The sequence below is a fragment of the Lynx canadensis genome, chromosome D3 (assembly GCF_007474595.2).
Source record: "Lynx canadensis isolate LIC74 chromosome D3, mLynCan4.pri.v2, whole genome shotgun sequence".
NCBI classification, from domain to species: domain Eukaryota; kingdom Metazoa; phylum Chordata; class Mammalia; order Carnivora; family Felidae; genus Lynx; species Lynx canadensis.
This window is the reverse complement of record NC_044314.2, coordinates 75,959,437-76,077,674: the sequence shown is the minus strand read 5'-3', so window position 1 is coordinate 76,077,674 and position 118,238 is coordinate 75,959,437. Positions and strand designations below refer to the sequence as shown.

The 118,238-nt window shown below is 47.7% G+C and overlaps 2 protein-coding genes across 2 annotated transcripts; one reads left to right on the top strand and one right to left on the bottom strand.

Annotated features, from left to right (window-relative positions):
- The first annotated feature begins 10,796 nt into the window (after window positions 1–10,796).
- On the top strand, window positions 10,797–30,261 carry DAO (D-amino acid oxidase). Its single transcript, XM_030336946.1, has 11 exons — window positions 10,797–11,259; window positions 15,729–15,931; window positions 18,721–18,835; window positions 20,107–20,183; window positions 21,698–21,763; window positions 23,674–23,728; window positions 24,941–25,045; window positions 25,946–26,028; window positions 26,945–27,062; window positions 27,598–27,696; window positions 28,950–30,261. Exons 2-11 carry the CDS (start codon window positions 15,738–15,740, stop codon window positions 29,079–29,081), a joined length of 1,044 nt encoding a protein of 347 aa, XP_030192806.1. The 5' UTR covers window positions 10,797–11,259; window positions 15,729–15,737; the 3' UTR covers window positions 29,082–30,261.
- A 2,916-nt stretch (window positions 30,262–33,177) lies between these two features.
- On the bottom strand, window positions 33,178–111,225 carry LOC115498725 (SV2 related protein). Its single transcript, XM_030292340.1, has 16 exons — window positions 111,048–111,225; window positions 92,578–92,738; window positions 87,620–87,705; window positions 86,217–86,315; window positions 81,200–81,271; window positions 71,456–71,580; window positions 57,297–57,360; window positions 55,282–55,407; window positions 54,447–54,575; window positions 52,597–52,670; window positions 49,257–49,333; window positions 45,478–45,585; window positions 41,880–41,991; window positions 40,895–40,976; window positions 36,643–36,732; window positions 33,178–34,839 (listed from the first exon to the last, which is right to left on the bottom strand). The coding sequence occupies exons 1-16, from the start codon at window positions 111,080–111,082 to the stop codon at window positions 34,633–34,635; spliced, it is 1,647 nt and encodes a 548-aa protein (XP_030148200.1). The 5' UTR covers window positions 111,083–111,225; the 3' UTR covers window positions 33,178–34,632.
- Between the last annotated feature and the right edge of the window lie 7,013 nt (window positions 111,226–118,238).

Genomic DNA, 118,238 nt, shown 5'->3' with positions numbered 1-118,238 from the left:
TTCATTCGTTCCTTCATTCATTCGTTTGTGCAATATTGGGCACCTGCTAAGTGTCAGGCATGGAATATTCAACAGTGCGCAAGTCAGATCGGGCCTGTCCTCAGGTCTTTTACAGGAGTGAATCAAATGACTAGGCACATTTATGAATTATTTTGCTAATGTTTTTATATGAATTCTTTCTGTGTCCATAAACCCAGCCAACTCCTTGGGAAGTCAGGGAAGGCTTCTCTGAGAAAGGGACATTTGCTCTGAGGCCTGACAGGAGAGCAGGATTGACGGGGGAAGGGCGGGGGAGACAGCCTGGAGGTTGGGGGGTTGGTGGCAGCATGCACAAAGGCCTGGAAACTGGAAGGTTATTTGTCCGTCAGAGGCCAGGGCCTACGGAGGGAAGCAAGAAGAGTGGCACATAGGGATGGGCTCCAGAAAGCTCTTGGCTGCTGGGTAGAGAATGGATTGTGTGGCGGAAGGTTTGAGGGAGACCAGGGAAGGGGCTGCTGCTGTCCTGGGAAGATGTGACCAGTATGGAGATGTAGGAGAGGTGGAGTACCGTAGCAATCAGTACTGGCTTGACTCTCTTCATTTCCAAAAAGCCCTTCTTCACTTCTGTCTCTGGCGTGCACACTGCACAAGCACCCCCACATGGCCTGGTCCAATCCTGCATTTCAGCAAAGGGCTCCGCCTCCCCCCCCCCTCCCCCCGCCAGAAACCCACGAAGCCTCCTGGATCCCTCCCCCAAATCCAGGGGCTGGGACCTCCTGCATATTCCTGGGATCTGACTCTTTAGCACCATTCACTTTATTTATTAATTTTTTTTTGTTTGTTTTAACGTTTGTTTATCTTTGAGAGAGGGGGAGAGACTGAGTGTAAATGGGGGAGGGGCAGAGAGGGAGGGAGACACAGAAGCGGGCTCCAAGCTGTCAGTACAGAGCCGGGCTGGGGGCTGGAACTCACAAACCGGGAGATCATGACCTGAGCGATATCCGACTAACCGACTGAGCCACCCAGACACCCTTCAGCACCATTCATTTTAAAGGTGGTTCTCAGTGGGGGCATTGTAACCCTTATGGAGCATTTTTTTTTTAATTGTAGGCGTATTTTTTGTTGTCTTGCTTATGGGTACTAGAGAGCCACTGGCATTTAGAGGGCAGGAGCCAGGAATACTAGATGTCCTGCAAGGCACTGGAGACTTTCCCAAAGAATTGTTCCATTCCCACAAACACCTGTGTAGGTGAGAAACCCATTCATAATTCTCTGAAGCCAGGACTTAACTCCATTTTATATATCAATGCCGAGGCTCTTTCACGAATTTTCAGAAATGCAACTGTGTTTAACTAGACGGGAAAATACACTTTGAGAGCTTTGTGGGGAGTTGTTGACCATTTGGGAAGAGTTTATGAATGGCAACGCCACTCCTAATATTAAGAGTAGTTGACCAAACAGATTTGCGTTTGTACCTGTGATCTTGGTCCACAGTCATACTTAGTTAGCACTTATTTTAAATTATCAAATATAGGGGCTCCTGGGTGGCTCAGTCAGTTAAGCATCCCACCTCAGCTCAGGTCACGATCTTGCAGTTCATGGGTTTGAGTCTCTGCGTCGGGCTCTGTGCTGACAGCTCGGCACCTGGAGCCTGCTTAGGATTCTGTGTCTCCCCCTCTCTCAAAAGATTCTGTGTCTCCGCTCACGCTTTGTCTCTCTCACTCTCAAAAATAAATAAATATCCAAATATAAGACAAAATTGGGGACAAAATTTCAGTCGAATGATGAATATCTTACTCTCAAATCCAAACCCGTTCATTAAAAACAGACACAAACTTCTGAGACTTTCCTTTGCCCTCCAGAGAGCTGTGCCCAAGTATTCACACACTGAAATGCATGTTTTGTTATGATTTATTTTTCTTTTACGTCTACATTACATCAGTGCATCACGGATTTGGGGTTTTTAGACTACATGTGTACATGGGCTTTATAATCTATAAATTTTGTTCCCAGTTAGTAATCATTACAAACTATTTGTGAAATGGGTGTGGGGTTTTAGGGCCGAGAGCCTTAGGCCAGTGGTTCTCAAATTCAAGTGTTTGAAAATCCCCTGGAGAAAACAGACATCTAGGCCCTAACCTCTAGAGTTTCTGATTCACTGATTTCATAGGAAGCTGGAAATTTTTACACGTTTAATAATTCCCTCACGATGCTAAAGGTCCTGGTCTGGGGATTACAGTTTGAGAACCACTACCTACACAAATGCCAGGTCACCCCTCCTCTCTTGCTTCTATTTTCTTCCTCTGCAATCAAGAAATCCTAACCTGGGTGCCTGGATGGCTCAGTCGATCAAGCGTCTGACTTCAGCTCAGGCCATGATCTCAGCGTTCGTGAGTTTGAGCCCTGCGTCCAGACTCTCTGATGTTAGCTTGGAGCCCTTTCTGCCATTAGCTCAGAGCCCACTTCAGATCCGCCCCCCCCGACCCTCCCCCCTCTCAAATAAACTTGAAAGAAAGAAAGAAAGAAAGAAAGAAAGAAAGAAAGAAAGAAAGAAAGAAATCCATACCAAGCTCTGATCCTGTTGTCTGGATGGCACTAAACCCACCTCCCCCCTTTCCGGAGACCATCTCTACCCTTTCTCACTTCCTCCTCAAGAGAGGCCCTCTTCCCTCCCACAACTAATTCTTGCCTGATACCCCCTCCAAAAAGCCCCCGGGCCTGGTCCTTTCCAGGATCCCGTCACCTCCATTCTGTCCCCAGAGACACAGCAAGTGTCACTGGACTTTGTCGCAAGTATCTCTGTCTTGTCACATGGTCCCTAAAAAAAATCTCAGGGGCAGGGCTGGGACCAGGGTGAGGGCCCAAAACTTCAGGGGCCTCCAAAACAAACCAACAACCACCCCAGTAAGTAACCAGAGAAATATTTTCATGTAACATTTTAGGGAATCAAACTTAATGCCTAAATCCATGATGAACAAAACGTTAACATTTTTTACCGTATCACTGATTTTTCCTTTTGTCACCAGATTCCAAGGCACAGATCCATCCTGCTTTGATTCTGCTTGATTTCAAATCCTGGTTATTTTAAACTCTTGTGCAAGTGGCTGGGGCCCTGACTCCGCTGGGGCCCATCAGGGGGGTGGGGAGGGGATAGGAGAAGTGAAAGTCCCCCTCCCCCACTTGGAGTCAGTCTGTAGGTTTCAAGGGACCCCAGGAGTGGAAGAGGGGACTCAGCTAGAGGAGGCAGCTCCAAAGTTTTCTTCTATCCAGTAAAGCCCTTTCCATTCGTTATCATCCTAATTTTTTTTCATCAAAACTTATTTAATCATCTTTGATCTGGTCATTGTATTCCCAGCTTACTTTTTCAACTATCAAAAAACAACAGGGAGGGGCGCATGGGTGGCTCAGTCAGTTAAGCGTGGGACTTCAGCTTCGGCTCAGGTCATGATCTCATGGCTCGCGAGTTCAAGCCCTATGTCCAGCTCTGTGTTGACAGCTCGGAGCCTGGAGCCTGCTTCAGATTCTGTGTCTCCCTCTCTCTGCCCCTCTCCCACTCGTTAATAAATAAACATTAAATAAAATCAATAAATCAATAAATACAACAGGGGGCACCTGGGTGGTTCAGTCGACCTCAGCTCAGGTCTTAATCTCATGGTTGGTCAGGGTCATGAGTTCAAGCCTTGTGTTGGGCTCCACCCTGGGCTTCTGAAGCCTACTTAAAGAAAAAAGAAAAAAAGAAAAAAAACCCACAACAGGTTATGGAGTAATTTGCAGTCTGCCAGGTGTTATGCAAAATGCTTTGTGAGTGTGCTGGAGACAAGGTTATTAATATGGGAATGCCCCCACTCAGGCTGCAGGCGCACCTCCTCCAGGAAGCCTTCCCTGACCCAGGGCTGAATTAGGTGCCCCTTCTCTGTGCTCCTTTGGCCCCAGTGTTCCTTCCTGGGTTGGGCTGCTTTCTTTATTTCTTGTCACCACTGTTGTGATCCTTATTTCATGGATGAGGAAATTCACTCGCAAAGTTGTTAAGTCACACGCCCAAGGTCACATAGCTAGGGAGTGGTGAGGCTGGTATACAAGACCAGGTTTTCTGCTTTAGAATTCAGGCAAAAGACAGAGGTTCTTCAGAACTCTATGGAGAGTTCCCTTTTTAGAGCAACCAATTTGCAATTTCTCCGTAACTCTTCGAAAATGAAACTGAGAGGTAATAAAGCTTTGGTAGGCTGCATCATGGCTCTCCAACGATGTCTGTATCCCAATCCCTGGAACTTGGGAACATGTCACCTGACATGGTAAGAGGGATTTTGCAGGTGTGATTAAGGCTGTTGAGATGGGGAGAGTATCCTGCTTTACCCAGGTGGGCCTGTATAATCCCAGGGGTCTTTATAAGAGGGAGGTGGCAGGATCAGAGCAAGCAGAAAGATACGTAACAACGAAAGCAGGAGGTTGGAGTGATGTAAGCAGGATCATGAGCCAAGGAGTACCGGGGGCCTCTAGAAGCAGAAAAAGGCAAGCGAATGGATTCTCCACTCAGAGTCTCGGAAAGAACTCAGCCCTACTCGGTTTTAGACTCCCGGCCTCTAGAACTACAAGAGAAAAAATTCCTGATGTTTTAAGCCACTATGTTTCTGGTAATTGGTGATAGCAGCCATAGAAAATGAATCTAAAAACCAACCTGCACACATAGTGTAAGAAAAAAAAAATCATCACAATGTCATAATCCAATATATTCCAGACACTTCTGGGACATTGTATCACATTCTCCTTCCCTCAGTTCATTCAACAAACATTTCTGGAGTGTCCACGCTCTCCATAGGAATTTGGGGTCCACGAGTGAAGGAAACAGTCACTGCCTTTGGATGGCATCCAGTGGGGGACGTAGTCAAACGACATATAAGCAAATATATTTACTATAATACGTGCGCAATCCCTTGTGCTTCAATAAATTGGTATTGTCAGAGTCCTTCGAATAAGATCAGATTAGCGTCAGAGAAATGAAATAGTTTTGGAAGACCAAGGGGAGAAGGGTGATGGGGAGGGCTGTTTCGGCAAGTGGTCAGGGAAAGCTCTGGACAAGGTGACCTTCGGGCAGAAGAAACACATGGCAACCCCATCGGGGAGCTATAGACCTGCTGGGATGCGCCTGGTTCAACCGGGCGTCCCGACTTAGGAGCTGTGGAGCTCCAGATCAGACACTTCCTTCTTCTGAGGCTCACCTGCCTCCTCTGTAAGACAGAGAGGAGAACGAGAGCACTTATTGGATGGGTCATTTGTGAGGATTGAACACAACCATGCCCATCAAAGGGATGGCAAGCTGTCCTTGCTGTCCAAGCTGTCCAACACGTTCGTGTTACTTAGTGTAACGGGTTGACCTGTGTCCCCCTAAAAGATGTTGAAGTCTTGATTCCCAGGCCCTGTGTACGTGACCTTGTTTGGAAATAGGGTCTGGGCAGAGAATCAAATTAAGATGAGATCATGAGGGTGGGCCTTTGTCTGACTTGGCTGTGTCTTATGAAAAGGGGAAATTTGGACACAGAGGCAGACGTGCAGGGAAATTGCCGTGTGAAGACTGCAGTCTTGCCACAAGCCAAGGAACACCCAAGGTCACCAGCCAAGCCCCCAGAAACTGGGGGAGAAGCGTGGAACAGATTCCCACAGCCCTCAGAAGGGCCAACAGCCTCATTTCAAACTCCTGGCATCCGGAACCACGAGGCAATTGCATTTCTGTTGTTGAAACCACGCAGTTTTGAAAGCAGCTCTAGGAAACGAATACACCTGATACGATCATTGCCTTGGATGCAGAAACTGAGGCTCAGAGCGGAGCTAGCATTTGAACCCAAGCCAACCAGACCCCAAGGCCCAGGTGCAGGTTGTCAGCCTTTCAAGCCCAAGAGGCAACAGTTTGGATGAGCCCCCGTGTGCGGGGGGGATGGTGTTCAGAGGACTGAAAACCTGAGTCATCAGGCATGGTGTCCCGGGAGGGAGCGTTGGTATGCAGGACTCCTGCCGAGGCATCTCTCTGGGCCGGTTGATGGGCACGGGCAGCCAGGCAGCCTCAGAGCTCTGTGTTCCTTCCTGTATGTTGGCCAAAGTCTCCATTCCTCTGCCCACTCCCTGCTTTAACCTGGTTTCGTGGGTTTCCCCTGCTAGGAGAGGGGCTCTGCCTGCCTGCAGGCATCCCCTCACCTCTCTGGTGGGTTGACTCACAGGATTTGGGCTAGCCTGACCCTGCCTGTAACTCGCTCCATGTCCGCAAGTGATACAGTGACCCTTGCTGGGCCTTGGAATCTCAGCTTGTGAGATGGTGCGGTTAAATGTTCCAAGAGAGGGGATTTGTTGGGTAAAGGCGGCTATATGCATGTGATGGTCCTCCTAGGTGGTCCTTCGGAATCCCAACTCCTGGTACTTCCTGCCTTTCTGGACCATTCCTCACAATGCATAGGGCTGACCGTGTAACTACTATATAATCACAGATGTGACAGTGTGTGACCTCTGAGGTGAGGTCATACAAGACGCTGTGTCTTCCATTTTGCTCTCTCTTGGACCGCTCCCTCTCAGGGAGCCCCGTTGCCATGTCATGATGACATACTCCCGCAGCCCCTGTGGAGAGAGGTCCCCATGGCAAGGAACGGAGGCCTCCTACCAACAGCCAGCACCAACTTACCAGCCATGTGAGCGAACCATCTTGAAAGTGGATCGGTCCTCTGGCCCCATTGAAGCCCCCAGTGAGACTAGAGTCATGGCCAACATCCTGACTGGATCTTAAGAAAGACGCAGCCATGGGGCACCTGGGTGACTCAATGGATTAAGCGTCCGACTTCAGCTCAGGTTATGATCTCGCAGTTCGTGGGTTTGAGCCCGGCGTTGGTCTCTGTGCTGACAGCTCAGAACCGGGAGCCTGCTTCAGATTCTGTCTCCCTCTCTTTCTGCTGCCCCCCCCCATGCTCGCTAGCTCGCACGCTCTCTCTCTCTCTCTCTCTCTCAAAAATAAACATTAAAAAAAAAGAGATTTTCTTTTTGCTATATTTTGAGGTAGTTTGTTATATGGTAACAGAAAAGGAATACAGCAGCCATATAAAATGCACTGTTGTATTTTATGAAAGATTTTCAGAAAATATTAAGCATTAAGGGGAAGCAGGTCACAAATTAGGATATGATAAGATCCGAGTTTTGGAAGAAAAGTATGAGGAGTTACAAAACTACCAAAGAACAAAAAGAAGACATATATGGAGAGATGGAAAAGCTTTTTTTTTTTTTAATATTTTATTTTTGGGGCACCAGCATGGCTCAGTCAGTTAAGCACCTGACTCTTGATCTCGGCTCCGGTCATGATCTCAGTCGTGGGGTCGAGACAGCATCAGGCTCCATGTTGACAGCGTGGAGCCTGCTTGGGATTCTCTCTTTCTCTATCTGCCCCTTCCTCTCTCTATCTCTCTCTGCCCACCCCCCCCCCAAATAACTCAAAAAAATATTTTATTTTTAAGTCATCTTTCTTTACACCTGACATGGGGCTTAAACTCACAACCCCAAGACCAAGAGCCTCATGCTCTACCAACTGAGCCAGCCAGGTGCCCTAGAAATGCTTTGTTTTTGTTGGAAACACTCATTATAGTAAGATTATCAATCTTTCTAGACTAAAATAAATGCAATTCCAGTGAAAATCCCAAGCTAATTTTTTGGAGTGTAGGGGATCCTGATAAGAGATACAAGTTACTGGGCACATAGTATGCATTGCGTCCTGTGACAATCACTGTTTCATTTTAATTCCACAGCAGGAGAAATCCCTAGCTATTTAGTTTTTCCACTAGTAAGGAACTGTTATCAGCCCCCTCCCCTATTTTACATGAGGCATTCAGGGGGAGCTTGTCTGAGATCCTGAGGACCATGAGGGGTGGAGCTGGGTGAAGCCAGGCATGTTTGATACTAAAATAATGCTCTTAGATGTCCTGCCATGTGGCCTCCTGATTGTTCTCTGGTTTCCTTTTTTCCTTCTTTTGAATAATTTTGTAGTTGGCATTGACGACGATGATTTTTTTTTTAAAGTAAGCTCTAGACCCAACGTGGGGCTTGAACTCATGACCCCCGCGATCAAGAGTCACATGCTCTTCTGACCGAACCAGCCAGGTGCCCCCATACCCTGCTTCTATTCTCTGAAATTGATTCCAAATGAATCAAATATTCAAATGTAAAAAAAAAAAAACCCTCACAAGTTCTTAAAAGTCTGTGCGAGTAATTTATAAAAAGGGGCAGGAAGGGGAGGGGAGGAAAGGCTTCTAAATATGATACTAATGGCAGAAACCATGAAGGAAAAAAAAAGATGAATAGATTTGACTACAAAAAAGTTTTAAAATCTTTTCATGGCGAATATACTGGGGAAAACATTGCAACAGAAGGAGGAAACCCATAAACATAAAAGCAATTCTTCCAAATCAAAAAGAAAAATAGCCAACTCACTTCAAGGGAAAAATGAGCTAAATACATACATACATCATGCGGCGTCTGGGTGACTCAGTCAGTCAGGCGTCCGACTTGGTTTCAGCTCAGGTCATGATCTTGCAGTTCGTGAGGTCGAGCCCTGTGTCAGGCTCTGCACTGGCATTCTCTCTCTCTCCTTCTCTCTCTGCCCCTCCCCTGCTCGAGCTCTTTCTCTCTCTCTCAAAATATATAAATGAACATTAAAGAATTTTTTTTTTTTTAATTTATTTTTGGGACAGAGAGAGACAGAGCATGAACGGGGGAGGGGCAGAGAGAGAGGGAGACACAGAATCGGAAACAGGCTCCAGGCTCCGAGCCATCAGCCCAGAGCCTGACGCGGGGCTCGAACTCACGGACCGCGAGATCGTGACCTGGCTGAAGTCGGACGCTTAACCGACTGCGCCACCCAGGCGCCCCAAACATTAAAGAATTTTTAAAAATACGTACATCATACATACATACATACGGAGACACCTTATAAAGAAATCCCAAAGAGCCCATCACCATATGACCATATGCAATGTCATCAGCAGGGCTGGAACGAGGTGGATGGGGGCTGTGCAAAATTTAAGGAGGCTTTCACTCTCAAGATGGTTCAAGTACAAGGTGGGCAGCTCCTTTGAATTTATCAATCGATACAGCTCTTCTGGAGGACCGTCTGGCAAAAACGGATGGGCGTTTTAAATGTGCAAACTTTTTGGCACAAAGATTCCATTTTTAGGAATCGAGTCTGAGGAAATAATTAGACGAGTGTGCCAATTCGGGACATTCGGGATATTTGTTGGTAACATAAAAAAAAAAATTCTAGGGACACCCCCCTGAGGGACTAACTGGAAAAATTGTTATATCCATAGACAGTAGCGCCCTGTGTGAAACGGAGGCTGCTGTCCTATAATTGTATGGAGAGAGATTCAGGACCTACCATGTTGGTAAGTGAACAGAACGGGAGACACAGCGCGTATGACACGGTCCCATTTTGTCTCTGGGATATTCACCCGATGTTAACAGCCCCTATTTCCTGGTGGTAGGATTGGCTGCAGGTGATGAGAACTTTCATCTTTCTACCTCCTGTGTTGTATACATTTACAGGGGTTATGATTACCTTAACACTTAGAAAAGTTATAATAAAACTGGTTTTATCTGAAGGAGAGTAGGCGCGCATTGACTCGTTATTCTATAACTTTACCGGCCGCGCCCAGAATTCTGCCTCCTGCAGGGAATTCTCCCGGTGAATGATCCTTTGGCCCTAACCAAGTGAATTTCAGAGCTCCAAGGAGCCATGCTGTTTATCAACCAGCCACGGGAACAGAAGGATCTTTGACTCCTACAACTCCACCCAAATATACAGAAATTGCTTCCAAAGGTCCTTCAGGGCTTTTTTTGGGACCTTCTCTCATTATGATCAGCAAACTTTGTGTATTCAGAGTAGTTTCTTAACGGGGCACCTGGGGTGGCTCAGTCGGTTGAGTGTCCAACTTTGGCTCAGGTCATGATCTTACGGTTCACAAGTTCGAGCCCCCCACTGGGTTCTGTGCTGACAGCGTGGAGCCTGCTTGGGATTCTCTCTGTCCCTCTCTCTCTCTGCCCCTCCTCCCCCTCAAAAATAAAATAAACATTAAAAAAATAAATAAATATTCCCATGAACTTGGGGCACAAGGTCATGTGATATCAAAGTGAAGCATGAAGATGATTTAAAAAATTCAAAAGAAGTTAAAGTATATAAAGGGCGGAGTTCACCCCATCCTTTTAAAAATTATTACTAAAAAAAAAAAAAAAAACCCACGCACTAAATGTATGCATTTTCTTATTTTATCCAAACTTTAAAAAAAATGTTTATTTATTTTTTAGCGGGATGGGGAGTGCAAAGAGAGAGGGAGACAGAGAATCAGAAATAGGCTTCATGCTGACAGCAGTGAGCCCGATGCGGGGCTCGAACTCACAAACTGTGAGATCATGACCTGAGCCCAAGCCCCACGCTCAACGACTGAGTCGTCCAGGTGCCCCCTACCCAAACTGTTGCATTTGATGCAAGATAGGGAAGGGGAGGTTGGATCTTCAAAGCTGACCCAAAGGATGCCTTACTCAGGGGTAGCTAATCCCTCTCTCAGGGCCTCAGTTTCCCCATCCACATAGTGAGGCGCCTGATGATTTTTTGGCTCCGGTAACCCAGCTCCAGGTCTAGCCCCGGCAGAGGAGGGACCTGGAGTCCTGCCGCCCGTGTCTCTGGGATACGGGAACAAAGAGCCACCCAAACAGGCGTTGCCTTGAGTCTCTCCTTGGCCTCATGCACCCAGCATTCCAGAATGGCATTAGGCTGGCCGGCTGGCCGCTGGAGCCCCTGTCCTGTATCTCTGGCCTCCCCGCAGGGCTCCCAGGCTGACCAGGCCCACAGCGCCTCAGGGAACAACCTTCCCCTCCCCCAGGGTGGCAGCAGGAAGAGGGAAGAAAGAGGATCGTCTCCAGCTGGCCCAGGAGACAGACCTCCTTGTCCCCATCAGCCCTGCCGCCCTCCCTCCCCACCGAGGGCTGTCCGCAGGGGCTTGGGATCGGCCAGAAAAGTCAGGCAACTTTTCAGGGACCAGAAGGAGGGGAGGGGAGGGGAGTCTCCCAGCCTGTGAAAAGCAACAGCGCCAAGCCCTACCCCTCGCTGTGTCCTGTCCACAAGTCCAGACTTTGACCCTGAGCTTCAGTCCCCGTTGGCGGGCAGAGGGCTGAGGACAGGACGCCTCAGAATCAGGAGACTCCTCTCAGGAGGTAAAATCCTGCGCCCAGCTGTCTCCTTTCTTCAAAAGTCTGGCAATCCAGGTGAGTGGGGGCGGCGGTGCACCAGGACCCAAGGTCCTCCGGGCGTTAAGGAGAAGGCTCCACATTAGAGCCCAAGGCAGGTAACAGCCCTGGAGCCAAGGCAGGAACGCAGGCAGGTGCCTTCGCCTCTCCAGACTTCCTTTTCCTCATCTGGAAGACAGGGATCATAATCACCTCTTACGGGGTTAACTTGAGTATCAAAAGAGGTGATGAACAGAACGTACTGAGCACGGACTGGGCACATAGCAAGCACTCAATAAACGGTAATTATTATTTGGGGGCAGGAACCGATAGCCTGGTTATCAAGCATTTATAGAATCCATTCCATTTTCAAGATCAGTTGTGAAAATGTCAGCTTCCTAAGAAGTAGCCATAGGGCACAACCCGATTATGTTTATTCAAGTACCTTGTCTGTGACTTGTTGATTTGTTTTAGAAGTCTTTCCTTTTTTTTTTTTTTTTGGTAGATGCAAATAGCAATCAAAGGCCCAAGCTGGCCCAAATTCCTTTCTAGGGACAAGGAGGGTTATAAGCCAACACGTACCAAGACTGAAAAACAAGCAGAAAGCGTCAGGTGCTAACTTCCTGCCTGCTCCCTAATCGTTACACCGCATGGCAGAGAAAACTCAGCTAGAACAGGCTCCAGGTCCCAGCGCTGTCCCACACTGTTCGCGTGATGCTGGGAGAGTGACTTCCTCTCCCTGAACCTCAGTCCTGTGTCTGTAGAACCTCCCAGTTGAGAGGATTAAGTAAGAGGATGTCGGTACTAAATCTACACGTATGTGGTGAGCGGCAGAGACCCAAAATTCCCTTCCTGCTGCACACTTACGGAGACGTTATAATTACACACACACACACACACACACACACACACACACAGATAGATGTAAGAACCTCTGCATCTTCCTGGATGCACACTCCAAGCATGATTGGTTGAAGGGATGGCACAAGACCCTGGAGAAAGGCAGTGCTAATAGAAACGTGAGCAACAACGAGCAAATGGTTGACTTAGTAATCGAGCTGTGTGCATGAGAGTCTAAAACTTCATTAGCCCCATGCGTTATTGATTTTACCTGGGGCTGGGGCTGTCAAATCCTGCAGCCTAGCTCCTGCTTCTCAAGAGAACCTCCTGCATTTACACTGCACTTAAACACACACACACGCATGCACACAGGGGCTCTAATCAGCATCAGATTGGATTCACGTAGTTCAAGAGGATTGGCTTTGGGAACACGTTTTCCCTTCTCAATTCGACGCCTGCCAGCGACACGCTAAAAATGCCTACAAACGTTTTATTTTACGTTTTTTGGTTTTCAGTGCGGGACCCTGAAATATCGGCTGTTTATTTCTCACCTGCTTAGCCCTCAGATTTTCCGAATAGTGTGATTTGCCAGCCCAGTGTGCCTGGTGCTCAGGGACGTGGACTTGTGTGAGTCAGGCTGCGCTGGGCCTTGCGTCTCACCAGCTGGGTGTCTGAGCCTTACTTGCTTCATCTGTCAAATGGGCAGAAGGATAACCCTGAGGGTTGTTAGGAGCTGAAAACAGATACAGTGTGTGAAGTTCTTAGCGCCGTGACAGTCGCATGCCAGCAATGCTCTTGTTGGACCTCTGTGTTGCCAGCTCTTTTCCTGACTCGACCTATTCTTGCCTTTTACAGAGCTCTTTTCACCCCAAGACCCCCACGAACCCTTTTGTCACAAATGTGTCATTTTGGTTGAGTCTCTCTTTTTCCGGGCCTCCCTTTCCCCATCTGTGTAACAATGTCTAACTCCTTTTTAGAATTTGACACTCTGGAGAAACTGAGTCCAACAATGTTACTTACCCCTCTTTCTCTCGGCCATTTGGTTTGAGACGTTGCTCTGGGCCTCCCTCATGCTTTTTTTTTTTTTTTTAATTTTTTAATGTTTGTCTATTTTTCAGAGACAGAGCGCAAGCAGGGGAGGGGCAGAGAGAGAGGGAGACACAGAATCCAAAGCAGGCTCCAGGCTCTGAGCCGTCAGCACAGGGCCGGATGCCGGGCTCGAAATCACAAACTGTGAGATGACCTGAGCTGAAGTCAGAAGCTTAACTGACTGAGCCACCCAGGAGCCCCTTCATGCTCTTCTTTGGGGCGTGTGCCCCTGCTCCTAACCAGAGGCTTTGACACACCTGAACAGCCTGGTTATAGGCGACATGCCGAATCCCAGCTCTGCTTTGGTGCAAAGCCTCTTTCTCCTTGCCCAGAGACCTCTGGGGGGTTTTCACACTCTCCTTCTCATGCTTTACCACTTCTATTATATAAGCAACTCCTCTTTTCCTCCAGCCTTTGCTGGTTTTCTAGGTGATGAGATGACGAAAAAAAAAAAAAAAAAAAACAGGCCCTGGAAAAGGCAGAGCTGGGTTCACACCCCACCTTTCCTCCAACTCTTGTTATGATTTCAAATAATTTACCTTGCTCTCTCTGGCCTCAGCTCCCTCACCTGTAAACTGGGTGACAGTCACTGCTGTCATTTTATGAGCCCCCCAGTGGGTAGAGCAGTAGATAAAAGTCCCTGCCCTCCCGGAGCTGATATTCTGGTGGGGAGACTATAGGCAGGGAGCTTTGTTAACCCTGAACAGTTTATAGAAGAGGAAACAGAGACTTAAGTCAGCGTGACCAACTCATTCCGGTCTGGCCCAGGACTCTCCTGGTTTTAGCACTCAAGGCCCACATCCTGGGGATACTCTCAGTCCTGGGAAACTGGGACTTCGATCACCCGTGCTCAGTTAAGTTAAGCAACTTGCCCACGGCCACACAGCTGGGGTGTGCCCGAGCCAGGCTGTGAGCCTAGTACGTCTGCCCCCCAGCCTGAGCTGTTACTGCCGCCCCCCCCTGTGCTGTGCCTTCTTATTGTTAGTGCACAAAAGTGGGCAACTCTACAGAGTTATTGCAGAGAGAGTCAGAAGGCCCAGAGAGGGGAAGGAAGTTGGCCAAGGCCACACAGAGAGTCAGAACTAAAGCCAGATCTGATTCGCCCTTCTTCCTCTACTCCTTCCCCCAGTGTTCTTTCTGTTGTTATTTTCAAGGCGCTGGGGGACAGAAGGGGGTCACTACGTATTGGGGGCCTACTCTGTGCCAGGTGCCGTACTAGGAACCTTCACCAGGCTAGTGGTTTAATTTTCAGGATGACCTGGCGAGGTCAGGGTGACTCTTATTTTAAAGACGAGGAGATTGGATCTCTTGAGGCAAAGTGTGGGGGAGGAGGGGTGGGAGGAGGCTAGGAATCCCCAAGAGGGTCGGCCCTGTAACCAAGCCTTGCAGCCGGAAGGGGAATGGCCCAGAGGAGCAATGCCTTTCCGTTTTGTGGTTTTATCTCCAACTTGGCTGCTGAAACCCCAACGGAGTCCAGTTCTTGTGGGCTGGAGCCATTTTTCCCTTTTACAAAACTAGGCCATATTGAGAATGTCCTGCGGATCAGGGCCACGGGGTTGCCAGGAGGCTTGGTCTGAGGGAGGAGGGCTGTGAGTGTAGAGGAGGGAAAGTTGAACTTGGCCCTTCGGGACACAAAAAGTCCTCTTGTTCTGCCCCAGCAGGAGCGGACACAGTATTTCCCTGCTGTGCAGGGCCCAAGCAGCTTCAAGGTCAAAAGCTGCTGGGCCTTTTAAACTTCTGAGGACGCAGCCAGCCCAGCCCCCAAGGCCGGCCCTGGCTGAGTGTGTGTACTGCAAGATCTGAGTTCGAAAGCCAGACATTACACCCCGCTAGCCGCCAGCTCGGTGCCCGGTGGGTGTGCCAGAAGTCGATGTTGAGTTTGCTTGGATCGAAATTGAATCCCGACAGCACCCCTTACTGGCTGTGTGACCTCAGGCAACTTACCGCACCTCTCTGAGCCTCCTTTCCTCATCCGGCCAACGAGGCCAATAATACCAGCCCCTGCCTCCGAAGAATGTGGGGAGACTTAGAAGAAATGATGCGTTCGGGAAGCATTTAGTACCGGGGCTGGCACACCGTAGGTGTCCCACAAAAGTCAGTAAAACCACTGCTTTTGCACCTGACCCTGTGTTAAGGGTTTTTACATTGGCCATCTTGTTAAATCTCCCATGTACTGTCCAAGGTAGGGGTTGTTTTTCCCATTTATCAGAAGTTGAAGTCTCGTTTCACCGTCAATGGCCAGTAGGTGGCAGAGTTGAGGTACGAGACTTGAAGCTAGAGCCCATTGTCCCGATGGCTAGACTCCCAGCCCGCAGCCAGGCCCTCTGCTCCGTCCTTTTTATGTCCCCGGGCTGGGGCAGGGTATCCGGGGAGGCTCCCCAGCCAGAGCGGCATCCCTTCCCCGCTGTGTGACCTGGGGCAAGTTGCTTGGCCTCTCTGTGTTTCAACTTTTTTCCGTTCGTGAGGGTCATCAAGAGGGCCAGGTACAGAAGGGGCTTGGCGGTATCTGGCACTTTCTAAGCTTTCAGGGGATAGTGGTGATGGCGGTAACGGCACACTTCAACCCTTCCGTCCCGCAGGCCGACACGATGCGCGTGGTAGTGATCGGAGCGGGTGTCATCGGGCTGTCCACCGCCCTCTGCATCCACGAGCGCTACCGATCAGTCCTGCCATCCCTGGACATGAGGGTCTACGCAGATCGCTTCACCCCGCTCACCAACACCGACGTGGCGGCCGGCCTCTGTCAGCCCTACCTCTCGGACCCCAGAAACCCACAGGAGGCGTGAGTGAGGGTCTCAGAGACTGGCCCGGGGACTGGAGGGGCTGACTCTGATGAGGGGATGCTCCGGGTTCCCATCACCGAGAACAAGCTCCTTGTCAAGACTTGGAAGAAAATACTAATAAGCATTAAGCCCTACTGTGTGCCCAATGGAGGATTTCCTCCATTCCTCACGTGATCCATGTGATCAGGAATACTTTTGGGTTTTTTTCCCCCCTAGTTTATAATTATTTATTTAAAGGTCATTTTCATCCAGGGGCGCCTGGGTGGCTCAGTCGGTTGAGCATCCGACTTCGGCTCAGGTCATGATCTCCCAGTTCGTGGGTTCGAGCCCCGCGTCGGGCTCTGTGCTGACCGCTCGGAGCCTGGAGCCTGCTTCGGATTCTGTGTCTCTTTCTCTCTGCCCCTCCCCTGCTCACGCTCTGTCTCTCTCCGTCTCAAAAACAAATTAAAAAAACATTAAAAAAAATTTTAAAGGTCACTTTCATCTGATTTCCCCAGTGGCTAACAGAAAACAGAGCCTTCAAATCCCAGCAATAGTTGCAAAGAAGGACAAAATTCACTAAAGTTTTCGATGTTGAGTGCTGTAGGGAACAATTTTGCCCTCAGAGACATATTTTCTTCCATATATAAATTCATAAGGGGGCCTTTCAATTCTTTTGAACTCATTCTAATTGCTATCTTTAATAGTCTCTTAGCTATATTTAATAGGTTATATAGATCTGTTTCTCCTGAATTTGCCCATTGTGACACTTACTAGTCATTTTTATTTAGCGGGGTTTTGGGGCGCCTGGGTGGCGCAGTCGGTTAAGCGTCCGACTTCAGCCAGGTCACGATCTCGCGTTCCGTGAGTTCGAGCCCCGCGTCGGGCTCTGGGCTGATGGCTCAGAGCCTGGAGCCTGTTTCCGATTCTGTGTCTCCCTCTCTCTCTGCCCCTCGCCCGTTCATGCTCTGTCTCTCTCTGTCCCAAAAATAAATAAACGTTGAAAAAAAAAAAAAAAAAAATTTATTTAGCGGGGTTTTTTATTTATTTTATTTCTATTATAATTAAAGTTATATTAATTAAAATTATATATTATATTAAAATTATATTAAATTGTATTAAAATTATATTAATCAAAATTATTATAATTAATAATTTTTATAATTATTATATTATTTTATATATTTTATTTTAGTTTTTTATTTTAATTCCAGGTAGTTAAAATGCAGTGTTACATTAGTTTCAGGTGTACGACATAGTAATTCAACACTTTCATACAATATGTGGCACCCGTCACAACAAGCTCGCTCCTTAACCCCCATCACCTCTTTCCCCCACCCCCCACCCACCCCTCCTGTCTGGCAACCATCAGCATAATCTCCACAGTTAGGAGTCTGTTTTTTGGGTTGTCTCTCTCTTTCTTTTTCCCTCTTTGCTCACTTGTTTGGTTTCTTAAATTCCACATGAGTGGAATCGTATTGTATTTGTCTTTCTCTGATCTATTTCACTTAGCATAATACTCTCTAGCTCCATCCGTGTCGTCGCAAACGGCAAGACTTCGTTCTTGTTTATGGCTGCGTAATATTCCACTGTGTATATATAGACCACATCTTCTTTATCCATTCATCAACCGATGGGTGCTGGGACTGCTTCCATATCTTGGCGATTGCAAATAATGCTGCCATGAACATGAGGATGCATGTATCCATTTGAATTAGTGTTTTTGTAGTCTCTGGGTAAATACTCAGTAGTGTGATTACTGGCTCATAGGGTGGTTCTATTTTTAACTTTTGGAGGAACCTCTGGATCAGGAGTACTTGTCAGTGGGTGGATGGATGCTCAAGTTTAACAAGGACGTTGAAAAGGTTATTATGTCTGTTTAGAAACTGCTGGCAGCTTCAGAAATCCACAAGTACATAACAACTCAGACCAAAGTTACATTCTCCCGTACATTCCCAAACCAACACTCCTGATCAGTGGGTGGCAATTCAGGGGCCCAGGCTCCTTGCATCTCATAGCTCTGCTGTCCTTCTCTGTGGCTTCTGACGTGGCCACTGTGCCTTCTGATGTCAGTACGCCGTGCTTCCAGAAGGAGCACAGCATAAGGACCGCACGTGCAGTCCATTGGCCAGAACACAGCCACATAGCCACGCTGGCTGCACGGGAGTCCGGGAGATGTACCTGGGCTCTGTGCCCACGAAGAAGAGAAGGAAAATGTCTGGGAGCCACGAGCCACAGTCTACTGTCGGCATTTACATGGGGGGTGCTCAGAGTGAGCCTGAACTGTGGGGCTCGAAGGCCTCAAGCAGGTCAAAGCCTTCGTTTATTATTATTATTTAAGTGTTTATTTATTTTGAGAGAGCAAGTTAGAGAGAGAGCAGGGGAGGAGCAGAGAGAGAGGGAGAGAGAGAGAATCCCAAGCAGGCTGCACACTGTCAGTGCGGAGCCCAACACGGGGCTCGAACCCAGGAAACGTGACATCATGATCGAGAGTCGGACGCTTAACCGACCGAGCCACCTGGGCGTCCCCAAAGCCTTCTTTTAAACTCACAGCTACACGAGCCCAGGCCCAAGGTGGGCCCCAGATGTTTCCTTCCTTCTCTTTCCTATGAATGGGGAAATACTAGAAAGTCTGGGGATGGGGAAAACCCCTTAGGCATTTGGGATGCTTGCAGGAGTGAACAGGCTAGATTTCTGGATTTGGACATATCTCCACCAGCGTGAGCATAACCCCACACAAGCCAAGCCTCAGAGTTTTCTTGTCCAGCTCAGGGTATTAGGTGACCAAGACTCTGGGGGATCCTTCCAGGGATTGGAACCAGCAGACCTTCGACTATCTCCTGAGCCGCGTCCATTCTCCCAACGCCGCAAACGTGGGCCTGGCCCTAGTCTCAGGCTACAACCTCTTCCACGAAGCTATTCCGGTGAGTGAGGAGTCCTTGACCATGGGGCAGAGCCTCGATCACAGACCGGGGCTGGGGACCCGAGTCAGGGAGTTACTTTGAGCCTTGTAGGTGGACCAACTCTTGCATTCAAATCAGGTTTACTTTAAATTCTCTTTTTGCTTTAAAATTATTTCGGGTTCCAATTTGGCTCTTAAATTGGCAGAGACCAAAGAATTTTCTGATGACGTAGGGGACCTGGTCTCTGGTTGAGTCAAACCCAGACACGTCTTGTAGTGGTGGTGATTTCATGTGGCAGCCGCAAGGCTTCCTGGGTCCCAGGAGGTCCCAGGACTTTTCACTAAGCTAGATTAAAACACTCAGCGTGGCGCAAACTTCTGAAGCGCATTTTATGTACCAGGCCGTGTCCTAATTACGTTACAACTAGTGACTGGTTTCATTCTCATTATCACCGGCAAGTCAGCACTAGCATTGGCTTCTTTTCACAGATGAGAAAATAGAGGCTCGGGGGAATGGAGCAGTAACTTGCTCAAAGTCAGAGAACCAAAGTGGCAGAACTGGGATTTGAACCCAGGCCCTCTGTGACCCCCGTGGTGCCCAATGTGCTAAGAAGGGCACAGCCTTGGGGGGATGTCCTCAGGTTGCTGGAAGAGGGGAGTCTGGCTGGATGCCCGGAACCCCAGGCCAGCTCTCTAAGGCTTAGTCAATGTTTAGCACCGAGCTAAGGGCATCACCCGCATTGTCTGTTATCTTCCGTGGGACCAAGCGTGATTACTGACTCCATTTTACGGACAAGAAAATGGAGTCTCAGAGAATTCAAGGTGGTCTGTAGTCAGGCCCAAGCCTCCACCAAGTTGTCTGACCCTACTCTCTATTGCCTCGCACTCTCACCCCTTGGGAACCCTGTCACCTTCTTTTTCTCTCTTATTTCTGACTCTTACCCTATCACTTGCCCTCAGCCTCACGCTCCCCTTTCCTTTGTATAGCGTCACGGTTAAGACCATGGACTCTGGAGCCCAACTGTATTATTGGTTCAAACCTCAGGTCAATCATTTATTAGCTGTGTGACTTTAGACAAGTTACTTCACCTCCTGAAGCCTCAACTGGCCCATCTGTGAAAGCGGAGATGAGAATAGTATCTGCCTCCGTGGATTGCTGGGGATATTAAAGGGAGTGGGATAAATAAAATGCTTCGAAGTGCACCTTCCACGCAGTACGCGTCGTTTAAGTTTTGTTACCGTTTTTATTGACTTTCACTCATCCCTGTGCCTCCTTCTCTCCTTCCTTGGCAGGATCCCTCGTGGAAGAACACAGTTCTGGGATTTCGGACGCTGACTCCCAGGGACCTGGACATGTTCCCTGATTACAGGTGGGGTTATTGTCATGGGCGAAGGGGCTACGGTCCCACGATTCAGACGGATCCGTCCAGGAGGCAGCGAAAGATGGAGACACCAAGCTTCCTGTCCCATCCCAGGCCAAGAGCCACCGGCACCAGAGACTCCTGGTGCTCTGTCCAGCTCTATTGGAGAAGCCACCCCCTCAATGGGGCCCTGGGCTGGGGCGGTGGAGGATAGGGAGCCACAGAACTGAAGCCCTGAAGCTCCCTATCACCACCCTCTTTTCTAGATGACGAAACGGAGCTTCAGAGAGTCTAAACGGCTTCCCAAGGTCATACAGCCAAATGACCAAAATGGGATTCCGACCCAGTCTGCGTGACCCCCAACACCTCTGTTCTTTTCCTTGAAGCCTAATGTCTCTTTGGTCCTCCCCTCAACCCACCCCATGCCTGAATCTCCTCTAAAAATGCATGTCCAATCTCCACTTGCACACTCTAATGTCAGGGATGGATTTTTAAAAAAATTTTTATTTATTATTTGTTTTTTTTTTAATTTTTAAAATATTTATTTATTTATTTGAGAGAAAGAGACAGAGCATGAACAGGGGAGGGGCAGAGAGAGAGGGAGACACAGAATCCAAAGCAGGCTCCAGGCTCTGAGCTGATAGCACAGAGCCCGAGGCAGGGCTCAAACCCACAAACCGCGAGATCATGACCTGAGCGGAAGTTGGACGCTTAACTGACTGAGCCACCCAGGCGCCCCTGTTTTGTTTTGTTTTTTAATTTACATCCAGGCTAGTCAGCATATGGTACAATAATGATATCAGGAGTAAAACCCAGTGATTCATCCCCTACATATAACACCCAATGCTCATCCCAATGTCTTCCTTAATGCCTCTTGCTCATTTAGCCCATCCCCCCACCCATAACCCCTCCAGCAACCGTTTGTTGTCTATATTTAAGAGTCTCTTATGTTTTGTTCCCCTCCCTGCTTTTATATTATTTTTGCTTCCCTTCCCTTATGTTCGTCTGTTTGGTATCCTAAATTCCACATACAAGTGAAGTCATATGATATTTGTCTTTCTCTGACTAATTTCACTTAGCCTAATACACTCTAGTTCCATCCATGTTGTTGCAAATGGCAAGATTTAATTCTTTTTGATTGCCAAGTAATACTCCACAATACTCCACTGTTCATGTGTGTATACACACACACACACACACACACACACATCTTCTTTATCCGTTCATCTGTCAGTGGACATTTGGGCTCTTTCCATACTTTGGCTATTGTCAATAGTGCTGCTATAAATATTGGAGTTCACGTGCCCCTTCAAAACAACACACCTGTGGGATAGATTTTCTGATAGAAAAATTTTCCTTGCACTGAAAACCAGTCCCTGTTCGAACTTCACACAGTGGTCCTGCCTCTACCCTTGCCACCCCCCCCCCCAAAAAAAGAGACTGCTCACAGCTCCATTTGAAAGGCTTCTAACATAGCTCTGATTCTGATTCTTTATTCCCATTCTTACCTGTTCTTACTCTAGCTACGGCTGGTTCAACACAAGCCTGATTGTGGAAGGGAGAAGGTATCTACAGTGGCTGACTGAAAGGTGAGAATTTCAACTTTAGTTTTAGGAAAGCACCTTACGGGGACCAGGGTGTGGTAGACAATTGTTCATGGGATTTGTCTTTGTATCGACCAGCCCCAAATGTTAAAGAACACTCAGACTTGGTGGGAGCTATCCTTGGTTCTGATGACTCCTGTGCACTAAAACCAAGGTTCCCACACCTGACTGGGCACCAGAACCATCTGGGCAGCTCTTTACATGTGATATTTATTGTTGACCTCACCCAAAATACATAATGTTTGTGGAGTAGTTTTAATGGATTCTCTTGAGGTTTCCAGATACATTTACATCACCCGCAAAACATAAGTTTTTTATTTTTATTTTTATACCTCATGTTTTTTCTTGTCTAACTGTTGTGGTCAGTACCTCCAGAACAATGGTAACTAACACAGGGGATAGTGGGTGTCCCTGTCTTGTTCCTGATGGTAACAGGAATCTTACAGTGTTCTAAATTAGCAAACACTAGCTTTGAGAGACATTTTTATATTGATAGTCATCTTAACGAAGATTCCATATTTCCTATAGATTACTGTTTTATTAAGATTTTTAAAAATCTAGGGGCGCCTGGGTGGCGCAGTCGGTTAAGCGTCCGACTTCAGCCAGGTCACGATCTCGCGGTCCGTGAGTTCGAGCCCCGCGTCGGGCTCTGGGCTGATGGCTCAGAGCCTGGAGCCTGTTTCCGATTCTGTGTCTCCCTCTCTCTCTGCCCCTCGCCCGTTCATGCTCTGTCTCTCTCTGTCCCAAAAATAAATAAACATTGAAAAAAAAAATCTAGAATGGGGGCGCCTGGGTGGCGCAGTCGGTTAAGCGTCCAACTTCAGCCAGGTCACGATCTCGCGGTCCGTGAGTTTGAGCCCCGCGTCGGGCTCTGGGCTGATGGCTCGGAGCCTGGAGCCTGTTTCCGATTCTGTGTTTCCCTCTCTCTCTGCCCCTCCCCCGTTCATGCTCTGTCTCTCTCTGTCCCAAAAATAAATAAAAAACGTTGAAAAAAAAAGATTTTTAAAAATCTAGAATGGATGGGAGCATTTATCAAATGACCTGGGGAGCTTTTAAAAGATATAGATTTCAGGACCCCACTTCAAATCTATTGAATCAGATCCTCTGGAGTGGGGGCTTAGAAATTTGTGTGATTCTAATTATCAGCCAGGTTTGGAAACAACCAAAAAGCAATAAAAAAAAAAAAAAACGTAGTTATCTCTCCTAACCTTAGGATACCTCTGACTCCTGCCTAGCCTCTTCCTAGACAGTAAGTTCCCACTTTTTCTATCTTGAGGGAATTATGTAGATAAAATAGTCCTGAAGTCATGCTTCACTTTTCATAGGATTTCCTTCCTGTTCTTTTGATGTTTCTACTGCGTCTCTAACAATGACAGATATTTTTCCCTCTGGGACATTTTGAGGGAGGGGTGGATGTCCCCAGCCCACCTTCCTCCTCATGCCCTGCTTCTGACAAAGGGGCGTTTAGCATTGGTCCAACCCTGCTTCCACCCCGCATCTCGCTCTCCTTAATGGTATAAAGCAATATAGTAGTAGTAGGATGAGTTTTGAGCCAACACGCCTGGGCTTACGTTACGTCCCAATCCCATCATTGACTCACTGTACGACCTTCAACAAGGCCCTTCTTTCATCACCATCTGCCCGACCAGGGGCTTGGACCATCTCAGGTTTCCCAAGGGACATTTCATGGACCACCAGTCTATCAAGGTGCTCATGAACTGACCTGACAACACAGCCATGTTCTCCAGGAGCAACCTGTGGGACTAATGTCCACAGAAGGTTCTTTGGGAAACATCTCCCATGCCATCCTCTTGGAGAGATGGGACAAATAACTGAGTCCTGGGTTGTTGTTTTTTGTTTTTGTTTTTTTTTTTTTGATGTGTCTGATCACCCAGGTTAACTGAGAGGGGAGTGAAATTCTTCCAGAAGAAGGTGGAGTCTTTTGAGGAGGTGAGTTGCAGGGCTGGAAGGGGCTGGATATGGGAGGGAGGTGAGGACGGGAGGCCTCTGCTTCCTGGTGCTGGACTGGGGGGCTCCTTGTTGGGCGCCCAGGATCCCCTGAGGCCTGTCCCAGTCACCAGGCCTTTCTTCAATCCCAGAAGGACTCAAGCATTCTGTCTTGATGTTGGTGGCAGGAACAAAGGGACAGTGGGATTATGGTGGCCATTGGAGGCAAATCTACCTCTAAGCCACGGAGGGTTTTAGGCCCAGAGAGCTGGCTGCCTCTTACCAGTATCAGCTGCACCCCACTCTTGAATTCCAGACACTTGGTTGCTTCCTACCTAAATCAGGGTTAATGTTTCTGCAAAGTCAAGGCTCTCAGCTGACTCAGCTCCAGAGTAACATCACCATCAATAACAGCTATCCTCATCAGGCACTGGCTATATGCCAGGAGCTTTGCTGTATGACTTCACTCAATCCTAGCACCTAGAATTGTGCTCAGTACCTGCAGCTACCAGCATTATATAATGAGTACCTCCTCCGGATCGAGCCCTACTGGGCACTTGGGATCCATGCTGACTTAGAAACAGCACTTATTCCCAAGGAGTTCACAGGCCAGTGTAGCAAAAACTGGTTCTTGAACAATAACAATGCTTCCAATGTGTGTGTCCCACGACAAACCTGTGAAGGGAGTCACGGGCTGGGCTAGGTGTTTGGGTGCCCATGAGGTTACATCCTTGAGCTGTCAAGTATCCCACACATGCAGAGCCAGGGGCTCCAACATGCCTTCTGAAAGTGCCTTAGCAGAGGGTGAGGCAAGAGAATGAAAATCAAAAGGAGTCAGAAGGAAGAAGAGAACTCTCTCTGCATCTGACTTCTGGGAGCTTCCAAGAAGGTTCCCCCCTTCCACAGTACTCCTTCCCAAGCACTTTGACATCCAGGGTCACATTGGATCCTCGCACAGCCTAAGAACAGATATTACCAGCCCTGCTTTACAGCGGAGGCAGCTGGGCCCTGAGGTGGTGATGGAACCTTTCTGAGGTCACATAGCGGGTAAATGGCAGAGTGGAGATTTGGAGGCAGTTCCGCGGATTCCTCACTGAGCCCGCTCCCCGCTTTTCTGCAGGGAGCTGCAGGGTAAAGGGCAGGGGGAAGGAGGGGGTAAGCGGTACCAGGGCCCTCACCCCTTCCCACGCCACCTGCTCTGTTCATCGCTGCCAGGTAGCAAGAGGAGGTGCCGATGTAATTATCAACTGCACCGGGGTGTGGGCTGGGTCATTGCAACCGGACCCCCTGCTGCAGCCAGGCCGGGGACAGATCATTAAGGTGAGTGTGAAGATGAGGGATGGAACTTCCTGCTTTTCTTCATAGAGAGATTGTAGCTGCCTGCTTATTTCCTCTCCAAAGATAGAGGATGCATCGGGGACATCTGTTAGAGGAGCCTCGCAGATTTCAGGCAACTGGCATCTTAAAGAAACAAGAAGGACCAAGAAACATGATTCCTCCAAACATTCTCTTTGGTGGTGGTTGTTGTTGTTGTTCCTTAATACGGCAAAGCATGGGTGTAAATGTACATACGCGGGAGTTGCATATTCTTGTAATATAATGAAAAGAGCAAACGTTTATGGAATGTTATTAGGTACAGGCCTGAGCACTTTATTGTGTTCTTAATTTAGTGCTTACCAGAACCCTTTGAGATGGGGTCTACACACGGCCATTGCTATTTTACAGATGGGGAAACACGAGGCACGGAGGAATTAAGTAATATGCACACAAGTTCACACAGGAGCGAGCTGTGGGATTGGGATTGGAACCCAGGCAACCTGGTTTCAGAGCCTGTGTGTGTCAACATCATCCACGTTGCCTCTCACTGTGTATGTGTGCACATGCGTGCAGGGTGCCTATTTGTGGGTGTGGGTGTGTACACCCGCCCATGTTGAGTGTACATGTGTTCCTGATGTGGGCTGATGTGTACGTGGATCGGCACACGTGTGCTGGGCTTCTCTGTGGTCATGCAGGCGAGAATGTGTGAAATTTCAGGGAGCAGGGGTGGCTCTTCCCACAGGAGCAAGGAAGTCAGCGCAGAGGCGGGGCAGAGGGGTCAGGAGTGGGCTTGGGAATCGGCTCCGCCACCCTTGTCGGAACATCTGGGCACAGAGAGGAGAAGGGCAGGGAAGCCCAGTGATCCGGCTCCCCTGATGAGACTTGTCTGTCCTCAATCAACAGGTGGATGCCCCTTGGATGAAGCACTTCATTATCACCCATGACCCAGAGAAAGGCATCTACAAGTCCCCGTACATCATCCCAGGGTAAGAATCTGACGTCTTAGGAGAGAACAAGGGGCACCTTCATGCCCTCTTTATGCTGCCCACCCCAAGTCCCTGAAAGCTTTTTCTCCCAGTGTTTTCTAAGTGAAGTCGAGCCACTAAATCCCTGGGAAGGCAAGACTCGGCCTTAACCGAGCTCTATCTTGAACAAGCTTTTGGACGACAGGCGTGGCGATACTGGAGACGAAGGTGGTGGGTGTGAGGGCAGGGACCCCGGAAGCGGTGTGACTGGAAATAACGAGAGGGCCGGTGGGAAAGGGGATATGGGTCGAAGGCGATGATGACATTCAGGGGAGAGGTGACGATGTTAGTGACGATGGTGGCTGTGTTGTCACTGATGGGGAAGCCACTTCCTGGGGGTGGTGACTGGGACAAGGATGGTCAGGCGCTGACATTAATGGGGGGGGGGGCGTGGTGTCGATGACGAGGTCGGTGATGATGGCAGTGATTGGTATTTTTGATGATATCAAGATATAACTGACATATTGTGCACGCTTACGATGTACACGAAGATTTGATATATGCACGTATTACAACATGATTACCTCGGTAAGGTTAGCTGACACGCCCATCAGGTCCCACAGTTACATCTTCCCTGTGCGTAGTGAGAATGTTATGGCTTATTCTTTCAGCAACTTTAAAGTCTATAATACAGGATCGCTAACTATAGTCACCGCGTTGTGCACCGGAAGAGGTGACGATGTTGACAGTGACATTGGTGGTGACGGCAGAGATGCTGGTGGGTGGTGATGCCAGGGGCAATTGCAGTGGTGTTGACGGTGTGGATGGTGGCGGGGATGTAGGGAGAGATGGTTGTAAGGGTGAGCATGCCCATGGCCCCCATTAACCTCAAAGGCTTCATTTCCCCTCATCATTGACGCCCTTCACTTTTATCTAGGATCCAGGCAGTGACTCTTGGAGGCATCTTTCAGCTGGGGAACTGGAGCGAGGTAAACAACATCCAGGACCACAACACCATCTGGGAAGGCTGCTGCAGACTGGAGCCCACACTGCAGGTAAGGTGGGAGGGGTCCTGGCAGACTCGGGTCTGGGCAGCTTGACCATGAGACCCCTTGAGTATGGGAAGATACCTCCCACTGGGATAACTGGGCAAACTTCTTCTAACGAGGGACCGTGGAAGACACCCGAATTTGATAACGTACAAGGAAGTCCTGCTGTGAGCTGCTGACACCCGTCTGTGGCTAAGAGTGGCTGTCTTCTGTGGGGACTTCCCTAAAACCACCTTCGTCTGTCTTCACAAGGAGCAGATGTATCCGTTGTAGGGATCTCAGTGTTTACATTTGCCTGATGGTAGCAGTGACAAACGTGATATTGACGAGGGTGGGGCGGAAGTGATGGTGGTATTGACTGGTAATGAATATGCTCAGGATGGTGATAATGATGGTGAGGAGGGGGTGGCTGGTGACATCGTGGTGATGGCTGGTGGTGGTGGTGATGATAATGAGGTTCCAAGAGCTAACCCTACCATCTAAAAATGGCAGCAGAAAAAAAAAATATCTGGAGATGAATTACTAACACTTTTTTTTCCAGGATGCAAAAATTGTTGCTGAGTTGACTGGCCTCCGGCCAGTGCGCCCCCAGATTCGGCTAGAAAGAGAACAGCTTCGTTTTGCATCTTCAAACACAGAGGTATGCTCTCCTGATGAGGAAAGCAAGGGCCTCCCTTACCCGTAAGGGGGCTCTGGCATTTCCCTTACCCGTAAGGGGGCTCTGGGAAATGCAGTGTGGCTCCACACAGCCTGCTGCAAGGAAAGAACAACACTGGCTGACATCCCCTCCTCTATAAAGAAACTGAGGCTCAGTGATGGGAAAGGACCTGCCGAAGGTTGCATAGAGGGCGGTGTGCCTCAGGGTGTCAAAGCCTGTGGTCGAGTAGAAGGGAAGTGGGTACTTACTGAGCCTGCTTTGTGTTCATGACACGAACAACCTTACTGAATCTCCTCTACAGCTCTTGGGGATAGGGACTGTGTCCCCCATGCTTCAGATGAGGAAATCGGGGGTCTAGCAGGTGGAATCCTCTGCCTAAATCAGACAGCTAGTGCGGGGCACGGCTGGGATGTGGTTTTGACTCCAGAGCCATTTCTCAGATGCCCATTTGTGGCTGCCCCATCATCTCTCTGGGGTCCCTCTTTGACGTTTCCTCTTATGCGGTAGGAACTGGGCTTTACTGAGGTGGCAGAAGTTGTCCTGGGCTGAAGGAACTGACCTGAGTAGCTGGGGTCCCCAAAGGAAAAGAATCCTCCTTAGGTAGATAGGTCATCCTTCCTCCCTTATCGCGGGCATGTGGTGTGCACCTTTGTGCATGTGTGTGTGTGTGTGCGTGTGTGTGCGCGTGCTTGCGTGCACATGTGCACACATACAGAGGAAAGCGTCACGTATAGAGTCAAACTCCCTGCCAATGATTTTGGCTTTAAAAAAGTCCCCAGGGGTCTTGCCTCTGTCCCTAGGATGAATTAGCATGCTAACCAGAGTCCATCCATATGTTGGCCCCACCTATCTTCCCCTCCCCCAACCCCCGAGATAGGTAGAAGAGTCTATCTATTAATACAGGAGGTTTGGCATTCCAGAGCAGGATGCGGACGAGAAAGGTGATGTAGGGAACTTCAAACAATTTGGGAGAGGGGAATCCCTGACCTCAAGTTCTAGACGATTCTACATTTCCTGTGCTGAGTGCCTAAAGCAGGTCCATCTCCTAAGCAAAAGAGAACCTAGGATGTCGACCCTCCAGTTCCCCAGTCACTTTACTGGTGTTCCTGGGGCCCCACCATCCCTCCAGGGAGCCGAGAGGCCCCCTGCTGCCCTCTGGCTTCACCCAGAACTCTGCAGGAAGCTCCCAAGTCTTCCAGGATGCACGGGGCTCCCGTCTCTCTTACCTCTCCCAGGTCATCCACAACTATGGCCATGGAGGCTACGGGCTCACTATCCACTGGGGCTGTGCCCTGGAGGCAGCCAAGCTCTTTGGGAAAATTCTGGAAGAAAGGAAGTTGCTCAAGATGCCGCCACCTCACCTCTGAAAACACCAGTAACCACCACCTCCCCAAGGACTCCCCGCTCCCCTCGGCCAACCAATCAGTGTATCCCCCTCTAAGCTGTGTCTTCTCCACTTCAGCCCTGGCTCCTTTCTGCAAGAAGTACCAGAGGAGAGGAAGATCCCAAGGCCATTTCTGGAGGCGAGTCCATCCCTATCTGGGGCTCCCTTTGATCCCTGGGGTCTCTCCACCCACTCTGGGCCTGACAGTCTGAAGAGCAGTTGGGGGCCATTATACTGCGAGTCCTTAGAAGAAAGGAAAGCTCAGAAAATCGAAGGGGCGGAGCGCCTGGGTGGCTCCAACTTCCGCTCAGGTCATGATCTCACAGTTCATGGTTTTGAGCCCCACACCAGGCTACGTGCTGTTAGCACGAAGCCCACTGTTGAGCCTCTGCCCCCCCACCCCGCCCCTCCCCTGCTCTCTTTCTCTGTCTCAAAAATACACATTTTTAAAAAAGGGAAATGAAAGGGGCAAGCAGAAAATTGAGGACCATTTAGGTTAGGTCAGGTGACCTGACGACAAATTACTAACATATTAAAGGTTCTGGGAAGTCCTGCAGCAAAGACATCTATCTGATGTTCCTTCACCCAGCCTTCCTAAACGCATTTGGCTCCGGAAACCTTTTTGCCCAGAGCACCCATGCCGCGGAGCGCACTTGAGGGAAGGCTGCGATAGATCTCCTTGCAGGAAGTCCCACGCAGAGCTGGAGTATAGGGAGGCAGAAGTGAGGCATTGAACTAGCCACATACGATGCCCGTCCCACATCCAGGATTCCCAACAGCATCAGCAACCTGCTGAACGGCCCCGTGAGCCCCGAGGAGGGGCCACCGGAGGGAACATCCCACAAGGGACCCCTTCACAGAGAACTGAACTCACCACGCATAGTCCTTGTTGTGGGGGGGGGGGGATCCAAGAGCTAAGGTAGAGTTCCTATCCTAGGAATAAGAATAAATCCTTATTATTATACCTAAAATTGATTGCATTCTAACTGGGCTAACAGTGCTAAATTCTTGCATAAGTTATTCACGTTATTCCCAGTCAACAGCTGGGAAGGGGTAGAAAGGAGATTCCGGGCCAGGAATTGATGAATTTAGAGAGTATTATCTTTCCTCGTTGAATTGTCTTGGTACCTTTGTCAAAAATCAATTGACCACAGCGGCGCCTGGGTGGCTCACTCGGTTGAGCGTCCGACTCTTGACTGGGGCTCAGTCCATGGGATCAAGCCCCACATTGGGTTCTGTGCTAACGGTGTGAAGTCTGCTTGGGATTCTTTCTCTCTCCCTCTGCTCCTCCCCCCATTCAAAAATAAAGAAGTAAACGTTTAAAAAAAGTCAATCGTGATCATAAATATATGGGTGAATTTGGGGAACTTCAATTCTACTCCATTGATCTGTATCTGTATCCTTATGATAGTAGCCCACTGTCTTGATTACTGAGGCTTTATAAGAAGTTTTATAATTAGGAAGTGTGAGTCTTCCACATTTATTCATCTTTTTCAAGATTTTTTTTTTTTTTTTGGCTCTTCTGAGTCCTTTGCGGTTTCATATGAATTCTACACCCAGCTTGCCAATTTCTGCAAAAGAAGAACCAGTCAGGGATTTTGATAGGGATTGTGTTGTATTTATAGATCAATTTAGGGAGTACCTACGTACTTGACGACTGTAAGTCCACGAACAAGGAACGTTTCTCCATTTTTTCAGATCTTCTGTTTCTTTAAGCCACGTTTTGCAGTCTGTAAAAGCCTTGTACTCCTTTTGTGCAATTTATTCCTAAGTGTTTTATTCTTTTCGATGGTATTGTGAGTGGAATTTTTGTTTTCTTATTGCTGAATCTGCAAAGCACTCTGTTCTCTGGCATTGATGGGGGCAGGGGGATTTGAAGTGGTTCATCCCCGAGCATTCTTGATTAATCGAGAATGATTATTCGTGACGTGTCTGTATGCTTAAACGTCAAAGAATCAGAATGTAGCCAAGTACCCCCAGTGACTAAAGTCTGATTGAAACCACTGAACCTTTGAAGAGTGAGAAGGGGCTCCAGGATGTCGTGGGGCTTCAGGATTGGCATTCTGTGTGCCTCCTGTTACACTGTGCATCCCTCCAGAAGGGTTCACATCACACTGTATCACAATGACCTTGTTAGTGCCTGTTCCCCGCACTGCGCCGTGAGTTCATGAAGGTAAGGACGTGTCTCATTCCTTTTTGTATCCTCAGTATTGAGTATCATGCCCGACAGATGCATGGTACATACTCCACGCACACTGACCACATGCCAGGACATGATCTATAATACAGTTACAACAGACAGACACAACAGTTAACACGCATGTTGCTGTGGGCTCCACACACCTCTGTTCCACTCGCTTACGTTCCCTGGTGCCACGGGAGGAAATTAACTCCCGGTCCCAGCCTTACAATAAAGCTGTGTTTCTTCACTCGAATTAAGCTGGGTCCGATTTCTATTCCTTGCAGTTAAAACGGCCTTGAGAACTCTGTGGCAAGGCTCCCCTCAACCGTCCCCCTCTCACCATCCTTCCTTCTTCATGCTAACAGAACCCCAATTTGTGTTCAAGAAGCTGTGTATCCCTCGATCCTATGGGAAGGAGGCCCTTCCTTCTCTAGCCCTGGAGGAAGACACATGTTTTTTCAGACTCTGTCCTTTTAGAAAGAAAACTTCCTGTGACTGTTCCTTCCCCATTCTATCTCTTTTGAAAAAAATGTGATGCCTGGCACCTTGGCAGCCATCTTGTGATCTTAAGGTTTCACGCATAGGGTCAAATGGCCAACTGGCAGAGGATGGCATAGAAGAGAAGCAAAAAGAGGCGGGATTCTTGATAACATCTTTGAGCTGCTGAGTCTTCCTTAGAACCACCTGACCCTGGGCTTGTCATTAAATGAAGAACTGATACTCAAACGGGTAAGCTACTGTTGACTGGTTTTACTTCGGCTTGCAGCTCAAGGTTATCCCAGACCTTTGATGTTTACTAGTAGTAGCCAAGGGAGACTCTTGATCTTATCCTTCAAGGCTCTCTGTAACTTACCACTGGTCAAAAATCATGAATATCTATATTCATTTCAAAGGCCATCCCTAAGATACTCTTATGTCATTGCCAACACATCTCACTTCTGGGTTCTAAGACTACTCGGAATAAGGGAAAGAAAGAAATCACAAAGCCTTAGCTACATTGAACATCTCTTACCATTTTCTGAAATCCTTCCTAACACCAAGAGAAAGGGAGGACATTTCCATTAATGTAAGCAGGAGCTTTGGGATAGTCCAGTTAGATACAAATGCCTTCAGCCAAAGGCCTTGTATATTTCAGAAGCTTGGACAGCTTCTGTGCGGCTCTTGTATCACTTTTTCCTGTGCATTTTTCCTGCACATTTCCTGTGCAGCTCTTTTTTAAGGGCAGGCAATTTAGAAGGCAAAGAGTTTTAAGATTTCATCTCAAGAAGAGAAAGCCCTTAACTGCAAGCCTCATTGCCCCAGCGCCCGGAAAATACTCCTGCCCACCAAGCACTCTTTCCCCACCCTGGCCCCTGGCTCCTCCAGGTTATTTGAGGGTGAGTGTAAGGGGACATCTGGCAGTCTCTGGACAGCAGGGAGGGAGTGAGGGAAAGAAGGGAAAGAAAGAAAAGAAGGGAAAGAAGGAAAAGAAAGAAAAAAACAAGCAAAAGTTTTGCGTTACCCAGGAGAGCTCAGCAGATCAGAAATAGAGGCATAACCACCCATGGTTTAAGGAAATGTGGGTGTTTGGGAGGGATAGATCCAAGGTGGCCAAGCCACCTCCTCTCTGGCTGCCGGGCCAAGGGGGCTGTGGTCTGTATTTCAGGCCCATGGGATTGTTTGCCATTGACCCACGACTCGGGCTTGCAAGTCACCCACTGTGACCTCCACACCATCAAAAGAGAGTGTTGTCTCCATCAGACTCAAAGCCATGACACTGGCCACCAACTTGTGCAACTTGTCCACCATATTGGAAAGATTATTGTACCACAGCATTGCGATGACCCTGGATGGACAAAGTTGGCAAGGTCCTTAAGGTGAACCGTCACTAGGACATCACGACACATGGACAAACTTGGACCCTTACGATGTCCATCACCAACATGTTTTAATAAGAGATGAACATACACATTTGGCTTCCTCAAAATGTTTGCTTCAAGCAGGCATCTCCACGCAGAAGGTCAGTCTTCTCTGGCCTTTGATGGGATCCAGCAGCTTCCTCCCTCCTCCTCTGGCTTCCCTGCCTTCATGATGGGGAAAGGGCTCATGTAAACCAAATCCTGGAGGCGGATGCTGTCTGCTGAGACATGGGGTCAGCCCTTCCTCCAGAGGCCAACACCAAACCCAACCGAGTGCTCTTCTCTTCCTTTGAAAATGTACACATGTCACACGTCCGGGCCCTCCCGTTCCTCCCCACTGGTGGCTGGGAACTAGGGCTGGGACCCCAGGAGCTACCTGTATGTAAAGACCAAGCCAGCCCTTGAGAGCAGAGAGGAAGAAACCAGGGAGGAAGGATTCCTGGTTCCCTGATCCCAATGGGAGTGAGTGGGTGATGTAGCATCCCTTCATTTTCTGCCCATTTAGCCATGTACCCACCCTCCAGCTCCAAAGTACGGAAACCTGAGTTAACTGTTTTCTTTCTCCAAGAGTCACCAACCAGCCTGATCGACGAAGGGCTCAGAAAAGAGGCCCCCAGCATGGCCTTCGTTGCTTCCGAAGGGGAGGCCCCTGCTTTGGCCTTGGGCTTTATCCTCACCTCCTCTGGCCTCAGTCCCCAATTCCTGGGGGCGGGAGAGGACGACAGCTTTCTGGGGGTGTCATCTGGGGTAAGCCCGGCTGTCCCCTTGGTCATGTGCATCTCCTGGAGCCAGGGAGAGCAGCCCCAGAGGGACCAGGAGGGGGCACGTGGCTCAAGTTCAAATGCACGTCCATCTGCCAGAGTGTCCACTGGGCAGGCCATGGGGAGGCAAACCGAGGAGCCTCTTCTGAGAGGGCATCTCTCAGACCCAGGAAAAAGCTGTTCAAGCCACATCTGGGTCACCCACGATTTCAGAGAAGAAAGCCTGGGGCTGGGGATGTAGGAGAACCTACTGAACAGGTACTGTTGGTGGATGGCAGGTGTTGACTCCCTGGGTGGCAGGTCTTAACGGGGCTCTGGGCCTGGACTGTATCTACAGAGATTTGTTGGCTACTGTTCACCAAGGGTGCGACTGGCTGACTCCGGGTGGCGCCCGGTTGGCCTTCGGGGACACCGGCCACTCCTCATGTGGCAGTTTTCCCATGCAGGTCCACAGGTTATTGACAAACCTCCCCCCCACACACACAGAGAACCCCCCAGAGCAAATGCCTCCCCATTCCCAGGTGGATCTCGATGAATATGAGCAAACAGAGTCAAGACACAAAACCCTGTTGGTCCAGGTTGTCCCCCCGGGTAAGTTCTGGATGTCGGCAGTGACGGTCGGTGCCCCAACTGGGTTCCACCAGCTCCCTGCCTTCTACAGCCCCAAAGACCAGCTCAGCCCTGCATCGGTCACTACTCCTGAGAGCCAGAGTTCGACCTGGTGATGCCTGTGCCATGCGCCCCTCGACCGACCATCTCCTGGCCCCACTCCCGGTGGCTGGACTCCTGCAGTCCGCGGCCTTTGGTCTCGATGGGCAAAAAGCAGGAGGCCAGGGCGGCCAGGAGGCAGCAGCCACTGTAAACTGCCAGCGTCAGGTACACAGAAGATTCCAGCATGACCTGGGGGAGGGAGACACGTACCGGTGAGGGCGTCCCTCCTGAGTCACAGATGCCACCGACCCTTCGGGAGGTACTGATGACTCCAGGCCCTCTTGTAAGCGCTCTCTGCACTGATCCCATTGAGTCCTCACGACAGAGCGAGGCACGTGTCCCCATTTTGCAGAGGGGAAAAACTGAGCCTCAAAGAGGGGTAAGTAAGTGGCATACTCGAGTTCTCACAGATACTCAGGACGGGGCTGGGATTTGAGCTCTATCCCCATCAGGCTCTAGGGTCTGTATTACTTGAAACGACACTCTCTCTCAGAGCAGGACCTCTGCGGATTTTCTAGATTAACAGCAGAGCCCAGCCTCATTTGCTCATCTGCCAGATGGGTAAGGGCAGTAACCCCCTCCCAGTGAGAGGAAACCCCAAGACGACTCGGTCCCCTGCAGGCGCGTGGCCAGCTCTCAACCAACAGTAGGTAGTGGGGACATACACTGGCCAGACACAACAGCCCAGAACAGAGCTACTTGGCTGAAACACGTGGCGGAATTCTATTTATGTGAAAAATCCAGAATAGGTACATACAGACAATGCACAGGGGCACCTGGCTGGCTCAGTCGGTAGAACACGCGACTCTTAATCTTCGGGTCACGAGTTCAAGCCCCATGTTGGGTGTAGAGCTTCCTTTAAAAAAAAAATGCACCTTGGGAGCCCCTGGGTGGCTCAGTCGGTTAGGCTCCGACTTCGGCTCAGGTCACGATCTCACGGTCCGTGGGTTCGAGCCCCGTATCAGGCTCTGTGCTGACAGTGCAAAGCCTGCTTGGGATTTTCTCTCTCCCTCTCTCTGGCCTTCCCTTGCTCTTGCACTCTCTCTCTCTCTCTCCAAATAAATAAACTTAAAAAAATGCACCTTGGGGTCGGCAAGGGAAGAGGGGGAAAAAGGGGGTAACTGTCTAATGAATAGGACTTTTTTTGGGGGGGGTATGGACTTTTATTTGATGACGATGTTTTGGAACTAGATAGGGGTGGTGGTTGCACAGCACTGTGAATGTGCTAAATGCCACTGACTTGTTCACTTTCATTTTTTAGACTTTATTTCTTTAAGTACTCTCTACACCCAATGTGGGGCTTGAACTCAGGACCCTGAGCTCAGGAGCCGCGTGCTCTTCCCACTGAGGCAGCCAGGCGCCCCTGAACTGTTCACTTCAAAATGATTCATTTTACGTTATGAGACTTGTACCTTGGTAAAAAAAAAAAAAAAAAAAAAAAAAAAAAAAAAAAAAAAAAAGGCGATAAAGGCTATTAAAAAAAGCAAAACGACTTCGAAATAAGATCCCTAAAAACGGACAGAAATGCTTCAAGACACACAAGGGGCTGCAAAATTCTGCAAAAACACCTCATTATCCAACTCTGAAACCACGGCCAGGGACATCTGTTTCCCACTAAATCATGTTGTTTTCAACAGTTTGTTTTCCTCTTACTTGTTTTCATCCAATTTGTTTTTGGCCCAAACAGATGGTGCACCCCCCCCCCCCCCCCCCACACCCCGGGTCTTCTGCATAGGAAAGACTTGGGTTTGAGTCCCAGCTTCTCTGCTTGCCAGCCGTGTGACCTTGAGCAAGTCGCTTTGCCTTTCTGAGCCCGTTTGCTCATTTGCAAGCAACACTGTTCCTTTCATAGGACGGGCTGTTAGGGTAAGAGAAGATGAGGTGCACGGAAGGTTCTGCAGACGTCTGAACGTGGTGTAACTGCTTTCTGTGCTCTGGCTTTTGCGCCCCTCCCCACCTCCCCCCAACCCCGGATTCGGAGGTGACACCTACCTGAGCAATGAACGGAGTAATGAGAGCACCCACTCTCGCCATGCCACTGCAGGTGCCCAGGCCGAGCGCTCGAGTTGCCGTGGGGTAGACCTGAAACACAGCCACGGATGCGGGCTTGAGAAAATGCAGGATCCTTCCCCCAGCCCCACTCTGGCTCAGGAGTGACAGGACTGACGCCCGCGGGCCCGGAGTTAGCGTGGATCACTCGGGTGTTGGTGACCCCATCGAGGGGTGGGAGACCAGGTGGGGATTCTTATCTCAAAGGGGATAGGAGGTTCAATGGAGAAAGAGGGCGAGAGGCCAAGCTGTGGGTGAGAACCCAGTTAGGGGTCCTCGGTGCCCAGGGTGGCTGGCCTCCAAAGACTCCGCCAGGAACCACTCCCCATTCTGCATCCAGATACTGTTCTCCCGCCTCTTTTCATTAGTTCACCCCGCAGCACCGGCCCCAGCCTTTCAAGGCGTTTCATTGAGACAGAGATTGAAATGCTTACACAGTTTCTCAGTTCGTACCCAGAGTGGCCCCGTGCCTAGCTCTCCCTCGGGCAAAGTGAGAAGTGACTGTGCATCTTCCAGACCAAGGCAGTGTCTTCTCCACTCCCTTCCCCAGTCTGCTGGCTGGAAGGAGGGCTCCAAGGCCCTGGGGCAGGATTTTTCAACCTTGGCACTGTGGCCCTTTGGGGGTGGGTCATTCTTTGTGGTGAGGGGCCGTCCTGGGCATCGGCGGATGTTTAGCAGCATCCCTGCCCCCTACCCGCTAGATGCAGGAGAACCTTCCATACGGCTCTCCTGAGTTGTGACAACCCAACATATCTGCAGACATTGCAAATGGCCGCTGGGGGGCAAAATCACCCTTGGTTCATCATTACTGGATGAAGTTGCAAGATGCAAAGAACTTGGGTCCCTGAATCACTGTGGAAATGGAGGCTGTCCACCAACCTGGAACACCAGGTTGGACTGTTTCATTAGTGAGAAACTGCTGTTGGGTCAATACATTCCCTTTGAGGAGTTATTTGTTACAGCAGCTAGCGTGCCTCTAACAACTCCAATGCTCTGTGCAGAAGCTCGGGAAGAATGAAGAATGTGAAGGGAAAAATAAAATTCACGCATGATCCCAAAACTCAGAGATAGCCGTTGTCACGTTTGAATGTATATCCTTCCAGGTTTTTCTATGACCGTGTACACATCTACGTTCGTTCGTTTATTTATTCGCTCAGCAAGTTTTTGAGTGCATACCATATGCATTTACCTGTGATATTTTATTTTTTTCTATTTTTTAGTGTTTATTTATTTTGAGAGAGAGAGAGAAAAAGAGAGTGAGCCCACGGGGGAAGGGCAGAGAGAGAGAGCCAAGCAGGCTCTGTAGCTATCGGCACAGAGCCTGATGCGGGGCTTGAACTCACAAACCGTGAGATCACGACCAGAGCTGAAACCAAGAGTCTGACGCTTAACCCACTGAGCCACCCAGGCACCCCTACAGAGGATATTTTAATTCACCCAACGACACAAGCAACATATAAATGTATTCTCCTTGTCAAAAATGAAATCACCCGGCCGTCCTTGGATCTACAACCTCTCCTAGGAAATACTCCCCAGAGGTTCCCGCTATTAATAAGGTGTGGAATGTATCCACCCAGGTGTGTTAAAAAATATGTGTATACAAAATACACAGCATCGTTTTTAAAATATAAACGGTATCATAGCGTACCATTCTGCAGCTTGCTCTATCCATTCAGCGCTATGTCTTGAAATCTTCTTGACATCGTATATAGATACCTACCTCGTTCTTAACTGCTCATAACCACCTCATCATTAACTGCCGTAATTGTATTCCCCGGCGGATGTTCCACAGTTTACCATTCAAACGAGATCGGCAGACATAGTATTAGAAGAGGGGCACAGACACTGAATGCACAAGGAAGTCAGGGGAGGGGGAGATCTGGGAGGGCTTCTTGGAGGAGGCAGGATTGGAGCAGGGTGAGGACGATGCCTCAGAGCGAGGGCTCCGGGGTGCTGCGGGAATGAGGGCTAATCCAGACACCCGTTTTCCCCTGGCACAATATCTGGCATATAATATTCTCCTCCCTTTGCTTCTATCTAAAATAAGACGAACTAGGGGCACCTGGGCGATTCAGGTGGTTAAGCACCTGACTCGTGATTTCGGCTCAGGTCATGATCTCACGGTTTCGTGAGTTCGAGCCCCGCATGGGGCCCAGCGCTTGCAGCTCAGACCTGCTTTGGATTCTCTGTCTCCTCTCTCTCTGCCTGCCCCCCACCCCCCGCGCTGTCTCAGTCTCTCTTAACTAAACTTTGAAAAAATAGGATGAAATAAAATACAATAGATATAAAATAAACAACCCATAATCCCTGAGTGTGGGAAACTGAGGCACGCTCAGACGCTATTGTGTGGAGCGCAAACTTGTACAACATTTTAGAAGGTGATTTTTCAACTCATCTCAATGTTTGTAACGTTGATAGGCTTTCACTCAACAATTCCATATCTTGGCATTTATTCTACAGGAAGGATACGTGTGCCCAAGACTATATAAAGCTGTTTACCTCAGCACTGTCTGTGATAGAGAAAAGTTGGAAAACAAGCCAAATATCCGTAGAATTGTTATCAACTTATGACTTGTCCAGGGTGCCTGGGTGGTTCAGTCGGTTAACTGTCTGACTTCAGCTCAGGCCATGATCATTGCATGGCTTGTGAGCTCGAGCCCCTTATCAGGCTCTGCACTGACTCCCCCACTCTCTCTCTAAATAAATAAATAAACTCTTTAAAAAATTATGATTTGTCTGTACTATATTGTAAAGTATATAATATATATGCATATATATACCATATAGTATAATATAGTATATAATATAAAGTACACATACTATATAGCATAGTATATAATATACATAGTATTTATAGTATAATAAAATAGAGTATATAATATATAGTTATATACTACCCAGTATAGTAAAGGGAGGGATAAAAAATATGTATATATACTATATAGTATAGTATATAATATATATAGTATTTATAATATAATAAAATAGAGTATATAATATATAGTTATATACTACACAGTAAAGGGAGGCATAAAAACATATATATATATACTATATAGTATATAATAGACATAGTATTTATAGTATAAAAAATGCAGTATACAATATATAGTTATATACTACACAGTATAGTAAAGGGAGGGATAAAAAATATGTACATATACTATATAGTATAGTATATAATATATATAGTATTTATAGTATAAAAAATGCAGTATATAATATATAGTTATATACTACACAATAAAGGGAGGAATAAAAATATATATATATTATACATACACCATATAGTATAGTATGTAATATGTGGTATATATTAGTATATTGTATACAGGATATACTATACGTAGTAAATATTGTATATATAGTATAGATTAGTAACTGTTAAAAAGAACAAAGTAGATTCCTATGTCCTGGGCTCACAGTCTTTCATCTTTCCCTCCGAATTTCCCCACCTCATTCTCTGCCCTGGGGCTGGCCGATGTGGACCACCAAGGGTTCCCTGGCCTTCTGGCTTCTGGTTAGGCTCAGCCAATGGGCAACCCCAGCGGGAGATGGGAGGGGGTAGAAGAGAGGGGTCGGGGTATTTATTCTCCTGATCTTTCCCTCCAGGCTGCCTCAGTCCCATGTGTCCCTCAGCTGAAGGTCACAACTTCTCTCTACGCAGCTCTCTCCTGGGACCCTGGAACACTCCCCTCTCAACATCCCACCGACTCTGGGTGGCGGCAGAGTCCCCAGCCACCTTCACCCCACTGCAAGCTCGGGGGCACTGCTATGTCACGTTCGTGTTTCCCTCAGCCTTGTCCCTCCCCACTGTAATTAGCTTCTGTATTAAAACTCTTCCCAGTTGCTCGCTTACCCAATCTGGTACACCCACTAACATAAATTAGTGTATGCTTCAAAAAAAACTGAACTATTCAAAAAGGTTGTGTCTAGGAAGGGGGAATATGGGGCCCTTTAATTTTTGGTTTTATACCGTTCACTACCATTCAGAACTTTTACCTTGAACATTAGCTTTCATAAGCAAAAAGCAAAAGACAGGAAGATAGCCTGAAATAATGAAGAGCTTCACTGTTCCCACCCAGACAGACCCAAGCCCAAGGATAAATCTCATGCTGAGGATCCCAGGCTGGATGTTTCTGAAAGCAGAGCTCCTTCCCTCCCCGACCCGGCTGCTCCCAGACACCTCTCCTACCTCAGGTGTGTAAACATAGGCTGCCTGGAAGCCTCCAGAAATAAACGCTCTTGCAATGAAGAGTAACAGAGTGAGCATATTTCTAGGGAGAGAAATAAAAAAGTCGATGAGCAGGTACTTTCTTCTGTTGACTTGTTTCAGCAAAGTCCTATGTGCCCAGGCAGAATTTATACCCTAGAAATGGGCAAAGCCCACCCTCACCCAATCCACACAGGCACACAATCCCAGTGCCATCTCTAAAGGCCTGCCTTTATAAATTTTGTCTTTCTCCAAAGTCCAGGGTAAGAGCTGCAAACGTCTGTGAGTCCAGGTTGGGGGCAAGGTCAGAGAGAAGTGATATAAACCACTTGAAAATCCAGATGGAACCTTGTAGGGGCAGGAATTGAGTCAGGTGCCAGCTGAGCCAGTGAAAGCAAACTTCTGTTCAGTATTTTTAGGATAATCCTGACCCCCGACCTTCTGTTCCATTGTTCCCATAAATGTCTGAGAACACCCCCATGTCAGGGTCTAAGCTTCCTCTCCAGGCCTTCCACAGATTCATCAGGTATGGTCTGGGGCCTCTCCGAGAGCAAGAGAGGCACAAGCCACTTCCGTATTTTGAGGCTCTCGATGGAAAAATGGAGAAATGCCAAAAGGGGATTATAAACCAGGACCCTGAAGTATTTCCATTGAACAAAGGAATGCTTTTAACCCATACATAAAGAGCTGTATGCGTGATCTCACTGGTGGACAATGTCCAAAGTCTAAAAGTGACAGTGTTGGGGCGAAACCTGAACCAAAGTGCCCTCCCACCCTTAACCCCATCAGAGGCGCAAATATGAACCCGATCCTGTGGTCAAGAGTCAAGAGTCCTAGTGAGGGGCTGGGGAGGGATCTCTCAGATGACCACCAGGAGTACAGTCCACAGCTTACAGACCCAAAGAGCCACTGACCATGCCCTGAGAAGTGGGCCTGCTGGCCAGAGAGAGGGGGTTTCACGACCCACCTTCCGACACAGATAAACAGCAGGAGGCTGCACAGGGAGAAGATGACAAAGCACAGGGCCATGGTCTTCTTGCGGCCCAGGCGGTCAATAATCCACAGAGTCACAAGGACACCTGGAAGAGAGCAGGGCACCATGGCAGGCAGCTTCCAATATGGCTCCCAACACCCCCTGGTATTCACACCCCGCATAATCACTACCCTTGAGAGTGTGCTGGACCCAGCAAGTCGCTTCCAATGACTAGAATATAGAAAAGCGTTGGGATGTCACTTCTGAGATGAGGTTATAAAAGACTGCAGCTTCTGTTTTGCTGGCATTCTCTCGCCCCCTGACTCTTCTTAGGTGCTGGTCTTAATGGAGAAGGCTACCTGGCGAGGAGCGAAAAGTGGCCTCTGGCCAACAGCCAGTGGGGAACTGAGGCCCTCAGTCCAACAACCCTGGAGGCATTGAATCCTGCCAATGACCATGTGAGTGAACGTTAGTCCCTTGCGTTCTCAGGGCCTCAGTTACTTCCCCTGCAAAATGGGACTAAGTAAAAATAAGATTCCCTAACCTCAGTAGAGACACTACAGCATGGTGCTTATTATTAATAATAACTGTTAAATGTGGGCTCAGGACTTTTACATCTGTTATCTCGCTTCATCATCAAAACAACCCCCCAAAATAAATGCTCGCAATAGCCCCACTTCCCACACTTATTCATTAAAAAATTAAGTGCCTATCTTTGTGTTAGGAACTGTCGTGCTAGGAGCTTGGGATACGCCAGTGAACAGAAACAACAAATCATAAATGTAATAAGTAAGAATTTGTTCTGAGTTTCAGAAAGGCAATACCATGGAAATCATGAAAAATCATGGTGAGTGCATGAAGTCATGGAAACGGTTATTGGCAACGTGGTGTCTAACTCTGAGTCCCTACTCTTACTGTGAGCTATTTGCGGGAAGGCTTTCGGAAGATAGATGGATGGCGTAGTCATGAGTGAAGACCGTGGGCTCTGGGGTGGGACCACAGCGCTTAGCCCTGCTGGGTGTGGGACACTTAGCGTCTTAGCTGGGTTTTCCGAGAAGCAGATCCTGGGACAAGGGCCCGGGTACAAGTGTTTAGTTGAGAGGCAACCCAAAGAAGAACCAATAGGAGGGTGGGAAAGTAAGATGCGGAAGGGAAGGCAAGAGTGCATGTCAAGCAAGTTACCACTGCGGGTCATTTCTACCGAATTCCACTGGGGGGCTCTGGGAGCCAGTATGGAATATCCATTTTAGAATTCTCCTGCCTGATGGGCGAGGAAGCTGGGGTATTTATACACCACCAACTCCTGCAATTACCGTTTGAAAGCAGCTCCCAGGTGTTAACTCCCTGACACTTGCAGCCACCTTGTTTGTTTGCTTTTAGATACTGAAGCTTTCCATTCCTCCTGAGATAGTCCTCAGGCACAGAGACGCAGATACTGGCAGCTGCAAGTTGCCAGGAACTGTTTTTGCTACACCTCTCTGAGCCTCAGTTTCTTCAGGTGCAAAATGGGAATAACTGTGCTACTTCCTAGGACTAGATGACATCATCAGATAAAGGGTAAGTATCCAAAATCTACAAAGAACTTATCAAACTCAACACCCAAAAGACAAATAACCCAGGGAAGAAATGGGCAAAAGACATGAACAGACACTTCTCCAAGGAAGACATCCAGATGGCCAACCGACACGTGAAAGAATGCTCAACGTCACTCATCATCAGGGAAACACAAATCAAAACCACAATGAGATACCACCTCACACCTGTCAGAATGGCTGACATTAACAACTCAGGCAACGACAGATGTTGCCGGGGACGTGGAGACAGGGGAACACTTTTGCATTGTTGGTGCGTATGCAAGCTGGTGCAGCCACTCTGGAAAACAGTATGGAGGTTCCTCAAAAAATTAAAAATAGAACCACCCTACTACAATTGCACTACTAAGTATTTATCCAAAGGATACAAAAATGCTGATTCAAAGGCGTACATGCACCCCAATGTTTGTAGCAATGCTATCAACAATAGCCAAATTACGGAAAGAGCCTAAATGCCCATCAGCTGAGGAATGGATAAAGAAGATGTGAGATATGTGTGTGTGTGTGTGTGTGTGTGTGTGTGTGTGTATACACCTGTATACAGGTATACACACACACACACACACACACACAACGGAATATTAGTCAGCAATCAAAAAGAATGAAATCTTGCCACTTGCAACAACATGGATGGAACTAGAGTGTATTATGCTAAGCGAAATAAGTCAGAGAAAGACATATATCGTATGATTTCACTCAGATGTGGTATCTAAGAAATAAAACAGATGAACACAGGGGAAGGGAAGGAAAAATAAAATAAGATAAAAACAGAGAGGGAAGAAAGCCATAAGAGACTCTTAAATACAGAGAACAAACTGAGGGTTGCTGGAGGGGAGGTAGGTGGGAGGATGGGCTAAATGGGTGAGGGCATTAAGGAGGGCACTTGCTGGGCTGAGCACTGGGTGTCATATGTAAGTGATGAATCAAAGGGTTCTCTTGAAGCCAATACTACACTGTATGTTAACTAACTTGAATTTCAATAACTAAGTTTTACAAAAGACTAAATGAGTCGTATCTAGAAAACATTTAGGATAGAGCCTGATATACATAAAGTAAGCATTCAATAAATACCACTCTTGTTGTAATAATTACTAGTTTTTAACAGGAAAAAGATAAATTACCTTCACTTTATGTGCAGGTTTGGATTTTTTGACTCCCCACTAGTCCTTCCAGTGTGAGTGCTGATGGGGGACAATTCTCCATGGATCTCTTATATTTTTGTGTACTGGCTGCCCTTTGTTCTGTTTGGATAGCCAACAGCCTTGCGAAGATAGAGATACCGTCTCCTTCCAGAGCAAAGAGCAAGCCTGTTATACTGTCCATAAAGATGACGTATCTCTCTAGATCAAAAGCTGGACAAGTTTCTGGCAGCCCATTATGAAAGATCTGGGTTCCCTAAGCTTGGGATTCCTTAGGTAAGCAAAGTGAAAAAGGGACTGAGGAAGATACTGGGAAGCCAAGGAAAACTGTGGAACACAGAGTCAAGAATATAGGGACTAGATCACTCACGACATGGTAGGGAATGCTCAGGTAATTCCTTAAGTAGCAACCATCATCCATTACCAGCTTTTGTGCACACTTGAGTGAGCGGGTTCTCATCAAAGGACAAGAGTCAGAGCACAGCAGCTACACCCATGACTCCATTGCGTGTGTAGCATCCACTTGGACCCTCCCTCATCATCCCTGTGGGACTTGAGAGCACGGGGAGCTGACACTAGTACGCTGTTCATGTTGTTTGCTGTGCCATGGGTAACAGTCTTTTGTCTCTGACCCAGGAGTCTCATGTCTTCTGCCAGGGAGCGTGACACGGGCGGCTTCATTTGTTAAGTAGCCTTTACAGTTCTTGACAACTTGCAGCTAAGGGTTGAAAAACTAATCTCCAGCTCCCCTAGAAAGGGGATTTTCTCCCAGGCAGCAGCACCGGGTGGAGCCACCAGATCAACAGCGGCCACATTCACGGGCTCCCCTGCCCCCGCCCCCACCTCCCACAGCTCCCTCACCTGGAAACTCAGAGAGCGTGGTCCACAGCAGATCCATGTAATCCTCCTCACTCAGGTACTCACAGGCCAGGCTGCATTTTGCTTCTACCGCCTTCTTCTGGCTAGAGACTGGAAGGTGGGAGACAGGAGAAAAAAGAGCCATTCTCAGAAACTTGAATCACACCCTCCTGCCCCCACACCTCCTTCCCTGGGTACGATTCAGCTGGGACACCGTGGAAAGAGCCCAGGCTCCGGAGTCCGACAGACTCAGGTTCGAATCCCAACCAGCAGCGCTTTAGCTCTCTGAGCCTCAGTTTCTTCACAAAACTAGAGCTGATGAAACCACTGGGCAAGGTGGGTGGGAGAATGAAGGCAGGCTGTGCATATGAGTGCGCTTAGCCCAGAAATGGCACACACTAGGTGCGTTTGTGGCAGACAGACTCCAGGGTGGCCTCGATGATCCCCACCAATATTACCTGGCCCTCATGACTTCCTTGATCTCACCTCCTCTCTCTCCCTTGCTCTGCTCACTGTACTCGAGCCACACTGGTACCCTTGCTCTTCCTTCAATACTCCTGCGTCAGGACCTTTGCACTGGCTGTCGCCTCTTCCGGGATGCTCTTTATAGATCCCATGACTAATTTCCTCACATCCTTTATATCTTTTTAAATCTCATCTCATGGAGGTCACCCCGAGCACCCCCATTTAAGACTTCAACATACCCACTGCCCCTTGCTCTGCCCCACCCTCCTGACCTCCCTTGCCCTGCTTGACTGTCTCCTTTTCCTATACATTTGTTAACAAACAGCGTGAAAGATTTTGAAATGGGCAAAATGTTTTGTCTAGTGTACCCTTATAGGTTGTCCTGCTTTTCGTTATCTTTGAGATCTGCACATTATAGAATATTGGTATTAATGCAAAGGCTTCTAGTTCATCAAAATGCAAGTTGTGTCTGGTGATGCAATTGATTACTGCCTTATGCATACTGACAAGTTGTGCCTCTAATTGTAAAGCCATTTCTGCATTTCTGATTGCCTATATACGTGTATCTTTTGAACTCTCCTTTGAACCAGTTGTTACCTCTTGTGGTGTTAGCAGACCTCCGGTGGTAGTAGACAATTCCCCACAGATGCTCACATCTCTGTATGGTTTATAAGCAGAGGCACTGACTTTCTTTGTTCTGGACTATCTTTTCAAGGACCTTGGTTTAACCAACAGCCTTGACAGGGAGCGTCTACCTTTGGAGTAAGGAACAGGTTTGCTTATGGCCTTCAATGGTCTAGTGTCTCCCCACAGGGCAAGAGCAGGCAGGCTTACCACCCAGTGTAAGAGAGCTGGGAGCCCTAAGCTCAGAGATCCTCTCTTGTAACATAACCCACTGCTCTTGGAGGTGTGACCTCCTCTCTTCACATCACCCTGTGGGAATGGGAGCTCCTCACTGGTGTAAGAAATGCTGATACTCCAGCTACTGCTATTACTGTGAGTAGCAAAGTCCTTTGTCTCTGATCCAGGAGTGTTGTGTCTTTTGCAGGCATCTGTGGAAACTGTGCACGCCTAACGTGTTAGCTGGAAAATAGGTAAATCCTCAGACTTTTCACAGTTCTTAACTAATTCATTCATTAACTGATGAGTTAAAATCTTTGACATGCGGTCATTATATATTTGTATGAGAGGCATGATTTTACCTTTTCTTAAAATTTTTTTCTTTAACCCATCACCTTCTACCACACTATGTCATTGCCTCACTTATTAAGCTATTCTCTCTCTCTTTTTCTCTCTCCCCACCAAAACATGAGCTCACAGGGTAGGGATATTTGTCTTTTGTGGTCACTGATGTACCCTAACACCCAGATCAGTATCTGGCTTATAGAAAATATTGAATAAATGACTTGTCCAAGATCACACAGCTACTTAGTGCTGGAACCCAGGCTCCCTGATTTCCACCCGTGGGCTTGTTCCACGGTATCACTTCTCCTGCCCAGGTAGAAGAAAGGGCTTTTTTTTTTTTTTAATGTTTATTTATTTTTGAGAGACAGAGAGAGCATGAGTGGGGGAGGGGCAGAGAGAGAGGGAGACACAGAATCTGAAGCAGGCTCCAGGCTCCGAGCTGTCAGCACGGAGCCCGATGTGGGACTTGAACTCATGAGTCGTGAGATCACAAGCCATGAGATCATGACCTGACCCGAAGCTGGATGCTTAACCGACAGAGCCACCCAGGCGTCCCAAGAGAGAGCTTTTAACAGGAGTTGGCAAACTATCACCTGAAGCCAAATCTGGTCTCCAGTTTGTTTCTGCCTGGCCTGCGTGCTAAGAATGGTTTTTACCTTAAAAAATTTTTTTTTGTTAAGTTTATTTATTTATTTTGAAAGAGACAGAGACAGCAAGAGCGGGGGTGGGGCAGGGAGAGAGAATCCCAAGCAGGCTCCCTGCAGCCAGTGCAGGGCCTGAGCTCACAAAACCACAAGATCATGACCTGAGTAGAAACCAAGAGTTGGACGCTTAACCGACTGAGCCACGCAGGTGCCCCTGCGTTTTTAAATGATTTTTAAAAATCAAAAGACGACTAACGCTTCATGACATAAAAATGATATGAAGTCCAAATTCGTACTCATCAAACTTTTTTTTTTTATTTTAGAGAAAGAGAGAGAACGAGAGCACGTGAGCGGGAGGAAAGGGGCAGAAGGAGAGAGAATCCCAAGCAGGCTCCATGCTCAGCAAGGAGCCCGATGCAGGGCTCAATGCCATGACCCTGGGCTCACAACCTGAGCCGAAATCAGGAGTCGGATGCGCCACTGGCTGAGCCATCTGGATGCCCCAAATTCACATTCATGAATAAGGTTTTATCGGAACACGAGCAATGCTTGTTCGTTAACCAATTGTCCACGGCTTTTTTCCTTCTTTGTATGGCCCACAAAGCCTAAAATATTGACTAGCTGGCCCTTTCTGGAAAAAGTTTGCCAACCCCTGCTTTGTAACATTCCCCTGGATCCTCCTCTGTTTTGCTTAAGCGGGTCCACTGTTGGGGGCATGTGATCTGCAGTCAATAACCAAATCCCAGACCTGCCACTGAGCCACCAACTCATTAAATCCTCACACCAATAAACCAAACTATTAACTAAGCTTATAGAGGCTTACTATGAAAAAGATAACCAGGTAAATCCTACAGACAAGTGAGAACCTGATCCCTTTAGCCTCCACCCTGGGCTCAATGCTAGGAACCTATTTTTAAAGATAGAATTGTTTGAAATCCCAGACATGTGCATATAGTCTTTGCTTCCTGGCTGTTCCTTTTGTCCAGTGGCTCCCACCTCCGGCTGCACGAGAGAATCACCGGGGGAGCTTTTAAAAGCCACTAACGCACGGGTCCGGAGATGCTGAGTAAACTGACCCGGGCATCGTTTAACTGGCCCCAGGTGATTCCGTTGTGTGGCCAGGGTTGAGATCCTACCCGGTTCTCCGACTTCACATGCACGTGAGAATTACCGCACGGGGTCACAGCCATCAAACTCAGTGTTGTACTTCATCGAGCCCTTTGCGTGACATAAGCGGTGACTCTGCTATAATGTCCCTTCTATCGTGACAAGATCGTTCGGGTTTCTACAGAGCATCTCGGAGACCGCAGTCCAGGTCTTTTGTGCTCGGATTTGGAAGAAACTTTCTCTCTGGAGTCTGTGGGACAAAGTCACTGGCGTTTGTGCGTGGCCGGGCTCAGGAAGGGCTGAACGAGGGGCGGGGATGTGTGTGTGACTGTGTATGGTGGGGTAGGAGTGGTTAGCTGGTAAAGGGAGTTTGATACTCACTGCTGCAGACATCTCCTGCCTGAAAGAGCTCAGTGGTGAGCAGAACTAATCCATAGTAAGAAAACGCATTGGAAAACCTGTCAGAAAGGAAGCAAAAAAAGGTAAAGAAATGATGGGAGAAATGCAAGATCCCCTTTCCCCAACCCCTCAGGAAGGACTTGCGTCTATAGCAGCGAGGACCAGTCTTTGGACGTGGGTGACACTGGGGCTTTGGGGGGGGGGCGGTTCCTGGGGCCCTTGAGCAGGAAAATGGCAGGTACAAAGCATAGCGGTGTGTTAAAGGTATGTGGTCCTGTGTCCTTTGAAAGACCAACAACTGTATTATATCACAGAGAACACCAGGCTGTTTTTCACAATTGGCAATAGGGAATAAAAGTTTGGGGAACCAAGACTTGGAAGAAAACAGTCATGGCTGACATCCGTCAGGGCTTCTGGGCCAAGTTGGTCAATGTGGAGAGAGAAGAGGAGGGAAAAACTTTGATAATACAGAGAACTGGGCTCAAGCTCTACCCTTGAACTCCTGAGAGTTGAATCAACTCACCAAGCATTTATTAAACACCTGCTGTGTACCCCATGCAAGTGTGGAGTCAGCAGACTTCCCTAAAATTTCAGATTAGAATGACCCAGTTAATTAATTCCCGATTGTCCCAGGAACCATAACACTCAAGTCTGTAGGACCAGAACATTCTCATCCTGTAGTACAGTTATGTGGGAACTGTCATAATTAGTCCATGGTGATAAATTTCCTTGAGTTACAATATGTGCTAGCAAATTTAGTGATTTCTATTGGGTGCAAGAAATAGTCTCTAATTAATTGCTTCCGTATTTGGGTAGCGTCGGCCCAAATGAGTCACATGCATGCAAAGACAGACACCCTTAACTAGGTCAACCACCTCCTCTCCCTTTTCAAAAATCCTGCAGACTGAGCACTTGTATTGAGCATACAGCAGGTGTTTAATAAATGCTTGGTTCAGCTCTCAGGAATGCATGGGCAGAATTGGAGCCCAGTTCTGTTTATTATCAAGGCCTTCCTCTCCACTTGCCTGCAATTGACCACTTTTCAGGACGATCCCCTGCTAATTAGCACCTCTCCTCAAAGGTGCATAAGGGAAAGGGATAAGTGGTTACACCAGAACTCCGAAAAGTGTTAGCCAGGCCCCTTCTGCACACTATTCATGCTGCATACATGATTTCGTAGAGAGTTCAAAGAATAGCTGAGATTTGACTGGTTGTGGATTTTCAGGTAATTACTCTGTACAAATCCCTCCCTTCCACCCTGCCCACATCCAGCCATCGCGAATGGCCGCGTTTTAAGGAAAATAGACCAGGATCAGGACTGAGAGTTCTAAGGCTGCACGTGTTGACCAAATCAGTGGTTCCCCAAACAGGGGTCCCATGCCACTGGTGGTACACCGAAGGCAGTATGGCCCGAAAAGAGGAGTAAGGGAGCAGGCATTATCATTTTCCTTTCAATTACAGTTGACCCTTGGACAACACAGGTTTGGACTGCAGGGGCCACTTATAAGGAGATTTTTTTTTTCAATAAATACTGCAATTACATTTTCTCTTGAAGATGATTTTAATAACACTTTTTCTCTAGCTTACTTTAAGAATACAGTATAAAATACATATAACAGACAAAATATGTGTTCATCAGTAAGGCTTCTGGTTAATAGGAGGCTATTAGTGAAGTTTGGGGGGGATCAAAAGATTTTCAACTACTCAGGGGTCTGTGCCTTTAACCCCCACTCTGCACTGTTGAAGGTCAACTGTACTTTGATGGCTTCCTAGTCTCACTTACTTGCTAATGAGTCCTCAACATCTGCCTCTCTCTCTATTAAGTACAGTAACTCAGAGCTTTGGCAAATCATCAATCTAGCTACTTTTTACTATATTTCTCTTGAGGAGGGCCTTCTCTCTATGGCCTGCTGTTAAGTTTTTTTTTTTTTTTTTTTTTTAGTGTTTTAAAAGACATTTATCTGAACGCTTGTGCACTGTTGGTGGGGATGCAAACTGGTGCAGCCACTCTGGAAAACAGTATGGAGTTTCCTCAAAACATTAAAAATAGAAATACCCTATGGTCCAGTTAGGGCACTATTGGGCATTTACCCAAAGAATACAAAAACACTAATTCGAAAGGATATACGCCCCCCCATGTTTATTACAGCATTATTTATTGTTTTTTTAATTTTTATTTTTCACATTTATTTATTTTTGAGAGACAGAGCAAGATAGAGCGTGAGTGGAGGAGGGGTGGGGGGGGGGCGGGGATACCCAGAATCTGAAGCAGGCTCCAGGCTCTGAGCTGTCAGCAGCACAGAGCCCAATGCAGGACTTGAACTCCTGGACCGTGAGATCATGCCCTGAGCCGAAGTCGGATGCTTAGCTGACTGAGCCACCCAGGCGTCCCTACAGCATTATTTATAATAGCCAAATTATGGAAGAAGCCCAAGTGTCCATCGATAGATGAATGGATAAAGAAGATGTGGTCTATATATACAATGGAATATCACTCAGCCATAAAAAGGAATGAAATCTTGCCATTTGCAATGACATGGATGGAACGAGAGAGTATAATGCTAAGCGTAGTACCACGTGATTTCATCCATATGTGGAATTTAAGAAACAACACAAATGAGCAAAGGGAAAAGAAAGAGACAGAGAAACAAATCAAGAAACAGACTCTTAAGCATAGAGAACTTACCAGAGGGGAGGATGCTGGGGGGACGGGTGAGATAGGTGATGGGGATTAAGAGTGCACTTATCATGATGAGCACTGAGTAGTGCATACAATTGTTGAATCACTGTATTCTACACCCGAAACTAACATAACATTGCATGTTAACTGTGTTGGAATTAAAATGAAAAACGTAGTTAAAAAGGACATTTAACTGAGTAAAAAGGGAGTCCAATTAAAGAAAACGACGAAGAAAAGAATAGCACGGGTGATACCTGAATAAGGCAGAAATCAGGAAAGTCATACCCAAACCACTTTATTCTGCAACTGCTGCCCACGATCAAAGAGCTATCTGTGCATCACGTAAAAACAGAAAGCAAAGGGGCGACTGGGTGGCTCAGTCGGTTAAGCATCTGACTTCGGCTCAGGTCATGATCTCACGGTTCATGAGTTCGAGCCCCGCATCGGGCTCTGGGCTGACAGCTCAGAGCCTGGAGCCGGCTTCAGATTCTGTGTCTCCCTCTGTCTGCCCCTCACTGCTTGCACTCTGTCTCTCACACTGTCCCAAAAATAAATAAATGAAAATAATAAAAAAAAAAAAAAACCAGAAAGCAAAACAGGGCATGAATGAAAGGGATCAAGGTGTCAAGAAACAGCTCTTACCATATAAACCACAGCAACAAGGTTGTCCACCTAAAATGGGGCGTGAAAAGGTCCCTCATTCTGCCTCGGTCTTCCTGTTTCAAGACAAGAACGTGCAATTTGCTCTCCTCCCCTCGAGAAGTATGGGCCCCAGCCGGCAGCCTAAGACTGTGGGCACCCACAGCAGGGAGGGAAGCTCCTGGTGGGCTGCATGCTCAGATTCCGGGAACCCAGGACCCGATCCCACGGCACAAAGTCTCCCGGCCCAGTGAGGCCCTCCAGCCAGGACCCCAGCAAGGTCTACAGGCTTGGTTCCCCAAGGATGGAAACATTCTGCAATCCCGGTAGCAGGAAGCAGACTCCTTGGGCCTGGTACCCCCAGGGATTCTCGGGCAGTGCCATGGACCCAGGGAGCAGACAGTCAATCCAAGGGGCATCCAACCATTTAATGCCCTCCCAAGCCAGCTCTAGGTCAAGATCACAAAAATCAATGTACTGAAAATCAATTCACCAGAAGCCAATGTGTCAAAGGTTGATTAGTTAAATGACCCATTTGCCAATTTCATATAATTTGCTGATTTATCGAATCTTTGCTCTACAACGTTCTTTTTTTTTAAGTTTATTTTTTATGAGCAATAGAGAGAGAGAGAGAGAGAGAGAGCATAAAGGAGGGACAGAAGGAGAGAGAGAATCCCAAGCAGGCTCTGTGCTGTCAGCACAGAGCCCAACACGGGGCTTGAACCCACAAACTGTGAGATCATGACCTGAGCTGAAACCAAGAGCCACCCAGGCACCCCTACAATGTTCTTTTTAAGAGTATATTCTAGGGGGTGCCTGGGTGGCTCAGTTGGTTGGGCGTCTGACTTAGACTCAGGTCATGATCTCGCAGTTCATGAGTTCAAGCCCCTCGTCGGGCTCTGTGCTGACAGCTCAGAGCCTGGAGCCTGCTTGGATTCTGTGTCTCCTCCTCTCTCTCTGCTCCTCCCATGCTCACGCTCTGTCTCTGTCTCTCAACAACGAATAAATGTTAAAAAAATTTTTTTAAAAGAGTATATTCTAGGACTGTGATAATATTCTTCTTAGGTATATTTAACGAAAACATTTTTCTTAGCAGTTTGAGAAACGCTTGCTTATTTAACCATGCTAAATGTTTAAAAAAAAGATTATGGGGGCGCCTGGGTGGCGCAGTCGGTTAAGCGTCCGACTTCAGCCAGGTCACGATCTCGCGGTCCGTGAGTTCGAGCCCCGCGTCAGGCTCTGGGCTGATGGCTCAGAGCCTGGAGCCTGTTTCCGATTCTGTGTCTCCCTCTCTCTCTGCCCCTCCCCCGTTCATGCTCTGTCTCTCTCTGTCCCAAAAATAAATAAACGTTGAAAAAAAAAAAAAAAAAAAAGATTATGGGTTTTAGGTGGCTTAGTCTACCTGTGAATAGTCCTCATGAATAAAAATATATTTTTTGGTATATTCTTGAATGAAAAGACAACACCCATTAAATAGGTTTATTGAATGTATTTGAGAATGTTTGTATTTATTGACTATATTTTGGAATAGGTTAATATATTTAGAAATAGATCCTTTAACATATTTATAGAGAGCATATATTGAGGAAATAAACGTGTTAATACATACACAGGAAAAACATACTCCTATTTGCTACATATATTCAAAAAGTTCCTTGAAACATTTTTTGGTAAAAAAGATACACTGGCAAGTTAATTCAGGAAAATTGGCTTTTGGGGAATTAGTCTGCTTGTGCGCTTTTTGCTTGTCTCAGAATTTGCCACCTCCTTGGAGAGCACGCCCCACCCACACACACACTCCCGCCCAGGCGCACGGACACACACACGCCACAGACAGCGGGCCAGGCACCGACCTGTCTGGAGATGATGAGTTTCCCCAGCGGCATGGGGGCTCCGTTTTCTGTCGCTATCCTCTTTAAGGTGGCGATGGCCTTCTCCTGATTCCCGGACAGCACGTCATACCTCGCGCTCTCCGGCAGCCACTGTGGGGACAGGCGTGGCAGATTAGGGTGGAACAGAACACGGGGTCCCAGCCCCGTATCTCAGCGGGGTGTGGAGTCTTTAAGCTTAGGGCTCTGGAGCCAGAGGGCTAGCTTCAAATCCTGGCTCTGTCATTGATTATCCTGGTTGTGGGACCTTGAGTAATTACTTGACCTCTCTGTGCCTCCATTTCCTCATCCACAAAATGGGGATAACGATAGATCCATAGATCCCACCTCGTAAAGGCTGTCGAGAGGGTTAAGTGAGAGAATCCAAACAAAACGCTTAGCACAATACCTGGAATGGGTTCATGCAATGATTGTTGTTTCTGTTGCTATTATTATTATTAATCGGTGCGGCTGGCAGAGTTCCAAAAACATCATCTTACAAAGAATCCCTGCAGGACAGTGTCCTCCTTTACCTCCTCCCCACTGAAACACAGTGAACGGCTGAACAGCAGAAAGCCAAGTGGCCAAGGTTGAGATCTTTTTTTTTTTTTGATTATTTATTTTGAGACAGAGATAGAAGAAGAACGTTTCGGGACGAGGGAGGATGTGGGAGAGACGGAGGGAATCCCAAACATCTCAGAACGCCATGCGGGGCTAGAACCCACAAACCGTGAGATGATGACCTAAAGTGGGATGCTTAACCGACTGAGCCGCCGCCCAGGTGCCCCGCAAAGGCTGACATCTCTTAAAGGATACCTACAAAACACAGAACCGCAAAGAGAAGCAACGGGACGGCCGAGAGGATGAGCAGCCAGCGCCAGCCCAGGCTGGGCATCACAAACACGGCCAGGATCACCTCGAACACTGTCCCGATGGCCCAGAAGACCTGGCAGGGGAAAAACGGGATCAGCGACGGGAGCAGTGTGGCCGACACATGAGCAATGTCAGGGTCATTGCGGACAACGCTACTGACACGGGGGAGGGTCCTCATGGTCAGCCATGTCGGAATGGCCGTCTTTCCTGTTTTTCATATAGTTGGCAGGACCATCCTGTTGCCCATCTCCTCTGTCATAATTGCGTGGTACCCACTGGAGTGGGTACGATGTGGCAGCTCTGGTTTAGGGAGATCAACGCCGTCAATATAGCGCGAGGTCAATACGGTAACGGACATATTGTTTTTGTCTACTGACATCCATCTCTCTCGCCCAAGAGGCCCCTAGTATCCTTTATCACAACTGCCTCTTCCCTGCAGGGCTGACGATCTTCTGTTTGCCTCGCCATCCTTTCCCACCTTGCTTTTTTTGTATGGACTGCATCCACAGGCTCCCTGTCTTCTGGCTTTCCACTGGCTACAGCCAAGGGGGAGCCCCACAGGACATGGGAGGGAGGGAGGGAGGAAGGAAAGAGATGTGGAGGCATTTATTCCTCTGGCTCCCTCCCTGCACGGTGGTCCTGGGCTGGCTGCATCTCTCAGCAGGTCACAGCACCTGTCCAACAGCCCTGGACACATAACTCTGTCTCTCTTTCTCTCTGGGCTGCTAATTACTTCCTGCCTTTGCCTGGCAACTGGCACCTCAGGCCTGGGGCTATTTAGAAATAGTCCCTTTATCAAACCCTCTTCAAACTATCCTAAGTTGAGTATGCTGTCTCCTGCTCAGGCCCTACAACTATTGTCCATTGCCAAACATGGCCCTTCAGCTTCTCCATCAGTTCTGGGGGACTCCGAGAGCCTTCCTAAATCCTCTTTGGCTGAACTCAACCACAGTCTATTTCTGTTGCTGGCAACCGGGGGTGATAGTCAAAATGTCTAACAAACTGGACCAACCCAGGATAGGCACCTGACACCGGTCATATACCCCCCGCTCTCAACAACACACATATACCATGACTGTGCCAGGAGTTAACTCTTCAGATGCTAGATCATGGGAAGTTCTAGGGGGTCCTAAGAGTGGACGGGGTGTCAGGCGATGAGGGGTAATCAGGGACCAAGATCTGCTGGCATAAACGCATCTCAATATTTAAATAGTTGGTTCATCCATACCAGCGTGGACCAGATGACTACAATCCTTATCGATCAGGGGTAGATGCAGTCTGGGTGGTAAGTTGGGCAGTGATGTCAATGTGATTACTATTGTCAACGTGGTCATGGTGACTAGAGACGTCAGAGTGGCATCATAGTCGTCACTGTGGGCATCAGTGTCCGAAAGGACAAATAAACTCTACTGCCTGCATGCTAGAGGGGTCATTGGGCAGCTACATATTGGCCCTGAGATCTTCCAGAACCATGATTGGAAAACGGGTCACAAAACCTTGGCAGAAAGAAGGCTCGGAGGGACGAGCTGGACCGAGGGAGTTTTAAGGCAGCCTCTAGGCTACAGAAGTGGCCCCTCACACAAGACACAGGTGAGCCGGGATACAAACGGGGGTGGAGGGTGATGATATGGATGGGGGACAGGAGTTTTGGTCCCCTTACGCACCAACTCTCGGCACCAACTCTCAGATAAAAGCCACGTGAAGTCCAAGAAGGAAATACCACCTGCCTGTCACCATTTTTTTAAGAGATCGATTGTGGGTTTTTTTTGTCAATTGAAGGGTTTATCCGTATTGCAAAAAGACCATGTCAGAATTGACATAATTGACCCGTTTAAGTCTCCACACACTGAGTCTGTTAGAGCTCTCTTAAACTCCCATTTCCTCATCCTGTGGCTCAAGATGCCCGAGAATCTCCTGCTCAGGGACTGAGCGCTCTTGGGAAACCCAGACCACCCTCCTTACCTCAATCAGCAAAATACACTTAGCTCTGGCCTTCATGGGAAGGAACTCCGCGTACAGCGTCACCCTGGGAAAGCAGAGAGACAGGAAGAAAGTTAAGGTCAGGACTGAGTAAGAGGCCACCGCTTTCTGAATTTCTAGGCCAATACTCCTCCGAGGGTGGTCTGTGGACCACTTACTTCGGAATTTCCTAGGATGACGGCTAAGGTCATAGATCCCTAGGCCCCACCCCAAACCCTTGGGAACAGACTCTCAGGGGTGGGGTTCTGGCATCTGCATTCACTCACTCACCACATGATTCTCAAATTTAGAACTGCCGACACGGAGCCCTACCCACAACCCAGCAAATATAGGAGAAAATAGGGTAGTGCGACAACGGGCAACTTCAATCTGGAACATTATTCAGGTTTTTCCCTATTATTCACGTCCTGAATAGTCTTCAAGAGTCCAGGCCTTTCATTCTGTAGGATGCTCCTCCTCTTAAGTCCATCTGCTGTCTCCCTGTGACCAGACTCAGGCCATGTTTTCTTGGCAAGAACCCCGCAGAAATGATACTAAGCTCCTTCCAGTGCCTCACATCAGGGCCATATGGTGTCAACTCATCTCATCACTGGTGACATTAACCTTCATCACTGGCTCAAGATGGTGTCTGACAGATTTCTCCACCCTAAAGTTATCCTTTTTCCATCTGGGATTACTTTGCGGGGAAAAATTCAGAGATTATGCCAATATCCTGTTCTCCCTAGAACCTCTACCCATCAGCTTCGGTATCCCACCCATGGACGATACCTGCCTGAATCAACACTACTATGATGGTAACAGGTGGTATTTTTTAAATTTCCATTGTTCCTTCTACATTTAGAATGGATATTCTACTGTAAGGAGGAATTTCCCTTTTCCCCTGTATCTATCTATCTATCTATCTATCTATCTATCTATCTACCTACCTACCTACCTACCTACCTACCTATTCATTCAGCGAATCAGTATGAACTTGTAGATTCCTATTTTATTCAGTGGGTTGTAACCCACTACTACCATTATTCTTCTGATGCTCAGACTGTCCCAGATCTGACCGTTGGAAGACTTTTTTTTTTAATTTTTAAAAAAATGTTTATTTTTGAGACCGCGAGAGAGGCAGAGCACAAGCGATGGAGGGGCAGAGAGACAGAGGGAGACACAGAATCCAAAGCAGGCTCCAGGCTCTCAGCCAGCAGCACAGAGCCCAACGTGGGGCTCGAACCCACAAACCATGAGATCATGATTTGAGCCGAAGCTGGACGCTTAACCAATTGAGACACCCAGGTGCCCCTCGTTGGAAGACCGTTTAAACCAATCCCTATGTCTCTTTTACATGCCTCCATCATTCCTTGAACTCTTCTTTACTTTCTGGCACAACAAGATGTCCAAGTTCATGGTGTGTTTTCCTGGTCCCAGCCACAGCGTCAGCCATTTTTCTAAGAGGTTCTGGTTCCTTTCGGTAGAAGACGGTATTTAGAAACCAAATACTGATGTCAGTGTGCTCATTGCTGCTGGGCTGTCGTTGCTTCTAGGCCTTCTCAGTGGATGCAGCTAAGAGATCTCTTTATCTATCATCTATCTTGGTCTCTCCATTTCTCTCTGTCCACATGCACTCCATACACCCACATGTTTCTATATCTATCTGTGTATATATATGTTTAAAAAACAACGAGTTCTTACTGATACTTTCGATTCCAGTCCAACCAGAAGGTTAGGGTTCTTTCTAACCCTCCCGGGTTTCCATGTTTATAATTCCCTTCTCCGACATTGAGACACGGGGGCCTCATTCTCCTCAATATATTTCTTATTTGCTCAATCAACTTATTGGTTTGCTGAATGTAACGAACGTCCTACCTGTATCGACCCCTCCATCTACGACATTCGTGCCCCTTCCCCTGCCTTCCGCTTCCTCAGCCACCGGCCACGCTGGGAAGAGAAGGAAACTTCTAAACGACTTCCCCGTGCTGCCTTCCAACTTGTTAGGAAAAGCAGGCTTTCTCTTTCCCCACATCTCCCACCTAAGTCAAGCATCGGAGCTACTAGATAGCGTCATGTGACTCTCCTGGCTCCTCATAAGGGAGGCCAGGGAGAGAGAGGCTCATTTCCATTAACCCTTTTGAGGCAGATGGATGCTGGTGACCCATCTAGGTCTCCTGGGATGCCCCTTTACTAGTTCGTGTCCAACTCCCAGCTGCTGCTGCTAATGCTGCAACCCTCTTCTGGGATTGCTCTTGAGCAACTGTGGCTGCCTCACCAGAGAAGTGTCTAGGAGTTACAACCCTTCTCCCCAGGACAGACTGGTATGTGCTTACAAAAGTCCCGTTCCATTGCCTCAACGTAGGACAGACCTTGTGGAACAAAGAACACTCCTGAGTTCCCTGTGGGATCAGCCCGAGTCTCGACGTCACCAGAAACCATACTTTTGCTTAACTTCTTCCTTTCAACATTATTGCCTCTTTCACGGTTTTACGGGTTTCCGAGAGCATTCCCTAAATAAATCACTTATACAAGAATCTCTGACTAACCTCTGCTTCTACGGAACCTCTGCTTCTACGAATGACGTCCTTCCCTGCATAACATCTAACATTTTGAAAGTTGGTCTTAGCAATACCACTGAGATTAGGGAACAGTTCTATCGCCAGTAGAAGTCCTTCTCAGAATAATGATAAAAGGACACCTCTGTCCAGAGAAGGAAGAATTCTTAGGAGCCTCAGAGGAAAGGTTAGGGCTTTAGTAGTTCAGGTATATACACTCTATTTAGAAAAAAGTATGAAGAAAAGGCAATGTCATCTAGTTCATTTCACAGTATAAGTATTCTAGTATATTCTCTCTGTCTTGATCTTCTGTCTTTATCCCTCTTTCTCAGTCTCTGTCTCTAGCTAAGATCATACTCAAGAATTTTGAACCTAGGGCACCTGGCTGGCTCAGTCAGTTAAGCATCCGACTTCAGCTCAGCTCATGATCGCCCGGTCAGTGAGTTTGAGACCCACGTAGGGATCTGTGCTGACAGCCAGAGCCTGGAGCCTGCTTCGGATTCTGTGTCCCCCTCTCTCTCTGCCCGTCCCTGCTGGTGCTCTGTCTCACTCTGTCTCTCAAAAATAAATAAATGTTAAAAAAAAATTAATAAAAAAATAAAAAAAGAATTTTAAACCTTACTTTTCATTGATTTATAAATAGCATTACCATACCACTTAAAACCCTCTTACACACATATATTCCATCACATGCATGAACCATACGTTTCTTTTTTTTTTTTTACATTTTTTTAACGTTTATTCATTTTTGAGAGATGTAGAGAGACAGAGTGTGAATGGGGGAAGGGCAGAGAGAGAGAGAAACACACAGAATCCGAAGCAGGCTCCAGGCTCTGAGCTGTCAGCACAGAGCCCTATGTGGGGCTCGAACCCACCAACCGTGAGATCATGACCTGAACCAATGTCGCTTAACCGACTGAGCCACCCAGGCGCCCCTGAACCATACTTTTCTTAATAATAGCTACCTTTTATTGAGGACCTACTATATGCCAAACATTCTTCTAGATGTTTTACATGAATTATCTCAGTAAGCATCTCAAATAAATGGGGTAGATAATTATAATCCTCTGTATGTGTGTACGTATTTTTTTTTAAGTTTTAAAAAGTTTATTTATTTTGAGAGAGAGAGAGAGAGGCAGGGAGGGGCAGAGAGAGAGGGAAAGAGAGAAAATCACAAGCAGGTTCCACGCTGCCAGCGTAGAGCCCGATGCGGGGCTCGAGCCCACAAAGCGTGAGACCATGACCTGAGCCGAAATCAAGAGTCAGCAGCTTAACCAACCGAGCCACCTGGGTGTCCCTGTGTGTGTGTACTTTTGATTCTCATTTTCATCTCTAGATCTATCTACGTTAGATAAATTGTTAGTTGACCAGGATCACGCAGCTAGTAAGTCAGTAAGTAGGAGAGCCAAAATTCTCACCCACATCTGTCTATAGCTTCTAGCCCACCAACCACTTCCTCATTTGGATGGTTTCACGACGACGAACAACACTTCAGTGAACGTCACCAGGCTGAAGACATTTTTGTCTGCACGTGGTTTCCTTAGGCTAGGCCCCTGCTAAATAGAGTTTGTGTCAAAGCCTATGCGTATTTTGAAGGCTTTTGATATATATTGCCAGAGTGGTCCCCCCCAAACTCGTTCCAGTGTATATGCCCACAAGTACCTCGCTCAGCAAAAACCATCAGGAATCTCATTTAACTCAGCTCTGAGAACGGGGACCCAGATTATAGTGGTTGCAGAGGTCACAGCGGTTACCATGGATGATTTCTTTGACACCTTATGCTCTTCTCCTCACGGTGTGCTTACATTATTCAAAAAAAAAATCGATAATAATAATAATAAATACTACTAATAAAGCGAGTAGCATGTTCACCTTTCCTCCATCACAGGAAAGTTCAACAACTAACTGCGAAACTGTGCCGTGGCGTGTTCCAGGGGGCAGAGCTATTCCTGTCCTTCGATGTCAAGGATTTCTTCTTATCATGAAGCTATAAGCACAGAGTCTTTTTATTTCTTTTTACATTTTTTTAGTTGAAGCAGCAGCACCTCACGAATGCATTTTCGTTTAAGACAAGTTAGCAATACACAAGTATACAGAGTATATGGTGCCTCTTCCTCTCCCCATTGCCCCTACTTCCCTTCCATTCCCCCCAAAGCCATAACTACCGGGAGCCTGCTTTGCAAACTTCCAGCCCCTTCTCTAGCTAAATAAATAAATGCAAGCAATGTTATCTTTTTTTCTTCCCTTCCTTTCCTTCCCTCTTCCTCCCTTCCTCTCTCCCTCCTGTCCTTCCTTTCTGTCCTCCCTACTTCCTTTCTCCCCTTCCTTCCTTCTTCCTTCCTCCTTCCTTCCTTCCCACATGCAGCATACCGTCCAAGTTCAACCCATACAAATGCCCGACTTTTCCAACTTCCTTGTCAATACAGTTTTCCACCTGCCGCTTCCTGCAACTCTGTCCTGAGTGCTTTCTTTGGTTATTTAAAAAAAGGTTTTTTTCATGTTTTATTTTACATGTGAGAGAGAGAGAGAGAGAGAGAGAGAGAGAGACAGAGCATGAGCAGGGGAGGGGCAGCGAGACGGAGACAGAATCCGAAGCGGGCTCCAGGCTCTGAGCTGTCAGCACAGAGCCTGACGCGGGGCTCGAACCCACAAGCAGTGAGATCATGACCTGAGTCGAAGGCGGACGCTCAGATGACTGTTCCAGGCGCCCCTCTCTGGTTATTAAGGCTTGCTCTGCCAACCTCGGTGGCAGACGAGGAGTCTAGTTTGCCAAGGAATTTAAACTTCCCAGGGGCAACTCTCAACAAACGACGTTTCCCTCCCCCTTAAACAGGACAATCTGGAGACGTGGGTTGCAGAATCTCCCAGAGTAAACCATTTGCCCTAGCTTCTCTGCGTCAGGATCTGCTTTCAATAAGACATTTGGGAAACCTTCCCATGTTAATATTCGCGGGTCTACTGCATTATTTTTAAACAGCGGTAACCCTGTTGATTAATGCTCTGATCGTTTTCAATTTCTTGTCTTTGCCTCGAATGCCACAAGAAACCTCTTTTCCTGTAATTGTCGCGCTCCCCATTTGGCCATTATTTATAGTGGTTCATGATGAAAATGAGCTGTTTGACCTCCATCCCAAGTGTAGGGATTATTACAAGCACACTGAAAAATAAAAGAACGAGCGGTGAAAGCAGCAATGCCAAGAAGCGGTTGACAGTGGCGTGAAAAAAATTCCCACCGAAAATCCTCAGAATGTATAGCCCTTGGCAGTTAGAGACTTACCATTTGGATCACGTGCTTGGAAAGAAGGGACCTGTGACCTCCCTTTGCCGTTTCTGCTTGGTCTTAAAGAGAAACCGCAGTGCTAAGGGTGGGTTTGTGCACGTTCCACCTAGACAAGAATCTGAAGAATCTTCTGAAGACCTTGCAAGGTGGAACAGATGGGCAGCGACCTGGAGTATTAATCTTGAAGAGCAGCTAACACACAAGCAGGGTGCCAGTTAAGGCAGGTGTCCAGCTCATTCTCCTAGCTAAGTGGCATTTCTACGGAAATAACACAGCACCCTCTGCTGGAAATAATAAACATTCTACCCTGGGGCCAGCCTGTCTCTTCCATATATTTTCTGTGTATTTTGCAATTAGTGGCAATGATCATTTAAAAAAAATTTTTTTAAGATTTATTTTTGAGAGACAGAGAGAGACAGAGCATGAGCGGGGGTGGGGAGGGGCAGAGAGAGAGAGGGAGACAGAATCCGAAGCAGGCTCCAGGCTCCGAGCTGTCAGCACAGAGCCCAACGTGGGGCTCGAACTCACGGACCGTGAGATCGTGACCTGAGCTGAAGTCAGACGCTTAACCGGCTGAGCCCCCTCAGGCACCCCCCCCCAGTCTTAATTAAAGGGAATAGAAACTTCTCTGAACCTCGAGTTCTACCTCTCCAGAATCATCTCCAAATCACTATCACGGACCCAGTGGACATTAATGATTTATCAGCATCTTCTCACTGTACAAGCTCAGAATCCTTCTACAGTATCTGTTGAAATGTAAGAGCTTTGGCATTAGATGGGCCTGGATTTGAACCCAGTTTCTCCATGCGGCAGATGGTTTGCACAAGGCGCCCCCCCCCCCCCCCCCCCCCCCCCCCCCCTCTTTTCCCTCCCTGTGTCTTGCTCCCTTGCAGATCACCTCCATGCAAAGTCTGTTTCCTCATCCCTTGAATCTGGGCGTTGAGACTCGCTCTTGATCAATAGAACGTTGCAGAAGTGATCTTGTGCCTTGGGCCTCAAGACGCTTTACGGCTTTTGCATCCTCACTCGGACCCCTACCCGGGTGCCACGTGACCACGTGACCGGCTGCCTGGGCTGGCCAGCCGGAGTTTGAGAGGCTTGCGGAGCATCGATGAATCAGCTGTGGCCATGCTAGCCTGGCCAGCCCCCATCCAATTCACCAGTTGACTAGAGACACATGAGGGAGCCCCGCCGAGCCCTGAACAACCCAACTGCCCAGCTGCAGAACCCCGAGCTCAGTAAACTGTCGTTAAGCCACAAATGTTGGGGTGGTCTGTTACAAAGCAAGAAGTAACTTCATACTCCCCTCAATAGCCATTTAGCCTTAAACACGTCACTTGTGATCTCGATCTCCAAGCCTGTTTTCTCATCTGTCCCTTGCCCTTGGTAAGCACTCAGTGGACGTTACTATGATCATCATTATCATTTAAGAAAATGTTTTTTATTTTTTATTTTTTTTAATTTAATTTTTTTTTCTCAACGTTTTATTTATTTTTGGGACAGAGAGAGACAGAGCATGAACGGGGGAGGGGCAGAGAGAGAGGGAGACACAGAATCGGAAACAGGCTCCAGGCTCTGAGCCATCAGCCCAGAGCCCGACGCGGGGCTCGAACTCACGGACCGTGAGATCGTGACCTGAGCTGAAGTCGGACGCTTAACCGACTGCGCCACCCAGGTGCCCCAAGAAAATGTTTTTTAAATGTTTATTTTTGAGAGAAAGAGAGAGAGTGGCAGAGAGGGACAGAGAGGGAGACAGAGGGCAAGCAGGGGAGGAGCAGAGAGAGGGGGAGACACAGAATCCGAAGCAGGCTCCAGGCTCTGAGCTGTCAGCACAGAGCCAGATGCGGGGCTTGAACTCAAGAACCGCGAGATATGACCTGAGCCGAAGTCGGACGCTCAACCGACTGAGCCACGCAGGCATCCCATCATCATTGTCGTTATTAATGTTACAACAGTAACATTATCTCCAAGGACCAACATAAATGCCTACCTTGGGGGAAGGAATAAAAGAAAGAAGAAAAAGAGAGAGGGGGAGCCTGGCTGGCTCAGTCGGTAGAGCATGTGACTCTTGATCTTGGAGTTGTGAGTTCAAGCCCCAGGTTGGGGACTAAAATTTAAAACAAATTAGGGGCTCCTGGGTAGCTCAGTAGATTAAGCATCTGACTCTTGATTTTGGCTCAGGTCATGATCTCGCGGTTTGTGAGCCGGAGTACTTTCTCCAGCTCTGTGCTGACAGTGGGGCACCTGCTTGGGATTCTCTCTCTCCCTCTCTCTCTCTCTCTGACCCTTCCCTCCTTGCACTTGCTTGCTCTCTCTCTCTCTCTCCAAATAAATAAATGACCACTGAAAATAATCTTCAACTAAGAAAAAAATCTTCAACTAAATGTTTCCAAATAATGAACTTAAGGGAGACATTTTTAGAACTACTTAAGAGCATCGCATAATTAAGGCATGATTGTTTTTATGTAAATGGATAGAGCCAAGGTGCTGGGAAGCCAATGGCTCTCTTGGGTGACTAAATATTTCTTCTGTCATTTTGTTTCTGTTTTTTCTTTGCTCTCCTCACGTCCCAAAGAGCCATGGAGTGGATTATTTAGGAGAATATATTCGCAGTGTCAAAAGGGATGTTTAAATACGAGCCCTGCCATTTGTTAGCTATGTGACCTTGGGCAGGTTACTTCATCATCTTTTAAAGTTTTACTTATTTATTGAGAGAGAGAGAGAGAGAGGGAGAGAGAGAGAGAGAGAGAGCCAGCGTGCAGGAGAGGAGCAGAGAGACAGAGAATCCCAAGCAGGCTCCGGGCCGTTTGCACAGAGCCCAATGTGGGGCTGGGGCTCACAAACCGTGAGATCATGACCTGAGCCTAAATCCAGAGTTGGATGCTTCACTGAGCCACCCAGGTGCCCCATGTTACTCAGTTTTTTCAAAGCCCTAGTTTTCTTATCTGCACAATGGGGATAACAATATCTATGCTTTGAAGTTCTGTGAGTTTTAAAATGGTCATGTGGATCAAAAGCACATGGTCTGGAGCTCGGGAAGTAGTCATAGCTCAAGAAACAAACAGAAGGGCTGTGGTCGCATTAAGTAAATGAACAGCTAAACGGGAGGCGTGACATTTGGGGGGTGGGGGTCGGGAGCAGCCGGGCAATCTGAGGACCCGCACGACATAAGGGTAAGGGGTAAAGGCCCAGCTGCTCTGTGTCCTTAATTGTATCCCCTGGTGTCCTGTCCTCTCTCCCTGAAGATCTCTCCCCTTTGCATTTTTAGGAGGTGATTTTTCTCTCTCCTAGTTACTCTGCCATTGGAATCCTGTCTGCCTACAGTCTTCCAGAGGCTCCTCAAAATGTCTGGTCGGCTGATGGCACCCTTTTCTTGCTTTCCAGCACTGTTAAGGATCTATTCTATTTCTCACGCCTTTTGTGACACTTCCAGAAAGTGTGGAGAAGGAGAAGGAGAAAAATGGCGCCTCTCATCCCACCATTCCAAACAAGAACCACGTTCTGAATACTTAGCTCCTTTCCCTCCCCTCTGATGGGAAGAAAGTCCGGGTAGCCATTTGGAGACTGGTTCTGCCATCATCCACCTGAGCATCCCTGAGAAAGGAATTTAACGTGTACCTGTGTGAGTGCGTTCCTTCCAGCCACTGGGGGAAAACTGTTCCTTAGTCAATGAATGGCTCATGAATGGGGCAGTGGCTGCGTCCGCAGAAAGTCCTGGGGTTGGTCCAGACGTGGAGGACAGCAGCCACAAGCCCCTGCCAGCCCAGATTTATGGGCTTGGCTTAATGGTTTCTGCCTCAAGTTCTAGTGGCTTTTAAACCCATCCGAGGTCCAGGAGTGTATGTCAAATGCCTACTCTGCAGAGCCCTGGAGGGATCAATAATGAATAGGGAGGGAAGGGCTGAGAACTGAGAGCCACTCACTGCCCTTCCAGCCACTAAGTGGCAGAAAGAGTCTGGGGATTAGCTCCCAGGCTAAATCCCACGTGGTCACATCTTCTGTCCCCATTTATTCCTTCCATAAGTACCCACAGTGAGTCCAACATCCATCACACGGACACCTGAGCTTCTCACCAAAGTCTTTGGCAGACCAGACACATGCTGACATTCACTAAGTGCTCTGCTGGGCACTGTCCCGGGCACTTCACGTGTGTTGTCATTTAATATTCTAAGTGACCCCCATGAGGTAGGTATGCTATCGTCCTCATCTGAGAGACGAAGAAGTTGAGGCGTAGAAAGGTCTAGTGACTCGCCTAGGGGCACACGGCTATCACGGCAGAGTCAGGATGCGAATCTGGTGACCAGGACCTAAGCCGTTCTACCTCAGTGTTAGCACGACCCTTCTAGAGCCCCTCTCCCAGCCGTCCCCCATCGTGATACTCAACGGGCCCAAGGAGTCAACCAGTGAACTGTTAACCCCCCAGAGGCAATGGCCACACCCTCACGCACCAAAGCCAATCTTGCTAGTTTGGCAGCTGAAGAGCCAGTCGGCCAGCAGCAGAGACCAACACAGAGCCCCCAGGGTGGAACCATCCCATGTCACATCCCATGTCACAACATAAAAGTTAGTTATAGTGGACATCTCCCATTTTGGAAGGAGCAGTGACTCGTCCTGACTGGAACTGGCACATATTCTGGGTATTGGCTTGCCTCTCCTGCCAGCACCATTATCTGAGGGCTTTCGGGGTATTTGACTCATTGACACAGAATCCCACGTAATAGTGCTTGAGACCTAGGAAGCTGATACACGTCAAAGAAGATGTAGCAGCAGGTACGTGACCGTGGAATCCACGGGTCCTGTCATATCTTGTGCCACCTTGAAGGTGCTGGCCTGAGAGAGGGATGGAAGAGACTCTTGAAGGTGCCACGGAGGCATCGGCTTGGAGATGATGCCCGGTGAGGATAGGTTACTGTCTTCCAGGACACAACACAACCTTAAATCAATGCCCATCGCATGGTGCTATGCAGAAAGGATACATCGTTCTGAACTCAAAGGGTTGGAGGAGGAATTTGTACTTCCCCTACCTGTGGGTTTAGAGGTCCTGGTTCCCAGAGAGGGCATGCTTCACCCACTGGGGGACACCACAAGAACCCCGTCAGACTTCAAGCAATGCCTGCCACCTAGTAACTTTGGATTCCTTGTGTCAAGAAAGAGAGTCAGCATTCTGCCTGAGCAATGGGGCATCGGGAGGTGGTACGGCTACTGTTATCTGATGGGGCACCCAGGCGATACACTGGACATCTCTTGGTAATCCCCTGCCCGATTTTGATATTAAATGCACAGGCAGCAGCTACGGCCTGGGTCGGGCATGGTGACTCGGGCATAGGGTCTGGACCACTCTGCCAGGGAAACCATCTCGATCAGCAGAAGTGCTGACCCAAGGCGAGGGGAACCTGCAACGAGTAGCGGGAGAGGGAGACACTCAGCCTCAGTTGGAGGCCAGCAGCGATAGCAGATGACTGTAGGTTGTCCCACCAGCCATGGGACATGATCTTTTCAGGGAAAAGACCAACCAGAATCCTGGAGAAACTGTTCCCAGATGGGGTGAAATTATATTCAGCAAGTGGATCTAACAGGTGTGGGGGGTGGACTGTCGTGGGTGCTGTGATGTGACCACCTAGGCTCCCCCTTCGGGACTGCCACACACAATCCCCTGGAATGACCAGAAATGTTACCTGCTAAGAGCTCAGAATTGAGTCCCTTGCAGGAATTACCTTAGCCCAAAGTAGCTGCCTTGCCCAAGATCGTGCTCCCTCCTTGAGAGCAGCCTGCATCCAACGCAGCTGATATGAGGGGGCAGAGGTCCAGCCCCCAAGCCTCGATCTGGGAAACTCTAAGGAGCCACCCTGGCTCTGGAACTCCTGCAGGATCAGCTGTACTCAACTCCTCCCTCTGCTCACTCACGGTTTTCTCACTGCCCTGCAGGTGCCGGTCTCAGTAACCACGTGCACACTACTCTCCATCTCACATTCTGTTCCCCGGGATCCCCACTTGTAACAGGGACCGTGTCTGTCTCGCTCACTGCTGTACCCCCAGCGTCTAGTACAGGCCGGTGCCATAGTAGGTGCTCAAGAAATATTGGTTGAATGAATGGAATGAACTGGTCCTGTGTGAAATTTCCCTAACTTATTGCAACAGGAATTATCATTCTTTACCTCCAACCCATCCTACCCACCATTGCCAGATTAACATTTCCAAAGTGCCCCCCCCCCCCGCTCAAGAACTCTCAGTGGCTCCCCACTGCCTGTAGACAAGCCCTTTGGCCTGGCATTCAAGACTTTTAGCAAACTTGCCCTGGTCTACCTGTCCAACCGCAGCTTTCAATTCTTACATATCTCACCCCAACTTGCTAACCAGAATGGGCCTTCCAAGGAATTAGCCTTTCTCAGACTCTCAGGTACGGCTTCCTCTTTTCCTTCAGATCCCTTCCTATGAAATATCCTGTATCTTCCCGAATCTGCCTCTGGGTCTTTCAAAAAAATAATTTTTTTTAAAATTTAAATTCAAGTTAGTTAACATACAGTGTAGCCTTGGTTTCACAAGTAGAACCCAGTGATTCATCACTTACATACGACACCCAGTGCTCAACCCAAAAAGTGCCCTCCTTAATGCCCATCACCCGTTTAACACATCCCTCTCCCCACCGTCCCTCCAGCAACCCTCAGTTTGTTCTCTGTATTTAAGAGTCTTTTATGGTTGCATCCTTAATCGAAAGGCAGTACAATGCAATGGTTAGAGCCCAGGCTCTGGATTTAGAGGAACTGAGTCCAGACTCTGGCCCTGCCTCTTCCTGCCTGTGTCACCTGGGGTAAATCACTCTACCTCTCTTTGGTTCAGTAAAATCTGTAAAAATCTGTAAAATGGGATGAATAATACAATTCACCAGGGTGGCTGGGCAGCTCAGTCGGTTGAACCACTCACTCTTGATGTCGGCTCAGGTCATGATATCGCGGTTTGTGGGATTGAGCCCCGCGTCAGGCTCTGCGCTGCTTAAGATTCTCTCCCGGGGCGCCTGGGTGGCTCAGTTGGTTGGGTCCGACTTCGGCTCAGGTCATGATCTCACGGTCCGTGAGTTCGAACCCCGCGTCAGGCTCTGTGCTGACAGCTCGGAGCCTGGAGCCTGCTTCCGATTCTGTGTCTCCCTTTCTCTCTCTTTGTCCCTCCCCCACTCGTGCTCTGTCTCTCTCTCTCAAAAATAGATAAAACATTTAAAAAATTTAAAAACACAAAGATTCTCTCTCTCCCTCTCTCTCTGACCCTTCCCTACTAGCGTGTGTGCATGCACGCTTGAGCTCTCTCAAAATAAATAAAAAAACAAAAAATAATAGAATTTACCCAAGAGATTTGACAGAATTAAATGAGATAATATGGTAAACCGTTTAGAATAGCACCTACCACTTAGTAAACAGTAAATTTTGGCCATTATCATCGTTTAGGTTGGGTTCAGCGTAAGTGGTCTATAAAGGGTCAGATAGCAAATATCGTCCCTGCAGAGATAACTTTGTTGCTGTATGGGAAAATGGGCACAGGTGATATGCAAATGACAGGTGTGGCTGTGTCCCAATAAAACTTTATTTATAAAAGCAGTCAGCAGGTCAGATGTAGCCCACAGGCCATCGTCTGCCAATCTCCCAGGGGAGAGGGACTTTTTCCTACAACTGTGACTACTCTCAGTACCTTAACCACAGCACCAACCAAACAACACTCAGTTCACACACAGTTAGGCCCAGCTCCCCACCTCGCGCTTCGGTTGGAAGCGCGGAAGGGGGCCTCACGCGTGATGGTTAAGAGCGCGGGCGGTGTAGGCAGACAGACTCGGGGTCTTAGTTCCACCACGGGCCACATGACTTGGGGAAATGATTTCACCCCCTGAGTCTTGGTTTCAACTATAAAAACGGAGCCTGCAATCACTTGATAGCGTACCTCTCCTGGGGCTGTTGTGATGCGTCCAAGAGAAATGCCCAAGCAATGCTAGATCTTTTGTTTTTACTATTATTTCACATTTACGATTTTCCCACTGCCGTGTTCGTCTTCGTTTTTTTTTTTTTTTAATCTTATTTTGAAGTACTCGCTACACCCAGTACGCGGCTCAAACTTACAACCCCGAGATCAAGAGTCTCGCGACCCAGCAACTGAGCCAGCCAGGCGCCCCTCGTGTGTTGCTTTTATATTGTCAATCATCACCATACTAATAATGGTAATTCTCTGGCTACGTCACGCCTCCTTGACACCAGAAGCCCTAGTGGGCCATCTCTGCGCCCCTCTGAGGCCATGAACGTAGTTGACTGGCTGCCTGGCTGGCTGGCCAGAGCTGGGTATTTACTTACGACTGGGGGACCCCTCCGATCCCGAAGCCCACCAGGCCCCGGAGCACCAGGATCCAGCTGTACACGGGGGCGAAAGCACTGAGGACGCCGTAGTACAGGGTCCAGAGCACGCTGATCTTCAGCCCCTGTGGGGAAGAAAGACACCAAGTCACAGGGCTGCTCCGTACCTCCAGGTCACGCGGCCCCGAGCATGTTAAAAGCCATCAATGACGTCATGCTAAAGGGTAACCCACACAACCGGAGAGATCCAAGGGGTTCTCTGTGCGATGGGGCCAACCCCTGGGGGGGGGGGGGCATGTGTGGGGAAACTGTGGGGCATTCTCAGTTGTCTCAATGATCGGCATTTGATGTACACGGCCCTGAGACGTTAGATGTCCCCCCCGTGCCTGAGACTCCGTGACTCCGGTCCTGTATCCTGCACCGACCCAAGCTGAACTTTCGACCTGACCGTCACGCAGGTGAAAACTACCATTATCCGCACCTTGACCGTCACTGTATTTTATATATAAATAAGATGGGGGGGGAGGACAGAGTTTGCACACACACTTAATTTTGCAGGAATGAGGCTTCTAGGTAAATCAAAGGAAGTCGGTACGTGGCTGTATCTGGAACTTTACACAATTGTTCATCATTTCAGAAAGCCGAGTTGTCCGTGGCAACGCTCCATATGGTATTTGAGTCACTGAGAGAACACTTCAGTATCCGTCTGCATTCACTGGGTTTCTATGTGTATCTATGAATAGACCCATCTAAACCTATTTCAAAATGTCAAATATAAAGAGAAAAGCAGCAACAAAATTCAATTACACACAAGCTTATTTATAACCAGGGACAAATGTTAACCACTTCCCTTTATTACCTAGGCAGTCATATGTGCACCTTTCCATTGTGACAATAAATCCGATTTAATTACTTGCTGCCTTGAAACAAATTCTCTCTCCTGTCGCAGCTGGGGAATTATACCTGATTTCTTTTATCTTTTAATATTTTTATACACTATTTCTTTTTCAAGATTATGTGAGTGGCTATTTTATTTCTGAAATTATTTCTGGATAATTAAGGGGCATTATTAAAAGTTTTTATAACATTTTCTTTTTTTATTACAAGTTTCTTAAATATTTATTTTTGGGGGGGGGAGGGGCAGAGAGAGAGGGGGACAGAGGTTCTGAAGCAGGATCTGCACCGACAGCAGCAATCCCAGTGTGAGGCTAGAACTCATGAAGAGCCTCAGAACCAACTGAGCCACCCAGTGCCCCTATAACACTTTCTGAGTAAAGGGGACATTGTATTTGATGGGGTTGAGAACCACCTAGGCACACAATGCTGTAAGACAAACAGTGCATCTGCTGGGAATGTTACTCTTAGAGACTCAGAAAAAATTAAGGACGAATCCAACTTAAAATGGGATTTTAATTTTTTTAAAATATTTATTTATTTATTTTTGAGAGAAAGAGAGAGAGAGAGAGAGGAAGAGAGAAAGTGAGGGAGGGGCACAGAGAGGGGGAGAGAGAATCCCAAGCAGGTTCCACACTGTCAGTGCCGAGCCCCACGTGGGGCTCGAACTCAAGGACGTGAGATCGTGACCTGAGCCAAAGGCGCTTAACCGACTGAGCCACCCAGGTGCCCCTAAAATAGGATTTTTATATCACACCAACACCGAAGGCGTTGTGGAGTCGAATGCGAATTGTACGTGGATTTTAGACCCGCAACATGGGGTCCCGGCAGGTCTCTTTCTGTAGCACTTCTCCCAGACCCAGGTTTGAGTTCACTCTCCTGTCCCCCTGGGGGAAAGCGTGAAGCACAGTGGTTTTAGCTTTACAATTAAAATGGACAGGGGTGCCTGGCTGGCTCAGTCGGAAGGGCATGCGACTCTTGATCTTGGGGTTGTGAGTTCGAGCCCTGCGCTGGGTGTAGAGATTACTTAAATAAATAAACTTAAAAAAAAAATTAAAACTGATTAAAAGGAGAAATCTGGAGGTCTCCCAGATGATTTCCAGTCTCTCGGAAAATGATTTTCAGCGGCGGGTGAATATTTTAAATAACTTGCATTACCTTGCAAGAAAGCGATTTCTTTTTGTTTCCATCGTTAGTCTTCTGATTATGTCCAAGAGAAAGTATCCACGTGGTGCTAGTCTGTCTTTAACACCTTTTTAAACACCTGCCAATCTCTTTTTAACAGACTCGGGGCGGGGGGGGGGGGGGGGCGGCTACCAGAACTGACTAGAATTTAGTAACATTGGATTTTTTTTTCATTGTATCGTATTATTTATTTATTTATTCATTTATTTTTAATTTTTTTAATGTTTATTTATTTTTGAGACACAAGGAGAGACACAGCACAAGCAGGGGAGGGGCAGAGAGAGAGGGAGACAGAATCCAAAGCAGGCTTCAAGCTGTCAGCACAGAGCTCAACACAGGGCTCGAACTCACGAACTATGAGATCATGGCCTGAGGCTTCACGGACTGAGCCACCCAGGCGCCCCTTCACTGTAATCATGTTTGCAGATATTTCCTATTTACGCCTACTTAAATTTCCTATTTAAGACTCTCTATAAAGTTTCCTTTTCCAAAAACATGCATTTGAGGTGTTGTTTTTTTTTTTAAACAAAGTTGCTAATAAAGAACGCTATTAAGTGCATACCGAAACAGGTGGGATAGGAATTAGGAAAGCCTAGGGAGCTCCGGATCTATTGCAACAATAATAAAGCCCCATTTCTGCTCCCCTAAAACCCATGACTATGAAATCGGTAGGTGCCACACATAATGCTTACTTCCTTTCTTTTGGCTTAAGCTAATTTAAGAGGGGTTTGCTTCCTTGGAACCCAAGGCGTCTTGAATCAGAAACAGGGTATCATTAGCAGCAGAGAAAATGAAAGGAAAGAAGGAAAACAGCAGGAGAAGAGGAGAGGGTAAGAGAAAAGGGCACCCAGGCTGGCACCTGCAAGCTAAGCCTCCCTCTAGGGACGACCTGGGAGCTGCGTTATCCCGCTGGGGTCACCGTGGGACCCCATGCTAGGCAGCAAAGACCTGCATGCTGACCTGTCCTGTGGGGTCACAGCACACTTGCAGCTGGCTCTGCACTGGCCCGCTGACGCCGGGGCTTTCCAGCTGGCCAGGAAATGAGGGCTCAGCAACCCTTCGTGAATACCGTCAGGGCTACTGCAAAGGCACGAGCACTGCTCGGGACTCTGCAGAAACGTCTCCGGGCCTTTGAGCTTTTCGTTAACCTCACTTGTCATTCTGCCTAACATCTGTCCCGCCTTTCGGATCGTTGGCTCCTTCGTCTCCCTCTTCTCTCTCCTTTTCTTCCTTCCACACTCACTTACTGAGCATCCCTTGTATGCCAAGCTCTACAGATAGAGGTATAGACATTATGCATCCGTTAGCTGGCTCATTCAATTATTCATTCAACAATAAGCGTATATCAAGCGCCTGCTGTATGCCAGACACTAGAGGTAATGCTATATACCATTCATTCATTCATTCATTCACTATACATGTAATGGGCACCTGCTGTGTGCCCAGAACTAAAGGTACTGTTATGCATCATTCATTCATTCATTTGTTCAATATGCATATATGGAGCACCTGTCACGTGCCTGGCAGTCAAGATACTGTTATTCATTCATTCATCCCTTTGCCATGCATATATTGAGTGCCTGCTGTTTGCTAAACATGGGCCTTTGTCCCAGGCTACAGGGGACGTGGCAGTTAGAGTCTCTGACTTCACAGAACTTGGATTTGCGTTTTGCAATTCATTGTCACGTCGTTAACACCGGGTCCTCGCGGGCAGCCGGTGGAAAGAGGCTGCTGTTTCCACTCCCACTTTACAAACCAGGGCAGGGAGGACCAAAGTAGTCTAGCGATTTGTCCAAGGTCAGCAGAGTCAAAACTGGAGTCAGGGTTTCCAACCCCCAATGCCAGGTCGTATTTCCAATGAGCCCCTCCCCTCCTCCTGGGCCTTTGGCGGCTCCCATTGCCTCTGACCAAGAACATATGTGACAATATCACGCAGCAAGGACAGGTGGGTCCGAGTGAACGCAAGAGACCTTGACCTGTCTCGTCGGCCTCTACTCAGCTCTAGCCCAAAGCTGCCATCACGAAATGTGGACCCTGGGCTGCCAGACCGCCCAACTATCAAAAAAAAAAAAAAAAAAAAAAAAACCCCACCCAAACCAAGAAGCAACCAAACAAAAACAACTCCTTGTTTTTATGCAAAATACATTTTTGAAACAGAGGCAACCGATTCCACATCCTGTCCCCTATCGTACGGGTGCAATGAAACACCTGGGTAGGCCGTACTCGGTTCATGGCTCACGGGTTTACAACCTGCAAAGACTTCAAGCTGCAGCTCCAAGGCTTAGGGTCTTACTGCCACTCGGGTTCTGGGTCTGCAACCGCCAAAAGGAGCAAGCTGATGTCATTGTCATGAGCACTGCTCAGCCTCAGAAGACCGTCTACTCGGCCCCCGGTGGTGGTCTCCAGTCATGTACGAGGACGGGCAAAACAGTCACGGGGCAAAGGGGCCTGGGGGTCCTCAAAATATGGGGATGAGAGGCCTGTTGCCTGCCCGTCACCCTCCTTCCCCCCTTTACCTGTAAATGACATAGAGGGCATGGACCTACAGCCTTCGAATTTTTTTTTTTTTTTTTTTCATTTTAGTTGAGAGAGAGAGAGAGAGAGAGTGAGCGCCAGCGGGGGAGGGGGTAGAGGGGGAGAGAGAGAGAGAGAGAGAGAGAGAGAGAGAGAGTGTGTCCTAAGTGGGCTCCACTCTGAGCGTGGAGCCTGCCCGACACGGGGCTCGATCCCACGTCCCCGGAATCATGACCTGAGCCGAAATCAAGAGTCGGATGCTCAAGCGACTGAGCCACCCAGGCTAGATCTGTAGACTTTGAACCAGAGAGTGACCTGATCATATTCTAAACCGTGTTTTCTTGGAGTCACAGCCGATAATAGCTGCCAGGGATCACGGGCTAACCATGTGTTAGTAGACACCATTCTAAGTGCATCACATACATTTCTTACATAACCCTCCCTGCAATCCTCTGAACTCCTCCTCTTGTCAACCCTATTTTACGGAAGGGGAAAATGGGGAAACTGAGGCTCCGAGAAGTGAAAAAACCTGCCTACGCCTCCCTCGCTCGACAGAGGGGGTGAAGCATGGGACCAGGAACCTGGGTGCGTATCTTCATCCCCGCGAGGCCACACGCCCGCAGCTGCCCTTCCTTTCTGCGGCTGCCACAGGCCCGCAGGGTGTAGAGACTTCTGTAGGAGTCAAAGTGGCCCACTGAGTCCGAACCCCTTATGTGATTCCCCTGCAAAGTCATGGAGCAGACGCCCTCCCAGAAGCCTCCCAGCTGGGCGGAGGCAGATCAAGGAGCTAGGAGGAGATTCTTGGCGCTTGCTAAAGCTCGCCAGCTGCCCGGCTCACCCTCGGTTTCTGGAGGAGTTCTACAGAGGCTTTATAATTAGAACCTGATCCGTCCTCCCTGCGGTTGGGCCAGAATTCCATGCAGGGAGGAGGGGGCCCTGCAGTCCGGGGGCGCCTTCTCTCCTCTCTGGTCGTGCCAGCTTTGCGTGGACCACTCTACCCAAGCTTCATCTCTTTGGAACGGATGAATGTCCAACTGGTCAACTGAATCCCGGGGGATAACTCAGTTATGTCTCCCAGCAGCCAAGGATGTGGACTCTGGAGCCAGACACACCTGCATTTTTAACACCGGCACTGCCATTTATCGGCACCCTGAACTTGGCAAATGATGGGAACACTGCCGGACGTTAACGAGTTGCTTCCTCTGTGCCAAGAGCTCTCGGTGCAAGGGCCCATTTACTCCTAGAACACCCCTGGGGAAGAGAGGCTATTTTTATCCCATGAAGAGAGGAGGAAACTGAGGCACGGGGAGGCTGAGTCACTTGCTCGGGGTCACGCAGCAGCCTGTCTGCGGAGGAGCCGGCCGGGATTGGAATCTTAGCAGTCAGATCTCAGAGCCCGTGCTCTCACAGGGATGTCACCTTAGCATTTCACGTGTCCCAGTGAGCACTGGAGGTAAACAGGAAATTAGGGCGGAGCAGTCCCAGGCTATGCAGTAAGTCGGTGAAGAATGAATTCTTCACGATACGTGCACTCTCTCTGGGCGCCTGGTTTCTCAGCCCTGGCACCCTTCCCATTCTGGACTTGGCAATTCGTCGTGGTGTGGACTGTCCTGTGCACTTTGGGGTATCGAGCAGGATCTCTGACCTCTACTCACTAGATGCCAGGAGCACCCCTCCCCTGACTTGTGATAGCCACAAACGTCTCCAGACCTTGCTGAGGGTCCCCTGGGAGGAAGGGGGAGACAAAACCTGCCCACCCCCTCCCCCGTTGAGAACTGCTGTTCTAGAAGTTGCCAAAATGTGTTCAGGACTCACAAGATTCAGTAAATGGCATTACTGAAAACCCACCTATGAATCTCTTAAAATTAAAAAAATTTTTTTTTAATTTTCTTTTTTTTTAATGTTTATTTTTGAGAGAGAGCGAGAGAGCGTGAGAGCAAGCATGAGCAGGGGAGGGGCAGAGAGAGAGGGAGACACAGAATCCGAAGCAGGCTCCAGGCTCCGAGCTGTCAGCACAGAGCCCGATGTGGGGCTCGAACTCACAAACTGTGAGGTCGTGACCTGAGCCGAAGTCCAATGCTTAACCAACTGAGCCACCCAGGTGCCCCTACAAATCTCTTTAAAATATAAGCCATAGTTTTCTCCTCTGAGACCAATCAGAAAAATGAAGACATCTACGTCCTATAGGGCTACCTCCTGGGAACACCGTAGGCACGACTGACATTAATGACAGAGTGAACACCCTCTTCCAGGGGATCACAAGCTAATGACCTTTGTGGACTTTCCATAAAGAAAGAACACTCATCAGTAAAGTCACTTGCTGGTCTGGAGAGGATGAGAGAGAAGCAGAAAGTGGCAACAAGGAGATTCGATTTTCATCCATCCTGTTCAGCCACTCGCGAAGTATTTACGAGGAGTGGTTGCTATAAGGCCGTCCCAAATGCCAGCCCACCCCAGTGAGCAAAGCAGGCACAGCCACCTCCCTCAAGGGGTGTACTGCACTCACTGATCCATCCTCCTGTCCTGTGCCCCTGGCAGACATCACTAATCGATCACAGCACCGTCCCACTGAGCCTTCTGACTCCTCAAATCCATGCGTCTGGCATCCCCTACTGAGCAATTAGAACAGACACAAGGGACGACAAACCCATTTGCCCTTCAGTTTGGGGAATTCTGTAAATGGTAGCTATCACTATCAGTTATTATTGAATCCAATCTCCTCTGACATAAAGAAACTGAGGCCCCAAGAAGGGTGGGATAACTTGAGTCACCTCGGGGGCAGACCCAGGCCCCAGATTCAGGTATTTTCACTTCTTTCCCCTTGTACTCCTCATGGCTTCGTGATTCAGCAACTGAGTAATAGAATTTGGGGCAGAGGAAAGTTCCTTGTTATGGGTTCCTGCATTTTTTGTGCATATGCCTGTTGGCCTCAGGGGCAAGTCAATAAAAACTGTTCTTTAGCCAGAGACAGCGGGACAGGTCGTCCACCCCGTGCCCAGTCTGCGCAGGAAGAAGCCACGTGAAGACTTTAGAAGAGCTTTTTCCTTCGATTATTTGAAAAGTGCGAGGGCCAATGTTAGGTGCAGCCTCAGCCACACATTTACAACTCCTTTAACTGCTGCAATTCTGCCCAAGAAATGGCTCTGTTTTATTTTAAGGGGTGTTCCTTCCGTCCGTCCTCCCTCCCTTCCTTCCTCCTTCCCTCTATCTTTCCCTTCCTCCGCCCCCACCCCCACCCCAGCTCTGGTCTGTTCTATCTTCCAGCCAGAAAATCCTTAAAGCAATGACTTACACCCTCCAGAAAAAGGAAGCGGGTGGGAGGGTGTGTATGGGGCAGAGTTTAGGGAGCTACTTCCTGGAGACCAGAGTAATCCAGCTTCTGTCCTCTTTCGGAGGCTGGAGAGGTCATCCCCACTGACCTCCCCGGTCTCTAAAACCAACCAAGAGTCCCCGAGCTACAATGGCCACTGTTGGTTTCCCAGCCTGGCTGCCTCTGGTCCTGCCCCAGCCACTTCTTGGTGGTTTTATTAGTCAACGTCTCCCAGGTGCCTGCTGGCCCACATGTTTCCGGCCCAGCCACAGTGGGAGGGGCTGCAGCCGGACTGCACTGTTCAGCCACTCATTCATTCATTCATTCATTCACTCATCGAGGCAACATTTATTGATTGAACACCTACACATTCAAGCCGCTGGCATCACAGTTAAGGGAAGAGTCTAGACTCGGAAAGAGTAAGACCTGGCCCTGTGACACACAAGCTAAGTGGCCTTGGGCAAACTGCCCATGCTCTGTGCCTCGGTTTCCCCTTCTGTAAAATCAGAACAATAATAGCACCAAGCACGTATCGTGGTTGGTATAGGGCCTGCCATACAAGCCACTGTTTTCTTTTCAGCTCATGGCATGCGGGTTACAGCGGGCCCTGCCTATTACCTACTCGGCATCCGTATCTCCCTTCTTCCTTCCTAACAGAATTCTAAGCTGGTTTAGAGAGTCTAAACTAGTCTAAGCCAATAGTTCTCAAAGTACGGGCCTCAGATAAGCCGTGGCAACAGCATCGCCTGGGAATTTGTCAGAAATGCTATCACTGCGATGCCAGCTGACATGTGTCCTGTGTCGCTGATGTGCCTGGCGTTCTACAAAGCCATTCATACTCAGGATCTCAATTAACCCTCCAATGTAGACGCTGCTATTTTTTCTTTACATGTTTGAGGAGATCGATGCTCAGAGAGGTCAATCGCTTGCCTGAGGTCACACAGCCAGGAGTGGCAGGGGACTAAACCCAGGGACTAAACCCAGGTCCACCTGATTCCAGAGCCCAAGCACGTAACCACTATACCACCCTTCCTCTGAGGAACCCGCAGGCTGAAGAGGACGATAAAGCAGTCAGGGGGTGCGATCACCCAGGATTGCGCAACAGCAGGGGCGGCTTTTCCCGAGCAAGGCACTTAACCAAGTAAAGCCTGCCTGGATCTACACAGATCTTTTCTCCCATCAGGCCTAAGTTCGCATGCACACACTGAAGGTATCAAAGAACCCAAGGGAAGCCCCGCAAAACGTGAGCAGCGTAACATACAAAGGGGACCATGAAGTAACAAATAAAACAGTTAAGAGCTCATGGCAATGCCAGACCTGTAAGTTCCCTTCTTGCTTCTTGCTTGCAAATCCATTTCATGTCGTGCCTTAGGCTGGGCCTCCCCAGCAGCAGACCCTGACACAAGAATTCTAGTTTATTTGGGTGGTGATCCCGGGAGGGGTGGGGCAGGCAGACAATTCAGGGTACCTTCATGAGCAGGTTCCCACGGTGGGCCCCAGAGCTCAATCCTGCTGGGATTGACAGATGAGTCACTTGAGGGCAAGAAAGTTGAGGTCTTCATCTACCAGCCCTTGCCTGCCCCCAGCCTGGTGTAAGGGAATGGGGGGGTGCCAAGGGGACCGGAGAGGGCACCCAAAGCATCTTCTGCGTTCTGAAACGTGCACGCTCGGGCCCCACTAGGAATGTGGGATTTCGATGGCGTCAGAGCCATGTCTTCTCATTGCATTTCAACAGAGCTAATCGGGCCTCCCAAACGCTAAGCAGAGCGCTGGCTTGCCACCTGTCAGCGTCACCATGGAGATTAACCCGGAGGACATGCGCTTAGGAGAGGTCGCCTTACTGTTTTCCGGCCGTACTGGTCTGAGATGTTTCCCCAGAGGGTGGAACTGGACATCATGCCCACAAAGACTACCTGTGGATGGAAAGACAGCTTCTGTTAAACACTGACACGGAGCATCACAGAGAAAGGGAACAACGGATTGAAACTGTGACATCACATCCCAGTAATACTAATGAGCCAACATCGGCTGAGAGCCTGTTAAGGTGCGAACAGTATTCTACACGCTCATGTGACCCTTTAAGCCTGACAACAATCCTGTGGGGTGGATGATACCATGAGCCCCATTTTACAGAGGAGAAAACCGAGACTCAGAGAGGGCAGGTCCCTTGGCCAGGGTCACCCAGGTGTAGGCGGGACAGGCTGGAATCAGGCAGTATAGCTATAGAGCTAGCTAGCATCGTACCAACTTCTCACCGCATCAAAGAAATGTGTCGCCCTGTTGCTGAGAAAATATCAAAGGTAGGGGCACCTGGGTGGTTCAGTCAGTTAAGCATCTGACTTCAGCTCATGTCATGATCTCCCAGTTTGTGAGTTTGAGCCCCATGTCAGGATCTCTGCTGTCAGCACAGAGCCTGCTTGGGATCCTGTGTCCTCCTCTCTCTCTGCCCCCCCGCCCCCCCCCACCACTGACTCGCTCTCTCTCGCTCTCTCAAAATAAATAAACTTTAAAAAATTTAAAAAAAAAGAAAATATCAAGGGTTTGGAGGATATGAACAACAGAAGACAGGAGGTTGGAATGAGATCTGTAGGCTATTCGCAAGAGGAACCTTCACCAAGCGCTCACTGGTGTGCCCAGCAAAGTCATTGTTACATTGTTTATTGTTGAACAGAGCTGATGAGGTTTGAATGATTGTGCCCATTTTACAGACAGGGAGCCTGAGGCTCGGAGGGTTAAGAAACCTGCTCAGTATCCCAGGGAGGAGAGGGGAGAGCCAGGTCCTAAACCCTAGACTCTCATGCCTCGTCCTCACCAAGAGTGGGACAGCACACTAACCTCTTTACACTGACGTCTTACCTAATGTTCGCGGCAGCCTACGAGGTGGGTGCCGATATCATCCCCATTTTGCAGACAAGGTAACTGAGGCCCAAAGAGGTGAGGGCACTGCCCAGTGCTGTCTGACCCAAAAGCCACTCCTTCAGGCCTGTCCTCGGGCAGCGGGCTGCAAACAGGGGCTACACAGAGGCAGGCACTCCAAGGGAGGAGCGGACACGGCTACTTTTACTTAAAAAAAATTTTTTTTAAGTTTTATTTCTTTATTTGGAGAGAGACAGAGACCATGCAAGCAGGGGAGGGGCAGAGAGAGAGAGAGAGAGAGAATATCCCAAGCTGACTCTGAGCTGCCAGTGCAGAGCCAAACGTGGGGCTCGAACCCACAGACCGTGAGATGGTGACCTGAGCTGAAACCTGGAGTCAGATGCTCAACCGACTGAGCCACCCAGGCGCCCCGCCATGGCTACTTTATTTATTTATTTTTTTAATTTTCTAAAATATTTTATTTTTGAGAGAGACACAAAGAGAGACAGAGAATGAGCAGAGGAGGGGCAGGGAGAGAGGGAGACACAGAATCCGAAGCAGGCTCCAGGCTCCGAGCTGTCAGCACAGAGCCCGATGCGGGGCTCGAACTCACAAACCACAAGATCATGACCTGAGCCGCAGTAGGATGCTCAACTGACTGAGCCACCCAGGCGCCCCGCCCCCTGCCATGGCTACTTTAAAGAAAATAGCTTCCAGGTCCTCAGCTTCCATACACACTCTTTCCTGAGAACAGGCTAGGGCGCTCGCCTGTTCCCTGCCTCACCTCCCTTTCTCAAGCACCCCCTTTCCCACTTCTCGCTGCCCCAGCCTCTGCGGTACCCCTCACAGCGCAGGGCTCTGAGGTTAAACCCCCCAGGACACCTCAAAAGGGACACCAATGACACAGTCACAAATGCTTTTGCAAGTCATTCAGTTTCCAATTCCTTTTTATTATTTTCAACCAAATTGAAAAGAGAGCCTAATCAAGCTGTCAGCAAATTAGATCACTAAAAATAATCTTTGACGAGCGATTGCTGTGTGCTCGTCAGCATGTAGCTCGGAAGTTGTTGAAAAAACCAGGTGGCATTAGTTTATGGATTATTCCACAAGGCCTTCAGCCCCCCCCCTCAATTTTTATATGCAAACAAAGCTCTTCATATTTACATCCATTCAGTAAAAATGGAAAACGGGAACGAAACTGTTGCCAAGCCCTGTCTCATTTTAGCAGAAAGTAATCACCCAAGAATACGTGACATAATTGGGGAGATACTGCGTACCCCTCATTAAGAGGTACATTCCTGAGGAAAAAAAAAAAACCACTTGTGTTTAATAATATTTATCAGCATTAATTCCTTCTTGTTTTGATCTGTTGCACGTTACTAAAAATTATCACGATAACTCAGTGCAGGAGAAAAATTTCAATACTTAGAACCTTATGAGCTCAGAAAAATTAAAAACAATAATTTAAAATTTATAGATTTTGTCCCAGAAAATTCTGACAGGTGATAAATGATATGCTTTCGAGCAAAGCAAAACACGGCTACGAGAAAACAGGGAGAAATGGAAGGGAAATGCCAGCTCGAGAAGCAAACAAGGCAATGCAGAATCTCCAAATACTTCTTTTTTTTAACATTTATTTATTCTTGAGAGAGAGAGAGAGACAGCACGAGAGGGAGAGGGGCAGAGAGAGAGGGAGACACAGAATCTGAAGCAGGCTCCAGGCTCTGAGCTGTCAGCACAGAGCCCAACACAGGGCTCGAACCCATGGACCAGAGATCATGACCTGAGCCGAAGTCGGACGCGCAACCGACTGAGCCACCCAGGCGCCCCTCCAAATGCTTCTGAAGGCCTTATTCATGTTATTTTAAAACATGGTGTGATGGGTATCAGATAACTACTTCAATTCCATTGGACACATTTGAAAAAGTGATTTGAAATTTTATTTAGTTTTATATTTCCAATACACCAGAAATCATAGCATCTGCAACCTACAATTCAAAAACATTTCATGTCAAAAAAAAAGTAAAAAAATAAAAAATCAAAAAACAGGTGGAACACGTGGGTGGCTCAGTAGTTTAAGTGCTGACTCTTGATTTTGGCTGAGGTCATGATCTCATGGTTTGTGAGACTGAGCTCTGTTGACAGCTCAGTGCCAGCTTGGGAGTCTCTCCCTGCCCCTCCCCTACTTGCGCTCACTCTCTAAATAAATAAAACGTTTTTTAAAAAGTAAAAAAAAAAAAAAAAAAAGTAGGGGTGGCTGGGTGGCTCAGCCGGGTTGAGCGTCCAACTCTTGGTTTCAGCTCAGGTTCTGATCTCGTGGCTTCCTGAGTTTGAGCCCCAGGTCAGGCTCTGTGCCGACAGCTCAGAGCCCGCTTGGGATTCTGTCTCCCGCTCTCTCTGCCCCTCCCCAACGTGTGCTGTCTCTCAGGAGAAATAAATAACTTTGAAAAGAAGTAAAAAGAAAAAGAAAATAAAGACACTGAATGTCAATTTTAAAACCTATAAAAGTCCTGGGACCGGCCTAGTTTTTAGAAAAATCTCTTCTAAACGACCGAGAGCAAAAAATGTTTGACGACTGCTGTCTTGGGGTGAACTGCTGCCTTAATGATGTGCTATCCTTGTGCCCCAGAAGAATTAAGCATCCCCCCCCCACATTTCCCCCAGTTTTTCTCCCCCAAGGGAGCGCTCTTGGCCCAGCAGAGCCTCTTATGGGCTGTGGGAGCTTGGACAGGTCACCACACCTCTCTGAGCCTTAGTTTCCGTATCTGTGAAACGGGAGTGAGAAGAGCACCTCTTTCACAGGGTTGAGAAGGTTAAAAAGATAACCGTGTCAAACCCTCAGCACGGAGTCTGGCGCATAATGAGAGCTCGGTAAGTGGTGATTGTTGCGGAACCAAATGACAAAAGACGAGAAAGGCTCCCCGTTGCAAACACACAGACCTGCGGGTATGCTTGAGGGGGGAATCAGTGAAAATCAGGAAGGTGAGAAAGAAGTCTCAATTATTCATCCCCTACCATGTGCTAGGCACTGTACGCATTTTGCTGTTGGCAGGAAAACAGGCATTATCACCTCCATTTTGCAGGTGATGAAATAGAGCCGGAAAGTGCCTCACTCAAGGTCACACGTCTAGGTGACTAAACCGCAAAACACAGGAGTTTCAACACTCCTCCCACAAGGCTGTACAACTTTACTGCTGGTATCGGACCAGTCCTGGTTGCTGAAGGCACTCAGGCCATTCCAGAACAGTTGTAGCATTCTTGGAGGTGCTCCTAGCTAGCAATTACTGTACTTTGCCAGTGGCTAGGCTGTGTGACCTTTCGTAAGTGACTTAACCTCTCTGTGCCTCATTTTCCTCAGCTAACAATAGTACCTGCCTCCTAGGGTTGTGAGGATTAAAGAGTACAATACATAGTATGCATGGATTGCATACAATATATGTAAAGCCCTTTGCACAGCAAGACCTTAATAAATATTAGCTTTTGTGCCATTATTATCCTCTTATCCAGCCTGGCCGTTCCCCTCCCTTGTAGAGGGGCTGCTGCTGAGCTCCCCTGACAAATACGGAGGGTTCTCCCTCACTCTCCTTCAAGCCTCCATGCCAGGGAGCAACGCTCCCTACCATTTACGGAACACCTACTATGTGTCAGGCACTGTGTCCTTTCAGTGTTCAGATCTCCCTGGTCGTGGGAGGAACCGGCATCTCGTTTTTGCCGGGAGGCTTAAAAGGTTTATGCCCCGGTGGGTTCCAGCTTCCCAGCCACTGAGCAGAATGTCTGGGACCTCACGTCCTGGGACTCCTGGGGGGAGCAGTATTTGCTGCAAACCTGCCCCCGATGTTTGAGGTGCACAGAGGAGTTAGGGAAGCTGGGATCAGTGGTTTCCAACCTGGGTTTTATTTTTTTCCTGCTCAGCCTGAGCCTTTCGCCCCACAGAGCACCCCAGGGGGTGTCCTGAAGGCCACAGGAGACCCGTGGGCGGGGAGGGGGGGGTGGGTTGCCTACCGAGGTCAGCAACGCAACCTGCCAGCTGGGGAGTCTCCACTCGCAGTGCAGCTGGGGAGCGAGGATACTCAGGATCATCATTTCCATGGCGTCGGCCATCTGCAGGGAGGAAGCAATCACGGTGAGGCCAGCCCGGGTCCGCCCGGCGCCGGGGGCGGGGCGGCTGCGCCCTCACCAAGTCCATGACCCCTAGGAGAGCACGTAGAAAACCCCTCTTCCACTAGCTGCTGCTGAGCGCCCTACCACGCACCAAAACACACTGCAAACTCCGGGAGTTAAAAGAGAATGTTACCATGTGGGAATTGACAAAGGGGCGTGTAACATTCTCTCTGCGTGTTTCTGTGTTGAAGAAACAGAGGCACCCCTCCCCCCAAACGAAGTGGGGAAATGTTACTATGCTTCTAAAATCCCAGAAAAACTTTTTCGTAGAGGCAGACAGACCATGATCTTTTTTCGTTGGCTCAGTTAAAGACTAGCTTGGCTTTGGTTTATAGGTCATTGTTCATGCAGAATTGTCAGTTCCGTTAACAAGTATGACCTTCTAATAATTAACACATACTAGGAAGCTCCAGTGATCACACACCATGGTACCTTTATGAGACTAGACAGAAATGAGAGTTCAGGAGCAGCCCCGTGTAGCCACGGGAATGTGATGGATAATATGGGAGGCTTTTCAAATTAGGAGGGAGGAATGAGGTGGGGAAATTAGAGATCCATTTGAAAAAATAGGTCATGCAGCATTCACAAAAATCCATTTCCGCTGTGTTAAGGGTCTAGCTGCAGGGGCACCTGGGTGGCTCGGTCGGTGAAGCGTCTGACTTCGGCTCAGGTCATGAACTCACAGTTTGTGGGTTTGAGCCCCACGTCCGGCTCTGTGCTGACAGCTCAGAGCCTGGAGCCTTCTTTGGCTTCTGTGTCTCCCCCCCTCTCTGTCCCTCCCCCATCGCACTCTGTCTCTCCCTCAAAAATAAACATTAAAAAAAAAAAAAGGTCTAGCTGCGCTGTGCTAGAGGAAGATTAGGGGATTTTTAACAAGGGACCATGAGCCTCTCGAAGCAGAAAGCACATTTTTATTTGTGTGTGTTTACCTAGGGTGAGCTCCACAGATGACACCGTAATCTTATAGCAACCCCGAGTCCCAAAGGGTTGAGAACCACTTCTTTAGCCAGAAGCTTCAAAGCCACCTTGAGGGCCATCGCCAACCACACCCAAACTACCCCCAAGGGCAGATCTTCAGATCACCAGGGTCATGCAACACAAACTTTTATTGATTCAAGCAAAGGCTTCAGGTGGAGACAACTATGTCCTTCTGTACAGCCCCTAGAACCCACTTGAGCATCCCGGGCGGGGGGGGGGGGGGCTTGGAGACTGAAGGTGAGGTCACCACGCCCACAAATACTTGCCCAGGCCAAGCCCGTGAGCACCGACAGCTTCCATTGAAATTTTCCAAACCCAATGGCTTCTACCGCGTCTTCCACCATGAAAGTATCTGGAAAAGGAGAAAAGGGGAGGGGACGAAGGAATGAGTGCACTCTGCAGTTGTCCTTGTGTGGGGGTGTCTGGGAAGGGGGAGGGTCCACAGCCAAGCTTAGTAAAGGCAGCACATACTACTTCTAGAAACGTCATCCTAGAAAAACATTCCAGCCAATATGAAGAGCTTTCTGGACACAAAGCCCACTGCAGCATGGTTTGTAAAAGGGACAACTGGAAAACCCAGAATGTCTACCAACAGGGGTTGGTTAAATAAACTATTATATAGATCATGATTGTATATACATTTGTATATATTGACGTTAGGACATATGACCTGCCTGTTAAAAAGAATGTGCATATGCACACAACATATTGTTAATTTTTTTTTTTAAATAAAGCAAAACAGGGGCGCCTGGGTGGCTCAGTCAGTGAAGTGTCCAACTCTTGGTTTTGGCTCAGGTCGTGGTCTCACAGTTCGTGGGCTCAAGCTCCCCCCCTTCCCCCCGTAGGGCTTTGTGCTGACAGCACGGAGCCTGCTTGCGATTCTCTCTCTCCCTCTCTCTGTCCTGCCCCCACTTGCACATGCCTTCTCTCTCTTTCAAAATAAATAAATAAACTTAAAAAAACCCAAAGTAAAATGGAAAACATGTTTAGTGTGATTCTCTTCTTGGAATCACATGCCTGTGTGCATGTGTATGCATTTGAATGTATGTATGTGTATATGCATGGAATACATACAAAACTTTACATTATGGTTTCATTCTTGTTGTCTTTGGAGAGAGGAAGGGAGAAATCCTCTGAGATTTTAGGCTTTTTTTTTTTCCACAACGTATTGCATCCAGAGTCAGGAAAGACTTTTCGAAAGCAGAATGCCGCTGCACTCAGGTGGAAAGGTGTCGGCATTATATCCTTAAGTGAAAAAAGTAACTGGAGATAGGTGTGCACCCTTAAGGGCTGTGGTTGTGATAAAATTAGGTATGTGTGTGTGTGCTCTCCAAGAGCAGTAAGATTGAGTGTCCACAAACTGTTCACAGTCATCTTTGTAACTTTCCAACTTTGTGCCTTTCTAGAATGTGGAAAATGCTCTCCAAAGCAGCATATGTTATTTGTGTGCTCAGAAAAAAATACGATATAATCGATCAGCTCGTGTTTTTGAAAAATATGGAAAGACTAAATACAACATAGTTGGCTGGACTGAGCCCTGCAACAGCACGGCTGGAAAAACTGGGGAAATCTGAACCAAAAGTCTGGGGTTTAGGCTCGGTTGGTTGGGCATCCGACTCAATGGTTTCGTCTCAGGTCATGATCCAATGGTTCGTGAGTTCGAGCCTTGCTTCGGGCTCTGCACTGGCAGCGCGGAGTCTGCTTGGAATTATCTCTCTCCTTCTCTCTCTGTCCCTCCCCTGTTCTGGCAAGCCTGAGCGTGCGCTCTCTCTCTCTCTCTCTCTCTCTTAAAAAATAAATTTAAAAACTTTAAAAAAAGTCTGGTATTTAGTAAATAGTATTGCATCAGTGTTCGTTTCTTCGTTCTGACAAATGCACCGTAGCCCGGTTAGATGTTAATGTCAAGGGAAGCTGCAGGAAGGGTCTGAGGGAGCTCTCTGAACTACGCTTGCAACTTCTCTGTGAATCTAAAGTGGTTTCCAAAACACGTTAATTGCAAACTAAAAATACTAAAGGAGCACACTGGGTGGCCCTTCTGTGGGCTGCCTCTGAGGATCTCATCAGCCCCTGCTGGGATTGGCATGTTTTTCGAGTTTCTATCATGGGCCTCTTACATCAATCACAATTTTCTCCAGAAGTGTGAGCTGGTGTCTATCACACCAGCAGGATCGAGTTTCCTCCAGCAAAAAAATACAGAGGAGAAAGCAGAGTTAAGTCCTACAGCAGCGTCAGTAGTAAGAACAGTAATAACAGAATAATGGTGCATGTTTCATGGCTCACCATGGGCCAGGCACTGCATGAAGACCTTGACGTTCACTGTCTCATTTCATCCCCGTCTCACCTATTAGCTCAGACCCAGTCCCAGCTCCGTTTTGCAGAGCAGGAGAAGGACTTGCCCAGTGGCATGTGACTGCCACACAGTAGATCCTGGAGCTGAGTCGGATCAGCCTGGGAGTAAAGCCACTGCTCCCAACCGTTGCCTGCCCCCTCCCCAGTCATTGCCTCCTTAGATCTGCCAACAACAGGCCTTGGGTTTGAGTCACGAACCCTCTCTCACGTTGGGAATCTCGGGCCTTCCAGGAATGCATGGGATGTTCTCATCCACCAGCATTGTGTGTGAGGGGAGACCAGGTGCCACAGCATCGCCTCGGGTGTCTCTTGTTTGACTAGCTCTACTCAGAGGAGCACAGGATCATGGGTACGAAGGTGGGCTCTGAGAATTGCCTGGCTGTCATTCCAGCTTTGCTCATTTTGGGGTGTGTGACCCTGGGCAAGGTACTTACAGCGCCTGGCCCAGAGTAATCCTCAGCCAATGTCCACTGCTCCTGTCACTATGGTCACCGTCACCACCACCACCATCAACATCACCATTGCCATCATCATTGTCGTCATCACCACCAGCTCACCATCATCATTATACTATGATTACCACCATCACCACCATCTTCACCACCACCACCACCATCACCACCGTCACCACCATCACCATCATCACCACCACCACCATCGCCACCACCATCATCACCACCATCACCACTTTCATCATCACTACCATCAGCATCATCACCATCACCACCACCACCACAACCATCATCACCACCATCTCACCATCATCATTATGCTATCATCAACACCACCACCACCATTATCTTTGCCACCACTAATATGATTATCATCACCACCACCACCATCATCACTATCATCATCACCATCATCACCATCACCATCCTCTTCATCACCACCGCCACCATCACATCATCAGCACCATCACCATTATCACCATCACCATAATCGCCATCATCGTCATCGTCTTCATCACCACTGCCACCGTTACCACCAGCACCACCATCATCATCATCACCATCACCACCACCATCATCATCCTCTTCATCACTAACACCATAATCCTCACTATCACCGTCACCACCACATCATCACCATCACTGTCATCACCACCATCATCACCATCACCATCACTACTACCATCGTCACCATTCTCTTCATCACCACCGCCATCACTGTTGTCACCATCACCATCATTTGCCATCATCACTATCATCCTCCTCCTCCTCACCATCATCATCCTCTTCCTACCATTATCATCCTCCTCCTCACCATCATCATCATCGTCACCTCACCACCATCATTACACTATCATCACTATCACCACCAACATTATCACCATCATCACCATTACCACCATCACCAACATCATCACCACCATCGTCACCATCATCACCACCATCACCACCATCATCACCACCATCACCATCACCATCACCACCATCACCACCATCACCACCAACATCATCACCACCATCATCACCATCATTACCACCATCATCACCATCCTCTTCATCACCACCACCATCACCATTGTCACCATCACCATCATTTGCCATCATCACTATCATCCTCCTCCTCCTCACCATCATCATCCTCTTCCTACCATTATCATCCTCCTCCTCACCATCATCATCACCATCACTTCACCACCATCATTACACTATCATCACTATCACCACCAACATTGTCACCATCATCACCATTACCACCATCATCACCAACATCATCACCATCATCACCAACATCATCACCACTATCATCACCACCATCACCACCATCACCACCATCACCACCAACATCATCACCATCACCACCATCACCACCATCACCACCAACATCATCACCACCATCATCACCACCATCATCACCATCATCATCATTGCCATCATCATCAGAATCCTCTTCCTCCTCATCATTCTCCCCCTCCTCCTCCTCCCCCTCACCATCATCATCACTGTCACCTCACCACCATCATTACACTATCATCACCATCACCACCAACATTATCACCATCATCACCATTACCACCATCACCAACATCGTCACCACCATCATCACCATCATCACCACCATCATCACCACCATCAACACCAACACCATCACCACCATCATCACCATCATCACCACCATCATCACCATTATTACTACCATCATGACCATCCTCTTCATCACCACCACCATCACCGTTGTCACCATCACCATCATTTGCCATCATCACTATCATCCTCCTCCTCCTCACCATCATCATCCTCTTCCTACCATTATCATCCTCCTCCTCACCATCATCATCACCGTCACCTCACCACCATCATTACACTATCATCACTATCACCACCAACATTATCACCATCATCACCATCATCACCATCGTCATCACCATCATCACCACCACCATCACCAACATCATCACCACCACCATCATCACCATCATCACCATCATCATCAACATCATCACCAACATCATCACCACCATCATCATCATTGCCATCATCATCAGAATCCTCTTCCTCCTCATCATTCTCCCCCTCCCCTTCCTTCCCTCACCATCATCATCACTGTCACCTCACCACCATCATTACACTATCATCACCATCACCACTAACATCACCACCATCACCATCATCATCATCGTCGCTGCTGTCCTCAGCTGAGTGTTGTGCAATGAAGCAGACTGGCAGGGATTGTGATGTAACCTTATCTGCTGGAGTCAGCCATGTAGGCCTGCCCACACTCCCAGTGTCACCTCTGGGCCCTCTGGGCCCTCCTACCTGTCCCTTCCCTAGATACCTCTGAGAGTGCTATCTGGGGAGGTAACGCTGGCACCTCAGAGCCCCTGGCTGTGGCCCAGGCTGACATCCCAAATGCAGAGCCCCCTCACCGTCAGTGGGATTGGCAAACTCCTTGGGCACAGCTGCCCCATCGTCCAGCTCGACAGCCTCTAGGCCCGTGCGGACCCCTTCAATCTGGACCTCATGCTCTCCCGAAGCCGTGTCATCCTCTGACCTGGCACTCTCGCCCGTGCGACGGAATTTCACCACCCTAGAGAACAGAGCAAATCTGGTCATGATGGCTAGAACTTCCCTTCAATGCCCTTGCTGAACAGCTCTTGCGCCCAAGACAGGTGAAAGGCTTTTTCTCATGGTCCGGAGAATCGAATGGATGTGCAGGTAGGGGGTGGCATTTCCATTGAGTTGGACTGGTGGGGGGGTGTGTGTGACAGCTTTAAGAGTTAATGTATCAGGGCTGCCATGTACATTTGTACAGGTTGGGCACTGCACAACTCCAGGGGGACCCTATACACGAGCTAGGCTATGTGAAAGAGGATACCTTTGCTGTAGATGTAAATACTGTTTGGAATCACCTGCGTTTCAGAATTTAGACTCCTCTCTCTGTGTCAGGGGTAACAATTTGTGGTCACCTAAGGGGTGACATTATGTCCACAAAAAAGTTCCCCTTACAGTCTTTTTTTTATAGTTAAAGTGGATGCCCAAGTTTTTTAATTGGGAGAAGTACTGTAGAAAGCCAGATTCTTCATGTCTCTTCAAAAAGTAGAGTATCTGGGGCAGCTGGCTGGCTCAGTCAGCGGAGCATGCGACTCTTGATCTTGGGGTTGTGGGCTCGAGCCTCATGTTGGGTGGAGAGATTAGTTAAAAAAAAAGAGTGGAGTACTGGTCACCTGGGGCTCATCTTCCTGTAAGGGAGCCATGTGGCTCAATCTGGGTAGTGGGCTCCCCGTAGATGGGACACACACTCCACGGTTGATCACAGTCCCTTCCTCTCCAAGTTACCTCCAGCCTGGAGGGTCTTTTGCCACTTGTACCTGTTCTCTGTTCCTCTTAGTTGGCACTTGCCCCTTTTGTCTGGGCTTGTAGGCTTTCGCGTTTGAGACCCACGGACTCCGCTCTGCAATACATTCCTTCAAATGATACTATTTCTTGTTACTCTGGAAAAGCCTTGGTTTCTCCGAGCGGCGATCTCTTCATCTGGGGCTCAGCAGTAAAATTACCTGTGTCCTTCCATCTCCCTCACTCCCAAACACAAAACTCCTACCGTCCGCCAGCCCTGTGGTGGGTTTTGGGGTCACATTGGGGACAGAACAGAGGCGTCCCAGCCACGGGTCACGGGAGAGAGCGATGTTGAATGAGTAATGCCCGTTGCTCTTAGGGCTTTGAAAACAGAAGTCTGGAAAGTCAGGAGCATGAAGGCGTAGAGGGCAAATTTGGGCAATGCTTTAAAAAGCTAAAAAAGGAGGGGCGCCTGCGTGGCTCAGTGGGTGAAGCATCTGACTTCGGCTCGGGTTTGGCTGACTTTGGCGATCTCATGGTTCACGAGTTTGAGCCCCACATCGGGCTCTGTGCTGACAGCAGAGAGCCCTCTTCAGATCCTCTGTCCCCCCCTCTCTGCCCTCCCCCATTGGTTCTCTCTCTCTATCAAAATAAATAATAAACTTAAAAAAATAAAGAGGTAGAGGGGCGCCTGGGTGGCTCAGTCAGTTGAGCGTCCGACTCGGCTCAGGTCACGATCTCGTGGTCCATGAGTTCGAGCCCCGCGTCGGGCTCTGTGCTGACAGCTCGGAGCCTGGAGCCTGCTTCGGATTCTGTGTGTGTGTGTGTGTGTGTGTGTGTGTGTGTGTCTCTCGCTCTCTCTGCCCCTCCCCCGCTCATGCTCCGTCTCTCTCTGTCTCAAAAATAAACATTAAAAAAAAGGGTAGAAAAGAAGAAATATCTAAGTAAAACATGCTGTTACTATTATTATTAATTGTTGCACGATCCCCTGCATTTCACCGAGAATAACTGGTGCTCTGGCATAGAAGCAGGGGGAACACGTCCTGCTTAGGAAGTTGGAGAAGAGAAAAAGCAGATGAAATCACAGCGAGTTTGCAAATACCTGAAACACCACTCACGGACGAGGCTGGGCTTGGAAAGCTTGAGCTGTGAGGCTCGCCTGGGGCGGACCTAGAACACAGGGTTTGCAGGCTGGTCTGGTCTGACTGAAGCCTGGAGCTCTCACTCCATCCCGTCTAGCATCACCACCCCCGGCTGGCAGCCCCGAGCTTACGTTCCGTGCCTCATTCTGGGTGTTGTTTTCCAAGCGCTCGGATCCGCACAACGGTCGAGGTTGGGATCCTTACCAGCCCTTTACTAGACCAGGAAACCGTGGCCCCAGAAGTCACGTGACTCGCTCACATTGCTGTCAGATCAAAACCTCGCGTTCCCGGCCAAAGACGGGATGCTCTCTCTCCAAACCCTTCTATTGCTCCCTACCTACTCTGACGTTTGTTCCATAAAAATGTTATTTTGAAATATTTAAAACATATGCAAGCGTATAGGTAACAATGACAGCAATATTTTGGCCCCGCTGTCCAGCTTAAGGACCGAACATCACTGTCAGGTTGCACGACACAAAATTGCCAACGTTTGGCCATAATTCAGTGGAAGCTACCGTGACTCCTTTCTGATTTCCTTCTCCCACATCTTCCTAGGTAACTCTCTTCCTTGATCAGGGGTCTTTACACGCGTCATTAGTTGATTTAATCCTCACAAAACCCTGAATGGCAGTGACTATTATCATCCCCGGCCGATAAGATATAACAGTCACTCTGAGCCTCAGTTTACCTCCTCTGTCAATTGGGTGTGATAATTGCGTCATGAATCGGATGCCTGAGACACAGAGCCTACGGTGGGATTCTCTTCTTTTCCGGTTGCGGTAAAATACACATAAAATAAAATTTGCCATCTTTTTTTAAAAAAAATTTTTTTCAACGTTTTTATTTATTTTTGGGACAGAGAGAGACAGAGCATGAACGGGGGTGGGGCAGAGAGAGAGGGAGACACAGAATCGGAAGCAGGCTCCAGGCTCTGAGCCATCAGCCCAGAGCCCGATGCGGGGCTCGAACTCGCGGACCGCGAGATCGTGACCTGAGCTGAAGTCGGACGCTTAACCGACTGAGCCACCCAGGCGCCCCTCTTTTCTTTTTTTTTAAATAAAAGCCAGCTTAATGGGTGTGGAATGGTGTCTGGTTGTGGTTTGGATTTGAATTTCCCTAAAATTGAGCACCGATTTGTTGGCCATGTGTATATCTTTGAAAACATGTTCAAGGCTTTTGTCCGTTTTTAAATCAGGTGTATTGGGAATATATTCTGGATATCAATGCTTTATCAGATATATGATTTACAGATAGTTTCTCCCTTTACACAGGTGGCCTTTTCAGCTCTGTTGATTGTGTCCTTGGATGTACACAAATTTTTAATTGTGATATAGTCCAGCCAGCTCCAATGCCATGAATCTTTTTCCTTATATTTTCGTCTAAGAGCTTTTTATAGGGTTAGATCTTTGATCCGTTTTGAGTTGATTTTTGTATATGTCATAAGGTGGGGGTCCGGCTTTTATTTTGCACGTGGACATCCAGTTTTCCCAGCACCATTTGTTGAGAGGACCGCCCTTCACCCCCTTGAATGATCTCGTCAAAAATCACTTGACCGTTACACATGAGGGTTCATTTCTGAGCTCTCTACTCCATTCCCTTGGTCTATATGTCTTTCCTTAGGTCAGGACCATGTGGTTTTCGTCGCTGTCGCTTTGTAGTGAGGTTTGAAATCAGGAAGTGTGAGACCTCCAATTCTGTTCTTCGTTTTCAAAATTGTTTTGGCCGTCCTGGGTTCCATGGGATTCCGGATGAATTTCATGATGAATTCTTCGTTCGCTGCAAAAATGAGCTGGGGATTCTTGAGCGAGGATTTGTTAAGGAAGTACTTCCACTGGGAAGTGAGAGAGGCAGGACAAGGCGGGGATGTGGTTTTTGCTGAAATCTGATCCGTTGGGGAGCTCTGGAGTGGGAATTATGCCACCAGGATGGTCCCACCCAGAGGTCTGGGGGCTGGGCTCGCGTCAGTCATTGGCACGTCACCGCAGGGGCGGAGGGCATAGCCTCCTAGGTGTCCCCAGGTGAGGCGGCTCCCCTCAGCTGAGGGCACTCTTCAGAGCGGACCGCAGCTGGGAGCTATAAGCCGCCAAACCTAATGGCACCTGGGAGATTCACCAGCCTGGTAGAGGGGATCTGGGACCGGCACCAATGGTATCTGCTACAAATAAGCCCCATCCAGAGTTATTATGCAAACAAATTTAAAGCACTGCGCACACCTCGAATTCCCCTCCCTCAAGCTTCTTAGATACTAGTTCTCAAACCACAGAGCTGTTTTTACTGAGCACTTGCTATGCGCTAAGAGCTATGCTATAAGCCTTTTACATTCTCGCCTGTTACCCTGACAATTAGCCTATGAATTAGGTACCGCTATTATCCCCACATCACGGATGAGGAAACCGATGCCCAGAGAGGTTAAGGCACTCATCCAAAGTCACACAGCTTGAAGGAGCTGAGGCCTCAGCCGGGTTGGCTTTGGTATTAGAGCCCTAGGTCCTAATCACTGGGCATCAGTTTCTCTCCCCAGAGAGAAGGCGTCTGGGGAAGGAAGGTGATGCCTGAACTGAGCTGGCCTACATGTAGGAGACTTGCCAGGCAGTGGGAAACGATGTGTTCTAGAGCGGGAATCAGAAGGCACAGCTCTATTCCAGCCTGGCCGACCACTTCCCAGGTCATCACACTGCTGCAGGGTGTTTTAGCTGAATGGAGTCTTTGAACCCCTACAGGGCTGGTCACAACCCTGATGGCCGGGGGCCCCACGGCCAGAGGGTCTGATTCAGAAGGCTGGGAACTGAGATTTTGCATTTCTGACACGTTCCCAGGTGGTGCTGCCGTTGCTGATGTGCGGACTGATTTCGTGCCACGGAGTCAGACAAACGATTCTGCTGCGCGCCTGCCCCGTACCGATCATGAAGCAGTCGTGCCGAGGATCAGAGCCCCTACTCTGTCGGCGGAGGTGGGTGTCTGCAGCCCCTCTACCTCGTCTGAGAGGCCCAGGACCCCTGTGATACAGGACAGATAGATGCCCCTGCCTGGAGCCGGGAGGCAGGTGTCCCCTGGGAGCAAAGGCCTGGGGCCCGGAAATCTGGTTAGAAGCTGGGGTCTGGGGCTTTGCTTAAGCAGCAAGAACACTGTTTTCCTCTGACCAGGCATTTCTTTGGGGGTAGCTTTGGGGGGCATGCTGAGGGAGGGAGACCACGGGATTGTTCTCAGGCCAGTGGCATGCCCATAGACTGAATCTCAGCTAAAACCCCCCAGGCCATAAGGATGTGTAGCATGTGACGATATCCAGGGTGTATATGCGACCAAGTTCAACCTGCCGATGGTGAAATAACAGGCTCCAAAATGTTCTGAACGTTCAACAGTCAATCTGCTCTTAGGGCTGGTTTGAATGGTCGATAGCACACCGCTGCGTTAAGAGTCCTCAGATCACCAACACCTGCCACAACTCAGATGGACGTTGAAACGTGAAGCTGGGCGAAGGAAGCCAGACGCAAAAGGCCGCATTTTGTATGATTCCATTTACGTGAAGTATCCGGAATGGACCAGCGCATGGAGACAGAAGGTGGATTAGCGGTCACCGGGGTCTGGGAGTGGTGGGGGAAGGGGGGGTGGCTGCCTGATGGTACCGGGTTTCCTTTTGAGACGGTGGAAATTCCCTGGAACCAGATAGAGGTGACTGTTGCATGCCATTGTGAATATACGCCAAGTTCACTGCCGCATGAGTCATGAGAGCCCAAAAAGGTGGGAGCGACCCAAGTGTCTCTCAGCTGATGAATGGATAAACAAAACGGGGTCCTAGCCACACAATAGAATACTATTCAGTCTTACAAAGGAGTGACGCGTCGATCCATGCTACGACACGGACGAACCTTGAAAACACCATGCTAAGTGAAACATACCAGTTGCAAAAGGACAAATATTGTATGATTCGACTTTCGAGATGCTTGGAGAACTGAATTTCACAGAGACAAAGGAGAATAGCAATCGCCAGGGGTGGTGGGGGCGGGGCTGGGAAGGAATGAAAGGCTCGTGTTTAAGGGGGTCAGAGTTGCATTTTGAGAAGACGAAATAGTCCTGGAGACGGAGGACGGTGTGGTTGCCCAACAAGGCGAGTGTATGTACACTTACAAATAATTAAAACGATTAATTTGGTTTGTGTATTTCACCATCAAAAAAAACCAACCCCCTCAATCTTTAATACTGCCATCGATGTTACTGGAATCCATTTGTTCATTTATTCAACAAATATTTATTGAGCACCTGCCTCGTAGCGAGTCCAAAAGTACTGGGGTTTCAAGGGTGAGCCAAGCACACTGAGGTTCCTTCCTGCTGGGCTCATGGTCTGCTGCTGGGGAGGGAGGCGGGCATTGAAAAAGGTGTGTGTGCCCACACGTAGCTGTCTTGCACATTGTGAGAAATGCTACAGGTAAGTGCCGTGAGGGGCGGCTGGGTGGCTCTGTAGGTTAACTGTTGGACTCTTGACGTTGGCTCAGGTCATGATCTCACGGTTTGTGAGTTCGAGCCCCGTGTCGGGCTCCATGCTGACAGCTCGGAGCCTGCTTAGGATTCTCTCTCTCCCTCTCTCTCTGCCTCTCCCCTGCTTGTGCTCTCTCTCTGTCTCTCTCTCAAAATAAATAAATAAACTTTTTTTTACTGCCTTGGGGGCACCTGGGAGGCTTAATCGGTTAAGTGTCTGACTTCAGCTCAGGTCATGATCTCGCCGTTTGTGGGTTCAAGACCCGCATCGGGCTGTGCTGAGAGCTCACAGCCTGGAGCCTGCTTTAGATTCTATGTCTCCCTCTCTCTCTGCCCCTCGTCCTCTCACACTCTGTCTCTCTAACAAAAATAAATAAACTTAAAAAAAAAAAGCTTTGGGGCGCCTGGGTGGCGCAGTCGGTTAAGCGTCCGACTTCAGCCAGGTCACGATCTCGCGGTCCGTGAGTTCGAGCCCCGCGTCAGGCTCTGGGCTGATGGCTCGGAGCCTGGAGCCTGTTTCCGATTCTGTGTCTCCCTCTCTCTCTGCCCCTCCCCTGTTCATGCTCTGTCTCTCTCTGTCCCAAAAATAAATAAACGTTGAAAAAAAAATTAAAAAAAAAAAAAAAAGCTTTGAAAGGCTATCTAGGGGCGTGTGCGGGGGTAACATTTCAACTCTGCAACCCTCTGAGTAAGGGGTGGTATTAAATGGGAAGGAATTTCAAATAAGTGGGACTTCCTGTCCCTAAGAAGCAACCCCCACATCAGAAACATCAACAGTCCCCTAGGTATTCATGGGAGATAGAAATATAGAGAAGTATTAGAAAAGGGAAGGAAATGGACATTTAAAACAATTTTTTTAATGTTTATTTCTTTTTGAGAGACAGAGTGTGAGCGGGGGAGGGGCAGAGAGAGGGAGGCACAGAATCCAAAGCAGGCTCCAGGCAATGAGCTGTCAGCACAGAGTGCGACCCGAACCAGGGCTCGAACTCAGAGACCGTGAGATCATGACCTGAGCTGAAGGCGGACGCTCAACCGACTGAGCCACCCAGGCGCCCCGAGAAGGAAATGGACATTTACATGCGTCATCACCTCATTTTCAGGGATGAAGGGAAGATGAATGGATCACCCTTGACTCCAAGGTAACATCACAGAGGGAATGACCATGAAGCCCGACAATCTCCTCGGGATCCTGCTTGTATCGTATCCTCTCCTCAAGGACCATCCAAGGGCTCCACACTTCTTTCTGTGACTAAAGGGACCACTGCAACTCTGGGGAAGGTACTCTGTGATAGCTTTCAAAACGTTCAGTGCTCTGTGCTCCCACGCAGAATTATGCTGCTGGCAGTTCGTTGCAGGGACAGACGTGAGAAGGCAACGGCTTACGATACAAACAACGGCTGATAAGGGTTGTTAGCCTGCCGGGTGTCAGGTGCCATGCCTGTGCTCTGCATTGATTACCTTATGTACTTTTCACGGTCACTAACCCCATTTCACAGATGAGGACAGTGAAGGCCAGAGGGGCCAGGAGCTGCACGAAGGTCACCCAGCAGGTGTCTAAGGCAGACTTTGGCAAAGCCGTCTGACGTCAGAGTCCCCACTCCCAGCCGCTCTGCTATATTCTCTTCTGGTGCTGGCATGCTGTGTGCAGTAATCATCGGGAGGGGAGTAATTACATAGATTATGGTGCATCCACTTAAGAGAATGTTTAAAAAATTCTGTTTGTTGATCCCTATCATAATATCTCAACCATCCAAGGGGCCATCATTGGACGAACAGATCAACAGAGTGTGGTCTGGACATACAGTGGAATATTATTCAGCCCTTAAAAAAGAGGAAATTCTGATACGCTACAACATGGATGAACTCTGAAGATATTATGCTAAATGAAATAAGTCTGGCATGAGAAGACAAATATTGTATGAGTGTGCCTATACGAGGGGGCCTAGAATAGTCAAATTCACAGGGACAGAAGGTAGGATAGCAGTTGCCAGGGGCTGGGGGGAAGGGGGATTTGGTGTTTAATGGGGACAGAGTTTCAGCTGGGGAAGATGAAAAAGTTCTGGAAACGATGGTAGTGTTGGTTGCATAACAGTGTGAAGGTACTTAAGGCCGCTAACCATATGCTTAAAATTGTCCAAATGGTAAATTTTATCTTATGTATATTTTGCCATAATAAACACACACCCGCACGCACACACACACACACACACACACACACACACACACACACACACACACACACACAAGTTGATCTCTAAGAGCCAACAGGAAAAGATTGTCAGGGTTCGTTATTAAATATGCTAGAATGTGGTTACGTGATCTAGGTTCTTTGCTACTAAGATTTAAGTGTGGTCTTGAACCAGGGGCCCCAGCATCCCCTAGAGGCTTGTTAGAAATTCAGAGTCTCAGGCCCTGACCCAGAGCTACTGAATCAGCATCTATCTGCATTTTAGCCAGGTCCCCAGATAATTTGTGTGCACCTTTGTTGGACAAACGATGCTATCGAGTATTCTTCCACCGTCCTGGGCGTTCTGGAAGGATACATAAGAAATCACAGGCTGGTTTCTTCTGGGAAGAAGGACTGCACGGAAATGGGGACTTTCTGGATGGGAAGGACATTTTTCTGCTTTTCATTTTGGACCTTTCTAACGTTTGCAATTTTAAACCTGCACATATATTGCTTTTGTAATATAAGTAACAACAGCAACTCTTTCCAGAGCGCTTGTTGATAACGTGGCACCTGCTAAGCACAGTGCAGACACTTTCATCTGTGGAATGGGGATGATAAGGAGCTTTCAGGACCGCTATAGAGGTTAACTGAGCTTGACGAAGGAACGGGAAAATCACGGGCATTGAGTAAATGCCACCTTCCCTCCACCTGGTCCCGCTCGGATCGCCTTTCTGCCTGAGCTCAGAGGACACTGACCCTTGTGAAATATGACCTTGAGAAAGTGACTTAGCTCCCCGCAGGTTTAAACCGGGATCTGCTCGCATTCCCACTCCGGCAAACCCCAAGAAGCCAGCGCATCTTTCTTTACGAAAACTTGTTTAAAGACAGACATAAAGAGAGACCTTTGACACTAAATGACTCTCAGAAAAGCAGACTACATTTCGACTCGGTCGGGTTCCTGAAAGTATTTATCAACTCTCTGAGTCAAGACTTCCCAAGGGGGGAAAATGTGATAGGAAAGATAAAGAAAATCGCAATGACATATGTTAAATGTATGAGGGCTTGGAAACAGGTTGGCTTACAAAATTTCTTGGCATTTGTTGTGTATATACAGCATGTAATTTACCAAAATAGCAGGGAACATTTATTTCACATAATTTTGCTATTTAAAGAAGAGAAGAGCTTGAGGAAATGGCTGTCAAAAATCGTATTTGTACCATCATGTAATTCACTCCAGTTCCTTAAATTAGGGTCTGAGCCTTGGTTAGGGTATTTCAGATACGGAAGTTTTTTCTCTTTTCATCTGAGCTTCTGGGCTTTTATCCCCTGAGTTAGCGAATCTACCAGACTGAAAGGGAAGCTTACCCCTCACTGTGATTTTCACAGGGTGGCAGATAGTGTCCCGTCATGAAGAGACATGGTCTGTCCTGGGGAAGAAGGGAGCCCAACTCTGGCAAGCAGACTGACCTGTGTTTGGATTCCTTGTCCGTGCCACTTAGTTGCTGCTGTGTGACCCTAGGGAGGTTACTTTACCTCTCTGAGTCTTGGTTGCCTCCCTGATTGGATGGAGATGGTAATCCCCACCTCACAGGGTTGCCAAGGAGATGAAAGGAGTCAATATAGACAAGAGTGTCTTGCACAACCCGGCACAATCATTCGGTAATTTCGGTGTTTACTGAGTGCTGACGGTGTGCTGGGTGCTGGGATACCAAAGGCACAAAATAGATGTGGTCCCTGCCCTCATGCTCTAGTTGGTGGGTGTGTGCTCTAGTTGGGGAGATGGTAAGCGAAGAAATTATAATACATTTGCCAATGAATGGATCTTGAGAAGGAAAGGAAAGGAGTGGGAAGGTAAAGAACTGGCGAAAGGAGGAGTCAGAGTAGACCTCCCTAAGGAGGCTGAGATCAAGAGGGCAAGGAGAGCTGGGCTCAGTTGGAGAGAGGGCAGGGAGAATGGCTGGTGCAAAGGCCCAGAGGCAGGGCCAAGGCATGGAGGTCAGAGAGACAGGCTGGGTCATGCAAAGCGTTGGACACCACAGTGAGGACTTTCCACATTATCCCAAGACCCAGGGGATCCCACTGAAAGGTTTCAAGCAGGCAAGAGAGAGCGGAAGATGATGAGAGTTGAGTTTTGAGAAGATCACTCAGGCACATGTTTCCACAAGAGGAAGAGCAGATTGTGGAGGGTGGTTTAAAATGCAGGTTATAATATTATTGAGGGAGAGCAAGACCGACGGACCAGGAGACAACTGTTGGTAAAGAATACACTCTGTTCTACTCCCAAATCACAAGAGGAACCTGCCACACCTCAGGCGCCATATGGGGACGCACCTGAGTTGGTAAAAAGGCAGGGAGGGTGAGGGGGAAAGGTGGGCAAGAGCCCTTATCCTGGTTTCCACAGGAAGGAGTAGGCGAGGCCGGGTAAGCGGGCTGAGGTTTGAGTAATTTCAGTGTGGATAATCTCAGCAGGTTCTGGGGCACAGGGGCTGCCTGGTGCTTGGCCTTGGGGTGATTAGGACAGGTGGATAGTGGCTCTGGGTTGGTTACCTTGTGTACGAAAAGTGCACTGGCAGATGAATCATGACTAGTTAATTCAGGAAGGGACAACCCCTCCAGGATCAGCAAGGCCCCAAGATGCCAAAACACTAGACTATAGAAAATAAGAGGCATGTTTAACACAGAAAGATGGCAGGGAAGGGAGCAGGGAGACCAGGGAGGTGGCTGTCCGGTTGGCTGTGTGAGAGGTGATGGTGGCCTGGATTAGGGGAACTAAACCGGGGAAGGGGGTGGGGGTGAAGCTTTTGTTATTTGTCCTCCCTACCCACCCCCCACCGATGAGTAGAGGAAGACCCCTTCCCTGAGAGACCCGTCTACAAGGCATAACAAATGCCCACTTGTTTGGGGAACTCAGTCGGTCAGCGCTGAGGACCAGCATCCCTCGGTTTTATCCCACGTGCTCAGCGGCGTGGCGTTGGGGCTTCTTAGGAATCTGAGACCTATCGGCCAATGGGATTCGATACCGTGGGCCCAGTGCAATGGAGATTGCCGAGGTTATTTAAAAAGGGACTTGCTTTAGGGGCGCCTGGGTGGCGCAGTCGGTTAAGCGTCCGACTTCAGCCAGGTCACGATCTCGCGGTCCGGGAGTTCGAGCCCCGCGTCAGGCTCTGGGCTGATGGCTCGGAGCCTGGAGCCTGTTTCCGATTCTGTGTCTCCCTCTCTCTCTGCCCCTCCCCCGTTCATACTCTGTCTCTCTCTGTCCCAAAAAATAAATAAATAAAAAAAAAACGTTGAAAAAAAAAAGGGACTTGCTTTTCGTTTCCCTTCGAGATAAGACCTGGGCACTCCCTGAGCCGTGCGATTCGGGAAGCGTCTTCTCAGGAGCTGGACCTCTGTCTTCAAATATTTCAAATTTAGGCACGTGAAAGATGGCACTTGTTCAACTCGGACCCTGAGACCAGAGCTTGAGCTTCTGGGGATAGAGGAGAGGGAAGCAGATTTCAGCACAGCATGGGGAGCCTTCTTAGGCTAGAAGTCCAGAGACAAAAAAGGCTGCTTTCAAAGGCAGTGGGCCTCTCCTTTATGAGAGACGGTCTAGGAGAGGTGGGCGGGTATCCACGAGTGGACCTAAGGGTAATGATATTTAACACGCAGCATTTCAGCACACCTAAATGCTATATATACTTACAATCTTCTATAACCTCTTCAACAACCCTGGGAAGGAGGTGTTATTAATATGCCCAGTTTATAGACAAGTAAATAGAAGCTCGGGGACATCACATCAATTGGCTCAGGATCCCTAGAGAGTATATAGTGTACTACAGTCCCTGGCCGGAGAAGTTCCACAGCCCACAGTCTTAACCAATTAGCCGATGCTTCTCTGCGGCCAAGAACACCCCTAGGGAGCTGATTAAAATGCCAATTCCTGGGCCATTCTCCTGATTTAAGGCTTGTGCATCTCTGCAGGGTAGAGCCCAGGGATCTGAATTTTAATAACCCACCGAGGGTGGCCACAGATGTTTGAAAGCCACCGCTTGATGCCCTCCTGCCCTGGGTTGGGGCGATAAGGTATGAGGGGTTGGATGCGATGGCCTTTAAGATCCCTTCCATTCCAGAATCTCTAGACGTCCATAATTAGAAGCAAGCTTAGTTCTCCGTGGATTTTAGTTCTCTGTATTTTCCTACCACCTCCATCGACCTGAATAGCATTGACCTTGTTTCCTGGGTAGTGGACCACTAGCTTATATTCTGGACAAAAGGCAACGATCATAAATAAATAACAGTTAACGTTTATTTAGCCCTTACTCTGTGCAGGTAGCTCTACTAAGCGCTTGAAACTGGGGCCTGGAGAAGAAAAGATGGCCTTCCAGTTTAGCAGGAAAGTCAGGATTTGAATCCAGGTCTGCTTGAGTAGAGAGCCCCCACACTTGCTCATTCTGTGCCATGGCCTCAGTGGAGGGGCGACAGGGAGCAGAGAGCTGTGCTACACCTTTCCAAGTAGTTTGTCTTTGTAACTGACTCATGCATTCACTCAGCAAGCATGCTGTAAGGACCTTCTGTGTGTCAGACGGAGCTCTTGTCCTTATGGACCTCATAGTTTTTTTACCAACAGTATACTGAGGGTGGAAGAAGGTGACTGAAGAGCACGTACTAGGGTCCTGACAGGACTAAGGTCAGAGAAAATGAGGTTGGAAGAGAGACCCAAAGATGCTGTAGGAATAGAGACACTGAATAATTTATTACCTAAACTAAAACACTTTAGAGCAGTGGTTCTCATTGGGGCACAATTTAGTCTCTTAGGGGACATTGGCAATGTCTGGAGACATTTTTGATTGTCACAACTTGGGGGGACAGGTTGTGACATCTAGTGGGTAGAGGCCAGGGATGCTGCTAAACATCCTATAATGCATACCACGCCCCCCCCACAAGGTACCATCTGGTCTGAAATGTGAATAATGTCAAAGTTGAGAAACCACGTACTACAGAGTGAAAGAGATATAATTAGTAGTTATCACAGAATAATTTCCATAAGCCAGGAGGGTACCAGGCACCCATCTAGAGAGCTTAGAATCTTAAAGCTGAGAATGCCTCTCAAGGTGGCCCGGGGAACCCCTTAGGTCTCAGGAAACTAAATACGCTGCCTAAGATCACACAGTGATTCACAGTCAGATCTGCATAATTCTTTAAGACAGACGGAGAAGAGATTCACAGGGGCTGTAGTACCACTCTCCGGGCCAGCAGACCCTGCGACAATCCTCCCTAAAACCTAAGATCACCCAAGCAATGGCCTTTTTGCAACGGGACATTTTGCACGGTCCCCTTTGCAAGGGGACATTCTTTCTTTGGCCTCCAGATTGTTCCCCTTTAAGTCACTAAAACACATATCCCCTAGAGGTAAGGTCGGCTGGCATGTGTTTGAAATGATGGGGTGTGAGCAGCTTTGAACTTGAGGTTTTAAAAGGTTTCGGTGGGTTGACCTTGAGGATCCCTAGGCTATTAAAACAACTCTCTGCTTTTTGCCTGAAGTGAGTAGATAATGAACTCTCGTCTCTCCTCCTTGGCCAGGAATCTCCCCCTTTGGGGAGCATTTTCTTCGTGTCCTGAGAAAGGAGACCATGGCTTCCAGGTGATGTTGGAGGATAAGGGAAACAAATCTAGAGTGAAGGAAGACCGATAACGCCAGCACCATTCGCTGAGCCCTAACTCGGAGCCAGGCACTGAGCTAAGAGCTTCCCAGAGATGACTGTTCTGATTCTCACTCACAACAGCCTTGCCCTGCAGATACGGCCATTATCCTGACTTGATGGAGGAACACCCAGTGTTTGGGAGATGAAGTCACTGGCCCGAGGCCACCCAGGTGTTTGAACCCACATCTGCCCACCTCACAGCCCACACTTTTACCCCTGCTGTTGCTGAAGCTCAGGAGAAGTCCGTGGAAGATTCATTGAGGTAATGCACTTGAGTTGAATCTTGAAGACAAAGTTGGTAAGAAAGGAGAGAGGAAGAAAGTGAACTGGGCAGACACAATCTGAAGTTCCAACTCGTTGTCACACACTACAGGGCCCCGTATGGCCCGGTCCTTGCCATCCTCTGCAGTCTCCCTCAAGCCGCCAGTTTATTATGTTCCCCCCACTGGCTTGATTTTGAGACACGACACCTTTTTCCACTCTGGTGCCTTTGCTTCCACAGTTCCCTTTGTCCAAAATACCCACTCTTCTCCTTAGATGATCCCTGGGGGCTCACCTGCAATGTCACATTCTCAAGGAATCCTTTACTGGTCCTGCCTCTCCCCCCATCTAGAACTAGTCTCATCGCACCCTGCACTTGTCCTGAAGACAATTCTCATAATTGGGAGCACCCGGGTGGCTCAGTCAATTAAGCGTCAGACTTCGACTCAGGTCACGAACTCGTGGTTTGTGAGTTCAAGCCCCGTGTTTGTGCTGACAGCTCAGAGCCTGGAGCCTGCTTTGGATTCTGTGTCTCCCTCTCTCTCTGCCCCTCCCTTGCTCACGCTCTCTGTCTCTCAAAAATAAAATAAACATTAAAAAATTAAAAAAAAAAGACAATTCTCACAATTACTGTGCAAGATGTGTTCAAGGTCTGCCTCTCCTAGCACTAGACCAGTGTTGTCCAATATGGTACTTACTAGCCAGATGTAGCTATTTTTTTTTAATTTATTTATTTTGAGGTGGGGGGAGGCAGAAAGAGAGCGAGAGAGAGAATCCCAAGCAGGCTCTGTGCTGTTGATCATGCAGCTTGACAACGCAGGGACGCAGTCTGTGAGATCATGACCTGAGCTGAAATCGAGAGTCAGATGCTTAACCGACTAAGCCACCCAGGGGTCCCCACATGTAGCTACTGAGCAGTTGAAATGTCATCGGTGCAACTGAGACACGGACTTTTTCAAATTTCGCGTATTTTATTTACAAATTATATTTTATGCTATATACTATACTATAGAAATGATTTTATGTACAAATTGCATAATTTAAGTTTAAATGTAAATAGCCACATACGGTTAGTGACTACCATATCGGACATTGCAGCTTCAGATTGTCGCCTCCTTGATGGCAAGGACCATGTCTAGCTTATTCAGTCGTAGAATCCCTTGTACCTAGGGTGGTGCCCAAATGAATGAAATGAGTGAATCAATCAATCACCCAATCAACCAATGTAGTCTGCAAAAGTTGCTTTCAAGAAATCATCCTAGAAAGGAGAGCCCCAGAAAAGTCTCGCACAAGGACACGCAATAACGCAGAACTGGATATAAAATCTCAGCCTCCTGAATCTCCTGTACACGGTGCTGCGCCTGAATGGACAGCAGGTGAAAAGCAGAGGTTGTTTGGAGCCTGAAATGAACCATCCTAGAGCTTTGTGAAGGAGCTTCCAACTGCAAGGCGGGACTGTTTTCTTAGACATCCTTATCCCCTTTCCCCCTCCCCAAACCCTGTAAACTACTTAGTGGCTTATAATCTATTAACACTTGGCTTCCCATGAGACTGAGCCTGTTCCAAAGTTCACTCTTGCCAACCCTCTACAAGGCATTCTGATTTTTTCTTTAAACCATATTGCTCTCAGGAAATCTGTTGCCTGCAATCTGTGCACAATATACACAGGGTGTGGTTTAAAAAACATCTAAGTCGTGATTTGTAACCCACTCAGATTCACGTGGCTGTTCCTTTTACTTCTTTTTTTATAAATAGTGGTCAACACATTTCAGGGCTAATTTTGACTTCATTCAAATTGCAGATTACAATTTTGAAGGTTTCAGCATAGGGAGCCTCTATATATTTTTATAAATGATTTTTTTAGATGTAATAATAATATTAGTTAGTATACGTCAAATGCTTTGTGTTTGCCAGGCATTCAGCACACGTCATGTCACTGGATCATTACAGCAACTCTGTGAATCAAGTACTATTATGAGCCCCATTTTATGGCTGGGGAAATTCAATCTCAGAAAGGTTAAGTCACTTGCTCAGAGTCAAATAAGCAGAAAGTGGCAAAGTCAGGATCTGAACTCAAGTCTGTCTCACTCAAGAGCCAGCGATCTTGGTACACAATTTGGCCCCTCTAATGGATAATACATGTATTTATCTGTTAAAATATCAGGGAGAACAATCAAGAAACTTAACCTGCAGTTTGGGAAGAGAGAGACTTACTTTTTATTCTTGAGCTTCTTTTTGAACTTTATTTATCCTCCGTACAGATTCTATTAGTGCCTTATATTGTACATTAGTATAAAAAACTAAATTAATTTTAAATTTTAAATAAATAAAACCCTCTGATTATTTTTGCCTTTTTTTTTGAATTGAAAGAATTGTCACAATAGTGTCATGTCTATACCTGAGTCTCTGAATAATCTGCAAAGTTCACATGCTCTGACATTTTTTGAAAATTTATCTCAGTAAACTGCAGATCCAATATATATTGTATTCCTATTCTAGGTACTAGACTTCATATTTCAGTTTCTGAATTACTTTTTATTCTGAGTTAATAGGTTGGTTTTTGGACATATTTATTTTCAACGAAAGTGGTATGTTTCCCTTAAGAGATTTCCACTCAGATATGAATATTTTTACGTATTCATACATTGACCTCTGGAAATTCTAACACTGAGCATCCTTTAGCATTTGTGAAATAACCCTACATTACATAAGATACCCTGTTTGTGGATCAATTAATAAAAACATAAAAGAATAATTAAAATTTTAAAATGAAAATTAATTTTACACCGATTGAGAAGTAAACGTTACAATACCCTTCAGGTTTCAGAGCCTCAGAGAGCTGTATCAGTCACACTAAAAGTCACTTGGGAGAATTTCTCGGTGGCTTAGAGAGGAAAAAAATTTTTTAAGTCAAGAAAACACACGTATACTAACAATGATGTATCCTTTCCAACAAATCCAAACAATGTCTACTTGTATCATCCAAATAGCTGGTGCTTCTAAAAATTAAAACAGAAATCCCTGTTAATGCCCCATCTCATAGTCTTGGGATTTGCTTAACAGATCACCATCGGCTTGTAGTAGGAGAAATCTGTAAGCCCCCTCTACAAGGCCCCTGTCCTTTCCGTTGCTTGGTTTTATTCCCCCAAGATTCTCAGAGCAAATTTGACATTCCTTACAAATTCCCATCCTCTAGCTTTGTATTCCTGATGTTCTTGAGGATAGCCATCGACAGTGAGTCCCACTCTAGCTGGCTGTTACAAAAACCTTTTCATTCAGAAGAAGGCAAGAGGTTTCAGCGACCGTGCACAGCCCTCTCATTCACACACTTCATAAACAACAAGACTTTGCCCAAGCCTCCCCTCTAGGAAGGTATTCCGGCTTTTTAGACACCACTTTGCAACATCGGTATCATTCCCTTCCCAAAGACCTTGCAGACAAATTAGGGATTTCACAGCCTTGGAGAAGGGCTGGGAAAAACCGATGTCATTGCATATGGACTCATCAATTCAGTCCACATTTCAAAACAGCAGCTAACGCTTTCTTAAAACACAGACCTCAAAAATCCCTTTAGGATCGCGAGCAATTAAAAGGGAAAACATAACACCCCTTGTTCCCCTTAAGACTCTGACGGATCTGAAAAATAGAACTGAATCAGAGATACAGAGGCTGGGCTCCTGGAGTAGGAAAATGGCTTGTCTCCTCTGGGCCTAATTCTTTCCTCTCAAACAGTTCCTTTTCAATTCAAGAAGCCATGCAGAGATGCCCCCTTGCAGGTTTTCGTTTTTTAAAGGAAAGCCTGTCTGCCTCGCACTCGCCCCCATGATACTCACGGCAGCTGCCTTAGCTGGAATAAGTCCTCCTCCATGTCCGCGCTGCGCCAGGACGAGCCCTTTTCATGGCCCTTACATGGTGTTGGTGGATGGCTCGCGGTCGGGGTTTCAGCACCGGGGTGCTGGACAGCTCCCGCGCCGCTTCCTCCCTCGGCGGCAGCTGTTCGGGGGAGGGAGCCGCCGGGGACCAGCCCACGAGACAAAGCCGCCGCCGCCAGGAGAGTGGGCGGAGAGGAGGAGGCGGAGGGCAGAGCAGGCAGCGCGGGGAGAGGGGGCGGGGAGAGCCCTTCTGGTTAGAGGAATTTACAGGCTCTCCGTGGTTGGTGATGTTTTACTGGGTGCCTATAGGGCACACCAGCCTGTGAAATGGCTGTCGAGGTACCAATGAGCGCTCTTCGGCTGACACCGCCTCTCTAAATGTTTATTTGTAGGGATTCGTTTATGTTGTTTTCAGTTCGATATTCTTGAAACCCAGGCTGGTATAGCACATGAAGGGAATGAAACATGTAAAGACAGTACGCATGAGTTAGGGTACTGTTTATTGAGCACCTACTGCATGCCAGGCATTGTAATAGGCACTGGGGCATATGCGAGACGACAAGTTAGGCATGTCACTGTCATCGGGGGGCTGCCAGGTCCAGTGAAATGAATCAAGAAAAAAAAAGTTAAATATGAGGAGGCCAAAGATCACTCACTTCATTCATTCGGCAAGCATTATTGATTTCTATAGCCCTGACACCGGGGAATCAAAGATTAATAAAACCAAATCCCTGCCTTCAAAAATCCTCCCTCTCTGTTTCACCATTCCCCTCCTGCTAGAATAGCTGCCCTATTTAGAACTTAAGCTCCATGAAGGTTTGCTGATGCACCCCAAGGGCCTAGAACAATAAAACTTTATTTATGGGCACTGAAATTGGAATTTAATATCCCTCACTAAACTCAACCCCAGGGTTTTACACTGTGTGCACTCAATAAATGCTCCTTAAACTGAAAACAAACTGATCTTTCATTCAGGTGAGTAGGGATTCAGTATCTATTGTAAGCCACGGAAAGCCAGGGAAATGGTTTCTATTAGAGGTGGCAAGTTGGAGGCGCCCTGGTAGGGTGTCCAACTCATCCTGGTTTACCCAGGACCCTGAGTTTTAGCACTGGAAATTCCAGGTCCTGGGAAGCCCTGAGTCCCAGACAAATCTTGACAGTTGTTTACTCCACAACTGTAAGGTAGATCCACACAGAGATGTGTTTTGAGTAGTCTGAAGGGTTAACAAGAATACTTTAAAGATAAAGATTTAAAATTATGAAACTCTTAGAAGAAAGTACAGGAGTAGACCCTTAGGACCTTGAGTTAGGCAGTGGTTTCTTAGACACAATACCCAAAGCACAAGTGACAAAAGAAAAAATTAGATACGTTGGACTATATCAAAGTTAAAAGCTTTTATGCCACAAAGGACACAATTAAGAGAAGACAACCCACGGCACGGGAGAAAATAGTTTCGAATCATATCCCCGATAAGAGACTTACTTCAAACAACATAAAGAACTCGTCCAACTCAATAATAAAAAAGACAACAACATAATTTAAAAACGGACAAATAATAACTTGAAAAAATGCTTAACATCGTTAGTCATGAGGGAAATGGAAATCAAAGTGACAAATCCCACCACGCCCACCGGAATGGCTAAAATTAAAAAGCCAGACAATAGCTAGTGTTGGTGGGCATGTGGGACTGGACATTCCCCTCATACACGGCTGCCGCGAAGGTAAAATGGGGCAGCCTCTGTGGAAAACGGTTTGGCAGTTTCTCAAAAATGGAAACACTGAGTTATCTCATGACCCCGTGATACCACTTAGAGGTATGTGCCCATAAAAAATGAAAACGCAGTGCACACAGACCTTGTGCACAAATGTTCATGGCATCATTATTTATAATACCGAAAAGTGGAAAACAACGCAAATGTTCATCAACTGGTCATCAAATTATATGCTTAAAAAGAGCAAATTGTGGGGTATGTAATTGCGTTTCAATAGAGCTGTTCTTTTTTTAAAAAAAATAATAATTTTTTAATAATCCTAACATTTGGCTTCCAAGTTGTTCAACAGTTAAAAGGAGAGATTTCACGTACCAGGATCACAAGCTTCCTGGGGAAGAGGGAAGTTGTGTTCCTCAACCATTGGTCTGCCTTCTTCTCTGGCCACTAGCGACTGGGGCCTCCAGGCAGCCTGCCGGGTCCTATCAAGGCTGCAGTCAGCCTACAGCAAGCTTCCCACATTTAGATTCCCTCCCTGCTCTCTGGAGACTTTGGAGGCACACCCCTCCTGAGAACTGGGAGAACAGTACTTAGCACATAACAGGCATTTAAAAGATCTTACAGAATTAATGTTTTCTCTGCTTTCTTAGAAATATGCTTATAGTTTTCTCAAGCAGTGGCTTTCACCTTCGCGTGTCAGTCGGTAGCCCCCCAGAGGGCTTGTTAACATGCAGATGGCTGGCCCCCATCCCCAGAGTTTCTAATCCAGCAGGTCTGGGGCAAGGCCTGAGAGTTTCCGTTTTGAACAGGCTCCCCGGTTCAACACTGACTCTGTTGGTCTGGGGACCATAGTGAGCCCCCCTGTTCTAAAGTTGTATCTGGGTTAGATCATCTGCCAAGAAAAATACGACCCATGTTTGTTCAGACCTCTGATCTTTGAGACATCCTTGAGCAGAGATGAATATTATAAAGGCAGTTACTTCCAGCTAACCACATTATCCATCTGTCTGGGAAATGGGGGCATGCCAAAAGCCAGATGGGTTTTACTTCACATTAGAGTAATGCATCACGATCTCTCACCTCAGATTCTTAAAACAAATCAATAGGGGCTGGAATAAAGACTGACAAGCTGCCCCTTAGCCTGAGATACTGACTATACAATTGTGTGTCATGTACAAGTGGTTCTCCTGTCAACTGTGTGCTAAATCCTCTTACTATTATTAAGGTAATATTCCACTAGTTATAAAAATGGCATTTAATTTTTAAAAAGGAACTTGTGGATTTAAATTCATAAATAGATTTGTATTTTTTTTTTCTTTCTCTGAAACTGGATAAAAAACCGAAAGGGGACAATAGACCTTTGGTGGTAGATCCCCGGTCTGCTAGCCAGGCTGGTAGGGTGGCAGTTCCACCTGGAGTCATTCCCAGGCCCCTGGCATTGTGCAGGGAGCTGTTAATTACCTACTGACTTTACCCTAGGAGCCAGTAGAAAGGGAAGGCTTGGCTAGGAGGTTAAGCCCTGTTAAAAAATGTAAAGGCTTACAACTTCAAAGAGTCCCTTGGTCATCCGTCTCATTCTCCTATGAAGTACAAGATGTCTAATCTACAAGGAGAGAGGCCTGAAGAGGGCAGAGAGAACTTGTTTTTTCCTTCAATCCTGTCCTGTTTTTCTTCCTGCATTTTGGTAGGCTGGCTCAAAAGACCAACTCTAAAGCTCTCCTAATAAAACCATGATCCCTCAGACATTGCGTTGCCAGAGGGACATAAAATAAGCAAGAGGTAAATGTGAATCAGCGGGCAGGACCTGAGGACGAGATTATCAAGCAGAAGCAGTTCAAGGTATGAGTCAACATGGAAGAAGGGATGGGCTTTTCTCTGCAGTATTGTGACTTGTATTTTCAATCTCTCTCATTCAAAGTGGTTCCTAATATCCCTTGTTAATTCTTCTCTTACCTATTTATTATTTAGAAACGTGTTATCTCATTTCCGTCAGTTTAGTGATTTCCCAAATTTCCTTCTGTTACTGATTTCTAATTTCATTGCATTGTGGTTGGAGAGCATACTTTGCATGGTTGCAATCTTTTTTAAGTTCACCGAGACTTACTTTATGGTCTACCATATGGTCTATCTTGGAGAATGCTCCATGTGCACTTGAGAAGCGAGTGTATTCTGCTGTTGTTGTGGGGAGTGTTCTATAGATGTCTGCTAGATATGGTTGGTCTACAGTGTTGCTCAAACTTCTCTTTCTTGGATGATTTTCTGTCTGGTTGTTCTACCCATTATTGAAAGTGGGGTATTGGAATCTCCAACTCTCCTCCTCCTCCTCTTCCTCTTCTCCTCCTCCTTCTTCTTCTCCTCCTCTTCCTTCTTCTCCTTCTCCTTCTTTTCCTTCTTCTCCTTCTTTTTTTTAAGTAGGCTTCACACCCAGCAGAACCCAACACAGGGCTTGAACTCACCACCCGGAGATCAAGACCTGAGCTGAGATCAAGAGTCGGATGCTCAACTGACTGAGCCATCCAGGTGCCCTTCCAACTATTATTCTTGAGTTGTCCATTTTCCCCTTCAATTCTGTCCTCTTTTTCTTCATGTATTTTGGGGCTGTGTTAAGTGTGTGTATGCTTAGAATTGTTATATCTTCTTGGTGGACTGACCCTTTCTCATCGTAAAATGTCTTTCTTTGTCTCTAGTAACAATTTTTTTTGTCTTAAAGTCTATTTTGTCTCAAATTTGCATAGTCACCTCAGCTGTCTTTTGGTTACTCTTTGCATGGCAAGACCTTTTCCATTCTTCTACTTTCAACCTATTTGTGTCTTTGAATCTAAAATGAAACTCTTGTAGGGGTGCCTGGGTGGCTCAGTCAGTTAAGCATCTGACTTTGGCTCAGGTCATGATCTCACACTTCATGAGTTCGAGCCCCACAATGGGTTCTGTGCTGACAGCTCAGAGCCTGGAACCTGCCTTGGATTCTGTGTCTCCCTCTCTTTCTGCCTCTCCCCTACTCACACTTCGTCTCTGTCTCTCTCTCTCAAAAATAAATAAGCATTAAGAAATAAATAAAATGAAATGAAACTCTTGTAGACAGCATACAGTTGGATCATATTGTTTTATCCATTCTGTCAATCTCTGGATTTTAGAGAGTTTAGTCCATTTACATTTAATGTGATCACTGATCATGTAGAAAACAAATTATGTTTTATGTCTATTTAGTTCCTCAATTCCCCCCATCATTGCCTTGTTTTGTGTTAATATATGTTTTCTAGTGTGCCGTTTTAATTCCTTTGTCATTTCCTTCACTGTATATATATTTTAGTCATTTTCTTAGTGGTTTCCTGAAGATTACCATTAACATCTCAATATATAACAATCTAGTTTGGATTAATACCAACTTAATTTCATTATTCTACAAAAACTTTGCCTTTGTGTATCTTCATTTCTCCCACCTTTTAAGTTGTTATGATACAAATTACATCTTTTTTTTTTTAAAGTAGGCTCCATGCCCAGCACAGAGCCCAACATGGGGCTTGAACTCATGACCCTGAGCTCAAGACCTGAGCTGAGATCAAGAGTTGGACACTTAACTGACCGAGTCACTGAGGCACCCCACAAATTACATCTTTATGCATTGTGTGGGCACACAATGTTCAACATAGATTTATAATTATTGCTTTATGTAGTTGCCTTTTAAGTCAGAAGACAAAAATGAGTTACAAACAAAAAACACATTTTTCCATTTTTCATATTTACCTTTGAGTACCAAAGTTACCTTTGAAAGTATCTTTACAGATGCTCTTTATTTCTTCAGGTGGATTTGAATTACTAACTAGTGTCCTTTCATTTTATTTTTATTTAAAAATTTTTAACGTTTATTTATTTTTGAGAGAGACAGAGACAGAATGCAAGTGGGTTGGGGCAGAGAGAGGGAGACACAGAATCCGAAGCAGGCTCCAGGCTCCGAGCTGTCAGCACAGAGCCCGATGCCGGGCTCGAACTCACGAGCTGTGAGATCGTGACCTGAGCTGAAGTCGGACGCTCAACCTACTGAGCCACCCAGGTACCCCGGTGTCCTTTCATTTTAATCTGAAAGATTCCCTTTAGTATTTGTTGCAGGGTAAGACTGCTAGAAACAAATCTCAGTTTTTGCTTATCTGGTAATATCTTAATTTCTCCTTCATTTTTGAAGAGTAGTTTTGCCAGATGCAGAATTCTTGATCGACAGTTCTTTTTTCTTTTAGGACATTGAACATATCATCCAACTGCCTTCTGTTCCCTATGGTTTCTGATGAGAAATCAGTCGTTAGTCTTTTGAGATTCCTTTTGTTTGAGAGTCACCTCTCTTTCTGCTTCCAAAATTATCTTTGTCTTTTGACAGCTTAATTATGTGTCTAGGTGTGAATCTCTTTGAATTTATCCTCCTTGGAGTTCCCTGAACTTCTTGGATGTGTTTCCCATCAAATTTTAGCCATCATTTTTTCAAATATTCTTTATGCCCCTTTCTTTTTCCTCTTTTCTGGGATTCCTATTGTGCATGTGTTACATGCTTGGTGGTGTTCTATAGATCTCTAAGCCTCTGATCATTGTTCTTTCTTTATTTTTCTTTCTGTTCCTATAATGGATAATCTTGATTGATCTATTTTTGTGTTCACGAATTCTTTCTTCTGCCTGCTCAAATCTGTTGTGGAGTCCCTCTAGTGAATTTTCCATTTCAGTTATTCTTTCAAGTTCATAAGTTCTATTTGATTTCCTTTTATAATTTCTATCTCTTTATTAGCGTCCTCTATTTGGTGAGACTTTGGTCTCATTCGTTCCTTTAGCTCTTTGAACCCGTGTGTAGGGAAAACCTGCACAGTTTTCCTGAATTGGGAAAAATCCAGCTCTCCTTCCAGGATTGCTCTTGTACTTTTCACACCACTACCAAACTCACCACACCTCTGTCACCAGATTTCTCATACCATGATTTCCCACACCCACCGATTCTCTGTAACACCAGCTGCATGCCTTACGATGTAACTCAATCCTGACACTGTCTACCTGGAGAGAATGTCAGATCCCACAGATGAAGGGCTCAGTCCCACAAAACTGCTTGCACCCCACTACAGATACCATCTGCAATTAGTAGGTCTCCACGTTACCCACAGCTTCTGTTCAATTTGGCTAAGAATTGGAGGTTCCCATTACCCCCTCCTCTGGTTCACTGAATTTGCTAGAGTGGGTCACAGAACTCAGGGAAATAGTTCCTTACATTCATCAGTTTATTAAAGGATATGGATGAACAGCCAGATGAATAAATACATAGGGTGAAATACACAGGGTGAGGACTGTGAGGGCCCCATGTGTGTAGGAACTTCTGTTCCCACGGAGCTGGGATGCCTTTGCCAACCTGGAAGCTCTCCAAACCCCTACTTTTGGGATTTTATGGAGGCTTCTTCATATAAGCATGATCAA

Bases quoted from the DNA above. Each gene is read 5' to 3' on its own strand.
- LOC115498725 (XM_030292340.1), bottom strand. From the start codon at position 111,082: ATGGAGGAGGACTTATTCCAGCTAAGGCAGCTGCC. The intron at 87,706-92,577 runs GTGAGGGGGCTC...CTCCTTTTCCAG, and splicing joins GTTTGCCAATCCCACTGACG to ATACTTTCATGGTGGAAGAC. The intron at 55,408-57,296 runs GTAAGGAGGGTG...TTCCCCTGCCAG, and splicing joins AGTGTATTTTGCTGATTGAG to GTCTTCTGGGCCATCGGGAC.
- DAO (XM_030336946.1), top strand. From the start codon at position 15,738: ATGCGCGTGGTAGTGATCGGAGCGGGTGTCATCGGGCTGTCCACCGCC. The intron at 15,932-18,720 runs GTGAGTGAGGGT...GGATCCTTCCAG, and splicing joins CCCAGAAACCCACAGGAGGC to GGATTGGAACCAGCAGACCT. The intron at 23,729-24,940 runs GTGAGTTGCAGG...CATCGCTGCCAG, and splicing joins AGGTGGAGTCTTTTGAGGAG to GTAGCAAGAGGAGGTGCCGA.